Source organism: Bos taurus, chromosome 1 (assembly GCF_002263795.3).
Source record: "Bos taurus isolate L1 Dominette 01449 registration number 42190680 breed Hereford chromosome 1, ARS-UCD2.0, whole genome shotgun sequence".
Taxonomy (NCBI): domain Eukaryota; kingdom Metazoa; phylum Chordata; class Mammalia; order Artiodactyla; family Bovidae; genus Bos; species Bos taurus.
In genome coordinates, this window is record NC_037328.1 from 1,359,837 (window position 1) to 1,504,015 (window position 144,179).

At 43.6% G+C, this 144,179-nt stretch overlaps 2 protein-coding genes and 1 non-coding gene across 4 annotated transcripts; 1 reads left to right on the forward strand and 2 right to left on the reverse strand.

The window, feature by feature from the left end:
- Positions 1-30,978: 30,978 nt before the first annotated feature.
- MRPS6 (mitochondrial ribosomal protein S6) lies at positions 30,979-95,330 on the reverse strand. Its single transcript, NM_001040584.2, has 3 exons — positions 95,145-95,330; positions 47,221-47,360; positions 30,979-31,541 (listed from the first exon to the last, which is right to left on the reverse strand). The coding sequence occupies exons 1-3, from the start codon at positions 95,187-95,189 to the stop codon at positions 31,352-31,354; spliced, it is 375 nt and encodes a 124-aa protein (NP_001035674.1). The 5' UTR covers positions 95,190-95,330; the 3' UTR covers positions 30,979-31,351.
- Positions 61,751-94,853, reverse strand: SLC5A3 (solute carrier family 5 member 3). 2 transcript variants are annotated; one of them, XM_005201100.5, is made up of 2 exons: positions 73,421-94,853; positions 61,751-73,035 (listed from the first exon to the last, which is right to left on the reverse strand). In XM_005201100.5, exon 2 carries the CDS (start codon positions 72,693-72,695, stop codon positions 70,539-70,541), a length of 2,157 nt encoding a protein of 718 aa, XP_005201157.1. In that variant the 5' UTR covers positions 72,696-73,035; positions 73,421-94,853; the 3' UTR covers positions 61,751-70,538.
- Positions 95,331-112,307: 16,977 nt separating the features above from the next.
- LOC112448353 (U6 spliceosomal RNA) lies at positions 112,308-112,414 on the forward strand. The gene has a single exon (XR_003036725.1). It is a non-coding gene; the product is annotated as a U6 spliceosomal RNA (small nuclear RNA).
- Positions 112,415-144,179: the final 31,765 nt, after the last annotated feature.

The following is a 144,179-nucleotide window of genomic DNA, read 5'->3' on the forward strand; positions in this document are numbered from 1 at the left end:
AATAACACGGATTCAAATCCCCAAGAAAAACATAACACAGGCCTGTGATAAGATATTCAGTGAGTTTGCCACAGAGACTGGGCTGAATCTGACCTCAGGCTTAGAGTTCACTTCACTACCATGCAGCAGCAGGATATATTTGGGGGGAGGGCAGAGAAAGACCTGTATTCATACTAGGGAGTTTGTTTTTTAACACAAGCTATGTCAAACCTAGACAGCTTATTAAAAAGCAGAGACATCACTTTGCCGACAAAGGTCCGTCTACTCAAAGCTATGGTTTTTCCAGCAGTCATGTATGGATGTGAGAGCCGGATTATAAAGAAGGCTGAGGGCAGAAGAATTGATGCCCTCAAACTGTGATGTTGGAGAAGACCCTTGAATGTCCCTTGGACAGCAAGGAGATCAAGCCAGTCAATCCTAAAGGAAATCAACCCTGAGTATTCATTGGACATGTTAGAGGAAACCCACTGACTGAAACCACCCACCCTGACCAGGCACCATAGTTACCATTTGCATGAGTTGTTTTATGACAGGAGGTCCTGGTAAGGGGCATGGAACTAATAAGCTACCACCAACCAGAAGAGTTCAGGAAAAGTAAAAAGGTGACACCATGTGTCCAATCACCTCCCACAATCCTTGCTGGCGTCCATTTTGGCTGAGCAATGCGTGGGCCACCAGGAAGGACTCTGAATCAGAATGCTTGGCCAAAGACAACCCGGAAACTAATCCCATCACTATAAAACCCGAGACTGCGAGCCACGTGGCAGAGCAGTTCACCTGGGTTCCCTTACCCTGCTGCTGTCTGCCCGGGCGCCCCTTTCCAATAAAATCTCTTGCTTTGTCAGTGTCTCCTTAGACATTCATTTCTGAATGTTAGATGAGAGCCCACTTTTGGGCCCTAGAAGGGATCCCCCTTCCTGCAACAAATGGTGACTCTGACGGGGACTCTTCTTCACTATGACTGACATCCTGACCACTCGAGGTACTCAGGGACCAGCTTGCCTGCTGATGGACCAGACACAGCGACTGCAGCTGGGACCCTTTTGTCCCTGGTCCCCTCCTGATCCAGACAACTGGCCAGAATGCCCTGACTGGGTAAGGAACAAGAGATTTTATTGACCTCTCTCCCCTCCTCTCTCTCTTTCTTCTCCTTAACCCTTCCTATCTTTCCCCTTTTTTTAGTCCCCCAGTCCTGGACGCAGGAATCTGGTCAAAGGGCCTCAGCCTGAGCTGAGGATTGGAGACTAATCACCTCCTCTTGGCAGAGAACTCGAATTCTGGTTCTGTTCTGGTTTCTGTTAGGACCGAGTTCCAGTCCTCCCTTCTCTGGAGGCCTAAAGTTCCATAATGCCTGGGTTCTGCAGCTGGCAGGAGATGCCTGTAACACACCTTTTGCCCCCCTCTCCCATCTCCCCCCCCTTCTTCTTTCAACCTGGCTTCCTTTCCTCCCTTTGAAATCCTTGAAGACCTGAGATATTTTCATTTACTCTGTTCGTACTTGGATCTGAAGTTCTGTGTCTCTTAGGTTTTCTGAGAGACTGTAATCTTGTATTAAGAGAGGGTATGATTAGGACTGCCAGGTCTATGTGTGTGTGTTATACTCTGTGTTCTGTGTTGTGATTTGTGATGGCCATTTTGCTTTGCGTGGCCACCATTTGGTTTAGACCTGCTGCCATTTTGTTAGAACTTGATTTTCTTTCCCTGTGCCTTGAGACCAGGGCCCTCAGGAACACTTATCTAGACCATCTCTAACTCCTGAGACTGAGGAAAAATGGAAAGCAGGCTTAAAAAATTTTATTGGTTCCAACTGTTATTTATAAACCAATGAATTTTACATTGTAATATCAAATTGATGACTAAGCTTAGAAAATGAAGCTAGATCTTACATTGTATCGTCTGTATATGTATATGTCTCAGTGTGTCTTTGTCTCTGGATGATATCTTTGAGATTAATTTGTAAATGAGCTCTATTTAATTGGCTTAAAGAAAAGTAAGCACTTACAAATCAAATAATTCTAAATTAAACAGTGAATTCCAGGTTCATGTGAACTGGGAAATATTCAGTATTAAATTAAACCTGGTAACATAGACATGTCTTTAGAACCATCAATAAGTATAATACATCTGTTGTACCTAGGTTTACTAGAGGTCAAATAAGACTGTATTCTGTTACAAATCTGTCAACAAGAAATGTACCTCATTGTAGAAAATACTTTAGGGAAACTAAGATGTGTTTTCAGTAGAAGAAGGTATGGAAAAAATACTGAAAAGAGTTATGCATGATAAGGATTTTCTAAAATTGGATTACAATTAGTTGGTTAAATGGTTTTCTTAGGAATGACATAACCATAGGAAAACTGGTTAGAGCTAACTAGGTCAAAGATGGTAGAGTCATTTTCACTAGACACTGAGCCTCAGTATATACACCCGTTGTGACATAACAGCAAGTTAAATGATATACCCATCAGCATTGACTAAATCTAACTAAATTGACTAAATGGTCCAAACCCTTTTGATTGATTTTTTTGACAAAACTTCGTAAATTGAATTCTGTTGAAGTTCTTTTGACCTCTAGCTAACTTTGGGATACTTCAGAGGGCCCCTGAAACATCCCAAAGAGAGATATTAAGCTAATTGTGCTTATTTGGTTGGTTAAATTACATGGGAAATATTATCAAATGAGTGAAAAGTCCTCTCAGGTTATAATGTATGGTAAATATTACTAACATAGATATCTTAAAAATTATATGGAATTCCTAACATTCTGATATGTCCTGGTATTCTAATGAGAAACCTGATGACTTCACAAAAGGTAACAAAAGGACTGAATGAACCAGTGAATATGCTTATAACTGTAATAGTTTCTATCTGAAAAAAATTACAGGTTTGAATCTGTGTTTTCCAGGAGTAGGGAAAACCTTCCCATCAAACTAATTATGAGAGTAATTTGGTAAACATACATTATAAACAAATTAAAACAATTATATTTTCTATCTGATTCCTCCAGAGACTGGAAACTCTTAGGTTTCCAGTAACTTTGTCAGATGAGTTAGTAAGTTTATTTCACTAACAGGTACAGAAATCTCAAGGAATTTTTGAGAACTTGAAAAGGGAGGAATTCACTCTGTTAGGCAAAATCTGTGATAAACCTTTGGCAGGACTTTCCTAGCCCTGGAAGGTTTTATTTTAAAAGTTCAGTCTGCGACTCTATAAAAGTTTCAGCAAAGCAAAAAGGTCTATGATCAATTATGGTTATATAAAAGAGGAGAGTGAAAAAATTGGCTTAAAGTTCAACATTCAGAAAACTAAGATCATGGCATCCAGTCCCATCACTTCATGGGAAATAGATGGGGAAACAGTGGAAACAGTGGCTGACTTTATTTTTTTGGGCTCCAAAATCACTGCACATGGAGACTGCAGCCATGAAATTAAAAGACGTTTACTCCCTGGAAGGAAAATTATGACCAACCTAGACAGCATATTAAAAAACAGAGACATTACTTTGTCAACAAAGGTCCATCTAGTCAAGGCTATGGTTTTTCCAGTGGTCATGCATGGATGTGAGAGTTGGACTATAAAGAAAGCTGAGCGCCAAAGAATTGATGCTTTTGAACTGTGGTGTTGGAGAAGACTCTTGAGAGTCCCTTGGACTGCAAGGAAATCCAACCAGTCCATCCTAAAGGAGATCAGTCCTGGGTGTTCACTGGAAGACCTGATGCTGAAGCTGAAACTCCAATACTTTGGCCACCTGATGCAAAGAGCTGACTCATTGGAAAAGACCCTGATGCTGGAAAAGATTGAGGGCAGGAGGAGAAGGGGATGACAGAGGATGAGATGGATGGATAGCATCACCGACGCAACGGACATGGGTTTGGGTGGACCCTGGGAGTTGGTGATGGACAGGGAGACCTGGTGTGCTGTGGTTCATTGGGTTGCAAAGAGTTGGACACGACTGAGTGACTGAACTGACCTGAACTGAAATCATCAGGCCAAGTTTATTGAGACCAGACCTATATCACAAACAAGTCTTAATTTGGTTATATTTGGTAAAAATGACAGTGATTTTAGGAAGAAAAACATGTTTCAATGAATGTTAAATCCCAGTTTGTTAATGGAGGTCTATATCTAGTAAGACTCATTTCCTGGATAGTTCTTTGCTGTTACGCGATATTAATGTAAAATTTAATCGAATTCTTAAAGAACACCCTAAGTTTGTTTCTGAAGCTTATCTCAGTAATCTATCTTTGGATAAAGATCAGATGCCTCATGACCTGCAACCAGGACTGGAAAAAGCCACAATTTAAGGAATTGTCTCCAACCTGGATAGAAGGACCTTTTTATCAAGTACTCTTAACTGGCGCATGCACAGTGAAACTGAAGGGAAACTGACTCGTAGATGAATTCCAACTTCCAAAGGCCCCTACACTGGACTGGTCTATAGACAGGACAGCTGACCTGATCTCACCTTAAAATGGTGCTCAAACAGAGGAGAAACTGCACTATACCAGGATGAGAAGAATCTGACATCAGAGGTAGACAGCTTACCCAAGATGCTGGACCTGATTTGTATGATCAGTTATAATGTTTTCTTGACTTCTTAGACCTTTGCATATAAATCAAATGCTTTTCTGTCACAGGCCTGATCCTATGCTAGTTTTAGAAATCAATCCAGTTGTTGGGTCTGTGGCCTGTTCAGTTCAGGGTTACCTTGGTAAATTTCTCTACTACAAGGCTCTAACTGGTTGGCCCTGAGAAAATTTACTTAAAAAAAAAAATATATATATATGTATCGTCATATTCAGGTCACTCACTATTGATATTACTAGATGGGATCCCCTCACCTGGACAATTGTTAATGCCTGTTCTGGCCCTGGTCGTAAATTTGAGTTTTCTTCTAGTACTCAAACTCAATCAGAGCAACAAGCAAAGTTTCAGCAAAGGAAAAAATCTCCCACAGTTATGGGATGGATTTATATATACACCAGGCTATGGTAATTTAAAGTCTCCTCTATGTTGGAAACAATTAAATCATACTAAGGATAATCAGTCTAATAACACTAGGAAACTGGGCTATGTGCCCTATAGACAGTGCCAATACGTAATTTCCCTGGAAGATAAAGATTTGTACAGAATAGACTAAGTCAGATGACCTGGGATATATTGGGCTACGTCTAATGAAAGTTCTTAGCTTAAGACTTACTTACGACTTTACTAATACTGTTGGCTACATTATTTGTATTTTGCCTGTTTTACAAAATTGCTGTTTCTTAACACTGCCAAATGTGTGACTGAGGCCTCTGATAAAATAATATATAGTTCCATATGAGATCAATGATGGTAGCAGTGTAACTCCAGATGGGAAGAAACAACAAGAGGGAATGTTTTCCTGGACCAAGAAGCTAGTAAGACAGGTGGTCCAAAGAATTCTGGGTACTGGGTACTATTTTATGGCCTAGTCCAGTAATAGTACATTGAGTGGCCTGTCAACAAAAATCTTTGCCTGACCTGAGAATGAACATTCTCAGCACTGTGGGATGAAATGGTCATGAAATGAGCCCCCACCCCCCACCCCACACCCGCTGCCTCAAAATCATGGTCAAGTGTATGACCAAGAAGGGGCCCTGTCAACTGAAAAGTGACACTTGCCATCTACGTCTACAAAGATTAAATCATGGCCGCTGCAGCTGCTGACCTTCAACACCCCTGAAAGGAGTTCAGGATTTAAATCAGGGATGAGGCACTCTGTACTCTGGGAAAAACTGGCAGAACAGGCCTTCAGATAGATCTTTTCAGGAGACGATTTTATGAGTCCCAATTCTTGCATCTTCTCATACCTAGAAAAATACTGACATTGTTAATGATGACATCTGCTTTGGCTATTAAAGAGAATTTTACAATTAAAAGTCAAAAGAGTAACTATGGTTTAGACATCCAAGGAAATAACTAGGTGATACTATGGGTGTAATTTCAGACTAGACCTTGTATTGCTAAACACTTCAGTTTTCTGAGTTGTGTCAGGCTTGGATGCCACCAGACATTCTCAAAACAATGTCTGCTGGCGGCTAGTAACTGCAACCTTGCTTTTTATAAAACTAGGCAACTGGCTACGTGGCAACAAGTCTCCCCGAAGTGCCAGGTCCAGACTGAGTTTCAGGACTATTCCTCTGAAAAGAAATGAGATTTATTTTTTCCATTAAAATTCCAGTTGTCACTCATCCAACTACTTCTAATTGGGTCTGTTACACCAAAATGGCAGACCAAGAGATTGAAATTTTAATCATACAAGATTTAGATCTAGGACTTGGCACTCAGAAATACTTCCAATTCAGACTCTATTCTCCAAGCTGAGCCAGTCCTATGCCCCGTTTTGGCAGGAAGTTATCACAGTCATAGCTGCCCAGTTCCCTGAATTAAAAATGTGCAGGACTCTGTGGGTCTCTGGAGTAGAGATCTGTTCTGTGTTCTCCATTTCTTGTCTATACGATATAGGCTTCATTCAGCCTCCTTGACCTTCCCTGAGTTCCAAAGGGTGGATTCAAACAATTGCTAATCAGGGAAGGGAGGGGATACAGAAACAGAGGAGGAACAATCAAATGGTGGTACAGCCTCCAGACAGGGTCCTGGTTCCTACTCAAAGAAATATGCACAGTGATGTCTTTGAGTTCTTCTACAGAACTGGAGATCCAACCAGTCCATTTTGAAGGGGATCAGCCCTGGGATTTCTTTGGAGGGGATGATGCTAAAGCTGAAACTCCAGTACTTTGGCCATCTCATGTGAAGAGTTGACTCATTGGAAAAGACTCTGATGCTGGGAGGGATTGGGGGCAGGAGGAGAAGGGGACGACAGAGGATGAGATGGCTGGATGGCATCACTGACTCGATGGATGTGAGTTTGAGTGAACTCCAGGAGCTGGTGATGGACAGGGAGGCCTGGCGTGCTGCGATTCATGGGGTCGCAGAGTTGGACACGACTGAGCGACTGAACTGAACTGAACAGAACTGGGGCTCCCACCCAGGTGGAGGATGGTAACTTCAGAATGAGCACAAGGTTCCTGGAGCACAGCTCTGATGCCTCACCACCAACCAATCAGAAGAAAGTCACACACCCTGCAACCCTCAGCCCAAATGTTTCCTTCTGTTTCTGGGGCCCAGGGATGACCATCCTTTTAGGCCCCCTGTTTGGCCCTGTCCATTTCATCTCTGACAGGGGCCAACACCTTCAAGCTAAACTGCTGTTCTTACAAGGGTGAATGCTGGTTTCAGGCGCAGAATACCTCAACTTAGATCAGGCAGAGAGAGACTTCTGCTCTGCTAGGCAGGCCTAAGCCCAAGCACAGCAGGAAGAAATTACAGAAGAAAGAGACCTCTGCCCCAATTCCCAAGAAGTATCTTTAGCATGAAGTCTCTCGGGGGAAGTTGTTAGGGGTAACACACTGACTGAAGCCACCCACCCTGACCAGGCACCATAGTTACCATCTGCATGAGTTATTTTATGACAGGAGGTCCTGGTAAGGAACATAGAACTAATAAGCCACCACCAACCAGAAGAGTTCAGGAAAGGTCAAAAGGTGACACCACGTGTCCGACCACCTCCCAGAATCCTTGCTGGCATCCATCTTGGCTGAGTAATGTGTATGCCACCAGGAAGGGCTCTGAATCAGAACAACTGGCCAAAGACAACCTGGAAATTAATCCCATCACCATAAAACCCGAGACTGTGAGCCACACAGCAAAGCAGTTCCCCTGGGTTCCCTTAACCTACTGCTCTCCACCGGGGCTCCCCTTTCCAATAAAATCTCTTGCTTTGTCAGCACATGTGTCTCCTCGGACAATTCATTTCTGAGTGTTAGACAAGAGCCCACTTTTGGGCCCTGGAAGGGATCCCCCTTCCTGCAACAGAAGGATTGACACTGAAGTTGAAGTTCCAATACTTTGGCCACCTGATGCGAAGAGCCAACTCACTGCAAAAGACCCTGATGCAGGAGAAAGATTGAGGGCAGGAGGAGAAGGGGACAATAGAGGATGAGATGGTTGGGTGGCATCAGTGACTCAATGCACATGAGTTTGAGCAAAGTCCGGGAAATAGTGAAGGACAGGGGAACCTGGCGTGCTGCAGTTATGGGGCCACAAAGAGTCAGACACGACTTAGAGACTGAACAACAACAAAAAAGACAATAAAGAGATAGTTCATTTAATTTATCTTAGGAAAGCATTTGCTGTCTCTTGCATTACAATCTGCTTGAAAATGAATATAGGGAAAAAGAACACATTGGGAAACTTTCATTTAGGTACTCAACAAACCTTTACTGAGCATCTACTACACACCAAGCCTGCACTAAGCTCCAGGGATATGTGAAGGACTGAACTGTGTGCTCCAAACTCATGTTACAGCCTCAATATTCAATATGTCAGAATGTGACTCTTCAAAGAGGTAAATAAGGTTAAATGAGGTCATTAGGGTGGGCCCTGATCCAATCTGACTGGTTCTTTAAAAGAAGAGGAAATTTGGACACACAGAGAGACACCAGGAACATGCACACATGGAGGAAAGATCATGTGAGGGCACAGCAAGAAGATACCATCTGCAAGCCAAGGAGAGAGGCCCCCCAAAACCAGCCCTGCCAACACCTTGATCTTGGACTTCCAGCCTCCATTTGTGAGAAGGTTCTATTGTTTAAGCCACCCGGTTTGTAGTCCTTTTGGAGAAGGAAATGTCAACCCACTCCAGTACTCTTACCTGGAAAATCCCGTGGACGGAGGAGCCTGGTAGGCTACAGTCCACGGGGTCGCAAAGAGTTGGACACGACTGAGCAAATAATACAGGTGGGAGATGAATAGAGGTTACAGGAACAAGAGGAAGCTGGCCCTGGGACAAAAGATCACAATACCCAGAATATAGGGTGGGGTGATGACCAAGCCTGTGGGCCCATAAACAGAGCACAGAGGGAGAAAAGACATGATTCCAGGAAATAACTAAGAGAATCAAAGAATAAACTCAACTTCAAAACTGTCAACACCACTACCTCCTCTAGAAACTGGATCCATCCTGGGCTTGGTCAGACTGAAAAATGCCATCTGAATCTGAAACTATCCCCTTGCTGACATAAGTCTCCCAGTCAAGGGGTTTGAGATCCTCTTGCCTTCCAGGTGTAAACCATCCCCAAGCAAGTACTGTAAAAAGTGCTAACAGTTTCTATCCCTCCCCAGCCTTGAACTTTCTTATGGTGGTGCCAGTAAACAAGTTGATCTGCATGATCAATAATCTGACTGACCCCAGAACATAGAGCACAAATTCAATAAAATGAAAATCATGAATAAAATACAAAAGCTAGGGAGTACATCCTCAAGAATATTACGTACTGGGAGAATATTAGCAATTGAATATTGGGAATTCCAAAAAAGGAGAGAAAAATAATATGGCGAAGCTAACTTGAAAAACAATGAGAAGAAAACAACCAAATAAAGACCAACTTTTGGACCAGAATGTAAGTAAACTCTAAGTACCAACTAAGAAAGATAAATAAAAATCACTTGAAAAGCAAAAAAAAGAAATCAAACCTGGGCAAAATCTGGTAAATCCCCAAACTCTAACTACTAGAGAACAAAAATAAATTATTAATATAAGGGATGTTATGATGCTGAAGCTAAAATTCCAATACTTTGGCCACCTGCTGCAAAGAGCTGACTCACTGGGAAAGACCCTGATGCTGGGAAAGATTGAGGACAGGAGGAGAAGGGATGAGATGGTTGGATGGCATTATCAACTCAATGGACATGAGTTTGAGCAAATTCTGGGGGACAGTGAAGGACAGGGATGCCCAGCATGCTGCAACCAATGGGGTCCCAAAGAGTCAGAAACAACTTAGTGACTAAACACATAGGGAAGGGAATTTGAATGGTACTGGATCCTCCTGGAAGCAGTTGGAGCCCCAGATAGTGGAGCCAGGCTTACAGCTTTTGAGAGATAAGACTGATCCAGGATCCCTCTGCCAGCTAATATGACACATACAGGAAGCCAAGAAAAGAGACTTTGGGCACTTTGCAAGGACTTAACAAATTTCTAACCATGTCCCATTTTTAAGAAAAGATTACAAGGACTCGGGATTAGGAAAAATCAAATTATCAAAAAAGATACACAGGTGAGCTTCTGATTACCAGTGAGGATGGGGGCAAAATGGGTAGAAGAGCTAAAGAGAAAAGAAACAAAAAAACTTGACTCATCCAGGAAAAATAAGGAAAGTAAAAATACACAAGAAGCTTTAGCATATGGTTTAAAAAAACAGAGAGAGAGAGACAAGATGAAAAATAAGACCAAAGATATCAGACATCTTAATAAATGTGACTAAATCCTCCACTAAATGAAATATTCTGAAATAGTTTTTTTAAATAATTTTATTTACCTACTTACCATTATTTTTTGGCTTACTGATTGTTGCTGTGTGAGCTTTTCTCTACTTGCAGCTCCCAGGCTCTAGAGCACAGGATCAATAGTTGTGGTGCTCAGGTTTTTAGTTGCTCTGCAGCACGTGGGATCTTCCTGGATCAGGGATTGAACCTGTGTCTCCTGTATTGGCAGGCAGATTCTTCACCACTGAGCCACCAGAGAGGCCCTGAAATAGTTTTAAAGCACTATGTGTTATATGCTCTTTATGAGAAACAGCCAAACAAAATTACAAAGAAAACTTGAAAAGAAAGAGATGGGAAAATATACCAGTCAAGACTAAACAAAAGAAGGAGACAACCTGAAGGTCAGATAAAGTGGAATTTAAGACCAACAGCTTTAAATAGGACAAAAAGCAATGTTTTATAATGATAATAGGTATAACTCAGAATGTTATAAGCCATTATATATTCTTTATGACATTATTTCTAAATATATAGGGCAAAACTTTCCCAAAATTTAAAAAAAAAAATGGATGAATCCATAGTCCTAGTAGGATATTTTAATGGCTCTCTTCAAAATTACCAGATCAAGTTGTCAAAGTGAAGACGTGGAGACACTGAGTAACCAATAAGCTGCATGTCATCTGCTGAGAAGTTCAGACTAAATTTAGAAAAATTCTTTTCAAACTCTTATAAATGATTTGACAAAAACGGACTGATGAGCATATTAGTTCAGGCTGCTATAACAGAATAGGACAGACTAGGCAGCTTAAACAACAAGCATTCATCTCTCAGTGCTCTGGAGGCTGAAGTCCAAGATCAGAGGGCCAGATGGTCAGGCTCTTGGTAAGAGCTGATTTCTCGTTGTAGGAGGGAGAGAAACAGGCCAGGGGCTATAGTGGGGGAGGAATAGAGAGGGAGGCCTTTTGTCTCTTATAAAGGCACTAACGCCGTTCATGAAGGCTCCATCCTCATGACCTAATCACCTCCCAAACCCCCCTCCCCGCTCCTCCCCAGCCAATTAATAGCATCACACTGGAGATGAGGGCTTCAACATATGAACTTTAGGGGATGCAGACATTCAGTCCATAACAATTAGGCCACAAAGAAAAAGGTAAAAATAGATAAAAACATCCTGTTCGGTGTGGAAGACTGAGATAATAAGAAAGGATGACCTGCTCCAAATGGATGGAAATACAACTGCATTTTGTTACATAGCTGAGCTCAAAACCGAACAGAGACCGGAACAAAAGGGTGGTGACATAGAGCAGTGAGCAGTAGCTAAAATATTAAAGCAGTCCAAGGCCTGACAGAGTCAAACATGGGTTTGAACATCTGGGCTGGGATTGGGGGGCCATGCTGGAGGGTCAGGCGAGGTGGGGAGCCAGAGGAGCCACCGGCATGGAGCCACAAGTTACCAAGAGTGATCTGTCTCCAGAGACCAAACTATTAATAGAAGAACTCTCTACCCATGGATCCAGGAAGCTTATCTCAGGCCCAGACCAAGCCATGGATGGAAAAAGAATGACCCATGAGTAACTGGAATAAATGAATATATGACAAAGTTTCCTCCTGTCCATGAGATCAGAACTGTCCCCACACTCATTATCTGGGTGCAGGAGCAAGACTACTTCTTGGTGCCTGAATCTTTTACCTATTTATCAACTTCAACAGTATGTATCAGAGCTACAGAAACTGCACATGTCTATGTGTTCTGCTTCTTCACCCAAGGACACAGTTGTTGGAGAAGGTGAAACCACACTGTAACAGGTTCTTTTCATCATTACCCCTCACCCTGCTCTGCTAGCTGGAGGTCAAGTGCATCCTTCAGGAGATGGATGCCTCACCACTCCTGCCACTTCTGTGCTCGGCATCTCACGTTTCGGAAACTCTCAGGAGGCAGGACTTTGGGGACAGAAGAGCTGGGGGCTGCAGAATATATTCTCTAAACCTCAGTTTCCTCATTTGAAAATGGGAATGATAAGAGCTATTTTTGAAGATTATCATGAGAATCAAATGAGATATATAGAATAACTATAATAAACAAATGAATGCTATCATTATTATTATTTAGATATAAATAGTTTCCTTGATTTGAAGTAAAAATTGCCCCCGATGATTTATTTTTGGTTTACATAGCTTGTTAAAATTCTTTTTTACTGCCAAATTTTATTCCATTGTATGGATGTATCACATGATATTTATTCATTCATCACTTGAAGGACATTTGGGTTGTTTCTACTTTTTGGTTATTATGACTAATGCTGCTATGAACATTTGTGTACAAGTTTCTGTGTGGACATAAGTTTTTCAGTTCTCTTGGGTAGATTCCTACAAATAGGGTTGCTGAGTTATATGTATGTATGTATATGGTATGGGGCTTCCCTCATAGCTCAGTTGGTAAAGAATCTACCTGCAATGCAGGAGACCCCGGTTCAATCCTGGGTCAGGAAGATCCCCTGGAGAAGGAATAGGCTACCCACTCCAGTATTCTTGGGCTTCCCTTGTGGCTCAGCTGGTAAAGAATCTGCTGGCAATGCGAGAGACCTGGGTTCAATCCCTGGGTTGGGAAGATCCTCTGGAGAAGGGAAAGGCTACCCACTCCAGTATTGTGGCCTGGAGAATTCTATGGACTATGGCTAATTTTTGAGGAACTGCCATACTCTTTTCCAAAGCAGCTGCAGCAGCTTAAATTCCCACCAGCAGTGTATAAGGGTTCCAATTTCCATGTCAGTAGGACATGTCAGTAGGACAGTTTAACCAAGGCACAGCTGAACTACAGAAAAATGGGATATTCAGCATCCCCAACTCTTTCCTGGAGAGCATTACAAGTTGATAAGGATCTGCTTCCCTTTTATTTGTATAGATTGAAGCAGAAACAGTAAAGTTCGATCAAAGTCTTCCTCCTAAATTGTGCAGATTCCAGGCAAGGCAAGCACCCTCCTCTGTGATTCCATTTTCTCTCCCAGAAATGAAGACAGAGGCAGAAGCAGCTCATTAAAGTACCTGTTTAGTCCAACACAGCAGAAAACACGGTAGAAAACAGTAAGAAATGCGGGTTCAAACCTAAGATTAGCACATGTAACAAGGCTTCCTGTGACATACAGCCAGATCTTCTGCAAGTCTGAAGCTTCTTGGTTCCAAGGAGAGAGGTTTTTCTTATTCCCTTTCTAGGACTAAGAAAGCAAACACCAGGGAAGTAAGCTGGAGAGCCAAGGTGGCTATAACCAAAGGGTGGTAGCAAAATGCCTAGTTAAGTAATGTCTTCAACTGGTTTCACTAGAAAGAAAAGCAAAAGGAATAGCAGGTCCAGACTTCTCTTAGCCAAAAAATAAAAATAAAAAAAAACAACCCTTCACGCTCTAAACACTGTGCATCCTTGGAGACTATCATCAACCAAGGAAGAAATGGACTTTGTATGCGATGCATGGGGTCAGCCATACTTTGAACCTTATATCCACTTGCATTGAATTGAAAGGGTTCATACGGAGAATTCTTTTGAGTGTAAAATGTAATTCCGTTGGTCACAGGCAAAAAACCATCGCAGTGCAGAATGACTAATCGGATGCTACACTTTTTTTCTGCAATCAACTACAGGAGGAAAAAAAAAAAAGACAAATGGAGTATTCTTTGATGTGTTCCTTCCCCTGTGCAATTCAAAACACAAGGTGGTAGAGTAATAGAATTACAGACGCCATAATGGAAAAAGACACTTCACTACCACGAAGCAGTATTATTCCATCCAAGAAAGAAAACAGGGGGCTAGAGAGCCTGTGCCTCTCCCTTTCAAAACCAAACAGTAATCAAAAGCAAACAGGTTCAAAAACACAACAGAGATAAAACTGGAATTTGCAGCTGTGAAGAGGGATGCCCCTGGGGGTGAAAGAGCCCCCACACAACGAATGAGCAGAAGTGTGGCGTTTTGTTTTATTCGAGACAAGACTATGAGGGGCTCGGACCCCAAACACTCCACAGTTGGGTCCCGCCGTGTGACACGACATCTGAGCCTTGGACCGGGGTCAGGTGAGCAGCCCCACCGTGGTGGGGGAGGAGAGTGTGGGGTCACTGCATCCTGCATGACACCCAGCCCTGCAGGTCCGAAGCCCACAGGAGCTGTGTGTTACCTTCTAAGGCCTGAAAGGGTGGGTCAGTGTCTCCTTGAGAGAGGGAGGAGGCTGCTTTCTTTTTTTAATTTTGTTTACTTTTAAATTTATTTATTTTAGTTGGAGGATAATTACTCTACAATATTATGATGATTTTTGCCATACATGCATGTCCTCTCTCCTAATCCCTCTCTCACCTCCCTCCCCATCCATTCTTCCAGGTTGTCACAGAGCACCGCCTTTGGGTTCCCTGCGTCATACATCAGACTCCCACTCAGAGAGGCCTCGGTTCAGCCCAGTCACTCAGTCGTGTCCGATTCTTTGCGACCCCATTGCCTGCAGCACGCCAGGCCTCCCTGTCCATCACCAACCCCTGGAGTTTACTCAAACTCATGTCCATTGAGTCGGTGATGCCATCCAACCATCTCATCCTCTGTCATCCCCTTCTCCTCCCGCCGTCAATCTTTCCCAGCATCAGGGTCTTTTCCAACGAGTCAGTTTTTCGCATCAGGTGGCCAAAGTATTGGAGTTTCAGCATCAACATCAGTCCTTCCAATGAATATTCAGAACTGATTTCCTTTAGGATGGACTGGTTGGATGTCCTTGCAGTCCAAGGGACTCTCAAGAGTCTTCTCCAATACCACAGTTCAAAAGCATCAATTCTTTGGCTCTCAGCTTTCTTTATAGTCCAACTCTCACATCCATACGTGACCACTGGAAAAACCATAGCTTTGACTAGACGGACCTTTGTCGGCAAAGTAATGTCTCTGCTTTTTAATATGCTGTCTAGGTTGGCTATTGCTTTTCTTCCAAGGAGCAATTGTCTTTTAACTTCATGGCTGCAGTCACCATCTGCAGTGATTTTGGAGCCCAAGAAAATAGAGGCCTAGAAAGTGAAAATGAGCATGTTAACCACTCAGTCCCATCCACTCTTTTGCGACCCCATGGACTATAGCCCGCCAGACTCCTCTGTCCATGGCTGCAGAGGCCGAGCTGAAGAATAGGATTTCAGAGGCAGAGAGGTTCAGGGGAGGTTAACGTCCTCATGTGAATGTGGGGGAAGGTGGCTGCTGCTCACGGGGGTGAGGGGGGAGAGCAGAGGGTGGCCAGGAGCCACTCCTCTGTCTCCTCCAGGCACAAATACTGGAGTGGGTGGCCATTCCCTTCTCCAGGGATCTTCCTGACCCAGAGATGGAACCCATGTCTCCTGCATTGCAGGCAGATTCTTCACTGTCTGAGCCACCAAGGAAGCCCGCTGGCCGTTTCCTGAGAGAGGCCTAGAAGGAGATGTCAATGCCATACAAGGCGGGCTCTAGGCTTGCCTGTGTCTCTGCCTCGGGGCAGGGCAGGCAGGGACCTTCCTCGGACACCCTGCCCCTTGGGTCACCTGCGTAATTTGTACAATGCTTAAGCCTCTCAGGGCTGACCTCCTTCCCTCCTGCCCTCACCCTGGAAGCTGTTGGCACAGCCTGAGTTGTTGGTTCCTCAGCTCACCTGTTCTCTCCTAGACCCTCGATGGCTCCCCTACAGAGCTCTGCCACGACCCTGCTCCCATGCCAGCCCCACTCTGTTTAAAGGGGCCTTTCCTTGGCCCCCTCCATGGAAGTCATTCTCTGGCCATGGCCGAGGCCTGACCCTCCTCCATCCTGGTCCCCTCCAGCATCCCAGGACCGGTGCTCCTGTCGCCACTGCCGAGCTCTGTTACCGTCAGGGAGGAGCCGTCACGGGTAGCTTCTTTGGCTCCTGGACACCCTCTGCCTTAACCCCTCACCCCGGTGAGCGGCAGCCACCTTCTCCCACATCAGGACCTTAACCTCCCCTGAACCCCTCTGCCTCTGAAATCTTATTCTCCAGTTTGGCCTCTGCATCCACCAGGGTTCTCACTCCAGGATCCTAATCGTCCTGTCGCTTGGAATTCCCTCCTTTTGATTCTGGCAGCACCAACTTCACCCACACTCAGTCCTACAGACCTCGCTCTCAGCTAGCCTCAGTTAAGGCTGGAAAAAATCCAGTCATCTTTTGCTCACCAAGTATTGGCTCATCATCAATTACACAAGAACTGACGAATCCTTCTCCTTCCAATAATGACCAGAGAAACCTCTATACAGAGAGAATCAGCATTATGCTCTTAAAGTTGTTCTCCTAGCGGGACTTCTCTTTCCTCTCAAAGTATTCATCTTCAAAAAGCGAAGCCTGTGATTCCTACAAAGACATAAAAGGAACACATGCCCAAGATTTATTTAACTTGTGAAAATGAGCCAATCAGTAGGATAGAAAAGATGGTGCAAAGGTCATTGGTGGACTTTCCTGACCTTTAAAAACAAAACAGAATGTCAGAAGGATGGCTGGATCATTTGATAGATACTCTACCAAACTGATGAATGCCCTAGATGAGAAGAAAACCATAACCTTTGTGGTTTTCGTTTCTAAGGGACAGAAATGGACAAGTTAATATGTCCCACTACTGTGTCTGGGTTTCTCAACTAGTAAATGGTGACAGAAGACACAGATAAATTCCCTCAAGAATTAAGTGATTCCTGGGTGAGCCTGTCCAACAATGCCCCTAGTTGACATGGGGAGGGCATGCCCTCTTGCCATATTTCTGAGGGTTGGGTAATTTTTCTTGACCATCTCTAAAAGAAATTCTGAACTAGTTATCTCAAAATCTCCACATTTATTCCTTCTTGAACATAAGAAAAAAAAAAAAAATCCTAAGTGCATCACTCACACTCCATTGGGCTCTTGATGACCAAACAATGGTTGTCACTTGGTGGAGTTTCTGACAGCGTGGCTCAGCAGGGGACTGGCATGCTGGCAGCACTGGCATCACACAGATGGCCAGCAGCTCCCCCAAGACCAGTCCTGGCCAAGAGCACAGACACTGCACGTCCCAGGGCAGGTTGTTCAGGAATGGACTCAGTGAGCTTATACTTTCATGGAGACATCATAGGATTGGAACTTCAAGGAACCTTCTGGAAAGTCTCCCCCAGATTTTCTAGGACGGATGGTGTTTCCTATATTTAGTTCTCCCAGGACTGAGTGAGCCCACAGTCAGGTCAGCCCAGGCCAGGCTCTCAACAGCCTCCCTAGCGAGGATCTCTTCTTCAAATTCTCAACCAATTCCAGGCCATTTCTTCTTCTGCCCTCTGTGCAAATGATTTAGAATTGATCAGTGGCTTCATCTAAAACCTCCTGACTTACTTAAGCTTTTTAAGCCCCAATTTCTTTTATGCTAAATAATCCAAACTGTTATGATCCTCTTAATTCTGTTATTAGCTGTGCTTTGCTGAGCCCTCTTGGGTCTCTTCTAAGACCTGGAAGAGCCTAATAAAGCTCCCAGGGACCATGACTTCACAAACCAGGTCTACTATCCCCTGTGACATACGAGCTTTCTCTAAATCACATGTTTGCAGAAAACATGGGAAAGTTGCTGTGATGACCCCTTGGGTTGTTTCTCCTGCTGTTTTGCTTGCTCTTTGTTGTTATTGGTAATATTTCTACTGTGTGCTTCAGCACATAACGACTGTTTTTTTTTTTTTTTTTTTCATTTAGCAATTATAGTTAGCAGAAAGAAGAAAATTAGAAATACCATCATGACACTTCTCAGAGGCACCTGCTGCTGGTAGGTTGGTACTTAGCACTTCAGGCTTTGTTGTTATTGTTGATCAGTCAACTCTTCTTGTCAGACTCTTTGCAACCCCATGGACTGCAGCACACCAGGCTGCCCTGTCCTCCACTATCTCCCGGAGTTTGCTCAAATTCATGTCCACTGAGTCAGTGCACTATCTCACCATCTCATCCTCTGCTGCCCCCTTCTCCTTTTGCTGTCAATCTTCCCCAGCCGCAGGGTCTTTTCCAATGAGTCGGCTCTTTGCATCAGTGACCAAAATATTGGAACTTCAACTTCAGCATCAGTCCTTCCAGTGGATAGTCAGGTCTTTTATCCTGATCTCTTAAGACAAGATCAGACCGGACTAGACTGCTCTTAAGCACCTTTTTTCATCCAGTAACAGCCGGGGTCCTACGCTCTCCCCCTGGTTGGGGCTGTCTCACTCATTTAGGGCTGTTGAGTCACCATCGCTACAACCCAATTTAAAACAAAAGCAGCTCCTAGTCTCGGAATCAGTCATAGCAGCAGTTCAGATTGGCTTAGGGGTCAAAATAAAATGAATCTACCAACACTGATTTATTTAACCTGAAGAAAAGCCAGCCCAGTAAGTGGGGGAAAACACTAGCAAACGCTCAAGACCTGGGCTGACATATTTATTCAAACCCCAAACTCTCCTTTGTTCTGTCTTCTGAGTCCACCCAGGTTTACATGAGAGACCTTCTCTGGGGCACTGTGGCCCCCACAGTGGGTTTTCTAGGCCTCCATGTAAGGGTCCCAACACGAGCACCGGCGGATCATTGCTGTTGTTCTAGACAAGCTTGCCAAATGCCTACCTGGTCCTTCTTTATGGATGACCCCCATGCTGTTTGCCTACCTGGTCCTTCTTTATGGATGACCCCCATGCTGGTTGCTGTTCTTCCAAATTGGTGCCAATCTAATGCCCTTTCTGTGCTCAAAATTATACCAGACACTGATTTCCTATTATATCCATGAGCTCTCATTGATATTATTAATACTGACCCATCTGTATATTTATTACTATCTTTGTAAAGCTGTTTCTCTTTTTTGGTACAATTCTACTTTCATGTTAAGCTTCTGTATCTAAGACACCACTTCATCTTACCTTCATTGAGATATCACTAATATTTTCCCATGCTGTTATATGTTTTTAATGGTGGCATAGTAAGTTGATAGGGCCTCCCTGGTGGCTCGGGGGTAAAGAATCCACCTGCTATACAGGAAACCCATGCAGGAGACGGAGGATGAGATGGTTGGATGGCATCACTGACTGGATGGACATGAGTTTGAATAAGCTTGAGGAGTTGGTGATGGACAGGGAAGCCAGGTGTGCTGCAGTCCATGGGGTCGCAAAGAGTAGGACACAACTGAACGACTGAACCGAACTGATCCAGGACAACGCGAGTTCAATCCTTGGGTCAAGAAGATCCACTGGAGAAGGAAATGGCAACTCACTCCAGTATTCTTGCCTGAAAAATCCCATGGACAGAGGAGCCTGGTGGGCTACAGTCCATGGGGTCGCAAAAAAGTCAGACACGAGTTAGCAACTAAACGACGAATAAGTTGATACACAATTTAGCAATATCCTACAGTAGAACATTCAGGTGATTTTCAACATTTTGATTTTATCAAAGAACAATGTGGTGACTCTCTGTGCCAAGCATGGTTCAAAGTAAATGCTCACAAGTGGAACTGCTCGGCCACAAGCCATGCATTTATTGGTGGCTTTTGTTACCTACTGCCAACTCACTCTTGGTAGGTCATGATTTTACATCTATTTTGCTGGACTCACCCTTATCCAGTTTTGACCAATCCATTCTTCCCCTGAGACATATGGGCGACAGGGCCATTGAAGCTGGCTCTCGGAATGGGAGGTTTCAAAGTCTAGGACACGAACTTTAGATCCCCATGTTCTCTTGGAAAATTCCTCTTCGTTCATCCAACCGCAATGTTCCAGGCACCACTCCATGAACCAGCCAGATAAAATTCATACCCAACAGAGCTTACATTCCGTCTGGGAGGAGACAGTATGTGTGTGCTCAGTTGCTAGGACTCTTTGCGACCCCATGGACTGTAGCCCGCCAGGCTCCTCTGACCATGGGATTCTCCAGGCAAGAAAACTGGAGTGGGTGGCTCTTTTCTTCTGGGTATCTTCCTGACCCAAGGATCGAACGTGGGTCTCCTACATTGGCAGGCAGATTCTTTACCATCTGAGCTACCAGGGAAACCCAAACAACGCGTATATCAGATGGCAAAGTAAGCACAGTGGTGAAACATACAGCAGGGGAAGGAGGAGGGGAAAGCAGGGGTGTGAGCTGCATTTCAAAGAAAGGTGGTCAGGAAACAGCCCATGGGGAAGGTGATGCTCGGCCAAGCCCTCAAGGAGAGGGGGTGCTGTGCCCCCATCAGGACTGGGCACTCCAATCGTGCACACACAAGACATGTGGTCTTGAGACAGTCGCTTAACTCCTCTGTACCTGCGTTTTCTCCACATGGCGTAAGGATGTTAAGAGATTAAATAGAATGAAGTAAGTTAATGTTCATAAAATACTTGGAACTGGCATATAATGGGGCTTCTCTGGTGGATCAGACAGTAAAGAATCTGCCTGCCAGTGCAGGAGACCTGGGTTCTATCCCTAGGTCAGGAAGATCCCTTGGAGAAGGAAATGGCTATTCACTAGAGTATTCTTGCCTGCCAGCAATTTCACTACAGCTTTGTTTGAAACACTATAAATTTAGACATGCCAATTAAGAGGCAAGTGGCCACAGTTCTCTGCAGTCACACAAGGCACCTGATATAACATAAGAGATCAATGAACTAGATCTCCATGACAGGGCACAAGATGATACTGTTGAAGGAAAAAAACCATGTTGCTGAAGCCTCCAATATCCAGTCAGTTCATTAAAAATCTAGTTGGTTCATTCAAAATCCACAAAGCAGTATTATGAAATTATGATAATATATATGTACATATGGGATTCCCTGGTGGCTCAGAGGGTAAAGACTTTGCCTGCAATGCAGGAGACCAGGGTTCAATCCCTGGGTCAGGAAGATACCCTGGAGAAGTGAATGGCTACCCATTCCACTATTCTTGCCCAGAAAATCCCACTGACAGAGGGTCCTGGCAGGCTACAGTCCATGGGGTCACAGAGTTGGACACAACTGAGCAACTGTGTATATACATATACATATATATATAGTAAAACATAAAAGATGGATATAAATAATACATACTGACTTGAGAATGATGGCTACTTCTTGGGAAGGAAGGAATAGATGAGAAGAGATACAAAAAAAAAAAAAGGACTTCAACTATATCTAATATTTTGTTTCTTGAAAATAAAAGACCTGAAAGAAATACAGCAAAAATACATCCGTTCAATCTGAGTGATAAGGACCTCAAGTCTGTTATAGTATCTTCTGTTCTTTTAGGGATGTTTGAATTTTTTTCAAGTAGACTATTTATAGTGTATCAGTCCATGTACAAGTTTTAAGAAAGCAAACAGCATATGGATGGTGCCATAAAGTAAGGGCAATCATGATTAGAGCATCATGTTTCACCGCAATGGAGATTCAACCCAGAACCATCATGGGATGAGGAGGGATAAGGGAGCATTAAGTAAACAGAGATTCCCTAGCCATTTTGCAAATCAGACTATATAACTTGTTCCACATTATTGTATTTACACTTGGAAAGAAATAAATGGAAGGGACTTCTCTGGTGGTCCAGCGGTTAAGAATCCACCTGCCGATGAGGGAGGCACAGGTTTGATCCCTGGTCGGGGAAGATCCCACATGCCTCTGAGCAACCAAGCCTGTGCCCCATAACTACTGAGCCTGCACTCCAGGGCCCAGGAGCCGCTACTGCTGAGCCTGCGCTCCAGGGCCCGGGAGCCGCGACTGCTGAGCCTGCGCTCCAGGGCCCGGGAGCCGCGACTGCTGAGCCTGCGCTCCAGGGCCCGGGAGCCGCGACTGCTGAGCCTGCGCTCCAGAGCCCGGGAGCCGTGACTGCTGAAGCCCTCACAATCTAGAGCCCGTGCTCCACAAGAAGAGAAGCCACCACAATGAGAGGCCTGTGCACCACAGCTAGAGAGGAGGGATTAGGGGGGATAAGGGATAAGGGATAAGGCAAGCTCCCCACTTGCCACAAGTAGAGCAAACCTGCACACAGCCACAAAGACCCAGTGCAGCCAGAAATAAATAAATAAATAAATATATATATATATATATTTTTTTTTTTTTTTAAAGAAATAAATGGAAGAGGAACAAGCTTTCAGAACACTGGCTGTAACTGCCTACTTAATAAATTCAGCACCTTTTTGCAGTTGTTTTAAGGCAATTAAAACGTATTTGATTCAGAGGATGTGATGAAAACCCTTGAGATATCATAGAGCCCAAGGAAGGGGGCAGGGGCTGCTCTACTGCTGATCTAATTATCCCTTTTCATGGCCTTAACTAAACCCACCAAATTGCCTGCTTCTAAGGCTGAGACACAAATGGACAGTGTCCAGGCTTTTGCTGGCCACATTGCCAAACCCTTCTGCCAAAGTTCTTTTCTAAGTGTTCCTTTCAAAGAGCGGGTCCCTGGCACACGTAGATGTGTGGCACTCTAGCGGATGGGAGCTGGTGAAGGAGAATGCAAGTGTGATGAGAAGGGAAGGCAGGACAGTGAAAGATGAGCCAGACACACAGAGTAAGAACAAGGGTGGGAATAAAAATCTTCATTGCAGATAAAAGTTGGAGAATTACTGGACGACCAAAGAGGTGCTCAGCAGAAAAAGCACAAACCCGCATCAAATACAGTCCATTCTCATCGTCTATGATATTTCTGTCATATAAAGTAGCTGCTAGTGCTGATTTAGAGAACTGGAAACCTCTGTTCCTAGGGCAAATGCAGGGCTAGGCTCCTGTGAGCCTTTGGTCACAACAGCTGTGTCACCCACCAATAGATAACCTTGCTTTATGTGTGTTTCATTTTAATGGCATCTTCGTAGGAGTAGTGTTCGTCATTCAGTCGTATCAGACTCTTTGCGACTCCACTTACTGTAGCCCGCCAAGCTCCTCTGTCCATGGAATTCTCCAGGCAAGAATACTGGAGTGGGTTGCCATGCCCTTCTCCAGAGGACCTTCCTGACCCAGGGATCAAACCTTGGTCTCCTGAATTGCAGGTAGATTCTTTACTGTCTGAGCTACAAGGAAGTCCCTTAATGACATCTTACTTAATACATGTTGTTGATCCATATATAGGAAAAGAATTCCCCCCCAAAAAAGTGGATATACAGATACGTATAACTGACTCACTTTGTTATATACCTGAAACTAACACAACATTTTAAGTCAACTATATGCCAGTAAAAGTTAAAACCAAAAACATTGGACAAAGCCACAGCACTATAACTTGGGCCTGAACAAAGCCAACCTAACACACACATTTTTTCCATAAGGCACATCCCAGCCTTTTTGTGCTCAGGGACACTAGACAGCATTTCTGCATGAATGGTAGGTGGAGGGGACATTTTACACAGGAAAATCACAACACTAAATTGACTGAGGAAAAGACACTATTCACAGCATAAGAGCTGAAGCAAGAAGTCACCTGGTCATCCTTGCCTGGGAACAGACACATTGGGAGACTCAAAATTTAAATTCATAAAAACAGAATCTTTGAATAATGAACCCCCTTCGTACCTCCCTCCCCGTCCATTCTTCCAGGTTGTCACAGAGCACCGCCTTTGGGTTCCCTGCGTCATACATCAGACTCCCACTCAGAGAGGCCTTGGTTCAGCCAAGTCACTCAGTCGTGTCCGATTCTTTGCGACCCCATTGCCTGCAGCACGCCAGGCCTCCCTGTCCATCACCAACTCCTGGAGTTTACTCAAACTCATGTCCATTGAGTCGGTGATGCCATCCAACCATCTCATCTTCTGTCGTCCCCTTCTCCTCCTGCCTTCAATCTTTCCCAGTAACAGGGTCTTTTCCAAGAAGTCAGTTCTTCGCATCAGGTGGCCAAAGTATTGGAGTTTCAGCTTCAGCATCGGTCCTATAAATGAATATTCAGGATTGATTTCCTTCAGGATTGACTGGTTGGATGTCCTTGCAGTCCAAGGGACTCTCAAGAGTCTTCTCCAACACAATAGTTCAAAAAGTATCAATTCTTCAGCACTCAGCTTTCTAGGGAGAAGGCAATGGCAACCCACTCTAGTAGTCTTGCCTGGAGAATCCCAGGGACAGAGGAGCCTGGTTGGCTGTCGTCTATGGGATTGCACAGTCGGACATGACTGAAGCGACTTAGCAGCAGCAGCAGTAGCAGCTTTCTCCATGGTCCAACTCTCACATCCATACATGACTACTGGAAAAACCATAGCTTTGACTAGACAGACCTTGGGCAGCAGTTAATAGTAGCAGTTACCCTCCATCCAAAAAGCAAAATCTCATCTTCCACAAAGAGGTGCGTACACTTTGGGATCCACAGGGACACACAGTGCTCCATCCAAGTCAGATCAATACGAGTTTATGGACACAGTGGTCTCCCACTTGGCATGGAGAGCTCAAGAACCCATTTTGTATTAATACAATCCTCACTTCTGGCATTATCCACTAGACAATGCATCCTTGTCTTTTCCACTCACAAGGCAACTACAGCTTAGAGTGAAATCTCTGGGAAATGAAGTGAAATCATAATTCCTGCCAAAGAAGGGGCAAGCTTAGCCCCAAGTGTTCTGGAGAAAGGGGTTCAATTGCAATATGCAGATGACAACTCTGCTCCCTTGCAGCACCCCAAAGGTCTCGAGGACTCTGGACACTTGGTCTGGCTTCAGGAGCTCGACTTTTGCTAATCTCCCTGTTGGGTCAAGAGGAGCTGGAAGCATACAAGGTTATCAAGCTATTGCTGCTGGTACTATAAACAGGAAATCAACCCTGTATTCATTGGAAGGACTGATGCTGAAGCTGAAGCTCCAATACTTTGGCCACCTGATGCGAAGAGCTGACTTATTGGAAGAGACTCGGATGCTGGGAAAGGCTGAAGGCAAAAGAGATGGGGGCGGCAGAGGATGAGATGGTTCGATAGCATCACTGACTCAGTGGATGTGAATCTAAGTAAACTCTGAGATAGTGAAGGAGAGAGGAGCTTGGTGGGCTGCAGTCCGTGGGGTCACAGAGAGTTGGACACGACTTAGTGACTGAACAACAACAACTATAAATTTAGGGGCTGATTTAGGTAGTTATGGGGCAACTCTCCCAAAACCAGACCTCACCACCACCCAGGGACTTCCTGGTCACACCATTGTCCTCCCATGTACTAATGGGATGCCTCACATTTGTGTTTGGGTCTAAGTCATGTGCCTTAAAGCTTTGTTCTCAGAGCCAAAAAGAATGCTGGCAATTCAAGTGCAGCCAATGGCCATGCTGGCCTCAGAGGCTCCCTTGGCTGTTTCCCTGTGGTCAAGTACAGCGCCTATTCTGTCTAGAATTAGAGCGACAGCCCCACCGAACCCCCTGGCAGGCTACGGGAACAACAGTCATCCTTACCCGAAGACGAAGAGTGTGCAAAGAAGAGGCCTCTGAGAAACTCTCCCCATCTCTGCATCCCACCAGTCAGCAGGTTCTTAAGTCGCTGACTGAACACCCCAAGCCCCAGCAGACTGGGCAGTGGGATCTGGGCCAGGGCCGGACAAACTTGGAAGGACTCTTCAAAAGCACCTCATGCAATGGAGGCTGAAAGAAGAAACAGTCCATGATCACACAGTCCATGCGGGTCTCTAAGCCCAAGTGCTATGCTCATTCCACTACTACGTTTGCGTTTTCTCCACAGTGACAAACAGTCTCGCAAACAGACCAGGACACCTGCTGCCACCGGCACCATGGCAGCCTGTTCCCAGGTCCACTCTGCTGCTGGAGGACACCCGGAAACCTTGCTCAGCCCTCTTGGTGCTTCTCCGTGAGGAACTGGTAGAATCATGTCTTTCTAACCAACGTGTGGGCACCATGTGGGCTGGCCCATCGCGAGGCTCATTGCGTAAGAATATGCGCAGGACTCATTCTTGGCTCTTGGAAGTCGTCCCTTCAGTTCAAGAGACCCTTGGCAGCCATGAAAGGCCTCTCCACCAGCTGACGGCAACTCGGACCCTCCCTGAATCTGCAGGGTGTCCCGCACCCCACGCCTCTCTTGCCATCACACCACACCTGCCCGCTCCCAGGTGCTTCCAAAACACATTTTTGGCACCTCCCATCTCCACCACCCCTGCTCCATACGAGACGTCCCATGCCTGCTCAGAGGCCATCTTTGCTGGAAAACTACCCCACCCCCACTCCCTGGACTAAGGAATCCAGTTCTTTGTTCGTATAGCACTCAGTTTGCATCTCACATCAGGGCGGAATAATTTCCACCTTCCCCAATCCGTGACAGCCTCGAGGTTAGGGTCACGGCCCACTCATCTTTGTATCCTGCCCAGGGCAGCGCCTGCCCTGTGCATCGCCCATACACACACCCCTCGGGGAATGCGGAGAGGAAAAAGCTCTGTGGGAAATGACAGAGCAGTTTGGAAAAAAACAGGACAAAAGGAGGCCTGGTCTCCAGGGTACACACTAACTTTACTTCCGATGTTCTCAGGACTTCCCTTTGAAGACCTGAGATTAAAGCAGGTCCCAGGAGTCCCAGCTCCACTCTCCCTCCTACAGGGATGAAGCCAGGGGCCCTGGTCTGGTGGCGGGATGGGAAGGGCCCGGGGCAGAGGTCATTCAGAGCACAGTCTGGGCTGCAGACTGGCAGTGTCCACCTCTGGAAGGGTGTGGCGTGCCCAAAATGGACGTTCAAATGACCAGTCCCAACTCTTCCAGTAATCATCTCGGGGTGTGTGTGCACACACGCTTAGCTGCTCAGTTGTCTGATCCCATGGACTGCAGCCCACCAGGCTCCTCTGTCCATGGAATCTTTCAGGCAAGAATACTGAAGTGGGTTGCTATTTTCTTCTCCAGGGGATCTTTCCCATCCAGGTAATGAACCTGTGTCTCCTATATTGCAGGCAGAGTCTTAACCTGCTGAGCCTTTGGGTCACCTCGGAGGAGTCACTTATCTTAGCACTTGGGTGCCCCATCTGCAAAATGGGTGTAATATGCGCCTTAGGGTGTTGAGGAGGGTAAAGGAATAATGCCCACACTGAGCTTTTGCTGAAGCTGTGTCTTGTGTCCCTCAGCTGTGTCAGGATGGATGGATCACTGCTCTTCTGGAGTAGCTCATGCTTCCAACACCTCTTATCATCAGCATTTCACCTTCATCAACACAAACCTGGTCTTTCAGCAAAAGGCTCGCTTGGGCTCAGTGGTTCTTCCTTGCGGACATTTCAGGGTACAGGACTTGATTGTCTCAAGCTCAGATGCTTGCCCAGTGCTTCCCTGACTCATGTCTCTGCGAAGCAGCTTCCAGGGCACACCTGGGACTAGCTTTCTGGCCTACAGTCTCCCTTTCATTCTCCACCTTCCTGAGCCCACCTCGTGCAAAGAAAACAAAAACAAAGAGCAGAGCTTCAGAAGTTCAATCCTGTTCAAAGTGGACCACGAAGAGGGTGACAAGTGTGAGAAAGAGGCCCCCAGAGGCAGCGCTCCCGAATTGTGGAGTCACCCCAAGGCCTGGCTTCTTTGGCTTCTGCAGTTCAGTTCAGATGGCAGACTCCTATCCCTTTGCATTTATTCTCGAGGGTGTCCCGTCAGCCTCCCAGATTTGGCCCGACTCCTCATCACACCCCCTCAGCTCACAGATCCAGGTGTCTGCAGGCGCTGCGCCCTCTGCCGGAACCACTACATCACGTGACTCGCTCCATATCCCGCGGGTCTCAGCGCCCCCCGCCCCCTCCCACCCACATCCTCTGCCCTTTCCCTTCGTGGCAGCGCCCACAGTTCTCTGCCTTCCGAACTATCAGTCCCCAGGACCGTCTTGTTCACTGCTCCATCCCCAGCACGCCGCAAGTCACCATCCACTGAAGGAGGCCGGCCACCCAAACATCGCCCCTGCCCACCACCCACCTGAGCAAGAGGACGCCCCCCAGCCCGGGGACGACCTGCACACGAGCCCTGCCGCAACGGGCAAGGGTCGCCCTCAGCGCTGAGAGTCCAGCTATGAATCAGCGCCTGGGGGGGCAGGGGGGCGGCGGCAGGGAAGGGACAGTGGCTTCATTCCTGAGCTTCCGAGGAGGGGAACTGGCACACACACGGCTGTCCTACTTAGCCAGCCTCCTTCCGAACACTTTCTAAACTGTGCCGTGAGATTCCGCACACCTGGTGACCTGGAATGCCCAACAGCATCCATCCATCTTCCTGGGGACCAGCAAGTGCAGGAAAAGGAAGTGGCAGTACCACCCCCAGGCCCCAAGGGTGGCTGCTTACCACCTGCGTGGCACGTGGCACACGCTCACCCCAGAGTGCCTTGTTTATAACCAGAGAGGACAGACAGCCTCCACGCTACCAGACGGAAAAGACGACATGGCGTCAGGGTCCCCAGCTCAAGATCTGGGCAGTCACTCGGAAGTTGCGGGGTCAAGGTCAAACCTCTTGGGAGTCTTGTTTCCTCATCCAGATAACAAGGGTACTGCTGCTCTATCAATGAGCTGAAGAGGCTAAATGAGGTACAGACTGTGTGTGTGCAGCATGGAGCACACACGTAACAAACATGCTCTAGGAAAAAGCAAGCTTGCACCTCGGTCATGAGCACCTGAGTGAATCTGCATCGAGACCCAGACCATTGGTAGAGAATCTGTGCTCCCTCCAGCCTTGGCTGAGCGCCTGCGCTCTCAGGAAATTCCGAATGAAACAGGAAGTAGCCCATTTTCCCAGATAATCTCTACTTTATCCCTTTTATTTCCAGTGTCCAATTCTTAATGACCCTCTTTACTGAACTATTGCTCTTCAAAGAGACTTTTTTTATAGCTTTTTATGCCTCTGGAGGAAGTGGAAGTTGGCTCTTTTAAGAGAAAGCCACGTGAGGAATTCGAGGATCCAGGGCAGCATCACGGAGGCAGGCAGCCCCAGGCGAGTTCAGAGCTGGGCGAGTCCAGAGCTGGGCAAGTCAGGAACCTGTTTGCTCATCTGTCAGTGCTTCAGCATCATCGTGGTTAGAAGAGGCAGAGGCCCAGTCCCCACCCTCTCCACTCCTACCAGGATCTGTCTGTAGAATCAGTACAACCGGAGATCTATCTTGGCAACTGACGCTTCTCCCAACAACCTAGGTGCAGAAGCTTTGGGTTGTGGGCAGACACCCTGTGCAGGGCCCTGCTCTGGGAAGATGGAAAGGCTGGGCAACTTCTTCCAAAGCACCAGCCGCTGGGAGGAGATACAGAGACTCTTCCATCTTCACCCATCCTCACTCGCCACGGAAGGTATCCCACTGCCAGGGAACCTGGGGCCTCGGCTTGCCAGGCCTGGGGCAGAGACCAAGGAAGTCAAGGTGTAAGTTGCTCACACATGTTCTACTCTTTGCGACCCCAGGGACTCTAATTGGCCAGGCCCCTCCATCCATGGGATTCTCCAGGCAAGAATACTGGAGTGGGTTGCCATTTCTTCTCCAGGGGATCCTTCCTGACCCAGGGATTGAACCCGGTCTCCTGCATTGAAGTGAATTTTTTGCCGTCTGAGCCACCAGGGACGTACGTGCAACTTGGTGAAGGAGAATTCTCAGACTGGGCTGTAAATTCAGGCTCACAGAACAGATTCTCTGGGACTGACCAGACATGAAACCTCAGTTGGTCTCCTGATCGGTTTTCTAGTAGGTTGAGAGAAGAAGGGCTTGAGGCAAATTAGAGCACGCCTGCTGTGTTCTCGTCTGTCATTTGCCTCCCTGCCAATGTAGTCAGCCGAGAAGTCAGAATGCTGGACGCTGACTTCATTTGCTTCTCAGCTTTGCTTTCTCTGGCTTGGTATTATTTATTCCTTTATGTAAGTTCTACTAAAGCTAACCACACAGAATATACAGGACACCCAGGTAAATCTGAATGTCAAACAGACACAAATAGACAATGCATCATTTTTTTTTGGTATAAGTGTATTACCATGTAATATTGGGGGCATACTTAATGTGAAAGCTGACTTGTCATTTAGCTGAAATTCACATTCAATTGGCCATCCTGCATTTTTATTTGCTAAGTAAATTAATTCAATCAATTTCAAGCAAAGACTGGTTGCTTCTAAGTCTCAAAGTATAACATTTCAAAAACCCAACTTCTCCTCTGCCAACATAAAGAAACTCTTCAAGCTCGTGTTTTTATTTTCAGGATGTTTTTTGTTTTTTTTTTTTTAAAAAGGTCTATAAGTATCAAATAAAAACAACAACAACAAAAAAGATGCATCTTCTAATAAGTGCCCAGACTTAAGAGTTCAGCGTGCCGCCGGCCACAGGCACTGGCACCAGCTAGCACTTCAGGCATCTCCAACTCAACTGCAATCAGCCTCCAGGCCATCAGGGTGGCGGGGAAAAGCGACGGGGTGTAGAATTCAGAGGTGACGACTTCCCCAAAGAGGCCTGTGGGGCTGAGGGGTGGGGAGCGGGCAGTGCTAGTGGCAGAGGAACGACAGGACGCAGGGCCACCGCCAACTGCCACCTGGCATGCGCCCCTTCCCCAAGAGTAGCACCCGCCACAAGGATGAGCAGAGGAGCAGGCACTGCCCAGGGGTCAAGGAGCAGACGCACCCCACCTGCCCGCGCCCCGGCTTCTCCCAGGCTTGAACCTGGGCTCCTCCCAACACTACCAGCAGTCTGGGCGGACTGGAGCTGTGTCTGAGGCCTCAGCTGGTGCACAGTGCCATGGAGGGCCAAGAGGCCAAGGGTCTTTAAAAAAATCACACACTTTCACTCAGATCGAAAGTGACACGTATAATACAGTGGTCTTAAAATTTTATTTTGCATGGGTGTATACAGTGTGAATAATGACCATGCAATCCAAAGTAGTTTTTATGAGCTTTGCTCTTCAAACTGGGGTTAGTGTTGCTGTTGGGCAGGAAGTCCTCACTGACAAATTATACTCATGAAGTGAAAGCAAGGAGGACGTGCTGGTGCCAAAGATTACCAAGTGGCCCTAAGGAAGTCAGCCCCCAGTTCTCACAGCAAAGAGGACCAAGAGCTAAAAGTACCTCTGGAAAATCCAACAGCGCCAACAGCACCCTCAGATATAAAGATTAAGCCTGTACATTATCTATCCGTGGCGCTCACAAGTGAGAGAATTAAACAGGAGGCTAAAGTGTGGTGCCTTCTCACTTCCTCTTCTTGGTGGAATACAGCTTTTCTTCAAGTGGCACCGGGACGATCCCTTCACATTCTTTCACTTCCTGGGTCAGAGGGTGTTTTACAACATTTGGTCTAATCACGTCAATGTCTCTAGACAAGTGCTCCATTATGCTTGCAACAGTTGTTGTTGGTGCATAAAAGTCCACCAAGAAGTACCTGCAATAAAATAAACATGTGTGAACGGCTGCATTCGGAAATACAGCGATTTCACAATCTTGGTCAATGTTTTCATTTTATGTCTCCCCACATAAAGACATCAACTACGCACAAATACCCATCTTTGTCACAAAAGAAACTGCCAGCGGACCGGTTAAACACAAGTGCAGCAGCATGCCCAACCTCCCTTTCCCATTCACTCTACTGAATTTTCCAAACCATGAGTTGACACTTTTTGTGAAAACACCTACAAGTCTTCTAATTTTCCAAAGAATTTTACAAGTGACTTGATGCACCTATGAGAACCATGAGCCATATTCACAAACCATGAGCCATATTCACAAACAAGGAGAATGATTAAGAGAGGCCTAAGACTCATCTATGGAGAAGGAAATGACAACCCACTCCAGTACTCTTGCCTGGAGAATCCCATGGACGGAGGAGCCTGGTGGGCTACAGTCCATGGGGTCGCTAAGACTTCCCTGGTGGCTCAGATGGTAAAGCGTCTGTCTACAATGCGGGAGACCCAGGTTCAATCCCTGGGTCTCATGGACCCAGGCTACAGTCCATGGAGTCGCAAAGAGTCGGACACGACTGAGCGACTTCATTTACTCACTTAGGACCCATCTAGGCCATTCGGTACCTTCAGGAACTGACAAGGAACAAAAAGAGAATAACTTGAATCTTGTGGTGAGAGAAAAGAATTTAACATTCATCTACTCAGACCAGACTAACACAGATAAGGATCTCTTACAGCTCACTGGTCTTAAAAGATCAATAACTTTATCAGTGGTTGTCTGTACACGGATACAAAGGAAGAAGCGCCTCTATTCCCTGCCCACCCCACCCCTCAGTTCTAAAAATTTAAGCCTCCCTTGTGCTGTTTAGTTTGGACCACAGTGCTGTTAAACGGACAGTTTTCAGGGTGGTATTTCAGAATTCTTCAGTGTTCCAGCTGGCTAAGATGACCTCTGACATCACTTACTTGGTTCCGGCCACACTCTCCTCCCAGGCATATTCCTATCCAAGGTCTCTGCAGACGCTGTGCCTCTGCCGGAAATGCTCTTCGCCCAGGTCCACACGGCCCATCCCTCACCTTCACCACATCTCGGTCCAAGAGTCACCTTGTCAGAGAGGCCTGCTGCCCCACCCACCTGGCCTTGGTTGCTCTCCCCTCCCTTTCTGAACGCTGTGGTTCTGTTACCCCCACCCGCACCTGATCACCACCGACAGTGTGTTTGTTTACAGTCGGCCTCACTGCACTAAAACAGAATGGCCCTAGGAAGGAGGGCTTTGTCACTACACCCCCAGCACCCTGAACACAGGCTAACACACGTCAGATCCACAGTAAATACCTCACCGTGATGTGTTAGCCTGAAGGGTGGAATTCTCACAGAAAGCAGGAAAGACCAAACTGAAAATGAACAAACTCAGCAAGGAAGAAAGTTATTAGACAAACTATGGCATTTTGTGTAATTCTACACAAACTCAGCGTTCAAAACTCGTAAGGAAACTTCCTAACCTCACGTGTGACCATTCACAAGCTTAGTGGGAAAGTCAATCAAGTAAAAATAATTAAAAGTTAAAGGACAGAAAAACATATCATGCAAAAACACTAATCAAAAGAAAGTTCAAGTAGCTACAGTAATATCAGACCAAGGAGACCAGTGAACAACAACAAAAAATTACCAGGGGAAAAAGCAGACAATACAGAAAGATGGGTGCCCCAAGAAGACACAACAATCCTCCATGTGTACGTAGAGGTAACAGTTTCAACATACAGTAAATAACAACTAACAGAAATGAAGAAAAGAGACAAGTCCACAACTAGAGCTGAAAACTTCTAACATGCCTCTCAGTGACTGACACATCTAGTACACAGAACATCAGCAAGGATACAGAACAAGCGAACACCACTCAACCAACTGGATCTGATATTCATTGAACCCTCCACCCAACAACAGCAAGATATTACACATACTTGTTCTCAGGGTGTATAAAACATTTACTAAGGATGACCATATTCTGGGCCATAAAATGAGTCTCAGTAAATCTAAAGGGACTTGAGTCATGCAGATCTTGAGAAAAATCCCCCAAACACGTAGAAACTAAACATGCATCTAAACAACCTATGGGTCAGAGAAGAAATCAAAAGGAAAATTACAAAGGACTCTTGACTGAATGAAAATAAAACAACACATGAAAATTTGGAGAATGCCACTAAAGTAGTGCTTAGCAATAAATTTACAGCACTAAACATGTAGGTAAGACAAGAATAAAGATCTCAAATTAATGATTTCAGCTTCCACCTTGAGAAAATGGGAAAAGAAGAGCAAATTAAATACAAAGTAAGACCAAAGAAGAAAATAAAAATCAGAGCAGAAACCTCTGAAACACAAAAGAGAATATCAGTGAAACCAAACACTAGCTCACTGAGAAGACTGATAGAAGTGATACAACTCCAATCAGATTGATTAGGAAAAAGAGTTAAGATACAGATCACTGATATTTGGGAATAAGAAAGGTGAAATGACTACAAAGTTTACAGATACTGAAAGGATGATAAGTGAATATCATAAAAAATATTTTACAATAAACTTGATGACCTAGCTGAAATTTCTTGAAAAAATACTATCAAAACTCACTCAAGAAGGAACAGATGACCTGACCAGCCCTGTATCTATCAAAGAAATTAAATTTGTAATTTAAAATCTTCCCATAAAGATTACAGGCACAAACAGTTTCACTGGTGAGCTCTACCAAATATTTAAGAAAAAAATATCAATTCTGACACAAACTGATCTGGGAAGTAGGAAAACACTTTTGAACTTGTCCTAAGAAGTCAGCATTACCCTGGAATCAAGATCAGACAAAGACACTTTTTTAAAAAGAAAAGAAAAACAGACCAGTGTCCCTCATAAACATAAATGAAAAAATTCTAAATAAACCTCTAGCAAATTGACTACTATAATAAATAAAAAGAACAATATATCCTGACCAAGTAGGATTTAGTTCAAGAAGGCAAGATTGGCTTAAACATCTGAACATGAATGAAATCAATCATATTAACAAGCTAAAAAAGCCATGTGATCACTCCAATAGATGCAAAAAGGCAAAACCCCATATCCATTCCTGATAAAACCCTCAGCACACTACAGAAAGATGGAATCTTCTATGACCTTATATAGAGCATCTGTGGAAAACCCCACATCCAACATCATACTAACTGGTCAAAGTCTAGGTGCCTTCCCCCTAAGAAAGGGAACAAGCAAGAATGTCTACTCTCACTGCTTCCATCCAACATTTTACTGAAGTGCAAAAGAGTAAAAGGCATCTAGATCAATACGGAAAAAGGAAAACCATCTTTTTGCAGATGTCATAATTATGTGTACAGAAAAATCTGAAGCTTATAAAAAAGATATCAAAACTCTAGTTTAGCAAGATACAAGATCAATAAACAAAAATCAACTGTATTTCTATATACTAGCAACAAATAACCAGACCTTGAAATTATAAATGAAATATTTAGCAATAAATCTGACAAAAGATATGCAAGACTTCTACACTGAAATTACAGAACACTGCTGAAAGAAGTTAAAGAAAATCTACATAAATGGAGAGGTATACTTTGCTCATAGGTAGAAGATTCATTTTATTTAGATGTCTATTCTCCCAAACTGATCTAAAGAGCCAAAAATATCCCAGTCAAAATCCTAAGACTTTTTGTTAGAAATTTACAATTGATTCTTAAGTTCATAAGGAAATCCAAAAGACCAAGAACAGCCAACACAACTTTGATAAAGAATAAAGTTGAAGGACTAACATTACCTGATTTCAAGACTTACTATGAAGTTATGGTAATCAAGGCAGTAAGGTATCTGCATGAAGATAAGACAAACAGATCAACAGAAAAGAGTTCGGAATAGATCCATACACGTAAGTATGCTGATTCGTGACAAAGGTGCCAAGGCAACTCAAAAAATAAAGGACAGACCCTTTCAACAAAAGGTACAGGAACAATTTGATATCCACAGGCCAAAAAATGAACTCTTTGATCCATACTTGTACCATATACAAAAATTAACTCAAAATAGAATACAGATCTAAACATAAAACATAACATTATAGAACTAGAAGAGAACCTGAGACAAAATCCTTGTGACCCTGGATTAAGCAAAGATTCTTTAGAGAAGACACCAAAAGCACAATTTCCATAAAAGAAAAATCTGATATTTTAGGCCTCGTCAAAATTAAAAACTGCTCTTTGAAAGAGACTCTTTAAGATAATAGAAAGATAAGCCATACACTGGGACTTGCATGATAGAGGGCTTATTTCTAGAATATTAAAACCTCTCCAAGTTTAATTTAAAACTATTTCTAAAACTATTCTAAAAAAATGCACCAACAATTTGAAGAGGCATTTCGCTGAAGATATACAATGGCAAAGAAGTGTATGAAAAGATGCTTAACACCACTACTCATCAGAGAAATACAAACTAAAACTACAAAGAGTTACCTATGAGAATGGCCCAATGGACAAACCACAAAGAATGACCTATTAGAATGACCACAGCAAGTGCTGGTGAGCATGCAGAGGAATGGGCACGTTCATACACTGCCAGTGGGAATGCAAAATGATATGACCAACTTCGGAAAACAGCTTGGCATTCTCTTAAAAAATAAAACATATACCTGCCATTATGATCCGGAGAAGGCAATGGAACCCCACTCCAGAACTCTCGGCTGGAAAATCCCATGGATGGAGGAGCCTGGTGGGCTGCAGTCCATGGGGTCGCTAAGAGTTGGACACAACTGAAGCGACTTAGCAGTAGCAGCAGCAGCCATTATGATCAAGCCACTCCATTCCGAGATTTACATTCCTAGATACACCCAAAGAACAACTCGTATATTGATGTTTATAGCAGCTTAACTTTTAACAAGCCCAAACTAGAAATAACACAAATATTCATTAACATGTAAACTGATAAGCAAACTGTGGTATATCCATAAAATGGCATACTACTCAGCAATAAAAAGGAATAAACTGTTCATAAATACCAGTGATGAATCTCATAATAATTTTGCACAGTAAAAAAAACTACATCTTAATTGTGGAGGTTTCGTGGGTTTACATGTTTATGTGCAGTTCGCTGTGTGCCATTTCTACCTCTATAAGGCTGCTGAGTTTTAAACAGTATGCAGAAGTTGAATGAGCAAGATTTGGTGAATGACTTGACGCAGAGTGGTGGGAGTAATCACAGCTGATGAAGATACCAAAGGTTTTTCAAGAAATGAAATATTAATAAAGACACCAATTCCTCCACTACCTGGGCAAACTTCTTGAAGCACTGCGTTGCACATTTGCTCAATGAGGAGACCACCATTTGGGCTTCCTCTGAACGTTACACACCAACCTGGCCACACTTTCCAAGGTTTAGCTCTACTTGTTTATTTCTACTCCACATAGCAGGCAATAGTACTGCAATCACCCAACTGAAGAACTGCTCGTTTGTTCAATGGCTGATTACTGATTACTTATCTTGGTAAGGCTCTGAATTAGAGCCTAAGAAATAAGTGCGGAAAAGTTAGTCGCTCAGTCATATCCAACTCTCTGCGACCCCATGGACTGGAGCCCACCAGGCTCCTCTGTCCATGGGATTCCCCAGGCAAGAATACTGGAGTAGGGTGCCATTTCCTTCTCCAGGGGATCTTCCTGACCCAGGGATCGAACCTGCATCTCTTGCATTGCAGGTGGATCCTTTACCATCTGAGCCACCAGGGTAGCCCAAAGTAAGTGTGCTAAGTCACTTCAGTCGTATCCGACTCTGTGCGACCCTATAGACGGCAGCCCACCAGGCTCCCCTGTCCCTGGGATTCTCCAGGCAAGAACACTGGAGTGGGCTGCCATTTCCTTCTCCAATGCATGAAAGTGAAAAGTGAAAGTGAAGTCGCTCAGTCGTGTCCGACTCTAGCGACCCCATGGACTGCAGCCCACCAGGCTCCTTGGGATTTTCCAGGCAAGAGTACTGGAGTGGGGTGCCATTGCCTTCTCCAAAAGTAAGTGTAATCGACCTTAAATTACCTTCTCCTTGTCCACCCCCAGCACAGTACCCACTCCTCCAACCCCCAAATAATTATGCCACCTGGTGGCCAGGGCTGGGAACTCACTCACTCAGCATGGCCTCCAGCATCTCTCTTCCTTTGTAATCCATTCGTTCTTTTATCCTGTAGTCATCAGAATGCCATGGACAAGCTGTGACCTCACCCTCTGCCTGTCAATATCCCACTGTGCTTAATCCTACAGCAGGGAGTTTTACTTTAAATATATACGCATGCTCTCTGAGCTCCCTTTTGCTCAGGGTCCCCTAGAAGTGTCCTCTTTTTGCTTTGCTCCACTTAAAGCCCTGATGGCCTGATAAGTGCACTGTGAACTGCCATCTCCTATATGGGGTAATCTATGGAGGGAGATGCTTATGAGCAAGGGACTGACAGGCTCTGGGTACACAGCAACCCCGGCAGCTACCACAACCAGCTCCCAAGTGTCCCAAGTCCCCTCCCTCCAGAAAAGTACACAGAGGTCTCTTGCACTAGTGAGTTAAGCCTACCCTTCCTTATGGTCAAGTCATTCAAATACCATATCTGGGGTTCGGAAGTATTGTTTTCTTCCGTTTTCCATTCTACTAGGCGTTTCTGTGGGCTCGCCTCCAAGTCTCAACAGTTTCTGAGAGACAGTGTGTTTACGACAGCCAGCAACCAGGCCAGCCGCCACCAGTCACTTCTCATGCAGGCTTCCTGGGCAGGGCTCCCCGTCCACCGGCACTCGTCAGATAATGCCGAGAAATAACCCCAGCCTTCGGATGCCACTTTGTGATAAGGGGAAAGAAGATCCCCAAGGATGGAAACCAGAGGCCAGATGGATCAGACACCTCTCATTTCAGAAACAGAAAGGAAAACGTCTCAGGTAGAACTTTCTTTTGAACAGCTCCTGAAGAAGAGGGAGGAAGTGGATGCTTCACTCCACATGGCAACTCAGGGAGTGCGAGCAACGGAAGCGTGCGGGTGCTGGCTGGGGCCCACGAGCCTCTCCCCAGCAACAACCAGCGCTCCAGCCTCTCTCAACACGGTTTCCTACGCCATACCCTCCTTTGAATTTCACACCGATTAAGTCATTCGTTCAAGGTCACTCAGCTTACTAAGTGGCCACTGCCAGAATTCTAACAGCCACCGAGAGCTCTGGAACCTGAGGGTTAAAGAATCAGAGAACGGAAGGGCTGGAGGGGACCACGGAGACAATGCAGTCCAACCCCTGCCACTGCTTTCGAGAGAGCTGAGCTGCACTGAGTCACAGGGTGAGAGGCAAGCTCCAGACCCCCATGGCTCCCTCTCAGTCCAAACTACAGCAACCAGCCTTTTGGAGGGTTCTCAAGGATAAAGAAAAAGCCCAGGAAAAAGGCCTGGAGAGCCTAAGCTTGGCTTTGTGTGGCAGGGGGGAGGCTCTATGACTTCCAAACCCCCCCAGCCTTCACCTTCTTTTTACCTATTCTGTCTTCCCTCTCCCAGTCACACGCGCCCAGCAATCAACTCCAGACAAAAGCACTGGCCAAGATGCAAATGGGCTTGTGCCCACAACCACAGCTGTGACACTCATTTCACGCTTATCACCCTGCTGATCTACGCCCGGGGCCCATGTGGGCAAAGACAGCTTCCACTCCCATGCTCCTTATTACATCATGGAAATTTCCACCAAAAGGAAACACCACCACCACAGGGAAGGGGAGGCGTGGCTCACAGATGGGCAGGTCTTGCTGCAGTCAACACTCCTGGGCCAGAGCTGAACCTCTGATCTCCTCCATCTCCCCCCCGACCCCACCCCCTGGGAACCAAACTGCCGCTCCCCACCACAAGGGAACCAAGCCAGGGTCCAGAACAATCTCTGTCTGCCTTAGCGGTCCAAGCTCATAAATCAACAGTCCACCGTGGCTTCTCCACACAGGGGTGCCCTGACCAGTTCTGCCAGGACATACTCTTTTTCTCACTGACTTGTCTCAGGCAAACTTAACCTGTCAGTGACCATCGATGATGGGCAAAGCTCAGCAGACTAAAAAGATGAGGCACTCGTGGCCTTGACCTGAGTCCGACTGGGCACAGAAGTCACAGGACCGCTGTGCTGGCGGAGACCCAGTCTTCCACAACCCGTGCATGTCTTCCTGTCCTGCCGAAGGCTGTGGAAGGGACATGGCGGTCATGGACACCGACTCCTGGCTGCTGGGGTTTCTAACCACAGGGGACCTGAGGAATGACCATGGGACTTTCTATACGTGAGGACGTGAGGCTCAGCAACAGCCTACACAGGGTTGTAGGCCTGGGAAGCTTCTGATGCCTGCAAGGATCCTTCTCCCGTGAAAGCACAGGTCCAGGACAGACCAGATGGGAGTGTGGCTGACAAAATGACCTCAGCACGCCCTCCCACTGAAATCCGCCATGGAGAGGCCATTCTGAAATTCAGATGAGAGGCTGTTCTCATTGTTGTTCAGTCATATCCATCTCTTTGTGACCCCATGGACTGCAGCATGCCAGGCTTCCCTGTCCTTCACCATCTCCCAGAGTTTGCTCAAACTCATGGCCATTGAATTGACGATGCCATCCAACCATCTCATCCTCTGTCAGCCTCTTCTGCCCTAATCTTTCCCAGCATCAGAGTCTTTTCCAATGAGTTGGGGTGTTTGCATCAAGTGGCCAAAGTATTGGAGCTTCAGCTTCAGGGCTGTTCTAAGGAAGGCGCCAAAAGAGGGGCTCCATGTCTCCAGAGGAATCTCTGCCCCTCCTTTACCCACAAGATTATCCACGTGGGCTGCCTGCCCTAAACCAGCTAGGCAGGGTCAGAACGCAGACCCCCAATGTCACATCACATGATGACTCTTTCGTCACCTCCATCCTCACGATAAGCTCCTCGCTCAAGGAAGTTCAGAATTATGACTGTAACTGCCTGGCCTCGACGGGCCCCAAAGCTGACATTTCAATAAGGGGGAAAAAAAGAAATCAAGTTCTCCAAATAGCTAGTTCTCCCTTCTCCCCATTTACTCCAATCAGTGATGAAATCAATAAAATGAATGGATCACTTTGGAAAAATCCAGTGTAGTAATCTGAAGTCTAATCATAGTGTATACTCCCAGGATCTTCAACCATGCTTTCGGTGGCACCAGGGAAGTGGTTCTGTGTACCAGGTAGGCACGATAAGTACTGCCCTTGCCTTCAACACAAAACCCGGTGGTGCTGGCACTTCGAGGTGTGTTTTCCCCATGTGTGGTTCTAATGATAGGATCACTTTATCCGCAAGACAGACACAAGCTTCATCCCAGCATCTCGCCTTTTCACAGAAAAGCACTAGGGTTTTATGCGGCACCAGCTCTGCAGAAGTAGAGCCAGGAGATGACTGATACCAGGCAGGGAGAGAAAGGGGCTTCCCTGGTGGCTCAGACAACAGAGAACCTGTCTGAAATGCAGGAGACCTGGGTTCGATCTCTGGGTTGGGAAGATCCCCTGGAGAAGGGAATGGCCACCCACTCCAGGATTCTGGCCTGGAGACTCCCATGGACAGAGGAGCCTGGTGGGCTAGAGTCTATGGGGTCGCAAAGAGTCAGATACGAGTGAATGACTAACACTTTCACTTTCAAGGAGAGAAAAGGCAAAAAACGGTCCAGTACAAGAGTGCATTTCTCATCACAGAGTCCCACGCTCCAAAGCTGGAGAAACGGGGGAGCCGTCTCGTGGGCAGAACTGCCCACGTGGTCTTGAAGGTGATAATTCACCCTCCTGTGTATTTCTGAAGACACTCACTACAAAGCTCTCCACTACGAAACCCCACAGAGACCAGAGAAGACCCCATCAACACGGGCTTCCCCAGGACGGGCTGAGCCCAGCGCCACCAGGACGCTCCAGCCCAGCCCGGTTTCTCGAGGGAGCCAGCAGCACCGAGCATCCTTTCGGCTTCTCCTCTCTATGTGATGAGCCCGGGGACCACTCAGTCGCCTCCTGACACAAGGCTCAGCTGGCTGCCAGCCCCCGGCCCACCCAAGGGGCGGAGGGAAGAAACGTGCCTTCCTGCCATGCTCCTGTATGGAAAGGGTGTATTTGGTTTTCATTTCACTTTTGTCTTCACCCTGCATTTACAAGTTTTCCATAAAAAGTGCCTGCTTGAGTGTGAGTTACGTTCTTTGTCTGTCTCTCTCAGACACAGCCACACACGCGCTCACGGCCTCCCCTTCCCCCGCGGCAGACGAGTGGAAATTTCCAGTGAAGCGCGCAGCCGCTCACAGGCAGTGGGGTGGGCGAGGGGGCGGGGGGAGGAGAGGGCTCTGCAGCCTAGCCGTGCAGCGTCATCAAGCCTTTCTGAAGAGAAGAAACAGACCCAAGTGAACGCCACTGCCTAGACTGCACGGGTTAAACCTTGCCAGATTCAGGCTTCCCTGAGGCAGTGGACTGTTGGCCCTCAAACCACCCTCTGCGTGGAAAAGCCCCCGTTTCTTTTGATATCTACTGGGTCTCGTACATTTGAAAAACCACTAAACCTGCTGCAGAACGCTTACACATCTTGAAGACACTGCCACCGAAAAAGAGAGCGAGACCAGAACAGTCCTGCCTTGAGACCCCGTCATGAAGCACCTACATGCAAGAACGGGGTCAGGATGGTGGCCTGGGCCTGACGCTGGCAGCAAAGCGCAAGAACAGGGAAACGTTAGCGAACAGGAAAACTACAGGGGAGAATCAATCTCGAGAGAGAGAGGGTGCCAGTGCTCCTGGAGGACTCTGCAGACACATTTGGGGAGCGAGTCAGTAAAATTCCACTGATTCACCACAGAGCCAGTTATTTTTATCGTTCTGCTTACCCGTAAATAGAAGGGCATCTTATATGTAGGCCAGAAGATCTCTGCTGTAAGCACCTACTCACCTTTTACAGCAGATGAGAACAGAGAAAGAAGGGACAAAACAGGCCAGGAAAACCCCCTTCACTACTTAAGCATTCATAGACACACATGTTCTGGAGTCAGCCCAGTGGCACTGCAGGACAATCAGACGCGGTAGAAAACAGTCAAAGCCAGCCGGGGCATTGGGGAGAGGGGGGTTCTTTTACACACGAGCTGAGGCCCGATGCTGCCATACGGACCAGGGTTTCTTCTAAGGTTCCCTCTCCCGCATGAGGAATCGCTCTGAGTCTCAGTCCAGCCCCATCTAGTGGAAAGAGAGCCCTAAGCCAGGCTGTGTGGCCCGGGAGGAAGACGCTGTGAGGCTGCAGGCGGAGGGTGACGGACGCATGCTACGCCTCGGTGCGGTGCCTGCCCCTTCTGAACAAGGGTCTAAACGAGCAAGTACTCCCGTGGCTCCCTTCTGAGCATGTCACGCTGGACCCTTGTAGACACCAAGGAACACGGGGAAGAATTTTCCATAACACCAAACTTGCATTTCCCACAAAGTCAACACGGGTACAAAGGTGAGCGTGTAAAGGCACAAAGCAAAGAGAATCTGCGCCACCCTCCTCCCACCCCGCCCCGCCTCCGAGACCCAGGCAAAGCCTAGCTGGGACTAAATCCCAGGCCTTCTCGGACCTTCCTCACCCAGCTCCCTAACCACGCTCCCTTCAGAGGTTTCCAGACACTGCCTGGTGAAACAGGGCTGGGGGGCTGGTGACTGAGGCTGGAAGCGGCCATCTAGAGAGCTGGCCCAGGAGACCCAAACTCCCCAACCATCCCAACCCGGCCCCAACAGTGACAGGGTGTCTGGTCAACGGCCTCCCAGTTCCTAATTTCACATCACCGGGGGACAAAAGTGATGCGTCCAACTCTACGGACCCTCAGAGATGATGAGATTAAAAGTAAGTTCCTATGGATCAGCCTAGGGAACTTAACCATCCAATTGTTCCAGTGAGAAAACAGGTCCCCAGTTATAAACAATAAACACAAATTCCTGGAATGTAACCTGCTCCCTAAGTCAGGACTAAGTTAGTATTTGGAATACAACGATTACATGTTTGGGGGCATAATAGCTGGTAATAGACTTGCTATAATAATAAACACCGGGTACCACCTCCTCCTTTTGGAAAACTCCCGAAATCACCTAGAGAAGCCCTACCTCTCCCACCTAAGCACTCTCTCCTTCTTTCAGGCCTATTTGGCATGTGTGCAGCAAGGGTGCGAATCTGGGGGAAGGAGGTGAGGGTGGCAGGTGATCACTCAACATGAGGCAAGTAACTGGAAGAGGGACGGCTGGCAGGCAGCCTGGCCGGGGGGACCCTTCCACACCGAGCCCCTGCCCCGACGCACCCTTGGCTGGTGCCCAGGTTAGCAATAGGCAGGCAAGTCCTCAATTCAACTGAAAGCTCCCTGAGATGAAACCATGACGATCACAAGAACCATCCTGAGACCTAGGAAGACCACTAGGATGTATCGCTTCTTCCCATAAAATGTAAAGGCAACAAGCCATAAGACCCACAGCACCACAACACAACATGGATTCTTGGGGGCATCAGGGCTCACTTGTCAACCAGCCAAAACCTGGCTCTCACACATCAACTTCAGGATTCAAATCAGCACGTGCATGCTCAGTCATGTCTGACTCTGTGACCCTATGGACTGTAGCCCGCTAGGCTCCTCTGTCCATGCGATTTCCCAAGCAAGAATGCTGGAGTGGGTTGCCATGTCTTCCTCCTGGAGATCTTTCCAACCCAGGGATCAAACCTGTGTCTCCTGCATCTCCTGCATTGGCAGGCAGATTGCCTACCACTGCGCCACAGGGCCCCAGGAAAATTACAGATCCATTTCACAGCCTCCAGGGCTGTTTGGAAAGAAAAACTTCTGACGCTGATAAACGTGTAACGAACAAGTCTGCTCTGTCTCTTCTCAACCACGTCCTAAAAGCAAGCCTTGACTGTACCTAACACACCCTGGCACACAGTCTGCCAAGCACACGTCTGTAACACCTCCTCTGGCTATGCCAGTGCACAGAAAGAACTCTCCAAGTGAACACCATGCCCACTACAAGTGTCGCTGGGGTCAAGAACTGTGGAGCACAGCAGACCGAAATGAAGCTCCCCACTACAGACATCTGGCACATCGCTCAATTCTAAATCTCCGACCCGGGGACTCCAGACTACACGAGCCCCCCCATCTCATTACCAAGAGCCACTGTGAAGAGTATCAGCGAGTGTTACAAAAACAAAAGAAACGTGGTCAAGTAAAACTGACAAACGGAGACATCTTACGAAGGGGACTCTTGCCATTTATACACTAAGGTATGTTGTCAACCTCCAGGAGGATTAGATCATGCAAGGTTTCCCATCTTTTTTTAAACAAACCAACCAACCTAGTGACATGTGGAATCTTAGTTCCCCGACCAGGGATCAAACCCTTGCCCCTTGCACTAGAGGCACAGAGTCTTAACCACTGGACCAGCAGGGAAGTCCCCGCCCCCCCCCCCCACCCCTTTTCTTTAAGGCTTCCCACATCTGACTGATCACACACAGCCTCCATTTTTTGGTGGAGTGTATCTGTATCACTAGAGTTTCAGAGACCACACTTTGGAAAATATTACCTCAGACAATTAAACCCCACATACTGCTTTATCCTCAGCAAAGCAAGCTTAAAAAACATGACCCGCCCCGCCCTCCCCAGACTGGTGCTGGGCAACGCCTTTCTGTGGAGACGTGAAACAGATACGGCCTGATACACGTCAAGGATGCTACTTCTCCTTTCCTAAGGAGTTTGAAAGTAAAAACAAACAAACACCCTCAACCCCCACCCCAGAAATAAAGTTCTTAACTGTAAATGACCACAGAGTCCTCGAGGGGCACAGGCACCTTGACAGGAACCCGGGATGTGGAGCCAGTGTTGTCAGCAGCTCTGGCTTAATTTCAGGTGAGCTCTTTTCAGAGCTGAATTTATTCTACCCTTGAAGGAGACAGAGAACCACCCTACCCCAGCACGGCACACAGAGGCCGGGAAACAGTGAGTCAGTGCCGTGGCTCTCAGAGCGTGTTCCGCAGCACCCTGAGAAACGCAAATTCTAGGGTGCTGGCTGCACCAGCCCTCAACAAGGTCAGAATCCTCTACGTGGAAAGGGGTTTGTGCTGTGCTTAGCTGCTCAGTCTTGTTAAGACTCTTTGCAACCCCATGGACTCTAGCCCGCCAGGCTTCTCTGTCCATGGGGACTCTGCAGGCAAGAATACTGGAGTGGGTTGCCATGCCCTCCTCAACAAGGTCAGAATCCTCTACATAGAAAGGAATCAGAGGAAAGCATTCCTACTGTACATTCCTGCAAGTAAATAAGGAGGAAACTGGCTTCTCTCCCTGTTCAGTACCTCTCACCACAGAACCTCGCTACTAAGTCTTGGCCAAGTTTTATCGGCTTCTCTTAAAAAAAAAAGTGGCGGGGGGGGGGGGTGGGTGGGCGGTTGGCAAAAGGATTCATAGCCTGGCTATTAAGACCAAACTCCTTTTTGGTTAAGCTAAAAAGAAAAATTCAGACACACAATCTCCATCGCTCACTGCTGTTATGATGGTGGAGAGGAATCAGCCACCATGCATTTCTGTTGCCTAGCAACGCCTCAGGCACGCTCTTCAGAGGTGTTCTGAACACTAGCACAGAACAAGGGGAAGCAATCAAAAGATGGCACGTGCCATCCGCGCCACATCTCGGCTGAAGGTTTACAGGCAAGGAAGAACACCCGGGGTGAGATGAGACTCCGCCTGGGCCATCACACGCATCGCACCTGCACAAGGCCACGTGCCCCACGTGACTAAGGGCAGTGTCATATGACACGCAGTGTGTCCCACAGAGCATGTCCTTCGAGGTCATCTCGTTCCACCCCTGTGGCAGCATGGACGGGAGAACGACCACCTGAGTTCCTTCCAGAGAAGCTGAGTAGCCTGGTTTAGGCCACACAGCTGGGAGAGCCAGAATCAGGTCTAGTCCTGGGCTTTCCCAGCAAAGCTAAAAACTGATTCCCATGTCTCCATCAACCCACTTCTAGGAAACACAACAATGTAAGATTCCTCCTCCAAACAGAAACCAGGGGCACAACTTTAGAGATGCGTCAAACCAACCCAACAAACTGACCTCAGAGCATTTCTCCAAGACAGTTACTGCTACAAAATCGAACCCTTGACATGTTTGAGGAACTTGCTATATACTATATGGAAAAAAAAAAAAACCATTACAAAATATTGTGATTAAAATTGGTTGGAGTAGGTAAAACCATTCTTTTGGGGATTTTAAGCTCTAGTTATATACATTGGTATTAAGAAGCGCATCTTGCTTTTTATCTGCAATCTTCGTAATTACAAAGGAAGCACTGAGTAGGTGGACAGCATGTTGCTCAATGAGGTGTTTTAAAGGCAAAAGTTAAAGAACTATCAAGGGAAGACAGTGCTTACGCTGACAACAAAGGGTTCCCACAATCAGAAGCTCATGAACGTCTTTTCCCTGGCACGGCCCCTTTTGGGGCTCTGGTTAGTTCACTGTGGGTGAACATGCATGCACCCCATTTGCAACAGAACATGCTGGGGTACACAACCTGCACGCCGCCTGGCACAGTGGGGTGGGCCTGTGAGCACCTCGTCACCTCTGAGACGAGCTCCACAGTGCTCCTGAGGCGTCAGGCACGGTCTATGACCCGCGGAGGACTTACCCTCCCCTGGTGTGCCGCTGACTGTGGGCCGACATCTTATAGGGAAGCGTGCGCTCGCCCAGGTTCTCCAGGCTCCTCACCACCGCCCCTCTGTCCATCAGGGCTTCCAGCGTCCGCTTCAAGGCCGCAGCAGTCTCAGGCTGGGTTTTGTTTTGGTTTTTAAAAAGAAGAAGAAGAAGAAAAAAACACATGAGAATCAGTGTAAGAAGCAGAATGATTGAAGTCTGGTCAGTTCCGATCATAACAGCTCTATTGGAAGGGATCTTTGGGTAAAGTCAACAGAAAGTATTTCTGGCTAATTTAAAGTTTGTTTTTTTTTTTTTTTTTTAAAAAGAGAGAGAGAGAGAGAAAGATACATTATTGTAAGGATACAAATAGCTCACAGATACGGAGGAAAATCTGGAGAGGCAGGCCTCGGAGAGTTCAGGGACCACAGCAGCTCCAGGGGTCTGGGAGGCAGGGACTAACCAGTGGCTTCTTCAGAGCACCTTGGCCAGGGTGAGTCAGCACCAGTCACTGCCAGTCCTTGCAGCCCAGGACTCAATATTCAAACTCCGGGGAAAGGGCATCCTCTCGGCAGGACGCTTGGACCGGCTGTCCCACCAGAACCATAGACAGCCAGTGGGGAAAGGGGCTGTCTCCCAAAGAAAAAGTAAGAGACTGTAAACCAAAACGGGGAAAGGATGAGAAAGACCCAATCTCTGCCCGCATGGAGCTTACAATCTAATGAAGACATGAACACCAAAAACCCACGTTAAGAAGACCAGAGGGCAGGAGGCAGGGAGTTACACGGGGGCCAAAGAGCTCGTGAAAAGAGAAGACACACTCGGCTGGGAGAAGGGCTCCACTGAGGAAGGAGGTCTGGACAGGAGCCCTGAGAAATGGCCACGGGGGACGCAGGAGCACACCACGCGGGCACTGAGGAAAGGAGCAGAGACAGAAAGGAACGAGACACAGCTCGGAGCCCCACGGGACGAGGATCAGGACGAGGGAGGGCTGAAAGGCGAAGACTGCCGGCTGCGTCCAAGTACAGAAACAACTGAGATCTGTGACCGAGACGCCAAATTGAAATGATAAGAAACTCCATCATCCAGAGATAAAAGATTTTCAACACTGTGGTGAATTTTTTTCAGGTTTCTATGCATATGTATATACCAAAAGCTTTTGGAAGAAGAGATACTTCACAGGGGTAAACCTAAGAAGACAACTAAATAAAGGAAGGTGGAATATGGGGGAGAGATGAGGCCAAAGAGAGGCCCCAGACATGGTAGCTGGGAGAACGGGGTTACTGTTAACAGCTAAGGGAACAGCTGACCTCTCAAGATGCGAGCGTTTAGCTGAAAACCACAGGGCAGGCTATAGGGTTATGTTTCAGCGTCGTCAGCAGAGAAGTGCTACCTGAGACCTGGGAGCAGGGAGGGCATGAGAGAGGGCATGGGGCGAGCAGCAGAGACCAAGAGAGCCTCGGGAAGCACAGACACTCAGGGGCTAAGATGAGGATTCCAAGTGAGAGAAGCAAAGAGCAACAGGAAAACCAGACCAGCTTTATCACAGAAACTAAGGGAACAGGGAGCTGCCAGAGAAACAGCATGGAGAAGGAAAGCCCACAGTATGGGGACCACACGGTCACTCAACAATCTTGCCAGAAGCTGGACTGCCAAGGTAGAGACGTGACGGAAAGAGAAAACACCAGAGCCTGAGGTGCAGACAAATCTGAGCAGAGTCTGAGGAGAGAAAACAACGAGCGGGTCAGCAGTTAAAGGGGAATGGACCAGCCAAAGGATAACAAGATGGATGTTTTCATACATTGCCAACACGATGTGTTGCATAACTGCTACATGACCTGGTCTAGTGTTTTACTGTTACATATATTTAATTTTCATCAGGACCAAAAAAAAAAGGGAGCAAAGAAGGTTTACAGATTTGGCAATTGGGCCTTTGAGAGATGTCATGACTTAGAGACCATGTGGCCATTAACAACTGGAAGAGCCTGATGTGAAGAAAAGGAACACTGAAAAAGCTGAGTCAGGGGAAGAAGGTCAGAGGACGAGGAACATGACAGTCAGACATGACTGAAGGAACGCAAGCAAAGAAATCTTGAAATGCAGGAGTGAACTTCAGAAAAGGCTACCTTCCGGTGGCTTGTTTTGGATCAAATGAAAAGAAAACTGCAAAAAAAAAGTTTAACGTGTACAACCTGAAGAAAACCCACCACGTACCTGTGTAATTTCTTTCTGACAAACACTGCTAAAATGCTGTGAATGCACTGTTAGTTCAAGGTTTAGAAATAAAAGTTCTACTTGAATTTCGTATTGTAGCCCACTAGGGATTTTTTTTTTAATTCCTAATGAAAATTATGTGTATTTACATACTTAACCAACCTTATGATAAACAGAAATTTCCTGGAAAAAAAAAAGGGGGGGGCCAAAATCTGCTTGTATTAACACTGGGTAAAAATCTATAGCAATTTCTCCATAGACATTTTTGTATAGCTCTAATCGAGTGGAGCCTAAATTCTTCTCACATTTCATTAGTTCCCAGACATTTCCATGTTCTGCAGAAACCTCATATCTAACAGGAGGGGAATATTTCATTTCATTAAGAATGCTATTTCTTGACTTGGTATTACATCAATTAACTTATGATAAGACAGATGGACAGTCTATACAAATTAAGAACGAATAAGGGAAACACACACACACACTCTGACTAATTACAGCCTTCTGACTAGCTCCTCAAATCATAAATTTTAATTCAGCTTTGCCTGATTAGAAAGGAATATATCTCAATGCCTCTTGCCTTGTTTAAACTCCGACTGAAGAGTTTACAGTATGAAACATGGAGCACCTCTTCTGAAGTAAGAGCTTGTAAAATCAAAGATTTTCTTCTGTCCAAAAAAGGGGAAAGGCTACCTAACAAGAATGTAGCTCGGGAAAACATCAAAACACACTCTAACTTTGGCACGTCAAGGTCAAATGGCCAAATGGCAAACTGCTTGAATGGCCACATTCATTTCACTGTAATTCATGTTACCAAAAGTTAAAAAAAAAAAAAGACGAAGGAGGGGTTAAAAGTCTTGTTTGTGAAGAGAGCTGCTCAATTTGTCCTATATACCTGCCTCATCAACTCGAAGTCTGGGCCTGAGGGCTGAATCTTAGCACGCCAGAATTGCAAACAAAGTTTTAGCGGCACATAGCCAGCTCAGGCATTTTACATAGTGCCCATGGCTGCTTCCACGATAAAAGCAGACTTGAAGTTACAGCCGAGACTGTATGACCTGCAAAGTGGAAACTAATCTGGCTGACCTCTGCTCCACTGTTACTGGGTTGAGGGGAAGCGGGCAAGACAGGAAGCGGGCAAGACCTCAACCCACTCTCCCTAAAACGTGCGGCAGCCAGTATGGTGAGCCTGGGCCGCTGAGCTCCAGACCCCCCAGGATGGGTCCTCAGGTGGACGCGCTGGGCACCAACGTGCTGAGGGACATCAGCCTCACCACACAAGCACGCCGGGATGCAGATGGGTTTCTGCAAAATCCACCACTCTCCATCCACTGGCTCCTTATCCAATCAACCCATGAGCCCAGGCATCCAACTTTCCTCATTTGGTGAAACTCAGAAGTCTATTAAAATAAAAATGCTAGGATTCTTAAAAAAAAAAAAAAAAAAGTTCTGTTCAACAAAGCACAATGTTCAATTTGTTAAAAACAAACAAACAAACAAACATATGTCTACAGGAAGCACAGGACCTTGCTGGCGTAATTCTCATTTACAAGGCTTCTGAACCCTTTAATTCCAACTATTCTGAGAGAGGTTGTACGCACGTGCTTCTTGCGGGCTTCTCTCACCCTATCTGTAAAGCAGCTCCTTAAGACTTTCCTCCAACCCACCATATGTCAATGAAACACAGTTCTGTTACGGCACAGATTGGGAAGCCGAAAACGTTCACTTGAGAAAAAAAATATGGAAAAGAAACAGTGAATGAACATGAATGGGAACTAGAAAAACTGAATTCCAGTCACAATTCCTTCACTAATACTACGCAACTCTGGATAAATTATTAAAATCTATCCATTTTAAAGCTGTGCTTCAGTTTTCTCAGGTGCTAAGTCAGTGGCTCTCAACCACTTTTCTGTCTCTGTTGAGTTTCACACAAACAATACTTATGCCACAATTCTCAAAATATCCTGGGGGCACATAAAAGTTTTGTGTGTGTGTGTGTTTACCAAGTCTTTTCTCCCAGTGTTCCTCCTTCTGATACCCTATCATCCAGAGGTGCCCATCCCAACCCCAGACTCTTTAAGTCGTTCTCCTTCTTGCCTGGAGAACCCCATGGAGCCTGGCAGGCTACAGTCCACAGGGTAGCAAAGAGTAGGACACGACTGAGCGACTATCACTCACTCCACTCACTGATTCAATACAGCAACGTGAGATTCAGGAGAGCATGCACATTTGTCCATCTTGCACACGACTGTTACCACAGTCCGTATTGCTAGAAGAGGCACTAAAAACGGGCTGTTAAATAAATTACCGCACCTCCTCCCAAGGGGGCCTCTTGCTTACCTATTCCCAGTTTTACCCTGGAGGGACATGAAGTTTCCTCTTTTCTCTAATACAGTCTGAAGCCGCTTTTCACATACAACACAGCTTACTGTCAGGGCAGTGACTATAACACCGAAGCAACATTTCAGTGTGGGTGTTTTGTGCACCTGTCTCATGTATGCCAAAGTGCTGCTAACACTAATACTACAGTTTAAAGGAACCCAGAATTCATTTAGTACAAGTGGAACTAAATAGCTCATGTACTTCAGGAATAGAAAGTTCACATGTACATAATCATAAATGTTAAATTTGGACTGTTTTAATAATCTGCTGGTAAGATACAGTATTATCCAAAAAATTTACACTAAACAATACTTTAAAAAAGACAGTTCATCCTAGACAAAATTAAAACTTAAGCTAAAATTTTGAACTATTATTAATTACTGGAACTACTGGTGTTCAGCCTACCGAAGATGACTTAGGGAGAAACTTCAAATATTTACAGGGCTACTATGTAAAAGATAGACATGTTTTGATTGGGCCCTAAGACTTAGACTGGAATCAAAAGATAAAAATTACAGAGAAACAGAGCCTTGATGTATAACAAAAACACATTTCTGAAAATTACAGCCTTGATGTATAAACAAGAACACATTTCTGAAAATTACAGCTACATCAAAGTGAAACAGGCTGCCTTGTGAAGCACTGACCTACCCATCACTCAAAATGCAAAGACATCAGGTGACCATCAGATCACTCCTTGGACCAGGTGGAAGGTTAGGCCTGTCCCAGGCAGGAATCCTAGAGTGGGCTGTCATTTCCTCTTCCAGGGGATCTTCCTGACCCAGGGATGGAACCTGCGTCTCCTGCATTGCCTGGCTCTCTAGCGCTGTTGTCACCTGGGAAGCCCCCTAAAGCCCCTGCTGAGATTAAACTCCAATACTACTCTGGCACCACTAATCATTCTGAAGGACACTAGGAAGTAAAATGGCATTTTTAAAAACACTCCAATTGCATGGTGGTAAAGAATACATTAACTACGAGTAAAATCTGGTGGTGCCTAGATTTATACTAAGGCAACAGCTGTTTTACCCACTGTTGTCTTTGCACCGATCCCCTGAAAATGTCCCTGGGAAGCCCAAGGCTCCTCAGATCACAATTTGAAACCTGCAGCTCTAAGGACTCTGATAGGCAAAGCTGCTATAATAAACAAAGAGCAAGAAGATGAGGAAAACAAAGGAAGAGCATCTCCACTTGCCATCAGCAGCATTATTCAAGCTGAGTTCACGGGAGTACCATGAGCAGCACCATCAGTCAATGGCCAGTGTTTAATTGAACGTATTTTCATCCCAGAAGAGAAGCCTGTCAACAAAACTATCTCATAAATTAGACTCTCTGGCAAACATGGCTTTGAATCAGTGGTATACGCAGCTATCACTACAACACCCTCACGTCCCACCCGAAAACCATACAGAATACACAATATTTTTTTTAAACATTTATTTATTGTGCTGCACCAGGTCTTAGTGGCAGCATGTTGGATCTAGTTCCCTGACCAGGAATGGAACCTGGGCACTCTGCACCGGGAGAGCGGAGTCTTAGCCACTGGACCACCAGAGAAATCCCCAGGAATTCACAATACTTAATGGCATACAGCACCCACTCATATCTCACCTTTCTCACTCTACAAAGAGTAGCCCAATTCCTGGGAGCAAGGAGGATTTACAGAAGGCAGAGCCAAGTCAGAAAACTGGCAAAACCTGTGAAAATGTAAATGTAAAAGCCTTTCCCTATCTTTGCTGCACCTTAATTCCAAGGTTTGTCTCCTTAAAATAATTTCCTTGAAATTTACATTTCCAAATAGAGAGACTTGTGCCTGGAAATTCTGCATTGAGATTCTCACAACAGTTGGAAAAACAAAATCTGTGAGCACCTTCCAACAGAAGAACCAGATTCCAAGGAAGCTGTGTCACTGGCAATCCTGGGTTAGAAAAGAGAGCAGACACCACTTACCTCCAGCCCTGCCTAGCATCCACAGAGCCCGACTCTGGTTATGAGTCCATGGGAACTGTTTCATCAGATATTTTTTATGACTCAAGAAAATCTCTTTGCCCCACAATTTATTGAATCAAGAGCTGCAGTTCTCACAGTAATTAAGGATTAAAACTGTTAAATACAGAAGCTATTTTAAAAATCTGAATAAAATTCAGTAAGGACAAATGTAAACTAAAAAAAATTTTTTAATGTAAAGATATATAAATACATGCTGGAACATGATTATACTTATCTATAATGGACTATTATACACTATATAACTTGTAGGTTAAAGTGGCTAGAAAAGTAACTCTTAGAGAACTTTTAAAGGTCAAAGACAGAAAACACTTTAGAGATCTTAACTGCTCTACTACTTTGTCCATGAATCATATTTAATAAGACCATTTTTTAAAAATGTAAAATAACTATGAACAAAAGACTCAACAGACTTTAAAAGGCAGAGAAGAGGATGGGAGAAGAGACGGGAACCAAAACACATCAAGTGTAGCAGGAAAGTAACAAATACTGTAACGCTGTGAAAAACTATTTCTTTTTATATGCCTCTGCTGTGTGCTTTACAAAACCGAAAATACCTCAAAATTTTAAAATATTGTTAAATACATTCACAGTTCAGACATTCCAAGTGGTGGTCATTTAGCCATTAAACCAAAAGCACCCTAAGAGCTGCTGAAAAATGTGCTAAGTGAAAAAGCCTTCATGATTATGAGATTCAATGTGTTACATAATCATCTTTTATAGTAAACAATTATTGGGGGGGGCATCTAGAAATCTCTACTGGGGAACAACTTTAAAATAATCTTAATGGCATAAATCAGCTGTAAGAGAGAACGTGCAGACATTCACATCTGGAAATGGAGTGAGAATAAATTGGATAGATCTCCCATACATACAACACTCTGTGGGTATCAGAAATACAGGTTGAACCTTGTGAAACTGCCATTTGGGGAGGACCAAGCAGTCCAAATAGTGACTATTTCCTAAGGTTCAACCTCATATTTACCCACCCACATTCCTCTCCAAGTGTCTCCCTCAGGACAAGGATTTCCAAGTCACTCATCAGGTAATCCACCTCCAAAAGAAATGCCACAGGATAAGAGACACAGAGCCCCCGCCCTTCAGAGGGCTGTGAGGGGGACATGCAGATACACATGAGTAACTAACAAAAGGGGAGGGGAAACACTTCTGGGGGGGCGCGGTTAGAGCTGGCAGACTTCAGCCAGACTCCGACGGCTAAGCACCTCTTCAAGACGTGGGTGGAGGGTTAGCTAGGGTCCTCTCGGAGCACGTGTGGGATGACAGTTCAACAAGCAGCAGCTTCTGATGGAATCTGCGTTTGGGACGGAATCCACGTGGGCACTTTACTCAGTACAGGTGGAAGCCTTGCTTTCTTCCACTCATGGCCATTTTTCGCCCAGAACACTTAAGACTTCAGTTTCTTTGAACACACTTTCGGTAAAAACAAACTTTCTGGAGGGCCATTTGGCAATATATATTAGTTTAAAATGTGTACACCTTCAATCCTACAGTCACTCCTAGGAAATTACTCTAAGAAAACTATGATACCCATGCACAAGAATTTAGCTACCAAAATACCACAAAATTATTAAGACAGTAAATAGATGAAAACATAGTTGTCCATTAATAGGAGTTTGGTTCAATAAGTTATTTTCACTGACTGAACAAGTACTATGCAGCCATTAAAAAAGTGCTGACCCTAATATCCTTAAATACTGACATAAAAACATTTTAATAAAATAAAGAAAAAAATCGGCATGCAGGGTCAATACACAGCTTCTTTCCGGAAGAAAAAAGTACTAAAATATACACATATAGCTTCTGGATGAATAGACACCTAAATTGTATTAGTTTTCCTTAAGTAGTAAGATGAGAGTATTCCAGTCTCTTCTTTTTATGTTTCATTATATTAATTATATTAATTTCTTTTAAAATGAAAAGGTGTTTTAAAAACAAACTTTTAGGATGGGGGCGAAGGGCAAATTCAGTTTTAAGAAGAATTTCTTCCCCTAAGCCTATGCCAACTGCTATCTTCTTAGATGCCATAGTTTGTGAATTCTGTGTCAAAGCCTTGAAACTATGCCTCAACACTGGGAACTCCACCGACTCCATATCCATACACATTTTAAATATTTTAACAATCAGGGTGGTACAGATAGCTTTTCCGGGTTTACTGAAAGAGTCTTGCAAACTGTACTTCAAGCATCACAAGCGCTTGCAACTGGCTGCTCCGTCTTTGGGGAATGAGAGGGAAAACTGGATCCCTGAGATCTCTGAGTCTAGAATCAGGGCAGACTGAAGAGATGCGATGGGGAAAGGCCAAGTGTGGCCTTGAAAAACACAACAGCCAAGGAAAGCGAGAGAATGAGAGCAGTTAAGACAAGCTGCCCATTCTACGGCCAGGCAGCCAGGGCTGAGATTCTTGAGGATCTGGGAAAGCTAACACCAAAATGTATGCTTTGGATGATATGAGGAAAATAGAAAGAACCCAGGGAAGAATGGAAGAAAAAAAAATCAGAGTGGTCAGTGTCCAGTGACTGCCAAGTTCAGCACAGATGAACACTGTGCCTACAGCAGAGTGCAAATAGTAAAGTCGGGTCACGGTCCGCGGCACGGTCGAACGTGCGGGTATAAAAGGGTTAGCCGCAAGATTGGCACCATGCCTTTAAATCACAAACTGGACTTACCTTAAATGCAGTGGGCGTCCAAAGGACCCCTGCAGCTAGTCTGTGCAGAGACATCAGTAACGGCATTGGTGTCAAAGGTTATAAATGAATAAATTTAAAGAACGAGCAAGAAAGAACCCGTGATTACAAGAGAGCCAGAAAATGGCTACCCACTCCAATATTCCTGCCTGGAGAATCCCATGGACAGAGGAGCCTGGTGGGCTACAGTCCATGGGGTCGCAAAGAGTTGGACACGACTGAGCGCAACACACGAAATGACTAGTTGTCGGCTATTTATGTGCCTGGGTTATCAGTAAACATGGGCTTCCCTGGTGTCTCTGATGGTAAAGAAATCTGCCTGTTATGCAGGAGACCCAAGTTCGATCCCTGGGTTGAGAAGATCCCCTGGAGAAGAAAATAGCTACCCACTCCAGAATTCTGCCTGGAGAATCCGAACAGAGGAGCCTGGAGGACCCCAGCCCATGGGGTCACAGAGAGTTGGACACGATTAAGCAACTAGTGCTTTTCTTTTCACTCATCAGGAAACGTGAGTAGTTCAATCGCAATGTAGTTTTTCTTCCTTAATAAACCTACTTGTGTCCAAGGTGTCAACTCAAAAAAGAATGTCATTCAGAGGTCACTTAGGGCCAAAGTGGGGGCTCGTTTGCCCATAACCAACCATTCCCTTTGTGATTCGGGTTAGTCAAAGGAAAAGGGCGGAATCCCCAAGGCATTGCTCTAGATCTCATCAGAATCATCTGCGGAGTCTTTAAAGGGCACTCTGTTTCACCCTCAGATATGCTGATTCAGTTAGACTAGGGGTTCAAAAACCTTGGGCATTACAGTTCTTCAGAGTGCCCCAGGTGTGAACAAAGGTGAGAATGACATTCTAGTAGCAAGTTGGCTGGCTTCTCATCACTCCAAAGATGAATGATCCTGGCTGAACTATAGTTAACAGAGGATTTTCAGCAATGCTCTCCTCCAATTTTAAGAAGCATAAAAGCTCCACTTTTCTCACAGTAAGAATGGAGCCCTCCCTGAATGTGAAATGACAATTTTAATAGGTGACTACTTGTGGTTAATACTACCTGAAAAGGTGGGAAAATGCCAAAACTGAAGTATCCATGTTTGCTATTCTGAGAACATTGAAAACCCACAATCCTTTTAAAACTGGGGGATTTCCATTTCGGTCCTCTTCATACCCCCTCCAGATGCACTTACAGATGAATAAAAGATAGGAATCAAGAAGACTGGCAGGAGTCCTGGTTACCATGGCAGCAAGCAGATGAAATGCCACAGCTCATGAAACTGATAGTGAGAGCAGGCATCAGGTGGACAGCATGGAGCAGCACCTGGCTTATTGACTGCTCTCCTTCATGCACAATTCAGTGCACAGCCTTCGCCTTATATTTCAACCCGTTCAGGGCGCAGGAGGGGACGCAGCACTGGAATGACAGGGAGACCAGGGAGATAAGAATCAGCAAAGGGCTTTGATACTAGAGAACAAGGGTTATCAGCAGAGTCAGTTTAGCTTCTGTGAATCTTCTAAGTGTCACTGTATGTATGGGTTTAGCAAAAAATATCAGCCGACTGGTTTAAGGGAAATTTTTTTAAAATATGCCTCGAAAAGAGGCAGATACATGGGCTTTGGCAAGAGAGTCAGATTTGCGTTATCTTGGTGAACAACAGACCCAAACTGTGACTATCCTGCAGGGGTGCTTAATTCAAGCAATGGGAGGAAGGTTCTTACAGGACTACATTGCTCTAAAGAGAAGAGAAAGGGCTTAAAAGCACAGAGGAATTCAAGAAATCAAAATACCCTTCAAGAATCAGCTACTTCCAAGGAAAAGTGTGCCTCTCCTTCCCTAATCCTGTGTGTGTGTCTCACTCCACACGCATCTTGAGAGTGCCATTATTTAGGACACCCTCTTCCCCAACCAAGCCTCTCCAAGTGGCTTTCTGTTCCATCGTCACCAGGTGCTGGAAATCCAAAGAACCTGGAGCACAGGATGCAGTCGACCAATGTCTGATGAGTAAGTGCATCAGAGAGTATGTGGAAAGACAGATGGACGTTACTAACTGTACTTAATTCAACTAGAATGGAAAAATGGCCTCAACTAAAAAATGAAAATTCAAATGAAATAAGATCTTCATTGCAAAAAGGCAAACAGCACACACATACACATATATACAACTACACATTATATATATAATGTATGTATATAAAGGTAGAGACGCATAAGAAAGTTAAGCATATCTTGTTAGTCAAAATCAGAGACATACAGTCAAGGAACTAGGAACAAACAGGTGGAGGGTGGAAATAAAGACACGGTGGGAGACTCAAAATGGTGCCTCCAAACTTCTGAAGATTCTTGGGATGCAATAAAACCAGTGGACATTTGACTCTTAGAGTGTACCAGAGAACATTACAACACAACTGAGACTCCAAACACCTATCAAAACTTCTGTTAATGAGTCAGCAAGCCCCATGTAAAGACAATAGTATTTTACAGAGAATCTGCTATAGGGCATGACAATAAAATCTCAAATGAGAGCTAGAAGGAGTAAAATCCAAAGTTAACGACAGACCTCATTCTGTTCTATTTCCTTTTCCTATCAGTCTAAAATCAGCAGGATCTACCCTGGAGTACTGCATTCAAACTTGGAGGTCACATATAAAAGTTGTCTAACTCCCAAGGTAAGCAGAATTTCTCAGTTCCCACTGTGCTTCTGGTTGACAACATGTTCTTTCAGGATAAGGCAGAAATGGGCAACAGGCCCTGAAATTTCGAGCTTCAAAAGCTAAGTGAAGAGTGGATACCAGGATTCCCCAGCAAGTTAGGAGGATTCAACAGAAGCATATTTCACCCCCTCTTGAAAACCTACGAGAACTCCTGTTAAACAGTGTTGCTGTTAACACACAACTCTACAAGAATGAGGGAGAGGAGGGGAAAACAGCAGTATGATTTTAAGAAAAAGAAAGCAGGTGGAGAAAAAGCACCAGTGGGGAAAACCAAGAGTCAACCATACTTACACTGTAGAATTCCCAAGACCTGGGGACCGGCAACACGGAGTACACCTTTGAAAATGAGGGTGAGTCGGGAACTAAAATAAAGCTGCTTGAAGTTTATGGAGTAGTTGGACCCCTAGATGCATGTTTGGAGGCTGAGTCTCTGGAGTGGATACAACAGAGAAATACATGGACTGGAGGGCACAGACACAGCTGTTAAGAGGCGATATCATGCACACTCAGTCATGTCTGACTCTGTGACTCCATGGCGTGGACTGCAGCTCTCCAGGCACCTTTGTCCATGGGATTCTCCAGGCAAGAATACTGGAGTGGGTTGCCATTTCCTCCTCTAAGGGATCTTCCCAACCCAGGGATCGAACCCACATTCGTGTCTCCTGCATTGTCAGGCGGATTATTTTACCACTGTGCCAGGGAGTACTCAAGAAACAATGGAACGTGCCACAGAGAACCCAAACTAGCTTGAAGGGACACCTGCTAGCTAAATCTGGAAACATCTGAGCAAAACAATGACAGTAATGAATCATAACCTACTAAATAAGGCAGTACATGAGTTCAAACTGATAGATAAACGGGGAGAAGAGGAAATTCTTGATTTCAGTATAGTGAAAAAAAGAAAAAGAAAGAAAAATCACTGTTTTACACCACCACAGGAATAACTTGCTCAGGCAAGAATTATCAATGGATGCTAAAACTATGGGCTAGTTTGATGAGGAATAATAAGTTATTTATGTGAACTCTGTGAAAGCCACTCAGTCATGTCCAACTCTTTGCAACCCCATGGTCTATACAGTCCATGGAATTCTCCAGGCCAGAATACTGAAGTGGGTAGCCTTTCCCCTCTCCAGGGGATGTTCCCAACCCAGGGATCAAACGCAGGTCTCCCACATTGCAGGCGGATTCTTTACCAGCTGAGCCACAAGGGAAGCCCAAGAATACTGGAGTGGATAGCCTATTCCTTCTCCAGCAAAATCTTTCCAACCCAGGAATTGAACTGGGGTCTCCCGCATTGCAGGTGATTCTTTACCAACTGAGCTATCAGGGAAGCCCAAATTAAGAGTTTATCAGGGAAAGTGAAAGTTAAGTCGCTCAGTCATGTCCAACTCTTTGCAGCCCCATGGACAGTAGCCCACCAGGATTCTCTGTCCATGAGATTCACCAGGCAAGAATACTGGAATGGGTTGCCATTTCCTTCTCCAGGGGATCTTCCTGACCCAGGGATCGAACCCAGGTCTCCCGCATTGCAGACAGACACTTTAACCTCTTGTGCCACCAGGGAAGCCCAGGGAGATAAACCCAATTATCTCCCCCACAACCTACTTATTAGCAAAAGGGAAGATGTTTACTAGATAGTGGAGAGACACAGTACATACCACTTGAATCAAGTATCAAAGTTAATGTCAACAATAATGAGACAACACATCACACACCTCCCAATGTGAGGCTTTGTGGACCTATTATTATTGCTTATGTTGTAGTCAAAATGTAACCAAAAATGTATAGTGAGTCAAGTCATGAGGAGAACAACCCTAAATAGGAGTGGAATTCACAAAATGACTGGCATCTAAACTTCAAAAATATCAGTACTACAAAAGACAAAAAGAACAGCTGAGAAACTATTTCAGACTAAAAAAGATAGACATTAAAGCTAAATGCAATGAACTGGTTTCCAAACTTAAGAATATAAAAAAAAAAGTTGCTATAAAAGGACATTTAACAGAGTAACATTTGAATAAAAGCTTTAGATTAAAATATTGTACCACTGTTTTCAGATTTTGATAATTATTTTATGCTTATATGGGTGACTGTCCTTGTTTTAAGAACTATACCCCCAAATACTTAAGAGGGTAAAGGGGAGTGAGGTCTGCAACTTATGTTTTCAAATGGTTCACGAAAGTGTCTGATGAGAGAAATGACAAAGAAGCTGTGGCCAAACGTTAACTACTATAAATCTGGATGAAAACGATTCCTGGGTTCTTCACACTATCCTTACAATTGTCCTACCATCTGCAATTATTTCAGAATCAGAAGTGAAAACACTGAGCGTATTTTTATTTACTCTGTATTATCAGTTAATACTTGCGAGTCCATGCTTACCAAGGTGAAGAAGAACAATAAGCAGTAGGGGAAACGTACTGGAACTCTTCATGAGCTAAGAGAAAAGGAACTGAGGCGCAACCTCGAGGACGGGCATGTGTTCGTACTGAAAATACTCAGTCACAGAAATGTAAATTTTTCATTTTATTCAAAGTTGGTACAGAAGTGCTAACGTTTCCATAAAATAATTACTATACTTCAGTTACAGGACAAAATACCACAGAAAGGAATATACTTTGCAAGAAATGTAGTTCATCTTAAGTTTCCAAATACTTTTAAACGCTAATGCAGCAGCTGGCAAAATAACACACAGTACACAGAAAACAGTGTATTTTACAGAGTCAGTAATGAAAACTGACAGCTCTTTAGCAGATATGCTTCATTTTTTTTTAAAACAATAACACTTTTAAAAACACATTAAACCAAGATCATACATGTCTACAATTTAAAAAATCAGATTGTATACAATAGAAGAGTCAAGTTAGAATTGTCATGTATGGTTAACAATCCTAAATCTACAATTTCAATTGTATTCCTTTCAATATGGAAGTTACCTGGTTTATACCAAATTCTACTTTCTGTTCACAACTAAAACATTATACAATGAGATGGACTTGGTAAGTCAAACCTTAAAAAAGAAAAAAAAAAAAAAAAAAAAACACGCTGCAGACAATGAAGGGTACACTGGAAATCAGTTTACAATTCAAAAAACTCACCAATAACTCAACAACTTCATTTAACATCACATTTGGTCTACAATGCATAACTGACGAAACAATCCATGTACACAATACACACCCCAGTGCACAGACTGGTCTCACAGAACGTGTGAACAAAGCTTTAATAGGCAGGACACTGGGAAAAACATTTTTCAATGTAGACATCTGTTAAAAATGCGTTAATACTTACATATCAAAATTACTAGATAGAAGGCAGCAGTACTCTGCTGACATTTGGCTTAAAAATAAAGGAATGAATGAAGCAATTTCACAGGATATTAGAAAAGGAATTGGTTTTCTTCTTGAAGAAGACTACTAACTTTTGCACAGCAACTATTTTTGATATCCACCTTATCAAAAAAAAAAGGAGAAGCAGCAGCAGCAGCACTGAGAAACATAGCACAGTTCACATGTGACTGCCAACATAGGCCCAGGCAACAGAAATGGGACATTCAAGCAAAGAACGGGTAAATCCCTCGCTTTCATTTCTGAACTCTGTTGGCAATCCATCAACTGAAGCAATATTGGTGGGGGGAAGCAGGGCAACAGGTTCCATACCATCATCTGACACGAATGTAATATTCATTATTTAAAAAGAAAATAATAAAGCTTTTGCATATTAACAACCCCACAGAAAAGTCCATGAGCAAAAAAGACTAGTTGATCTGTTTGCCACTCAAAAGAGATCTCATAGTGAAATGAGAAAGTTCTAACTGTACGTATTTACACCGCGACAGCCACGTGCACCTATACTAAAGCAATCATTCATGGAAATTAGAGATGAAAGATATTCTGCCAAAGGCATCTTCAAAAGCATCCTTTAAGTTCTTAAAAACAATTGTAGATTTAAAAACAAAATTTAAAGGTACAGAGCACATTCTATATAGTATATAGAACTAACAGGTTATTACTCCTTTGCCTTATCCCACATGGCTAAGCCAAAGATGTTCCTCACACCTCTCCTTTTCCCTGTATTTCTCGTTCCTCTCAACTCCACCAAAGCCTGAGGTGCTACATTAACTGCTGTAGGGACACACCTGCTGGCTCTTCGCTGTAGGCCATACTCTCTCCCTCAAAGTGCTCAGGCTAATTCTTCTAAACCATGTTCCATTAGTCTACACCCGCTTGAATCTTCTTTCCATATTATTATTAAAGTTGACTATCCCTAAGATAAATATATGGAACAGAGCAGAGTGGGAAAAAGGTAGTCCCTTGTCTCCATTCTGAGAGTTTTCCTATCTTTTGATGTATAGGCAAGATCCAAGAGAGAAATGTATTTATTCATTGCCAATAAACAGGGGCTAACTATTCAAATGAAGTGAGGAGTAAAATAAGGGCAATGCCGAGTGCAAGAAAACACATTATTTTTCTTCTTTTGCAGGCATATTCATAGATTTCATCTAACCTAGTCTTGTAACACAACAGGCAAAAGAATCCTTTAGACTCTTACAATCAATGTGAAAAGCAAAAAGTAGTTGATTTGGCAGATGTCTCACTTTGTTTGATGCTTGTGACACCTGGATCGAATTCTGCTCTATTAAAATGAAGGTAGTCAGGCATATGAAAAAATACCTTCATTAAGCTTATTAAACTTATACAAAGATTAAAGATTAGTATTTGCCCTATTAAAATGTGAGATTTCTCCATGATCTCAGGGTGCTATTGACAGGAGGTAAAATTTCCTACAGATTTATGATTAAAAAAAATAACCCAAAGGCTCTACAGCTTAAAGCATAAGTTTGTCAAAATGCTCCACCCACAGAAACCTACAAGTCTGTTCCTGTTTCTCCAGTTCAATCGTAGGGAAGAGCCCACAGGCCCCATTTTAGCTGGTAACCCCCCAGTACAACTGCAGCAGTCCTGACACTAGTATTCTCTCCTCCACCAAAGCAGAACACAGGCCCTCAGACTAGGACACTGACCCTCTTATGACTGAGGACCCCTGATTCAGGTACCTCTCACTGGCCAGGGCTTGCAGCACTGCGGTGCTCATCCCGACAACTCCGGAGATGACCCATGGCAGGCTTCTTATGCCGGGCACTTGTGGGATGCTAAGAGTACTGTTAGCCTTGTGCTTTCCACACGCGGAGTTACACACATGAGGGAACATGGTTTTGTGCTTTCTATAAAACTTACTTTAAGCTTTGTTATCATGGAATGTGAAACTCTTGTCACATGTATGTTCTCAGACATGCCTACCCAACCTACACTGGAAGATGATAAAAGTTAAAAGATACTCACAGAATAAGTAACCTTAAATCTTTAATTAAGGATATAAAGGAAACAAACACAGATGAATAAATAACATTTAAGCTGCAACACAAGCTAGACCTACCTGGTTCTTTGAACCTAAATAAAGGCTGCATGTAAAATATGTAAATATAAATGTATTTTCTTTACTAGTCATAGCAAAATTTAAAAAGAGGAATTATGTAAGAGTTATGTTTCAAGAAAGGGAAAGGTGTGAACTAGCAGATTAAATATCAGCAACTGAAAGGTGCTAATCAAAACATAAATTTCAGAAGCTGATTATATTAAGGAATACCCTACAGAATGGCCTGTGCCAGTTTGGGATTTCAATACTCTACATAGCAATGAGCTTAATTTCAGTTTCCAACTACTAAAACAAAAAAGTGAGTTATTAGTGAACATTCCACTTACAGAGGTATAGGCGACACTGATACACTGAAAAATTATCCAGACAAGTTTCTCCAGAGGCAATAAAAAAAGTAAACACTCCTTTATCCAGCAGCACTTGGGTATACAAGGTGAATTTACCAGGGAAAATACAAGTCTCCAATAAAGATGTGGTTAGCTACTCTCGATCTGTGCTGTTGCCGAAATCACTGAAAAATGTACTTCCCTCATTGATAGAGTTCACTCTCTGTAAACTGTCTGGGTGGCGGGGTGGGGGTGCCATGGCTCCATTATCGGGGAAACAATTACAATCCAGGGCTTCTCTGAGGAGAGCAGGGCACTGCACCTACACTAGCAAGAATCTGAGGCCACTGTGCTTTGTCTGATTTATTCTAGCATCCCTCTACCCAAACACACCATAAATCCAGGTAGCCAAATCGAACCTCAGACGTCATTACATAAATTAAGGTTACTGGTTTAAGTCAAGTCTCAGATTATGGTCCTCCCTCCAAAAAATAAAGTGCATGAGATGAGAAATGATGCAGATATATCAAACCTTTGTGTTTACTTCTGAACAGAAGACTACATGCCAATGGTTAAGGCTATTAGTTACCAGATAAATGGGGCACTTAACTCGAAACAAAAAGCTAAACCCTATCTTTTATAAAGGACTTGAGATGGACACAAACATATAAAATTATATCAATTCACACAACATTCCTTTAAAGGTGAATCAGTAGTTTAAAGCCTTATTCCCAGCATTGGAGAGAGCAGTTTAAATAAAAACATTTATATGACAATGTGAATAATGGTGTGAGACTCAGCACTGGCAAAGCCTATCAATTATTTTGAACCTTAGCTAAATTCTGTTCTGCAGTCAAAGTAACTGAAAGTAACTCTTTCATCAGAGGTGAGAGTTTGACCAAAAAAAATACCAAATTAGGAGAAGTTAGCTTAATGGAGGAAAAGGGGGTTGGCAGCCCTGAGTTAAGTCAACCAAGAAAACCAAGCGTAGTGATTAAAACATCAACCGTAGTGATTAAAAGATTACTTCTTACATAATCCAGCTTCACACCTAACTAGTACAGAAGAGTTTCTCTATATGCCAACTGACTAGTTCCAACTTTTTACCTTTAATTGCTGCAACAAGGCTTTTTGGCATCAAAACAAACCCCATTCCTCTCTACATTGCGATACCATCATTTCCAAGGGACTGGTGTGAATTTTAACTACTTCTGCCTAATTTTTGAAAAGTGAGCTTCGAGAATAAAATTCTGATGAATTATTAGGGCTTTTGTTATTACTGAACACAAAGTCTGAAAATAAAACTCTGGAGCATTAACAGTTTAAGCTAATAGATATTTTAGTATATTTAAACACAACTACTATTTAGTGAATCATTCTCTGGATCCAGGCCTTCAAATCTGGGGCAGAGCACCACTTGTGCACACCATGGCAATAAGCCTGAATTAAGCTGACAAAAGATCAAAATAGGAACATGTTAAGTGTTCAAACAAAGAATAGGTGAATTAATTAAAGCAATGTGAAAGAAGACAAATCAAGGGGAAAACCAGTCTCTCTGAATGGTAGGTGGGCCGACACACAAACAGGAGTTAAGTCCTATCTCTGACGTCTGCTCAGGCTAATGTCAACATTAAAAGGACAAGCAACTTAACACCCAGCTAATGAGAAATCTTATGAATACTGAAGCCTATGGCTGCTACACCCAGGTACTTCTCAGCATCTCATCTAGTAGTTTTTCCGACTTCTTCAGAAAATCTTGTCCTGGCAGGTCTCTGTAGTAACATAATTTAACAGCAATGGTCTTTAAACATCTCTCAACCCAAACTCGGAAATGCAGAGGTGTCACTGCTAAATACCTGTGTGGTCATTTTCAGCCATCATACCTCAGATGAAAATGACACAGGGGAGTACAGCGTGAACAAAGGAATGCCAAGTGGGAACATTAATGGGTCTAACTTTTTAATAGCTAATAATATAGCAGGTCAACAGGGTGGTGAAGAATGAAAGTAACCTGTATCACATGATCTCTAAAGAGAGAGGATCCACAAAACTCAATATAGAGAAGATAACAAGGGACTGAGAAATGTAGAGACTTAAAGGTTCTAACCACCCTGGACAAGACTTTTCCAAGCCCCTACTCAGCCTCAGGTTAGAGAACTGAGTAGCAACCTTCCTCCCCAATTCTTAAAATGTGAAATTTCATCAAGCAACAGGCCCCTGTTAATTACTTCATGTGCCATCCCTGAGAGTTAGGGCTTTGTGACCCAGGCCAGCCTCTTTCTGCAAAAAGACAATGGCGCCTTTGAGCCAAGTGAAAAAGAAGCCTTGGGAGATGAGATATGCTGGACGGAGGCCAAAGGACACAGCAGCACTGCTACTGCTTGATGCTTCTCTAACCAGAAGATAAGAGTGGTATCTTCCCTAGCAAAGAAAGGCTGGGGAAAAGACTGGCTCTGCTGTTTCAAAAGCCACTTACTATCTCAGGGTAGAAAGACAAAATATTCTTCAACAGGGAAATGAGACATTCCACAAAGGAACCCATAATCACTCTGCATGCCAGGGCAACAAGCTCTTCTCATCAGATCTTGAGACTAAGACTGCCCGAGAGGACAAAATCTAAGAACTGGGGATACCAGATGAGACAGTATTTTTCTTCACCTTTGAATACCAGTGTCCTCACTTCATTCTGACTTTTAGCTAACTATTTCAGTCAATCACTCTTAGCCAGTTCTCAATCTTAGCTTGAGCCAATAAGAAAATATATACATGTTAACGTCTAGGTATCAATGTCATCACTTAGGACCCATTTAGTGTAAAGTATGACTATTTTGCTAGCTTTATGAGAGACTATGTATCATTCCATGATCATTCTAACGAAGTAAAGACTGAAGAATGGTCCCTTGAAATGAAGCGGCAATCAGGAATTCACATACTCATTCAAGCATATTATCTATTACTGGGAAGCAATAAGAAGGGCAAGCTTCAGGGACTTCAGTCTAAATAAAGTGATGTTTACACTGGCAAGAATAAACAATCCTAATGGATATGCTAACAACCATTCCTTATTTACAAACATTAGTACTCTAAACTTGACCTACTGCTATATACACACAAATAAGATACAAGATGATGTATTTTATGTATCATACTAAGACAACAGCAGAGAGAAGGCAGGGGGATGCTAAGACCCCAAACTATTAGGAGTCAACATTAAACAAAGCGGGGGAAATCCACTTAGACACCACCTATTCATTTATGCTTTTAACAGAAGAGATAAGAAGGCTGCTCAGCCAATAGGTCAAACCTCACTGCTGAGTTACACAGCAACGTGTTCAAAGAAAAATTTTAATTTCTACAACTTAATGGCAATTTGAAAAATCTAAGATCTTATTATTTCCCCAAATACCAAAAGGCTGTCTCAAAAGAAGAACAGTTCCTTTGAGAAAAGAAGAGGACAAACCATAAGTCCAGACTTGGACACCTGGTTTTCTGTTCTTCCCAACAGACTTTGTAACCTTGAATATGTCACAGCCTCGGCCTCCACTTGAGGACGGTCCTTACTTTCATTTGGCCCCCAGCTTATTAAATCTTAAGAATGAAACTAAAAAAAATTTCACAAGGCACTCTAATAAGCTCTCAGAAATCATACTATTCAAACACAAATTATTTTCTCAACTACAGACTCAGTCCATCACAAAGCCTCCTGGAGATGGGAAGACATTATACTACCTAGTAATTTCTAAAACTCAACTTTGAACTAATCAAGTCCATCATAATGAACTTAGTTTACAAATACAAAAAAATTTAAAGTCATCATGACTGAGTTTTGATTCAAAATCTACAAAAGTATCTAAAAAAGTAATAATTTTCCCCTAAAGAATACAAGGTTAATAAAATCATGCAATTTAAAAAATATCAGAGATTACAGAAAAGTCAAAGAAAGTAGATACAAAATTAGTTTCCTTCATGTGCCATGGAGGAAAAAGGACAGCATGCACAAAGAACGACATCCTGTGGAGAGCTTTTCTCAAACGTCTTTTGTACCCTGTGCTCATGAAGGGGAATCCACCTGTGAAAAATGGATTCTCTTCCAGGAACGCTGGAACTGGATACTGAGCCATGCCAAGACAGAGGATCCTACAATTACACAAGTCCTGTAATCTCCATAGGACACACTACTAAATCCGTAGAAGCTCTCTGGAATCTGTCATCCATTCTACAGAAAGGCTATACTGCAACCCCACCAGTGGCAAAGCATGCACTCTTCTGAGTTTCCTGTTACTGATGGCCTGTTTGCAATGAAATATCCTCATGCTCTAAGTCACTGTAACTGTTTAAACAAAAATGCAGAGGCTGCGTACATACGTTGTATTAAAAAAAAAATTGGAAAAAAACTTATGAAGGATACATTATGATCTCAGAATGATATTTTCACTCTAAAAAACTCAACTTCAATGTATCACAATCTAATCAAGTGGGGCAACCCAACACAAAAGCCAAGTTAACTTTTCTTCAAATTTCCAGACATATCTTCCAATGGATCCACTAAGGAAGGTTAACTAATTAATAAAGAATGTTACCAAATGACAAAAACAAAGCTAGAGAATTAATGGTGTACAAGGAGTCACCTGTTCAGCTTAGCTGATCAAACACTGCTTTAGGGGATGCTAATTTTCAAACTATATAAACAATCTTAACTTGGTCAGTAAATTTGGGGATCATCAGCAATGTTAACTTCATTTTCTGCCCCCCATAATCATTTACAATACAGTCATGACATACAACTTTATAAAGACAAGACTACTTGGTGATCATTTGAGTGTGGTTCACTTAAACTTCAGAGGAGGGAAAAAAAAGAAAAAAGAAAACAAAAACAGCTGGAACTTTCCCCCAACATTCCATATACTGGTGGTACAGGAACAGCTACAAAAAACATTCCTCTTCCTTTCTTCCAGCATACAGAATCCATAGGCTCATGCTAACAAAACGAACCTGGCAAACGAACTCGCCCTGAAACAAGTACTCCACAAGCACATGTTAGATTTTCAGTACATAATGGATTATACAATGTACAAATTCAGTTCTTTAAAATGGGAGTAGGGATTACAGAGACAGAGAAAAAACTTTAAAATGAGCAAGTCTTCTATTTCAGGGTAAGAAGGCCTACCAAGATTTGGCAGTGCAGACAGTGTATCTTACTCACGATACCTTAGCATATAACTCTGCTCTAAGTGCTCTATGAGAATAATTGGTCTCTCCTCACTTTGGTATGGAAAATTTTAAACCACATTTGCACAATTCAGTCTGTTTAAACAAGTTTTACTTCATTTAGGTTGAAAATTTACTTTCATCCATCTCTGGGAAAATAAAAGTCTTGCAAATAGATGATTTTTCTGCTAAGTAAAATTTGGCTAAAATCTACAGCGTAAACAATGCCTGAGAGATGCACAGTTACATAAGTTTGCAGGGTTTTTTGTTGTTGTTGTTTTCCAAAGACCAGTATTTTCTTAAGTTAGTGTCTCATCATATCCTTAAAAGTTCATAAGGAGAAATAAACAAACATGAAAATTCCAAGTGAACACACAGCAAAAAGTCCAATATTGAGTATTACTTTAACTTGTGGAGGTTCTTCCAACATTTGTAAACAAACAGCCTCCTCCTCCATCAGGTCTCTGAGACTCCTCTTGCTGAGGCTCTTACTTTTAAAGCCACAAAACCAATCGATGAACTTCCAGTACCGGCTTCCGTCCTCTGCTTCTTTCTTTCTCTCTTTCTCACCCATGAGAGCTGCCTGCCCGTTGGAATACGCATCCACGGGTGTTTCTGCCTCCGAATGACCTAAGGAAGCCACTGGGTTGCCCTCCTCTCTGCAGGTCACCAACAGATTCACATCTTCCGGCTGCAGGCCCTTGATGCTGTCCTCAGACTTCCCGTTGGGGATGACATGGTTGATGGCCTCACTATTCTCACTGCATCTCAGAATGCTCTTCTCTTGCATTTTGTATGGTTCATCTTTCGGGGAGCAGCTCTCCTTGACCACCAGGCTCTTCTTAGACCAAAAAGTGGTGGTGCGAATCTGTTCCTTCGTAGGAGGTGGTGTGAGAAGGCTAACAATTACAGTAATGAGTCCTGTGATCCAAAACAACGCTGTGGCCACATACATGTAATGGATGTCTTTAATGAAGACTGGCCTGTTATCAGGTTGGTCACATTCCGGGGCACGGTAGGCAAAGGCCAGTGTCAAGCGGACTGCTCCAAGGATAAAGCCCGCCATTCCACCATAGAAAGCCCCTTGTTCATTGCAGCGCTTCCAGAAAATGGCCAGAAGGAACAGGGCTGCAACTGGGGGCGTCAGGTAGTCAGCTACCTCCTGGATGTAAAGGTACATCTGGCCTCCTTGCATCTCCACGATGATGGGCACCCACGCGATGCTGATCACCACCATGAAGGCCACAAATATCCTGCCCACGATCATCAGTTCCCGGGAACTGGCGCTCTTGCGGATGAGTTTGTACACATCGAGGGTGAATATGGTGCTGGCGCTGTTGAAGATGGAGTCCAAGTCACTCATCAGAGCGGCAATCATCACGGCCATCATCAGGCCCCGGAGGCCCACGGGAACCAGCTTCATCACGAGGCGCGGGTAGGCAATGTTAGAGCACCCAGCTCTGCTTCCACACACCTGCATGCAGTGCTCGGGGTTGATGCAAGCTATGTCATCGGCAAACAGTATCCGGGAAATCATTCCGGGGACCACTATGATAAACATTGGCAGAAGCTTCAGGAAGCCGGCCATCAGGGTGGAGCCTTTGGCATGAGCAATGTTTTTGGCTGCTAGGACCCTCTGCACGATGACCTGGTCGGCACACCAGTACCAGACTGAAGCCGGGGTCTGCCCAAGGATGAATCCAGGCCAAGGAACATCTTCATCTGTTGGGTTCCGCAACATTTTCAGTGCGTCTTTCTTGGGGTGGACATTACAAGAATTTGTGTTGGAAAGGTTGTACGTCAGCAGGATGGAAGTGACATTGGGTGAGGCCAACATGTACCTTCTCTTAACTTCCTCAAACCCGCCAATCTCCATCATGCTAATCACCATAAGTGTGAGTGCCCCAACGATCATGAGCAGAGCCTGCAAGGTGTCTGTGTAGATTACTGCGACAAGGCCTCCGGTGACGGTCAACAAAGCGGTCATGCCAATGAGCAGGATGACAGACACATAGAGGTTCCAACCCAAAGACTCCTGGATAAAGAGGGCACCCGAATACAGATCCACAGAGAGCTTGGTGAAGATATAGAGAATCAGAGACAACGCTGCGAAATAGACCTGAATCCTATGGCCACCAAATCGCTTGGACAAGTATTCAGGCATGGTGTATACCCCTGACCGGATGTAAATCGGGATGAAAACCCATCCCAGAAGTTGCAAAAGCAGCAAGGCATTGAACTCCCATGCGCCCACTGCAAATCCACTTGCCGCTCCAGATCCTGCCAGCCCAATGAAGTGCTCACTCCCAATATTGCTCACAAATAGAGAGGCACCAATTGCTACCCAGGTCATAGAGCGCCCCGCCAAGAAGTATCCACTCACGGTGCTTCTATTAGATTTCCACATGGCAAAAAAACCAATGCACATGACCAGGATAAAATACAGGGCCACTATGGCAATGTCTGCTGTCTCCAGTACAGCCCTCATGTTTGGTAACTTTGCGAATACAAGCGTCCAATGACAGAAGTGTCCGACTTTTTATTTACTCATGAGTAACCCCAGCCAAGTCTGGAAACCATACGTGAACTGGACTACACAGAGCAACACAGCAGGTCAAAGTCTTTGTCCTTTGGTTTGCTGTCTTGATGGTGGTGGTTGTGATAAACTTTGAAGGAGACAGTTTAAATTTTCCTCCGCTTCTTAATTGGGATTGAGAACTTAGCTCGTCCTCTTAATCCACTCTCCACAAGACCATCAGCATTTACTCAGGGGCTGGAGGAGACATTCTGAGTTGCAGCTAAGTCTAGTGAAGCCTACTGTACCAACCCTGCAAGGCAGCAAAGACAAAAGACAAAGATTGAATTAGAGGAGGGGCTCACCAAGCGATGAGGAAACTTTCAGTCTAACAAAACGGCGCAACAAGACATTATTAAAAAAAAAAAAAAAAACTTTAAAAATATATATACTTTAGTTCCACAGGAAAGAGCAATCCATGCTATCACTTAATGTCAGGAAGAATATTTATCATTTTGAACTGAAAACAAAAATATACTGTCCTAAATAAGTGGTCTAACTTCTCTGGCAACAACAACTGCCCATCATGACACTGCCCTTTCTTCTCTTACTGTGGTAGTCTCAGACTGCAAAAGCACCGAGGTCGTAAAGCAACCTGGGGGAGGGGGACTCTAATTATTCATTATAAATAAGGTCACCTATATGAATCTTCAGTCTTCCCAGGTGGCTCAGTGGTAAATAATCCGTCTGCCAATGCAATGCAGGAGACACAGGTCGATCCTTGCGTCGGGAAGATCCTCTGGAGGAGGAAATGGCAACCCACTCCAGTATTCTTGCCTGGAAAATCCCATGGACAGAGGAATCTGATGGGCTACAATCCATGGGGTCGCACACAGTTGGACACGACTTAATGACTAAATGACAACAAAATGAATCTTCAGATACTGCTGAGTTCTAAGAGTAATGAATTTTGTAGCTAAGTTAGGGTCCTGGATAGAACAGGTATTTACTAGGTATTATCATCCACTCCCAAACACAATACCAAGTATTGCTTAATCTAGGTAGACTACTGTCACAAAATTTCCCTAAATTCCTACTACAAATGTACATCTGTGCTAGTCATCACACATTAACCTAGAAACTTGACGTGACTCCTGCCTCAAAGGGAACCAGATGTTCCTACAAAGACAGCAACATACAATTTATAAACAACCCTAAATTTTTATTCTGCTAGCTAGAAGGAAGACACTGAAAAAAGTGTTTTTTCTTGTTGAAGGGTATACAAGGCAAGGAGAGGAGGGAAAAAGAGAAAAATTTTCTGGAAGACTGAAAAACAACATCATTATTGTTGTATCTTCCAAACCTAAACAAAATAGACATCTGTAAGCCATTAGGTAACAAATTATTGTCAATATTAATCAGATTTTTTCAGTCCCGGATTAAGAAAATCACTGAAAAACCGACATTTAAATTTACCTAAAATTGAGTTTATGTGAATATGACAGGTTTTCTCCTGGAAAAAGAGAGAAATTCTGAACCTTCAAAGTAATTATAATTGGAGCTGAGGAACAATATGAAAAACATTTTGTTATTCAATCTAATGCCTTCCACATGTTAACTCCTAAAGTGATTTCTCCTTTTGAGATAAGGCAACCTCAGAGTGAAATGTTTTTCTATGCTTGACAAAGCAGATGCTTTTTGATGAACCTAGATTATTTTCCTTTAAAAATTAGTAGCAAAGTTATCAAGTCCTATAAATGATACTAAAGCCATCTCTTTTCAAAACAGACCACAGTACAAGTCACTTAACAGCATACCTCTTAAGGAGCTGGAAAAAAAGCTTAAATATAAATGCTCTACTGTATTAGTTATTAAGTCTAATTAATAATAGTGCCACATAGAAATGTCTTAAACCCTTCTCCATGCCTTTTTGAAGCTTAACACACTACAACAACTATACTAAAAAAAATTGACCAAATAAAATCCTTCGTCCTAAAACTCAGTGTCAATAATGACTGGCATGAGTAAAACTGCCACAAACAAAAACACACTAAAAGCTGGGACTTGTATCACTTTATTCTTGCCAAATCCTGAAACTGGTAGTATTTCTATGACTACTTTCTCTGACCCTGAAACATTCCAGTTATTTAAAAAAAAAAAAAACAACCTGGATATTATTTAGGAAGAATTACCTAAATTTCAAACAAAATCTAATCAAATAACTAATTAGCAATTATTATTTATAAAGGCACCTTTAATGTTTCACTGTAAGAATTAGGTCCTCAAATACAAAGAAAACTGTAGCTGGCAGTTACGAGACTCTTCCCTGTCATCAACAGAGCTCCCACTGCCACCCAACATCCAGCCACACCCCTGCCATTCTCTTCCAACTTACACACAGATAAGCCTAGTTCACTGGTCCGAGGGCCATTTCAAGTGTCTCTCTTCTCAACAGCAGTAGTTGGCCATCTCCTCAAGAAGGGACAAACACCCAGTGTGTTTATTTTTGTTTGGAGGGAAAGTGGAGTGGGGTACGCACTGTAGTGGCCACTACAGCAGCTTATTCGTTCAAAGAACAAAGCGCTCAGACACAAAATAAGCCCTTCCTTCTCCAATCACTAGGAAGCACTGCAAATCGACCACACTGTTTCCCATTGTCAAACATGATGCAAGTCAGACATCTAACCCATACTGCGCTCCCTGATGAACGCTTAGGCTGGTCTAACCCCTAACTTCCCTAGAACAGCAAGCGGGTCAGCTAGAGAAAAGATGTTCTTTCTGCCCAGAGCAGGGGTGGCAGGAAGAGGCAAACACTAGCTCAGGGCTTGAGTTCGCAACGCTTTCTGCCTCCTCAGATCCTTCAAAAGCCACTGCCGGCAGCCCCCATCTCACAGGACACCGTCAGTCTGTGGACAGACTTAAGATTTTTCCAATTTAAACAAAAAGCATCCAGAAATCAGCACCTAGTTAAGATTGGAAAAGGAAAATAGGTCAAATCAGTTTATAGAAAGATGTAAAATACTACAAGGCAATGCACCAAATTCATATCTAGTCATTTAGAGATTGTCACAGCCTTGAACTTCAGCCTTTCAGAAAATGAACTGTGCAATTCCTTAAAATGGTCTCAAATAAAACATACAGTATGTTTTGCATATTTTTTCTCACTCTTTTTAAAAGCAAACATTTCTACAACAAAAATATAATGAACACTATCCAGAGTTCCTTTACTGTTAGAAAGAAGCCACATGGGAAAATTTTTTCTCCAGCTGCTAAAAAGAAGCCTTTTAATTTATGTTTTCATATTTCTAGGACTAAGCTGGTTCACAGTTGAGAGAAATCCCTTAAGTGAGAAATGTAGGACAAGGAATAAAGTAGGTATAGTAACGATAAGTATGTGAGCTGGTTCCTTCATAATGCATTTTTAAGAAAACAATATAAGGTAAGTAATAGTCACAGAATGTATAAAGAAACAGTCCCCTAGTTATAATGGCCACTGTAATAAATTTAGCCAATTTCAATCAAACACAAGGGTGTCGTGAAACAGAGAGACTCCTCCCAACAGGAAGGGGCTTCCTTCTCAAAAAGCAGTGTTTTATTGGGAGTTCTTCACAAAATTAGAATACAATCTTGGTACATGAAAGCACTATTTCATGTACTTGGATGAACTAAATTACAACTGAAGAATTAATCCAGATAGAGAAGCATACATAAATATTTGCTGCTTGAACTAGAATCAAATAGCAAAGACCAAATTAACATCATCTATTAAACTCCTTCATAATATATCAAAACATAATTAGTTATAATGACCAAATCTAACATCTCTCTTCTATTATCTAGGGAGACCATACAATTTATCTTCCAAACTAGCAAGTTATTCTGGGACAGTCCATCAAAATAGGATGTATGGTCACTCTAAAAAGAAAATCATCTGCTATAGAAACCAAAGAATAAGTAAAACAATTCCTAAAGCCATCAGGGCTCCAAATCATAATCAACTCAATGAGGCATGTGGACTGAAAAAGAGTAGACAATGACTCTCAAAGTGACCAAACCATGATCTTTTTAGCTTTGGGCTCAAAAAGGACAATCTGAACAGGCAGAATCCAGTACTGTCAAAAGTAGGCTTGCCAAGTCTTGTGCATTTGCTGACCCAATGGTCTGATAAGGAATAAGTAACACCTAGGAAGTATGTCATCTTGCCCAGTGCAACAGACAGGTGTTCAGTGAATGTCACTTCACCATCTACAACTTGCATAGACTGGAAGTGGTGCTATAAGCCTCTTTCAAAGTAAACTGCCAACGATACCCCTGGCATTTTAGGAGCTTCTTGTGCTGTGCCTGCTACGTGCTCAGTTGCTCAGTCATGTCCGACTCTTGTGACCCCATAGGCTGTAGCCCACCAGGCTCCTCTGTCCATGGGATTCTCCAGACAAGAATACTGGAGTGGGCTGTCATTTCCTCCTCCAGTCCAACTCTTTAGGACCCCATAGACTGTAGCCCTACAGGCTGTTCTGTCCATGGAATTTTCTAGGCAAGAATACTGGAGTGGATTGCCATTGCCTTCTCCACAGGAACATCTTAGAATTTATTTATTGATAAAAGATGAAATAATGTATTAAATACGCAGTTCTCTCACAAATATTTTAAACTGACTCCCAACCACCTCATCAACTATTAGTGCCTATCTACAACACTTCATTCAAATAAAACTCACTCAAGTAAAACTCAAGGAAAAAAAAAAAAAAAACTCACTAAATTTATATAAAAATCTACTTTTCAGACATATTTTTCACCTTGACTCGAAGTCCAATAAACCCAATTCCACTAGTGGAACAGGTTAGTCGTCTTGGTATGTAAATGCTCGTAACAAGACCGTCTGTTGCCCAATCCCTGCTTACCTTAAAAACGTAGAGTTGGCTATAAGAGCAGTTTATCAGTGACACCAAAATGAAAGCTGAGTGCTTCTAATAGAACTTAGATCAATTCCAGCCTATTCAAAATTACAAGTGGAGCTGGAGATATTATCTGTAGTCATATAACAGTCCCTAAAACTTTTAAGGAGTCTGCCCTTAAATTTCTTTGGCAAAGTATTTCAACTATGCCTACAATCTCGCTGAGCTTTTCGAAGTATATAAGAAATGTTCGAAGCCCTGAATTAAACTCAAATGGCTTATTCTGAGGGTTCCTAGTCCCCGTGTCCCATCACAGGGGAGGGAGGTGAGGCGGAATGAGCAGGGATTAAAGCCCCACTCCAGCAGCCTCGACCAAGCAGAACTTTTCAGCCAAGTACTGGTGGGAAGGGGATTAGGAGGGATGGCTTCCCAGGTAAGTAAACTAATTCTTCAAATAAAATCTTCTTCATCTAGGAAAGTTCATAAACCATCAGACTTATCACTTCATCCATATACAAAAATCCCCTGAGATGTAGTCATTTTAATTTGTTTCTACCACTGCACAAGTGTGGCTCACAATGGCTCTTTTTGGTTTTGTTTGTTCTTCTAAAGAAGTCTCAGCAAATGAAGAAGGCCTTTTGGGTATGGGGGCAACTTTGAAACTACCACGGGTTTCAACCTTTATTGGATGATACTAGAACATGTGTATGGAGCAAACTCCAATAACCTATTTCTATGAGAGAAATGAAAACGTAAAATAACAGAGCTGTAGTGCCTATGGTACCGTATCATGTAATCCCAACGACTAAACATTGGTGTTAACTTTGAATGAGGAAGAATTCAAAAGGCTCAGCGCGGTTTGCTTATAAAAGATTGATTATCATGTTAGTTATACATAATGGAGATTAAAAAATAAAACCTTGGCACTAAGTCCTGACACCTTGCAGGTATTGTGCTTAAAGTGCTTTCTGCATTACTTTAATCCTCACAATAATTGTAGGAGAAGTACAATTATTATGATGTTACACACAAGAAAACTGAAACCAGTGAGGTAGTGTAACACCCCAAGATACAGTTATTTGTGTTTACATCTGGATTTGTACTCCCATCTGTGTCTAAACTGCTTCTTCACTTAATCACCACACAATACTACCTTTAATGAAAAGGGCAATTTAATAACAGAAACAATATTAATAAAAGATCGTTCAACATCATCATCAAAAAGTTTTAAAATTTTTGAGCTTGCAGAGAAAACACCTGAGATGTATAAATAACAAATGTTAACAGAAGAGACTGCAAAAAGTACATAGGATAAAGTCCAACTTAAATATCTATGTATAATCATACGTGATGGATATATGTACAAAGAAAATAAAGAGATTAAAACAAAAATAAGTCCCAGGTACAGGCTTCCTATATAAGTACAAACATGCAGATCAGAAAATCCAGCTAGAAGACCAAGGTTTAACCAGTTTCTCATCCAAGACGAAGGCTTTTGCTTCCATTTTTTTCAGCGTTAAAATTAAAAAATTAAGTCTCAAAGTCTATTCTACACCTGACCTTGTTACCATGGCTATATGAGTCTCAGTCATCCTTTCTTCTGCTAACTTCCTTCCTCTGCTAACCTCCATCTTTAAGACATTAGACTGAAAGAGTCAGCTCTATGATCTATAAACATGAGTTCTCATAGTAAAACCTAAGGACCACTTTTCTTACTGAATGAACTGTTTGTAACCACCTATCCTTTTCTCGGAGTACGCACAATTTGGCTCATCAACTCTGAAACTATTCCACTGAATTCTTCCTCATCTCAGAGAATGTCAATTCCATCCTTACTATTATTGCTCCAGTCAAAAATTAACAGTGATCCTTGAAGGCTTGGGCTTTCCTTGTGGCTCAGACGGTAGGTAAAGAATCCACCTGCAATGGAGGTGATCCAGGTTCAATCCCTGGGTTGGGGAGATCCCCTGGAGAAGGGAAAGGCTCCCCACTCCAGTATTCTGGCCTGGAGAATCCTATGAACTGCAAAGACCATGGGGTTGCGAAGTTGGACATGACTGAGTCACTTTCACTTGAAGGCTTGCTCACTTTCCCTCCACCCACACACAATCAATCATCAGCAAAATCTGCTGGCTTTATCTCAAAAATATACCCACAATCAGAACATATAATCTCAACTGCTAGCACCCTGACCATTTCCCTAATCATCTCCATCTCTCCTTATCCTGATTTATTTTTTCCCCCACAGCACGCAACACCTTCTAACATACTTTAATAAATCTTCCTTATGTATACTGTCACCTCACTACCAGAATGTAAATTCCAAGAGGGCAGAGGCTAGTTTCTCAGGTTCACAGATGTGGCTGGTCTGTCTAGATCATTATCTTACACACTACAAGGCTCAAATGTTTGTTGAATGAATCCAATATTAATGAGTAAGCACCTGATCAAGAGTATTAAACTTCCAATAGTCTATACAGTCATCAACAACTGGGTTTTAAAGCAGTATAAGAAGGTAGATTAAAAGGCCAAGAAGTAGGTCAGCATTTCCTCCCTGAGGAAAGTGATTTGCAATCTCAAACAGCAGTGGTTGAGAGTGTACAGAATGACAAGGTAAATCAGACTAGGCAAGCATGCTGCCCTTTGTTCCGATAAAAACCTCAATAGGCCATGACACAATAGAAACCTGTCTGGAGCCACCATCTCATCTATCTACCTACATTCCTTCACTGTGCTAACTCCACTTCAGAACGTGTCCCAGATCTCACCTCTGCAATCATCAACAGCCGCTTCACCGTGAGCAGTGACACGTGCTTCGTGTGTTACAGCTGTTTCCATGCTGGTGTGGGCAAGCAGCACCTCCCTCAGCTCCCTCGACACAGGCCCCAGCGTCCTGCTGATGTCAACACAGGAAGAATCTTTCCCATCTCTGCCTCTCCACTAACACCTGAAGAGTTCATTAAAAACTTACTTTAATAACTGCTACTGCTACTGCTGCTAAATCACTTCAGTCCTGTCCGACTCTGTGCGACCCCATAGACAGCAGCCCACCAGGCTCCCATCCCTGGGATTCTCCAGCAAGAACACTGGAGTGGGTTGCCATGGCCTTCTCCAATGCATGAAAGTGAAAAGTCAAAGTGAAGTCGCTCAGTCGTATCCGACTCTTAGCGACCCCATGGACTGCAGCCTACCAGGCTCCTCCATCCATGGGATTTTCCAGGCAAGAGTACTGGAGTGGGGTGCCATTGCCTTCTCCGACTTTAATAACTAGCACTTCCCAACTCGAGTGCCAGGCACCACTTTTATACAACATGCACCAGATCATTTAATCCTCACAAGAGGTAGGCATGATGACTGCTCCCAATTTACAGATGAGAAAATTTGAGGACGTATTAAAAGAATTACTAAGGAAGTCCAGAACCATCCTCTGCGAAGTAAAGATGAAGAATGTATCCTTTCACAACACTCCCCAGGAAGATATACGTAAAAAGTAGAAATAAATACAACTCAGAAAAAAAAAAATCTGCTAATCAATTCAGAGGAAATGAGGCCATCTGAGAATCATCTTCTGTAATCCCTAATGAAATAATGTTCTGAGGCAATGGTTATGGTTGATGCTAAAAGGTGAAAATGTCTGATGGGGACTTCAGAACAGATGGATGAAGTTGACAACAGCTGCCTTCTGACATGATGCTATACCCCAGAACTCTTGCAAAAACATCAAGTAAATACAACCTGTCGACTCTGCTGGGATTCAGATTTAAGCAAGTCAATTGTAGTGACACATCTCAGACAATTTAGGACATTTGTATATGGATATCACATGTTAAGGAATTATAGTTGGGTGGCAAAAAGGCACTGTTTTTTGTTTGTTTTTAAGCCCTTACCTTTTAGATATATACTAAATATTTACAGGTGAATTTTTGTATCTGCATTTGCTTTGAAGGACTCCAGCAAAAACTGATTTAGTATGTGCATGCACATACACACGTGTGTGTGTGAGTTGCTCAGTTGTGTCCAACTCTTTGTAACCCCAACTGATTCAGAATTATCAATAAATGCTAAATCCAATGGAAGACTGCTGGAGAGAAGAATATTCAGCATCAAGTTTGTCACTCCATAAACCACTTAATAATTTCTAAAGGAAAAAAAGTACATTAATAATGGAACAATCTGGTGGATATCACCCTAACCAAATGATTGCATGACATCCCCAAGAGTGGGACAAACTGACCTGTCTCCTGGTATAATACATTGGTATCCCTGTGTAATATTCCTGCCAAAAATGTTTAATCTATCTCTAATCATGAGAAAGCAACTAGACAAATTCAAATCGAGGGACTCTCCAGACCAGAGGTCCTGGACTCTTCAAACTAACAATGTCTTTAATGACAAAGAACGGTTCAAGATCTGTTCAAGATCAAGGAGACTACATAACAACCAAATGCATGAACCCTGATTGAATACTGAATTAAAGAACTAAAGGCTAACACTGGAATAAGGTAACCTTGAACACAAACTGAACATTCTGCAATTGCATTGCAGTAATGTCAAACCTGAATGTAATGGTCATGCTATGGTTAGAAAGTCCTTATTCCTAAGAAAGGCATGACAACAATACCTGCAACAAATGGTACAGATAAAGAGCCAATAGGGCAAATTTTAATCCCCAGTGACCTAGGGGAAAGGCATACAAGTGTTAACTGAATGGTTCTTATAACTCTTCTAAAGGTGTAAAATTTTCAGATGAAAAAATATAAAGTACTCCAGCAAAAAATAAACGAATAAAAGGAAGGGGTGGTGGAGATAAAGCAAGAATGGTAAACATTGATAACTGTTGAAGCTGGGTGACAGGTACAATACAGAGATTCGTTAAACGAGTTACTTCTGTTACTTCTGTGTATGCTCGAGCCCACGTCTTAATTCTCACTTCTACAAAACGGAAAAAAACATGTACTTCAAGTCAACATCATCAAGACAGATTACTAATCAAGGTAGATTACTAGGTAAAAGTCCTGTGGGAAAGAAGCAAGCATTAAACAACCATCATATACAGTCAATTCTTTCGGGAAAGGCTTGGAGATAACCTATAAAAGAGAAGCCTGCTAGACTGAATGCATGTTAATATAATCACCCCAACATGTCTGCACTCATCTCTGCTCTTCTGCCCACAGCTAGTGGCCAAGGCTCGCTAAAGTCTCAACCTTGCCTGAGCACTATAACAAAAATACATTACGCCACATTTTGTCCCTTCATCTTGATGTTTCTCTTCACAGCATCTACTAGTCTGTCTCCCTCATTAGAATGTAAGCTCCAGGAAAGCTGGAACTTTTTCCTATAGTTTACAACACAGGGTAGTGGTAGGCACTCAAAATAGATGTGAAACACTTCCTTCAGTCTAAAGTGACTTTTTAGCTCTAATACTATTACAGTGGATGCAGTGATCAAAAGTTTAGCTTCTAGCTTTGAGACTGCCTTTAGGATCCTAACTTGGCACCTTACTGAGCTGTGTGGTCCCGGGTACCTTTCTGCTTCAGTGTTTTCATGTGTAAAATGGAGAATACACACACACACACACACACACACGCGCATATAATACACACACACACACAATACACACCCCTTGCTTAAACCAGCCACTGAGGATTAGGTATTACAAGCCGTAAGTTTTATAGATGTGGGACATCCAACCATGTCAACTTGTGGTGGTTTACCTTCATGTTTTCCATCTTATCTTACTTGGTTCCAATTTTATGTTCCTAGAAAAACTGTTCCTAGAAGAAGAGAGGCCAAGAAGTTTCTCATTTTTCCATGAGACTGAGGCCAGAAAATGTAAACACAAGAGTCTTCCTGGTAAACCAGATTCTAACTCCCAGGAGGCCAAGTCATAAAACAGAAGATCCTGAAATTGGGATGATTCCTCAGGCAGATGCTTTTGGTTAGAAAACTTTTAAATCTTCTAATCTTCTCAAAGGTTTGGGGAATACAGGATTTTCAAGAAATAAACAACAGGACCATAAACAGGCTAACGGTTTTTGGAAGGAATGGTCGAGATTATGCCCTGAACAGAACCTAAGAAGTGAACATAAAACTGAGGCATGGTTTTGTAGATTACAAATCCAGCTGATTTTTCTCTTACATTTCAAAGACAGAACAAGTAAAATACAGAGAAATAAGATCAGAAATGCTTTCCTTGGATGTCAGAAGGCAGGAGATCTTGAAATTGTAAGTATCCAATTATTTTATCCAAATCAGGTAAAATATTTAATAAAGGAAAGGGTATTAGGAGGAATTTCTTCACTTTAATCTTCTTAAACTGGATTTGCACAAACTCCTGGTCCTCAGTCTACACATAAGAACGCATTCCTGAAACCAATCAGGCTACGAGAGTCAACGTTACAAAACTGCACTCTCGTGTCACTGCCAACAAAACAGAAAACAAACAGTATACCAGCACAAAGAATGAGAATCAGAACCACCTACTACTGGGTCATAGATTTACCTTGGTTGAAGCCAACTTTTTTAAAACGACACTTAAGTACACCTTCCCTGTAATATGTGCCTGACAAAGATCCTACCTCCAAACTTAGTTGACCACCACACAGCCAAGGTGTTCTCGTACTAAACTGCTGCTGCTGCTAAGTCGCTTCAGTCGTGTCCGACTCTGTGCAACCCCATAGACGGCAGCCCGCCAGACTCAGAGCAATCTGGCTGTTATAGCTGCCCTTGGGTTTCCACACCTGACAAAATCAAAGCATTTTAATAGCCAAGGAGACATTTTAAACACTGAAGTCTAAACAAAGTTACAAAACCAGGAATTTTTTATTTTTTTTGGCTGCACCACGGGGCTTATAGGATCTTCACACTCGGCAGTGATAGCTCAGAGTCCTAACAACTGGACCACCAGGGAATTCAAAACCAGGAATTCTTGATGCTAGGGCACAGACAGGCAAATGCCAGTTTATGAGCATTGAGTGCTTCAGATGGAGGTTTTAAGAAGCCTCTGCTTTCACTTGCGATTCCATTTTTAAGCTCTCATCCATGTCAATCTCTACTGAAATGTTCCCAAAGTGGGTAGGGATTCCCTTAACTAGGGCACTGTAATCGTAATAAAAATGATGAGGGAGATGAGTGGGAACAAGTCAATTGTACCCTGGACTTGAAAGGTAGGGAAGAACAAACTGGACCCAAGTTTATCTGCAATCTGCTGTAGAGTACCTGGAGTGGGAGTGGGGAAGCAACAGTCAGGGTAATGACTTGGTTTCCGTTCTATGGAAACATGAAGCCTGGCCAAAAATTGTAATGTCACATCATCCCCTTGATCTACACTCTGACTAGAGGAACACCTAATTTTTTTTCATAGTAATACTATATTCCAAGGATCATGTGTCATATAAGCTAACGTGAATTTCATAGACATACCCTGAGGAAAAATGTCATCTTCTAGATAAAGCAGACTCTTTCAAGAAGCATTATTTCAAACCTGTAGGACTTCAGTACAGCAGTTGTAAACCAAACTGTACTAAGGCATCCTTAAAATAAGCAATCACCCAGATGTCTAAAGACAAAGTGGACTATGAATACCAATTTCTGACAGTTCATACTAAGTCATACCTCAGTCTTTGTGTGACTCTCTGAAGTCTGTACACTTGGCCTAAATGGGCATACATAATCCACTAGTCCAAATAAACTGATACTCCTTTTAAAGACCTGGATGTGTTTGCCATTTACTATTAGTCCTATTGTAAATCAATGGTCAATTAACTAGATGGGTTCTGCCAATGTGAGCAGCAATTTCTGTAAGCTAAATGCTGAAAGAGGTCCAAAGGCAATTAAGGATGTCTTTAAAGAACATCTAAAACCCATTATCTAAATCAGAAATTACAAGATGTTAGCCAAACCTGACCAACAGATACATTTCCTTAGATCCATGGTGCTTCAATACCATGGTGCAAACATCTAAAAATGTAACAAAGACAAAAAGTAACCCCAAAAAATCAACTTCCTGTAGTATCTGGAGTTTTGGCTAAGAATAGGATAGATAAAGACAAGCTGGCAAAACCAGGCCCGCACTCCCCATGGCAATAACACACAGTGGTAGTAGGCGCCAGCACCACCAGCATGAGCGAGCACGCACGTGCACGTACGCACACACACCCCTGTAGCAGCTCCACCATTTTGCCACAGGCCCACTAACTCCTTTCAGTCTCTGAATTACAACATCACAAACTCCAACAAAATAATCTAAGGCTAATTCATACTTACCAGTTTTAACACACCGAAGTCACGAGAATTCAATACATAACCTTTCTATTCCTCAGACAACTTTGTTAACAGTTTTCATTGACTCATGAACATATTTACTTCACACTGCCATCTCCAAACACAATGAAAATGATTTTAAAATTACCAGCATTACTATTCAACCTTCTTGGTCACATTCTTATCTCTTCATCCACTATTATACACTCACACACATTTCTCAAATCTGCTTAATAAGTGTTCAATATTTTGTATCATCCAGTATCTCATTATGGAGCTTCAGAGTAAAATAATCCAGTACAAAGAAAGTCACAAATTAAGTCTGAAACAAAGTTGGGCTTAAGAGGCTGACAGTTAAATATACATCAAAATAAAATGTGCATTCTCTTGTAAATGGTCTTGAAGATTTGGATCATAGGTACCTCTGGCTTACAAGATAATTATTTAAAATTCAATCATGTTAATGATATATATACATTCCAGCAACATATGCTATAATGCAAAATACTTTTAGTTCTTTTATAAAAATAAAGTCTGTACCAATAGGAATGGGAAAAAAAAAACTTTTAAAAAATCAACTATTAAATGGAAAGATGTAGTCTTATAATACATTGCTCCATCAAAAATTAAAAGTTAAAAAAGTAAATGAAAAGAAAAATACTAACTGAAGGTATCACATGGCAACAGAAATCGATTAGGCTATGATCCACCAGCTCCATGCATCGATTCTACTGAAACAGGGTCATTCCTGAAGTTTCAGCAGCAATTCAGCAAATAGCAATCAAAATTTACTTGAAGATTAAGATACTAAGCTTTCCCCTCACCTGCCTCAAATCATTTTGACACTTACAAGCCTATCTAAAGTAATTCTTTTCTTTAGATTTTCTTCACTTTCTCCAACCTTTTCTTCACTTAAAATACACGTAAGTCTAACTAAGTACAAGGTCAGATGAGAGACAGAGATGAACACAAAGTCCAGCTTCAAATAGTTTAGTTCTTGATGAGGAATCCCACCCAGTGCATTCAGCCTGGCAAAGGCTGGCAGCTGCTGAATCAATGCTGCACATCTGTCTGACAGAAAGGCTGTTCCATGTGGTGGAGTTCATTCACTGGACCCCTCACATACATTCTACATTTCACGGAGGCAAAAGCTCAGCCTTACTTAATCAGCATGCAAGCTATCAGGAAGCATGGCTCATGTTCACTTCTAAAACTTTCACGTTCAATTCAAAAACTTCTGAGCAAGTGCTATATGTCAGGTTTGACTCAAGTCTTGGATTCTGGTAACTTACACATTAACAAAATTTATCTTCTGGAGTCTCTTCATTAATAAAGTGGGAATAATGGAAAATTACACAGTAAAGTTTAATACCTTACCTGAGAGAACAAAGGTACCTTAATGACACACTGAACACCTACTGCCTCCAAGGTTATGTTACCAACTTATCTTCAAAGACCCTCCAACTGACGGATCACTCCCATTTCACAGACAGAAATGAGGATCCAAGAGGGTTACGATTCCTTGTAGGCAGGTGCCAGGAACCAAACCCAGGTTCATTGTCTCTAAAGTTCTTTCTGCTGCCTCAGTGTCAGTTCTTTGTTTATTCCAACATAACACAACCAGGACCTTCATTTCAGACCTTTTGCTCTTCTATTCATTGAGAAAACAAAAACTGGAGCACTGACTAAAGTGGAAGCGTCTGTATCCAAAACAATCATACACAAAAGTATTAAGTAAAAAAGGGATTAAAGCTGCAAGAGGAAATTCTTAAAAAATCATACATACCTTAAACATTTTACCTACATTTAACATATAAGTGTATTTCCCAATCTTAGTATGGGGCCAAGCCCTTGAGAGAACGGGACTGATGACGTAGAGCTCCTTGCTGAAGTTCCTTCTGCTTGATCTAAAGCATTATCTATAAATCCATCATCTACCATCTCCATTCCAGTTGCACCAAAGTGCAAAGCTTTAAGGAGTCCTTGTAACGCAGTCTACATACAGAATCATCCTGGACTATTGTTATCTTCTCTCCAACACTTTATGACAGCTATTCTACAGCCATTATTTTAGGGACTCACCTTCAGCATGTTTTTCCAAAGAATCCAACTTGGTTTTCGGGAGAGGAAAAAAAAGTTTGTACTCATTTAATCAGTTTACATATTTAAATTATTATAAGGGCAAGACTACCTGCCATGAAATAGTCGTGGAAACCAACACAACTTCTGGTAAGCATACAACTCCCTCAGTGCAACATGCACTGCTCTGAAAGCAACTTCCTAGCACCAGAGGTCAGCATGCTGTCTCATAGTCAAGAACTGCTTTAGACTGATGAGAACAGGAAACCCCAAGGCAGCTAAATAAGCATCAACCTTGTGGGTAAAGCAGAGCAGACATGAAACAGACCTGTCCCTCAAGCACATGTACCCTACCAAAGGGGATATGAAACATTCACCAATAAACTGTAACACTAACGAGAAAGCTGTCCACGAGATAAGACACAGAAACACACCGTCCAAGTTCAAAAGAAAGATCACAATTCCTAACAGTGCAGGTCCACAGTATTTGTTTCATATACCAACTGAGTCAAAATGAACTTGAGGTATGTTTTCTTGGAGACGATCATTCCAAGAAAAGCAGTGTCACACAAGCACCAAAGGAAATCAAAGGGAATGATATTTACAGGGATATACAGCAATTTTCTTCACTCAGTACTGTACAAAAATGGAGATGGAAGAAATTAAAAGATGAGGTTAAAATAAAAGACTGGAGTCGTATTACAGGTGGCCTTGGATGTCAGGCTTCATTCCGAATATCTGTGAGAAAGAGCAGATTTCTGAACGTGCTGTAATTTGGCAATGGTGTTGACACAATCAACTGATATGGGAAGGTGATGAAGTAATCAAAAAGGCATCACTACACAATGCTTTGTAACAATGGTTTGTATTATTTCCCTAAAAATGCATCCCAATTTAACTTTCAAAGTATTTCAAGAACTTGTATCTCTGCACCCCAGAAAGCATATTTATAGGCATGGATTACCCTCCCCTCAGCAGTATGAGATCGTCTAAGAAACTGCAAGAATCCAAGCAAGAAACCTAAGTAGCTCAGCTAGAGCAGAGAAGACTATATGGGAATGAGACTGCAGGAACAAAGAGTTGGATTGGTTTAGTCCCGTGTGACAGAAAACAGGAGCCACAAACAGAAACAACTCAGGCAAGTTTGGGGGTAGGCGACTCATTAAGTTTGAACCAAACCAAGTTAGCAGTGCCATGGGAATATACCAGCACAGAAAAGCACAAAATGCCAGAGTTCTTGGCTTGTTACCAAAGAAAGGCAAACCATATGAAGGTCAAACCATAGGAAGGCAAAGGTACAGTATAGAAAGAGGAGGGAAAGGAAGGGATCAAAGCAGAAATCTCAGGATATAGCACCGTAGGAAGTTAAGACAAATGGTGAACCTAGGAAATTATAACTGTTTCCTCTAAAGCAGGGGTCAGCAAACTTTTTTGTTGTTGTTGTAAAGGACCAGATAATAAATATAAACAAATGAATATGGTTATGTTCCAACACACCTGTATTTATGGACTCTGATATTTGAATTTCATGTAACTTCCATAAAAACTTTTAATTTTTTCCCAACTACTTAAAAATGTAAAATCCTTCCTTAATCCCACAGGCCACACAATGCAGGCAACAGGTTGGATTTGGCCTGTGAGCCATACAGTTCGCCAACTGCTATTTGGAGCACAAGAAGGATATCAGGACTGGATTAACTGTCTTTTTCCAAACTTCTGACGGTAGTTTTCCCTTCAGATAAATTGGTAACTTACCAGATATTCATTAAATGTTAATGACTTCTTTAAATCTGACTAATTCCTTCAATTTGATTTCCCTGAGAAAGATTAACTACATGTGTTGGCAAACAGTCCCTGTTGGTTTAGAATTGCCGTCCACTGAACAGATGCATTCCTCATGATGAACAGATAAATCCTACCTGTACTACAAATACAATGAAGGTACTAGATGAAAAACATTACTCTAGAATTTCTTCATTGCTTTCCAACTTAAGTTTTCCTTAGAGTGATTTTATAATCTAAAGGTTGAGAAGCTTCAATGGTAGTCTGCATTGTGATTTTGAAAGGCAATAAATATCTGCTTTGAATGTGCGAGTCACAAAGAAAAAAAACAAAGTTTAGTACAGAAAGTCAACTTATGACCAGCAGTCTTCACACATACAAACCATGTTTGTTGAGGAAGGCTTCCTCAGCCCCCAGCCACTCCTTGTACCTTAGCTGTAGCTCAGGGGCGGGGACAGCATTCCTTCTTCAATCGCTTGCTGCAGCAATGAGCTGGAACCCAAGAAAATTTTAGTACCAAGTCAAAGTATGACACTGCTTGCCCACAAGGCTCAGTTCTTTCCTTACTGGGTAACTGTTTTAAGTGATCTGATTGCAAGTAGACAAAGCACGAAGGCTGGTTACTGAAGATAAAGATACAAGCTAAGCTGTTAAGGGCAGACTGGTGAGGAGGAAAAAAAAAAAAAAAAGACCAGTCATCTGACAACTAGAACAAGGATGTTTCCATTTGAACTTCTGTCTGCCACCACCTGACAGCAAAAATACCACTAGTTCCTAGTTATCAAATATTGCCAAGCAAGCCAAGCTACAATGACCTACGGTTGGCCACTCTCATAGTGAGTTCCCAGTTAGACCCTATGCCTCCAGAAAGTATCTAAAATGCTAACAGTTTGCGGAAACTACTTTCACAAGACACTAAACTTGGGGTGCTGCTGCTGCTAAGTCGCTTCAGTCGTGTCCAACTCTGTGCGACCCCATGGACTGCAGCCTACCAGGCTCCTCCGTCCATGGGATTTTTCAGGCAAGAGTACTGGAGTGGGGTGCCATTGCCTTCTCCTAAACTTGGAGTATAACTCTAGAATACACTTTTGCCAGGTCTTCTAATCAAAAAAGCTTGACTGAAGAAAAATATGACAAACTCTTCCCTGCATTATCAGAAAACCTATTGCTTTGTTCAATTATAGAAACTAGAATATAATTATACTTCTATTTCTAAATGTATAAAACCTAAGTCATAAACTCGGCACGTCATAAACTCTTTACTTGCAAAGAACTATTTCAATGGGCTACCTTAAAATTTAAAATATAATCTTTCAATGAAATATGAAAGATAGTGAACATAAAATAACTTGTGAAATCTGTTTTAATAAAAAAGATTTTCAAAGTAGCCATCTGCTTTTACTTCTATTTGAAAAAATACACAAGAGGATATATAAATGCTATTTTATTGTACACACCTATATTTACTTACAACTAAACTAAGAATTAGAACTAATTATTGTTTAAACCATTAGCCTTTAATTCTTCATGGAAAAATTCCTGAGTAGCAATGAGAAGAGTTCAGGAAAAAATATTTTCCCAGGGCTTTTACAACTCGAAATATTCCAACTGGTTATCATCCTTTGGGCAAACGTGATAACACATGTTAAGTGTTCCTAAACTAAGTAACCAAAAAATATAAATGTTCTGCATAGATATCTTTTTAACCTCAAAATTCCTCTTCCTGAGCCTATCCCAAATGTACAAATTTTTCTACAAAGTTCAGTTTTTCAACACAGTACATGCCTTTAGTTAAAAAACTGTCGATTCATTCTTTTACCTAGCTTAAATGAAGTGCCAATCTTTTATATCAAATTTCAAAGTGAACTCAACAGACATAACCCATTTCTCAAACTCTCAAGAGAAGGGACCTCAGAAATCAAGAGTCATATCTCACCCACCGAAGTCAGGACCTCTCATCTCCTCTATCGACCTAAACTTTCCACAGCAAGAGGTCAGCGGGAACGTGGAGAGAAAAATCATCTCACAGGTAATTTGTTAATTTTTCAGTTGTTGAAAAATGTCTTCCAGAGGCTGGACTGAGACTGCTTGCAGTGTATGGTCTTTCCTCTGCAGCCATGTCCTTCCACACTACAGCCTTGAATACTGTGTTTGCAAGAAGTTAATGTAACTCTCACAATGCTAATCTATGATAAGCTTCTCAAAACCTTTTTATTCTGGAAACTCTGCTACATAATGGTCTAATACTGGTCTAAGCATCCATCTTCTCAAATGGCTTTAATCATGACCTTTAAAAGTCTAATTTCACCACGTCCATGACTTTACTGCATCAATTTTCAGAATTAAAGTTATCTACTTTTCACATCAGATTATGGAAATAAGACAACTTTATATATACATGTTTAATAAAACTCAAGCTAAATGGTACCTGCAAATAAATTTCTTCTTGGGAGGTCTGGCATCTACATTCCTAAGTGCACAGACTTGCAAGTGCAAAAAAAGCAGAGACCCATGCTGACTCCCAACTGCAAACAGAGAAAAGGCACTGAAACGTTTAAGTGACTAACATACAATTGAATATAGTTCAATAAGGATTCATTCTACCTACTACACCCTGAAATCTTCCAATGGGGACTCACAGAGAGACTGCTACAATGCAGTGGGGCTCCAACACAAGAAATGCTATGAAAGCCTCAACACAGTATCTGCCTGTTAAATTCAACACCTCTTCTATGCTCAATTTTAAGGACTCTGAGCTAGGGAGTCAAAGGAAATTCAAGAGTTGGGAGAAGGAAAAGTAATACACCCTAAAGAGAGGAGGAATACTCTTTAGGCCTATGGTGGTGGTTTAGTCACTAAGTCACGTCCAGCTCTTTTGCAACTGCATGGACTGTAGCCAACCAGGCTCAAACGCTCTTCAGGCCTATAGAATATCCCCCCCAAAAAAGAAACAGGAAAATCTCTCTGGGAATCTGTGAAAAGACTGCAAAAATTAGTCTCAATATCCGCATCTAAGAATTACCTAGAGTATTCCCTCCATTCCAAAATACATAAATGACTTGAGGGAGATGGAAATTAAATCATCAAAAAGGTACACCATAAGAGACATACACATTTCAGAATCTAAAAATATAAAAGATGTGTTACTTAAAATTGGGGAATTACATACAACACGCTACCTACAACAGAACCACAAAACTGCTGCATATTAGAAAGGTTTCCCTAAAGCCTGTCAAAGTTCATCGTCGCATTTTTCACTTATTTCCCCCAAAGTATTGATCTTATTTTAGAACTCAATTTTCCCAAATTGAAAGCAAGCAGAACTTGGAAGACAGGAAGTTTTATGTTTGTTACTCAAATTGACAACCTACTCAAAAGTAAGTTTTATGAATACAAAAAAGAGAGGGTTTTTTTTGTTGTTGTTTAATCTTACTTTATTTAGGTCAAGGATCTCTTCAACACAACTTCATCATCGTTACAATGTCCTTATCTGCAGCCATGGAGGCCTGCGCCTCCAGGCAGGAGTTCACCTTGATTATCTGCAAAGCACCCCCACATCACACTTGCCAGGATTTCAAGAAAGGTTAATTGAATTATTATTTTAAACTGCACTATGTAGCTTATGTGAAATAAAAATATGTGTGCTCCACACCACAGATGATTGAATAGTGGTTGTTACAGGATACCAAAAAAAAAAAGTATATAACATAATAAATACATTTAACATACTAGAAGCTCTGTGAACAAATGTACAGTACTTGGCAGCTATGCTAAAGATAAAGAGTTCTGAATTTTCATTTCAAAGGTTTATAGAATAAACAAACACTATACACTTTGACTCATGATACTTGCTTTCTCCCTAAAACAAGGTTAAAAGAAATTTCAATACATTTCCCAGGTTCTGATACCTCCTAAAACGGGTAAGTTAAAAGGAAGTTTTTTTTTAATTGTTCCTATTCTCTTTAAGCACTACATTTTAGAGGGAAGTGGGCCAAGAAAGCGGTAATACTTAAGAGGCTAAACAATGCAACCTTATCGTCTCCCAAATGCAGGAAGAACAAGCTTGAGGCCACAACAGCATGCCTGACCAGTCTCTCCAGACCTGATCCAGAGACACTGGTGCCTTCCCAGCTCATAGTGTGCCAAGAACGTAAAAATTTCCTAATGCTCTGGGATTGGTAGTTTTCCAATAGCCCCAAATTTAAGTACCACCTAACTTTCTAACAGCTCGTTTTCAAAACTGACCCGAAATATACAATGTGCCCAAGTCTCTGGCGCTGTTAAGAAGCTAGCTATGTTCCCAAAGTCCAAACATTAATTTTTGTTGTTGTTGTCGTTATCTATACCTGCAAGGGAAGGGGGGGAGGGGGGAGGAAAAAAAAAAGCATACACCACACGCTACATTACCAAATTCACAGAAGAATGGGGGTTTCGGCGACGGCTTGAGGAGCACCTGACCCAGAACAGAGAACGAAGAGCGGCTCCGGGCTGCGGGGTCCCTGTCCTCGGCCACACCATTCCCTGGAGTGGAAAGGGCTTGCAGGATCGCTTAGCATCCCTCCAAATCTGAAATCCCCTACCTCAAGAGCAATCAAAAGCAGGGCGGGGGGAAAGTGGGGAAGCCAAGTTTCTTCCGGAAGGCGCAAAAATAAAAAATAAATAAGGCACAACTTGGATGAATGAAAACTGGGCTAAGGGCACCCGGAGCAGGACTGCCGCTGAAGTCAGAAAAAGAGAAAGTCAAAGAATTTTTTTTTTTTTTTTTAACGTGAAAGCCGGTTCTACGCGACCGTGGTCCAGACACAACCGCGCGCGCGCGCACGCACGCACACACACACACACACACACACACACGCTTTGGAGAAGGTTTTATTGAGCACGGACGGTTCCGGGGCGGCCGGCGGGCGCTACAGTGGAAGGCGGGCGGGCGGGCGGGCGGCGGAGGCAGGCTGAGGCGAGTGGGCGGCGGCGGAGCGGGGCCGGCGACGAGGCAGCTTCGCGACGGCGGGCGCACGGGGGGCCCCGGGCTCCGGGCCCGCGCTGGCGCGTGTCCTCCCCGCGGACCTTCTCACTGGGATCCCGAGGGCCGGCCCGTCCCCCCACCTCCCGCCGCCCGCCCGCCCTCCCGCCCGGCGAGGCCGCGTGCGAGGCACACACCCTCCCGCGCCGGCACACCCCCGCCTCCCGCGCGCACGCGGCCTCGCCGGGCCGGCGGGGGCCTCCCTCCCTCCACAAGCGCCCCCTCAAGCGAGAACGCCCCCCGCCCCGGTCCCCCCGCCTCCCTCCTCAACCTCCGGCCGCGCGGGGACTGAGGGAAGGGGCGGCGGCGGCGGCCTAGCGGGGAAGGCGGGCTCTGAGGAGAGGTGAGATGGTGGGGGGGGGGGGCGGTAGGAAGGTCACTTACCCGCTGCATGGCTTTCAAGATCAAAGCCAGCTCGTAGCGGGGCATGCCCGAATGGATGGCGCGCGGCTTCCGCACCGAGCCAGCTCCCGGGACACCGGAGGGGTGGGAAGGGGGTGGGCTGACCCGCGCAGAGAAGCTGACGGGCTCCACTGACTGGGCCGGAAGGCTCCCGGGCGGCGACAGCACGCTCTGGCCGCGCGAGCCCGGGCTTAAAGGCGCTGGCAGCTGCGCAGACGGAGCTGCCACGCCCCCTCGGCGGGCCACACCCCCCACACGGGCGCCAGCCACGCCCCCTCCTTAAGGCGGCCGCGCCGCGCCCCCATCGAAAAGCCCGGCTCTCGGCGGCGCGCGGGCCCCACAGGGGCCCCTTCCCCGCCCCGCCCCAGCCCCCAGGCCCCTGGCCGGGCCGGCGCGACGGAGCGGAGACGCGCCGCGGGTCTCTCCGGCCGGAAGCCGCAGGCAGCCGCCGGCAGCCACCGATAGCCTCCCTCAGACCCTGCGCTGGCTACGTACGCTTCTCGAACCAGCTGGAACTTTCCAGGCCTCCCGTCGCGTCCTGGGCGGCGGGCGATCCTGCCCCCCCGTGTGCGCGTGCGCTGCGGTGCGGTGCGATGCGGTCCGTGCGCGCGCGCGCGCGCGCGTCCCTACTCCGCGACTCCGGAGCGCGAGGGGCCTGGTCCACGGCCACGCTTCTCCGCGCGGGAATGTCTGCGGGACACGGGGTTCTCCTTCCCCGCACCCCCCGCCCCACCCAGGTTCTGGAACGTTCTACGGCTTGGATTTGCGCCCCCCTCCACACACCACCACCCCCGACTCCGCAGGGGGTGCTACCAGGGTGGGCTGCCCTAAGCGCCCTTGCCCACAAGCTCTCCTTTTCCAGCGTGGCTGCCCGGGGGCGGCTTCTCGGGACCCCTTCGCCGGGAAAAGTGGGCGCCCGGCGCCGGCAGTGGTGGGAGGACTCCCCTATTCGCCCCATCCCTCGCGGGCTGCCTGACCTTGGGGCCGGCTCCTGCATAAAAGGGGGATGTGAAAGGCACCTACTTTCTAGGGGCCGTGATAACCTGCGAGTGACTTGATGCTCATAAGCCGCTGAGAACGATGCCTGGCACACACTGGCATTTGTTGTTGTGTCGCATAGCCTGACCCACGTGTTGTTGCTAAGGACAGGCTAATACTCCGGCTCAAACCGATATTCTTTGAATGTTTACTGGGCGTTCACTTAGAGAACCAAGCTGAAAGCTTGGAAGGCCATTGGTAACCGTCTGGGATCGTGCGTGCCCTGGACGCAGTGCCACTCCACCCCCCAAACATGCACACAGCTCACTGCCCAACAGCCTTGGCTGTGCTCGCCCTGGCACGTGGTGGTGGTAGTGGTTTAGTCGCTAAGTCGTGTCCGACTCTTGTGACCGCATGGACTGTAGCCCGCCAGGCTCCTCTGTCCGTGGGATTTTCCAGGCAAGGATACTGGAGTGGGTTGCCATTTCCTTCCCCGGGGGATCTGCCAGACCCAGGAATAAAACCAGGAAGGGAACCGGGGGTCTCCTGCATCACAGGCGGATTCCTGCATTGCAGGCGGATTCTCTACCAACTGAGGCAGGAGTTGGACTCAATGCATCTTTCTCAAGCTACGCTCCTGATACCCCTGCAACTGTCGCCCCTGCCCATGCTTGCCCCATTAAAAGGGTCTATAGGCAAGATGTTGTCAACATTTCAGTGCTTTAATAATAAGGAAAGCTTACTGAGCGCTTACTATGTGCCAGGCACCACAATGCGGCTTTTATATGTGTCTTATTGGTGCAGGCTACTATCCGTGGGGTCACAAAGAGTCGGGCACGACTGAGCGACTTCACTTTCACTTTTCACTTTCACTTTATCAGTCTCCAACAGCTCTATGAGGCAAGAACTATTATGGTAACCCCTCCTTAGGGATTTAGAAACAGGCACGCAAGACCGGCCCCAGGTCTGATAGGAACAGGGACCGAGTTTGGAGCCAGACTGACTATATGGAGGCTGAGCTCATACTGTTTGGCAGTAGGTCTATCATGTACTCTGTGTAAACCAAAATTGAGACTCCATTTACCATCTTATCCAGACACCTTATTGGTTCTTATCCCCAACCTCCCATCCACCACCAAAGGTGAGGATGGTTTGAATACAACCACTTCTGTGATACCTGGATTTTGACATTTTCTTTGACCTCTCCATCACCTTGTCCTTTCAGGGAGAAACCTTGGAGGCAGTAGTACAAATTACCTGGTTAGTGTATTTCGCCTTTGGTTAAAGAGAGTAGGATAGTGTAAATAAATAAAAAGAAGGAAGTAAGAAATTTCTGAACCTTCAGAAGTGAGTTAGGTACAGGTTTCCCAGGATGGTTCCTACCTCAGCTGTCCCTCTTGATGTGAACCACATGTCCAAGTTTAAATGAGAAAATGTGGACCCCCAAAAGATACGCCAAGCCAAAGACCAGGGCAATACCATGAGCTGACTTCAACTTTTAGCATCTCCTCTAGAGTCGCCATAATTTCCCCTAATGCCCAGGGTTGCTTGAGAATCTGGTTTCCTCCCCCCTCCCTCTAACCTGAAAAGTAGCATAAGGAAATTAGCCTGATTGCATAATATTTCAACAGTCAGCACCCCCAACTCTCCCAATCTGGTGACTGACTGCCTGAGGGCTCATCGGCTTCTTCTGAGAAGGAGAAAAAAGAGTTGTACTCCTTTGATTACTTGAAATGTTGGTTAAAACATGCTTACTGCAGTTGAAACATGTAAATAAGAAAATATATTCAGTAGCTGTTTACTGTTCCTTCTTTTTTGGTTGTTAGCAAATTTTCTGCTGTGTGCTCAGTTGCTTCGCTGTGTCTGACACTTTGCAACCTCATAGACTGTAGCTCGCCAGGCTCATCTGTCCATGGGATTGTCCAGGCAAGAAATACTGGAGTGGGTTGCCATGTTCTCCTCCAGGGGATCTTCCCCACCCAAGGATCGAACCTGAGACTACTGTGTCTCCTGCGTTGCAGGCGTATTCTTTTACTGCTGAGCCACTGGGAAAGTCCCATTAATACATTTTACAACCCTTCAAAAAAATTTTTAAGCACAGTAGCAGAATACTGGTGGGTTCATTTAAAAAAAATAATAAAATCATAGAGAATGCTGCTGCAAATTGAGTGTCTTTCTATGATAACTATAAGTGTTAATTCACCAAAAAAGACTTTTTGAATTTTGTACTATGTGTAGACAGTTAGTGGGCTTCCCGTGGTAGCTCAGATGGTAAAGAATCTGCCTGCAGTGCAAGGAATCCAGGTTCAGTCCTTGAGTTGGAAAGATGTCCTGGAGAAGGGGATAGCTACCCACTCCAGTATTCTTGCCTGGGAAATCCCATGGACAGGGGAACCCGGTGGGCTACAGTCCAAGGAGTCACAAAGAGTCACACACAACTGAGAGACTAATACACACACACACACAGAGTCATTTAGAATTACAAAATGTTTCTGCAGTATTCATTTATTAATTTTAAAAATTGCTCTGATACTTAGAAATAAGCTTAACCAAAAAAGGTGAAATGTCGATGTACTGAAAACTACAGAACACTAATGAGAAAAATTAAAGCAGACACAAATAAATGGAAAGAGATCCATGTTCATGAGTTGGAAGAATTAATATTGTTAAGATGCCAGTACTACCCAAAGCAATCTACAGATTCAATGCAAGTCTTATCAAAATCTCAATAATAATTTTAGAGAATTTTGAAAAACCAATCCTAAAATTCATATGGAATTTAAAAAACAAAACAAAAAAAAACCCCTGAAAAGCCAAAGCAATTTTGAGCACGAAGAACAAAGCTGGAGGCATGGTACTTCCTGATTTCAAACTGTATTACAAAGTTATAGTAAGCAAAATAGTACTAGCATAGAAACAGACACATATACCAGTGGAACAGAATAGAGTGACCCGAAATAAACCCACAAGTATAAGGTCAACCAATGACCTTAACAGGGATCCAGGAATAGATAATGGGAAAAGGATAGTTTCTTCAGTATATTGTGCTGGAAAAACTGCATGTCCACTTGCAAAAGAATAAAAATGGACTTATCTTATACAACCCACGCATGTGCTGGGTGCTAAGTCAATTCAGCTGTATCCAATTCTTTGGGACCCTATGGACTGCAGCCCGCCAGACTCCTCTGTCTATGGGATTCTCCAGGCAAGAATACTGGAGTGGGTTGACATTTCCTCCTCCAGAGGATCTTCCTGACCCAGGGATCGAACCCACATCTCCTGTGGCTCGTGCATTGCAGGCAGATTCTTTACCACTGAGCCACGAGGGGAGCTTCATACCACCCACACAAATCAACTCAAAACAAATTAAATATATATATATATATTTGAACTGTGGTGTTGGAGAAGACTCTTGAGAGTCCCTTGGACTGCAAGGAGATCCAACCAGTCCATTCTAAAGGAGATCAGTTCTGGGTGTTCTTTGAAAGGAATGATGCTAAAGCTGAAAATCCAGTACTTTGGCCACCTCATGCGAAGAGTTGACTCATTGGAAAAGACTGATGCTGGGAGGGATTGGGGGCAGGAGGAGAAGGGGACGACAGAGGATGAGATGGCTGGATGGCATCACCGACTCGATGGACATGGGTTTGGGTGAACTCCAGGAATTGGTGATGGACAGGGAGGCCTGGTGTGCTGCTATTCATGGGGTCACAAAGAGTCAGACATGACTGAGTGACTGAATTGAAGACTTGAAACCATAAAGCTCCTAGAAGAAAACATGGAAGAAGCTTCTTAACATTGGCTTTGGTAACAATTTCTTGGGGACTTCCATGGTGGCCCCATGGTTAAGAATCTACCTGCCAATGCAGGGAACCTAGGTTTGATCCCTGGTCTGGGAAGATCCTTGGGATTACCATCTGGGAAATGCAAATCAAAGCCGCAATGAGATGTTACCTCACACCTGCTGAAAGGACTGTTACCAAAAAGCCAAGAGAACACAGTTATGGCAAGAGCCTGGAGAAAAGAGAACCCTATACACTATTGGTGAGAATGTAAATTGGTGCAGCCACTATGGAAAATAGTGTGGATGACCTGCAAAAAAAAAATAGAAGTACCATATGACCTGGAATCCTTCTTCTGATTCTATATCTAAAAGAATTAAAATCAAAGTGTTAAAGAGATATCTCACTCATGTTTGTTGTAGCATGATTACAACAGTGAAGACAGGAAATAAAATGTCGAAGAATGGGGCTTCCCTGGTGGTCCAGTGGTTAAGAATCCAGCTCCCAATGAAGGAGGTACGGGTTCGATCCTGGCTCCAGGAAGATGCTGCAGACCAACTAAGCCTGGGTACCACAGCTACTGAGCCCACTCTGGAACTACAGAAGCCCAAATGCCTGGAACCTGTGGTCCCCAGCAAGAGAAGACACCATAGTGAGAAGCCCAGGCACCACAACAAACAATAGTCCTGGCTCACCGCAACTATAGAAAGTCCATCGCAGCAAAAAAGACCCAGCACAGCCAAAAAATAAAATAAGTAAATAAATCTTTTTTAAAAAAAAGTCCAAGAGTAGATAAAGAATATGTGGTAAATGGGATATTATTCAACCTTGAAAAAGAGGAACTTTGCTGTTTGTTTGCAAAGATGGGCTCAATAAAGGACAGAAATGGTATGGACCTAAAAGAAGCAGAAGATATTAAGAAGAGATGGCAAGAATACACAGAAGAACTGTACAAAAATGATCTCCATGGATGAACCTGGAGGATATTATGCAAGTGAAATAATCCAGACACAGAAAGACAAATGCTATACGATGCCACTTACATGAAATATCTAAGGTAGTGAAACACACAGAAGCATACATGGGAAGTGATTGGCAGGAGCTGCGAGAAGTGAGGAACCAGAAGGTATTAGTCAAAGAACACAAAGTTTCAGTTTGACAAGAAAAAAATTTTTTTTTTCTGTAATTTAGAATTTCCTCAAAATTCTCCAAGCCAGACTTCAGCAATACGTGAACCGTGAACTTCCAGATGTTCAAGCTGGTTTTAGAAAAGGCAGAGGAACCAGAGATCAAATTGCCAACATCCGCTGGATCATTGAAAAAGCAAGAGAGTTCCAGAAAAACATCTACTTCTGCTTTATTGACTATGCCAAAGCCTTTGATTGTGTGGATCACAATAAACTGTGGAAAATTCTGAAAGAGATGGGAATCCCAGACCACCTGACCTGCCTCTTGAGAAAGCTGTATACAGGTCAGAAAGCAACAGTTAGAACTGGACATGGAACAACAGATTGCTTCCAAATAGGAAAAGAAGTACGTCAAGGCTGTATATTGTCACACTGCTTTTTTAACTTCTATGCAGAGTACATCATGAGAAACGCTGGACTGGAAGAAGTGCGAGCTGAAATCAAGATTGCCGGGAGAAGTATCAATAACCTCAGATACGCAGATGACACCACCCTTATGGCAGAAAGTGAAGAGGAACTAAAAAGCCTCCTGATGAAAGTGAAAGAGGAGAGTGAAAAAGTTGGCTTAAAGCTCAACATTCAGAAAACGAAGATCATGGCATCCGGTCCCATCACTTCATGGGAAATAGATGGGGAAACAGTGGAAACAGTGTCAGACTTTATTTTTTCGGGCTCCAAAATCACTGCAGATGGTGACTGCAGCCATGAAATTAAAATATGCTTACTCCTCGGAAGGAAAGTTATGACCAACCTAGATAGCATATTCAAAAGCAGAGACATTACTTTGCCAACAAAGGTCCATCTAGTCAAGGCTATGATTTTCCCAGTGGTCATGTATGGATATGAGAGTTGGACTGTGAAGAAAGCTGAGTGCCAAAGAATTGATGCTTTTGAACTGTGGTGTTGGAGAAGACTCTTGAGAGCCCCTTGGACTGCAAGGAGATCCAACCAGTCCATTCTAAAGAGATCAGCCCTGGGTGTTCATTGGAAGGACTGATGCTAAAGCTGAAACTCCAGTACTTTGGCCACCTCATTCGAAGAGTTGACTCATTGGAAAAGACTCTGATGCTGGAAGGGATTGGGGGCAGGAGGAGAAGGGGATGACAGAGGATGAGATGGCTGGATGGCATCACCGACTCGATGGACATGGGTTTGGGTGAACTCCAGGAGTTGGTGATGGACAGGGAGGCCTGGCGTGCTGCGATTCATGGGGTCACAAAGAGTCAGACACGACTGAGCGACTGAACTGAACTGGATTGAAACGTTTTATATGGTATATGTTTAAGATTCGATTAGCCAGAAATTGTAATTCATTTTCAACTAAGTTTTTGTGATAGGGAATAAGTGGTGCAGTGGTAAAGAATCCACCTGCCAATGCAGGAGATGTAAAAGACTCAGGTTTGATCCCTAAGTTGGGAAGATCCCCTGGAGAAGGAAATGACAACCCACTCCAGTATTCTTGTCTGGAGAGTCCCATGGACAGAGGAGCCTGGTGGGCTACAGTCCACAGAGTCACAAGGAGTGAGATACAACTGAGCACACACACTACATTACATTATTAGAAAAGAAAAAATAAGAAGGGAAGTCAAGAGAGTTCCCTGGTGGTCAGTGGCTACTCTGTCCTCTCAGTGCAGGGGATGCAGGTTCGACCCCTTGTCACAAAGCTAGATCCCACGTCACAGCTAAAGACCCCACGTGCCACAACCAACACCTGGTGCAGCCAAAGAGAAGCCCAGGTGTCAAAATCTGATCCTTTTCCAAAAAGGAACTTCAGTGCATGCCCTAGGCCAGTGTAATCACCTCTGCCTTCTTATTTTATATTCCTGTATAAGGACACTTGACCTTGAGTTCACACAAGATCATTAATTCTCAAAGATACCTCAAAACTAGACCTGAGTTTCTAACTACAGCCCTTAGAAAGTGAAGAAATGTGAATGTTTCCAATCAATGGAGAAAAAAAATCCCATGGTGTCACCAAGTCATATTTAAAGCTGTCAGTCATGGCTCTCATCAGCCTATCAGCTTCTCCGTGGTGAAAAAGGGAGCCACCATTTCTGGCCAATTCAAGCTCTGTCTCCCAAATCCCTCCTCACTGAGACCTGGGGCTGTTTTCTTCGCTAATTGCTCAGAGCCAGACTGTGGCCCTGTAAAATCCTGTATCTCTGCCTGGCTGCTCAGTACCACCTTTGTTCCTCAAACAGTGGCTCATACCCAAGTCACAACATTTCAAATGTATCTTGTTCCTAAATGTTTTACCAGTGAGCCAGTGAAAAAAAAAAAAAAAGTGTTAGTCACTCAATCGTGTCCGACTCTTTGTGACCCGTGGACCATAGCCCACCAGGCTCCTCTGTCCATGGAATCTCCCAGCAAGGATACTGGAGTGGGTTGCCATTCCCTTCTCCAGGGGGATGTTCCTGACTTAGGGATCAAACCCAAGTCTCTTGCATTGCAGGCAGATTCTTTACCGTGTAAGTACCCGGGAAGCCCCGTGAACCAGTGATGTTTCCTGTCCCCCACTCCCGACACCCTTGCCCCCACGTTTAGATCCTGTCAGCCGTGTTGATTTGCCTGCGGTTGTCTGTCTTCTCAGCAAGCCTCCCGGAAATATCTAGACTAATCTTTACCTCTCTCTCACCCCATCAACTTGCTTGTCCTATTGGTTGTGTGCCTTGCGGAATGAAACCCTGTGGGCAACATACATTATTAGGTAGGCATTAGGCAGTTCCCTAAACATTTTCCTCCCTTTTGATCCACCAATTTCAAGTTATTTTTTAATTTTGAAAAAATAAGGGTTGTTTTTTTTAATTTTTTTGGAAGAGGGGCAGCTCAACTCTGGGCTTCACTTACAAAGAAAAATAAAAAGATGAAGCAAAAGTTTGCCTAAATGAAATGTCGGAGAAGGCAATGGCACCCCACTCCAGTACTCTTGCCTGGAAAATCCCATGGACGGAGGAGCCTGGTGGGCTGCAGTCCATGGGGTCACACAGAGCCGGACACGACTGAAGCGACTAAGAAGCAGCAGCAAATGGAATGTTCTCTTATTTTCACCTTTGCCCACCCTCTCCTGCACATAAATTATGGGATGTTTGTGGGAGACATTCTCCTTAGCACAGTATCTTTTTTTTTTTTTAGGAAACAAATACTTAATGTATTTTTTAATTTTATGACTGTAAAGAGACAATACTTCCTGTATCTCCACTTACTGAAGCAGTTAGCTTTTCTTCTAACTTTATCGTGAAATATCCTCAACTGCCTATTGGAGGCCTTTAAGTGTTCTTAATGTTAAACGTCAATAATGTGGGAGGTATTAAACAGCTTTGTGTTCTTTCTCCACAAGTGCAAAGTCCAAAAGAACACATATAGGAGGATTTTAGATTTATAATAGTAAAATGAACAAAGGCCATGAGCTGGAGAAGGTTGCAGATGGATCAGACAGCATCTGCAGAGGTCTTGGAGGGGCCAGGCTTCCAGGGTGAGGTGAGAGCACCCAGAAAAATAAACTAGGGGGGCAGTCATTCAAGGGTAGGCCTGCTCAGCATGGGGGAGTTTCTAAGCTGGAGGTAATTGGGGCTAAATGGATTCAAAGGGAGCAGGTGTGCAAGCAGGAACACACTCAGAGGTCACCGTGAACCGGGCTCGTGGAGGTTGAAGGCAGGAGTGTGAGGGATGGAACCTGTCAGATTGGGAGACTTACAGGATATTTGAGGGGCAGCTAGAAAGGCAAAGGTCAAGAATAGCGAAAACATTCAAAGGCTTCCCCTTGTTTTGGTCATACTCCCGGGTGATGTTTCCTCAGCTCCTAATTCATCACGCTTATATTACAACTCAGCATGTTGGTGTTTTTTCCTCTGGTTGTTTTATCTTCATAAATCTTCATAGCAAGTGTATAATCTTCTGTAGAGCCCAGGTGATGTCTTTTACTGCTCAAAATAATCTCCCCTTTCAGAGAACTTTAACCAAAGGAAGGAAGACGATAGTCCTGAAGCCTGCTCAAGAAGCACCCCCAAAATGACCTGGCCACCCGAGGGATGTCGAAAGGTGGATGTTGTGACACCATGGGTCAGCACTTCCCGTGGTAAGAAAGTCAACATATAAGCACCATCTCAAAGTCTAGCCCTCTGGGAGGAGCATCGCCCCCTGTGTTACTTGGGCTCTGTTGATGGACACTGGCGAGAATGTCCCCATTATCATCAGACAGGACTGAAGAGACATTTAGTAAAAAAAGCAAAGCACATAGGCACTGGATTATAAGTAATAGCTATGCAGCCCCCTGCTGACGCAAGGTCAAGTTTGCCTTGGCAAAACAGATCTATGCCCTTGTTCTGAACTTTGTTGACCATCCTTGTATAAAGGAAGAAGAGGACAGCCAGCTGAGAGGGTGTAGGAGGCAGAGGGGATTCCAACAGAGAAGATATTCAGAAGGTAAATGATTATTTTTACTGGAGAAGGTATTTAGTAAGTAGCCAGCTTCCTCAAAAGCTGCTATGAGGAAGATTCTGTACTTTAGAATGTATCAAATCTAGATAGAATGTTTTCCTATTAGATAGTATCTATTTTTTCAGATTGCCCATATTTTTTGAGAGTCTCCAAAAGAAATTCATTAACTTTATAATGCTTGAAGTTATTTTCTTTGAAAGTGAAAACTGCTCAGTTGTGTCCAACTCTTTAGGACCCCATGGACTGTAGCCTGCCAGCTCCTCTGTCCGTGGGATTCTCCAGGCCAGAATACTGGGATGGGTAGACATTCCCTTCTCCAGGGGATCTTCCCAACCCACGGATGAACCCAGGTCTCCTGCGTTGCAGGCAGATTCTTTACCACCCAAGCCACCAGGGAAGCCCAAGAATACTGGACTAGGTAGACTATCCCTTCTCCAGGGGATCTTCCTGACCGAGGGATTGAACCAGGGTCTCCTGCATTGCAGGCAGATTCTTTACCGGCTGAGCTACCAAATACTGGAGTGGGTTGCCGTGCCCTCCTCCAGGGAAACTTTCCGACCCAAGGATCCAACCCAGGTCTCCCGCATTGCAGGCAGATTCTTTACCGTCTGAGCCTTATAAAATCGTAGCATATTATTAGCTTCTACAGGTAAACCTCCTTCCTTGTGCTGCTGCACTGTGCTGTCTTTTTAGTCATGTCCAACTCTTTGCGACCCTATGGACCATAGCCCATCAGGCTCCACTGTCCATGGGATTCTCCAGGCAAGAATACTGGAGTAGGTTGCCTTGCTCTCCTCCAGGGGATCTTCCCCACTCAGGGATCAAACTCTGCTGTCTCTTATGTCTCCTGCATTGGCAGGTGGGTTCTTTACCTCTAGCGCCACCTGGGAAGCCCAACCTCTTTCCTTACAGAACTGTAAACCAGGGGTTGGTTTGCAAACCCTAAGCAGTGGGCCAAATCTGTTCTGCCGTCTGTGTAAATAAGGTTTTATTACAAGAATACAGCTAGGTGACTTTTTCACACATTTTCAAGGGGCTGCTTTCATGCTATAACTGCAAAGTTTAGTTCTCAACAATTTTACAGGCCACAAAGCCTAGAATATTAAGTATCTAACCTTTAACAGAATGTTTGCTGACCGCTGTTACAGATAAAAAGACACATAAGAAACATGCCAACAAAATACAACCTGTGGAACTTTCCTGAATCCTGATTTGAACAAACCCAAGATAAGAAAACATTTTTAAGATAGGAAAATGGACATGGGCAGATAGATTATAATAAAGAAATATTGTTAATTTCATCAAATTGGCCATATTTTAAAAAATAAATACAATGGCAACAATAGCAACTATTTATGCTGCCAGAAGGAAAATAATTTTCCTCACACGCAATTAAGATTACAGGATAATTGGGAGCCATTGGGTGGTTCCTCCCACATTACATCAGCTTGAACTTTCAGCCTAGGTTTACTGAGGTCTTAGGAGAACATTGAATAAAGAAGTCCACAACTGACCTTAAAATCAAATATGTAATCACTAAAAAAAAATTCCCCATGTTAACTAAACACTCATCTATAATATTATTGCGGATGGAACAAGTCTTTTTAGCAATAAAGAATCGTTACATACAGCGCTGTTATTAAATGATTCCTACAAAGGGTGAACTTTTGGGATAATTAGTTACTTACAAATCCTTTCACTTGTTTTTCTTTACCCCTCTCCACCAAAATGTCCAGCATGTAAATGAGAGGGCCCTTGGGACCCAGAATTACAGTTCACCTCCATCAGTAATATTCCTGATTGATGTTGGAGAGTAGCCAGGTAGGGACTCTCCTCCAGTTACAAATGATTCTGTGATTAAGAAATGACAAGTCCCTGGATGCAGCAGAGCAGAGCAGTTGGCCTGATGGTGAAGAAGACCAGCCCCTGACTACAGCGAGGACCAGGCACCCTCCTCCCTTCCCCAGCTCATCCCCACTCACCTGGATCTCTGAGGCACATCCTCATGCCAGGGCCGAAGGATCTTTCTGGAAATAGATCTCATTCCGTTTCTCCACAGCTTAAATACTGCAGTGGCTCCCTATTGCCCTCCGGTTCAAACTCCTCCTTGTGCGGGGTCCTCCATGAACCTCCGTCACCTGCCACTCCTCACCTCGTCACCCCACTGGATTTGCAAGTCCCTAACCCCTGCACGCACCTCCCCTCCTGTCCTTTGCCCTCTGCTTGGAACACACTCCACTTCCTCCACGTAGCCTACTCCTATCCTCCTTCCTTTTTGAAAAAAAAGAAAAAACTATGAGTTATACAGACAGAGATTGCATGAAGCACATATGAAGAATTTAGGGAAAAATTATTCAAGACAAGCATCCTGGATTCCCCCATCCCAGAATCCTCTTCTGTGCCTCTCCAGAAACAGCCCCAACTTGCCCCCACTTTCCCTGCTTTTCTTTTCTTTTTTTTGTTTTTTGTTTTTGATATTTATTTATTTTATTACCACAGATCTTAGTTACAGGGCTCAGGCTTAGTTACTTTGAGGCATGTGGGATCTTGGTTACCGGACCAGGGATCAAACCCAGGTGCCCAGCACTGCAAGACAGATTCTTAATCACTGGACCACTAGGGAAGTCCCTCCTTGTGTTTCTTTATGGTCTTACCATCTATGCATATATTCCCTAAGCAGTATCTTATTTCTGCGTCCTTTTAAAATGTTGCATTCGTGACTTGATTTCCACCCCCCAACATTGTGTTCGTGATCCAAGTTATTGAGTGTAGCCATAAATTCACTTCCTTTCCTTGCTGATACTATTCGATTGGACCACAAGTCTTCTGTTCTGCTGATGGACATGGACTGTTTCCTTTGTGGGTGCTGAGTACCAGTGATACTGCTGGGCACATTTTTGTACACACAGACCAGAGCATCCATGTGCATGGGCAAAAATTTCCTCTAATTGCCATCCCCAGGAGTAGAGCGCTACCACCCAGGCCATGCAACTACTTCAGCTTCCTACATACCGCCAGTGGTTTTCCCAAGCGGTGGTACCAGTATGCACCTGCATTAGCAGCATGTGTGGTTTCGCTAATTCATCTTCTCTGCTCCTGTGTCAGTTTTGACCACTGCACTGCAGAAAAGGAAAGGAAAGTGAAGTCACTCAGTCGTGTCCGACTCTTTGCTACTCCATGGACTGTAGCCTACGAGGCTCCCCCGTCCATGGGATTTTCCAGGCAAAGGTACTGGAGTGGGTTGCCATTTCCTTCTCCAGGGGGTCTTCCAACCCAGGGATTGAACTCAGGCCTCCCACATTGCAGGCAAATGCTTTACAGTCTGAGCCACCAGGGAAGCACTGCAGAAAGTTTTGCCCTCATCCTGAAAGTCTGGATTAGATGCCTTTGTGCTCCTTTAGCACCTGTGCTCACCTCATGGCCACACGAATCCGACCCTATGGCATATGCATGACAGATGTGAAAAGATGCGGCTCAGATCCCTAGCTGCTGGCCCCTGGGACCCCCTGCTCCACTCGTGCTAAGACCACACGTCCCTCAGACTGCTCCCAGCCAAGGACTGAGCACAGTGAGGGTACCATTCCAGGCTCAGTTCTATTACCCCCAGGACTCCTCTGATGGATGACGCGGGCTCAAGGACTTCCCAGTGAGCTGGCACGTCCTTTCTTGGAATTGCACTGCAGCACAACGCTCTCTGTCCCCACCTCCTCTCCCCCACCTTGCACAGATGTACTGTAATGCAATCTGAAAGCTCTCCCACCTTCTCTGGTTCCCTCCTTCATAGGTCTGTCCTTGATAGGCATTTCCTCCAAGAAATCTCTTACGTGAACATGTTTCTACTGTCATCTGAGGGCAGAAGAAAATTGCTCGGCCCAACCTGGATACCTCTTTTATTTCCATGGGTGTAGTCCGAAACTGTACTTCCTTAATTAAAAGGTGTGGCCAATGTGCAGCAGTGAACGAAGGAGCTAAGATTTTCTTTTCAGGAGGAGAAAGCAAAGTCTCCTCCTAGGTCATTGGCTCGGGAATGCTCTGACCTCTCATTCCACAGTTCAAAATCCTCTGAGCACAACCCCACCTATCAGACTTGTGAGAATCCTAGAAAGGGGAAGGGGCCAGTCATCAGTGGCCTCTCAGCTGGCTCCTGTGGTCCCCACCTACTGGCGTTATACTTTAGATAATTCCCTGTCCTTGAGTGTGAGCCAGATTTAAAGACTAGCTTCTAGAGTAGTGAATACAGCAGAAGTGACAGAACATGACTTCAGAGATGAGGTTATAGAAAGACTGAGGCCTCCATTATAGTCTCAGAGATGGAGTAGAAAAGACGCTAGGTTCTGTATCAGAAGACTTAAGTGTAGTTTTTTCTGTGTGGCATGGCCAATACTGATAATACCTCTTTTCATCTTAAGTTCTTTATCTGTTAAAAGGAACAATAAAAAAAAATTAAAAATTAAAAAAAATTTAAAAAGGAACAATAATACCTAACTAGCTCCTATTTTTGTTTTATACAGGAAGTTATATAAGAGAAAACTTTCATTGAATGTTGCTCTATCTACCTTTTTTGGACCAACACAATGATCACAGCAATCTGATGAGTGGATACTGTCATCATCCCCATTTATAGATGAGTAAACTGAGGCACAGAGATATTAAAGAATTTGCCTAAAGTAATATCTGGATAAGGGAAAGGCTACCCACTCCAGTATTCTGGCCTGGAGAATTCCATGGACTGTACAGTCCATGCGGTTGCAGAGTCAGACACGACTGAGTGATTTTCACTTTTCAAAATAATATAGCCAGTGGGCTTGCCTGTTGGCTCAGCAGTAAAGAATCTGCCTGCAATCCAGGAGCTGCAGGAGATGTGGGTTTGATCCCTGAAGAAAGACCCCCTGGAGAGGGCACGGCAACTTACTCCAGCATTCTTGCCTGGAGAATCCCATGGACAAAAGAGACTGGTAAGCTACAGTCCATAGGGTCACAAAGAGTTGGACATGACTGAAGCAACTTAGCACGCAGGCACCATATAGCCAGTAGTGCTGGAGCCAGGATGTGCCCATAAGTAATTTGGCTCCAGAGTCCACATCATGAACACAACCCTATTATCTATGGGTGAAAGCACTTTATCTAAAACATTATAGGAATATAAATCATGCAGTGACATATTGGTGTAAAGATAGACACAACAACCATCGGAGCAGAATAGAGTTCATAAACAGACCCACACACATATGGTTAACTGATTTTCAACATGCTTGCAAAGGCAATCCAGTGGAGAAAGGATCATCTTTTCAACAGATGATTCTGGAGAAACTTAATGTTTTTATTTGAAAAAATGAACCTCAATCAGTACCTCACACCATAGGCAAAAATTAACTAAAAAAATTTATCATAAACCTATTTAGGTAAAACTTAAAGCTATAAAACTTTCAGAAGAAGAAAATCTTTGTGACCCTGAGTTAAAGATTTCTCAGTTGCAATACCAAAAGCACAACTCATAAAAGAGAATAGTAATAAACTGGACTTTATCGATATTTAAACCTCCTACAACTTGAATAGACATAGTTAAAAAGCAAGCCAGGGACCATGAGAAAATATTTCCAAGTCATGTGTATGATAAAAAATTGCGTCCAGAATCTACAGAGAAACTTGAAACACAACAGTAAGAAAACAACTCAGTTTTAAAAATGGACAAAAGATATGAACAAACGCTTTGTCAAAGAAGATGATGAATGAGCTCGTGAAAAGATGTTCTTCATTAGTCATTAGGAAAATGCTAATTGAAACCACAGTGAGCTACCACTCACTACAATGGCCTGAGTTTGTTTTTTAAAGCAACTATTGGTGAGGAGAAGGAGCAACCACAATTCTCCTGCATTGCTGATGGGAATGAAAATGGTGCAATCATTTTGGTAATTCCTTAAAATGTTACATATAGACCTAGCCTAAGGCCCAGGCATTCTACTATTGGGTGTAAATACGCAGTGTAAATACCTTAGGTGTAAATACCTAAGATGAATGAAAACATGTGTCCACATGAAAAGACCTGTATAAATGTTCATAGCAGCTTAACTTGTAATAGCCAAAAACTTGAAACAACTAAACAACTCAGATGACCTCAATAGACAAATAAATTGTGGTATGCTCATGCGATGGAATACTACTCAGCAATAAAAAGAATAAGAGTGAGCTATTGATCTGTTCAACAACATGGGTGACTCTCATTATGTGGAGTGAAAGAAACCAGACAAAAAGAGTACATACTGAATGATTCTGTTTATATAAAATTGTAGGAAATTCAAACCATAGTGACAGAAAACAAATCATCAGTTGCTTGAAGGCTTGAAGTAGAAGTGAATGAAAGAGTCTATGAAGGGGCATAAGGAAACTTTTGGGAGGAGATAGATATATTTATTATCTTGATTAGGGCAATGGTTTCATGGATGTATACATATGTCAAAACTTAACAAATATGTGCAGTTTTGCATATCAATTATAACTCAAAAAAGCTGTAAAGCATAAATCACTCACAACATTATTATAGCCTAAGAAGTAATTGTAAGTCATTGCCTGACTTACCTCTTCCCTCATCTTCTGCTTCCTCTTCCCCAAATTCCTGGATAAGGAGTCAAGACCATATTCACCTCTGGTATTCATATAAATTAAGGAAGGAAAAAGTCCATGTGGAAAGAATTTTGTTAAGTTCTACAGGAGATACAAAGTTGGATAAGAAATAGTTCATGTCTTCAGGAAGTTATAATCCAGTGCTCACTTCAGCAGCACATATACTAAAACTGGAACGATACAGAGAAGATTAGCATGGCCCCTGCGCAAGGATGACACACAAATTCGTGAAGCGTTCCATATTTTTAGAAAAACACCAATACAGTATACTAACGCATATATATGGAATTTAGAAAGATGGTAACGATAACCCTGTATGCGAGACAGCAAAAGAGACACAGATGTAAAGAACAGTCTTTTGGACTCTGTGGGAGAGGAAGGGGACGGATGATTTGGGAGAATGGCATTGAAACATGTATAATATCATATAAGAAATGAATCGCCAGTCCAGGTTCGATGTATGATACAGGATGCTTGGGGCTGGTGCACTGGGATGACCCAGAGGGATGGTATGGGGAGGGAGGTGGGGGGGGCAGGTTCAGGATTGGGAACACGTGTACACCCGTGGCAGATTCATGTTGATGTATGGCAAAACCAATACAATATTGTAAAGTAGTTAGCCTCTAACTAAAATAAATAAATTTAAATTTTTAAAAAAGAAGTTATAATCCAGATAGAGAGGATATAAGTATGTTTAAAGTTAAATTATCTAACAAAGTATAAATATCAATTCTAAAAAATAGAAAACATTTAAAAAGAGAATGATTGAATGCCTAGTGAAGCATACAGGCAAACGATTTCCAAAGAGTTACTTTGAGCTGGGATGGTTCAGGAATGTTTCATGTAGGATGTGGGATCTGAGCTGGAATGTGAAGAATGGGTAACATTTAGATAGACAGGAGAAGTAAAGAGAATAACATAAGATGTTTTGATGGGGTCAGAGGATGGTGACATTGAGTGAATAAGTTGGATGGGAAGAAACGCTTTTATAGAAGAATCACAGAATTTAACTGTTCAAAAGTAGAACCAGAGTTGGAGGGTCTTGAGTGTCAGGCAGTCTAAACTCCCAGCCTTTATTTCATCTTAACATGAAGAAGAACTTGTGAACTAGTGAATTTTTCAGGGTTGGAATCATTCAGCAGAGAGTATACAAGCATTAGTGAGGAATATAGAACAGAGATAACTTCCCTGAACAGACAAGTTCTTCCCAATCACAAGACATGGGTCACAAATTCACAGGCTTTTCAAGAATCATTAGGGGTGGCCCTGGAAATTTGTCTGATAGTTATCTTGGTTCCTCCTGGAGGTGGTGCCTGACTTCCACGTGAGAGTCAACAGGGACCTTATTTTTCCCCTAATCCACCCTGCCTTCCTTCAGCCAGGGAATGGATGATCTAGGTGCAACCATAAGACTCTCTCCCATGATTCTGACTCCTGAATGAATGACTCAGGGACATGAGGACCAGTTAGAAGTCATTCATCATTCTGGTCAAACCTTGGTCTGCTCCATGGCTGTGGCTATTCTTCCTGCTAACCAGCACTCCAGATACTATTGATCCCTGGCCAGTACTCTGTGTGCTTAGTTGCTCAGTCATGTCCAACCCTTTACCACCCTTTGGACTGTAGGCCACCAGGCTCCTCTGTCCTTGGCATTTTCCAGGTAAGAATACTGGAGTGGGCTACCATTTCCTTCTGCAGGGGAATCTTCCCAACCCAGGGATTGAACCCTCATCTCCTGTGTCTCCTGCATTGTACGCAAATTCTTTACCTGCTAAGCCATTGGAGGCCAGTACTCTGGTATATGGTTAATTCTGTGATTTCCCCCCAAAATACCCTTCTAGCAAGTTTTGTTTTTGCCTAAGACATGAGAGTCTGTTTCTATTGCTTAAAGCCAAGAACCAGAACTGACATGGAAACCTTTGGATCTTAGCGCTTCACTTCCCTACATGCTTTACTGGCCTTACTTCAGCCACCTGGGATCATATGGAGCAGATGGAGCTATTGTCTTTTCCACATGAGTTCTTCCTAAGTCTTATGACAGCTCTCCAACCTATCCTAACCTTTTCCCTCCCTAGGCTAAATGGTCCATGTTCTTTTGGGCGTTTCTCATTTCGTATGAGCTGGATTGCTTCACTAGCCTGCACACTTTTTCCAAGGGTACTTCACATTCACATTTAGACCTCTGTGACTCAATAAATCTTTGTTGAATGAGTGTTTCACGAATTTAAAGTTTTCCTTTTGGCTGCACTTCCTTTTGTAGAAAACTATGTAAAGACTGTGTTACAGTTAAGGGACCGGCTCAGCTACTGAAACATAAGTCAAAATAATAGGGACTTAAAGAAAATGGTTTATTTCTCTCACATGGAAAGGTCTAAATGTAAGTAGGTCTGGGGACCCTAGCTCTTTCTAGATTTTTGATCTCTATTTACAATACATGACTTTCATCTTGAGTTCCAGCATGGCTGGACCTGCTGCCAGAACCACGTTCAAATTCCAGGAGAAAGAAGGGAAAAAGAAGAAAGGGACATTCCTTTAAGGAATGTTCTGAAAGTTACTCCTGTCATGTCCACTCCTTTTTTAATGGGTCAGAACTTAGTCTTATGGCCTTGCCTTGCCTTCAAGAGGGGCTGGGAAATGTAGTTTTTGCTGGGAGAGAATGGTGAACTAACAGCTTTAACTACAGACCATGTAATGCAATTTGGGGATCTCCCAGTAGATTAAGTATAATGAGATGCTATACAAGTCACAAGTGGTTAATTGACTGTAACTTTCTTACACCAGTTCTGGGCATTTTGCAAGTGAAGAACTGACTCATTGGAAAAGACCTTGATTCTGGGACAGATTGAAGGCAGGAGGAGAAGGGGACAACAGAGGATGAGAGGGTTGGATGGCATCACCAACTCAATGGACATGAGTTTGAGCAAGCTCTGGGAGTTGGTGATGGACAGGGAGGCCTGGCATGCTGCAGTCCATGGGGTTGCAAAGAGTTGTACATGACTGAGCCACTGAACTAAACTGAACTGTCAGAAGTCACAAGTGGTTAATTGACTGTAACTTTCTTATACTCAGCATTGGGTATTCTGCAAGAATTATCAGGCCAGAGTTACTCTAATAAATGAGTTTTAGGTAAATGCAATTTTGTGAACTTCTCAGGGGACCCACCTTGGACCAGTACTTATAACCCTAAGGTCAGATCCACACCGGAAAGTTCCTCTCATTGAGACAACCAAGTAGCCATTTCTTTTTAAAACAAAACCCTTGAGTTTGCTTAGTATGAAGTGTATATTTTCAGGCATATTATATAGCATTTTTTGGTTACAAATAATAGAAACGGACTGTTTTGTTCAGAAGGGAGAGATGAATTATTATTAGTGTACCAGATGTCTCCCAAGACTCAAGGCTATGTGCAGCTGACTGGGCTTCAGGAACAGACTAGAACCCAAATGCTCCCCATCTATCTTTGCTTCAGTTTCTCTGCCATGAGCTTGATTCTTCTGTCTCTAAAAGGACCCTTTGCCCCTGCTCTCCAGTCTCCAAGAGTAGACGAGAGCTAGTCCCAGTTCCTACATATGATTCTTCTAGCCACCTAGAGAGGGTCTGAGGCTCTCTTTCAACTGGCACTCTTATTAACCTTGCTTAGGTTAGTGGTCACCTTGGACCAAGGTGGACCAAATCACATCATTATGACAGCTAAGATACCTCTGAACTCTGTAGCTATGGGGATTTGGAGTGGGGAGAAACAGTATGCAGCCAGGAGAAGCCTAGACAAGCATCCCAATAGGCATCTTGTGCGCCCATGTGTGCGTGGAGGAGTAGCACAAGCAGAATGAAATTTACAGATATGACCGTGAGACTATGACACAGACAAACTGGAAACATGATGTAATGGGGTTAGGGAGAAACTGAATCTCCCTCAAGACATTCTTGGTTGTAAATAACAGAACCTATCGAAAGGCTCATAAACATGGCACTCGAGATTTTTGTAACATCTGATGAAGGCTTTTACGTGTCAAGGATCAGGCTTCCCTGGTGGCTCAGTGGTCAAGAATCTGCCTGCCAGTGCGGGAGACATGGGTTCAAGCCCTGATCTGGGAAGCTCCCACGTGCCACAGAGCAAATAACCCTGTGCACCACAACTATCGAGCCTGTGTTCTAGGGCCCGTGAGCCACAATTACTGTGCCCATGTGCCTCAGCTACTGAAGCCTGAGGACCCTAGAGCCTGTACTCTGCAACAAGAGAAACCACCGCAATGAGAAGCCCATACATCACAGCTAGAGAGTAGCCCCCTCTCGCCACAACTGGGGAAAGCCCACCTACGGCAACGAAAACCCCAGTACAGCCAAAAATAAAATAAATATACGCAGAGAATCACCTATACCTACTTGTTTTAATTAATATTCAAATTGTTGGATTTTTTTAGATTCCTGGAACTTATTTATCTTAGATTCCTTGTACTTTGGAGAAGGAAATGGCAACCCATTCCAGTATTCTTGCCGGGGAAATCCCATCGCAGAAGACCCTGATGGACTGCAGTCCACAGAATCTCAAAGAGTTGGACATGACTTAGCAAATGAGCATGCCTAGTACTTACTTATCTTATAACTGGAAGTTTCTGCCTTTTGGCTACCTTCATCCAATTCAACTTCCCCCAGCAGCCACCCCTGGTAACCACAAATCTATATTTTTGTCTATGAGCTTGTTTGTTTGTTTTTGAGGTATAATTGACCTACAAAACTATGCTATTTCCTGTTATACAACATAATGAGTTGAAATTTCTATCTATCTCAAAGAGATCACCATAAGTCTAGTTATGATCTGTCAGCATATAAAAATATTACATAATTACAAAGATATTATAATTATTCTCCACATTGTACATTTTATATGTGTGACTCATTTATTTCACAAATGGAAGTTTGTACCTCTTAATTTCCCTCACTTATTTCTTTCCTCCCTCACTCTCCCCTCTGGCAACCATCTGTTTATTCTCTATAACACTGTTTCTGTTTTGTTCTGTCTGTTCATTTGGTTTATTTTTTCAGATTCTCCATATAAGTGAAATCGTGTAGTATTTGTCTTTTTCTGCCTGATTTGTCTCACTGAATATAATACTCTGTAGGTCCATCCACATTGTCATAAAGGACAAGATTTCATTCTTTTTTATGGCTGAGTAATATTTCACACACACACACACACACACACACACTCCATATCTTCTTTATCCATTCATCTATTCATGAGCATCTGGTTGCTTCCACAACTTGGCTATTGTAAATAATGCTACAATGAACATAGGGGTGCATATACCTTTTCATATTAGTGTTTTTGTTTTCTTCAGATGAATACCCAGGAGTGGAATTGCTTGATCACATGTTAGTTCTATTTTAATTTTGGGGTGGTCTCCATACTGTTTTCCATAATGGATGCACCAATTTACATTCCCACTAACAGTGCATGAGGACCTGCCTTACTCCAAATCCTCTCCAGCACTTGTTTCTTGTTTTTTTTTTTTATAATTGCCATTCTGACAGGCATGAGGTATTCTACACTAATGGAAGTTCAAAGAAAGCTGGAGTAATAATACTTACATCAAGCAAAATACATTTTAAAACAAAGACTGTGACAAGAGACAAAGAAAGATATTATATAATGATCAAGGGATCAACCCAAGAAGAAGGTATAGCAATTGTAAATATATGTGTACCCAACATAGGAGCACCTAAATACATAAAGCAAATATTAACTGACAGAGAGAAATTGACAATAACACAGTAATTATAATAGGACTTTAACACCCCGCTTACATCAATGTGACATCAATGTGACAGATCATCCAGACAGAAAAATCTAAGGAAACACTGGTTTTAAACAACACATTAGGACTTCCTCAGTGGTCCAGTGGTTAAGAATCCTCCTGCTAGTGCAGGGGACACAGGTTCAATCCTTGATTCAGGAAGATTCCACATACCATGAAGCAATAAAGCTCATATGTCACAGTTGCTGAGCCTGCTCTCCAGAGCCTGTGAGTTGCACAAACTACTGAAGTCTGTGTGCCCTGGGGCTCGTGCTCCACAGCAAAAGAAGCCACCACAATGAGAAGCCCATGCATTGCGATGAAGGCCCAGCACGTTAGACCCAATGGACTGTATATATAGGGAGACAGCATTTCATTCAGAAGAATACACATTCTTTGCAAGTGCTCCTGGGAATATTCTCCAGGATAGATCACATGCTAAGTCACAAAACAACTCTCAGTAATTTTTAAGAAAATTGAAATCATATAAAGCATCTTTTCCAAACACAACACTGTGAGACTAGAAATCAACTATAGGAAAAAAAAAAAACCTGCAAAAAACACAAACAATTGGAGGCTAAAAATGTGCTACTAAACAAGCAATGTTTCACTAAAGAAACCAAAGAAGAAATTCAAAAATACCTGGAGAGAAATGAACATGAAAACACACTGATCCAAAATCTAGGGAACACAGTAAAAGTGATTCTAAGAGGGAAATTTATAGCAATACAAGCCTACCTCAGTTCAGTTCAGTCACTCAGTCATGTCCGACTCTTTCCGACCCCATGGACTGCAGCACGCCAGGCCTCCCTGTCCACCAGCAGCTCCCAGAGTTTACTCAAACTCATGTCCATCAAGTCGGTGATGCCATCCAACCATCTTATCCTCTGTCATCCTCTTATTCTTCCACCTTCAATCTTTCCCAGCGTCAAGGTCTTTTGCAATGAGTCAGTTCTTCACATCAGGTGGCCAAAATATTGGAGGTTCAGCTTCAGCATCAGTCCTTCCAATGAATACTCAGGACTGATTTCCTTTACAATGGACTGGATCTCCTTGCAGTCCAAGGGACTCTCAAGAGTCTTCTCCCACACCACAGTTCAAAAGCATCAATTCTTTGGTGCTCAGCTTTCTTTATAGTTCAACTCTCACATCCACACATGATTGCTGGAAAAGCCATAGCTTTGACTAGATGGACCTTTGTTGACAAAGTAATGTCTCTGCTTTTTAATATGCTATCTAGGTTGGTCATAACTTTTCTCCCAAGGAGCAAGTGTCTTTTAATTCCATGGCTGCAATCACCATCTGCAGTGATTTTGGAGCCCCCCCCAAAATAATCTGTCACTATTTCCACTGTTTCCCCATCTGTTTGCCATGAAGTAATGGGACCAGATGCCATGATCTTCATTTTTTGAATGTTGAGTTTTAAGCCAACTTTTTCACTCTCCTCTTTCACTTTCATCAAAAGAGGCTCTTTAGTTCTTCTTCACTTTCTGCCATAAGGGTGGTATCATCTGCATATCTGAGGTTATTGGTATTTCTCCCAGCAATCTTGATTCCAGCTTGTGCTTCATCCAGTCCAGCACTTCTCATGATGTACTCTGCATATAATTTAAATAAACAGGGTGACAATATACACTTTGACATACTCCTTTCCCAATTTGGAACCAGTCTATTCTTCCATGTCCAGTTCTAACTGTTGCTTCTTGACCGGCATGCAGATTTCTCAGGAGGCAGGTCAGGTGGTCTGGTATTCCCATCTCTTTAAGCCTACCTCAGAAACAATAAAAATCTCATAATAATTTAACCTTACACCTAAAAAAACTAGAAAAAGAATTACAAACCAAAAACAAAGTTAGAAGGAAATAAATCATAAAGATCAGAGCAGCAATAAATGAAATAGAGGTTAAAAAAACAATAGAAAAGATCAAAGAGCCAGTTCTTTGAAAAGTTAAACAAAATTAGTAAACCTTTAGCTCGACTCTTCAAGAAGAAAAAGAGTCAAATCAATAAAATCAGAAATAAAAAAAGAGAAGTTACAACTGAAACCTCAGAAATACAGAGAATGATAAGAGATTACTACAATTATATGCCAATAAAATGGACATCCTAGGAGAAATGGATGAATTCCTAGAAATGTACACTCTCCTGAGACTGAACCAAGAAGAAACAGAAAATACGAAGGGAGACCAATTACCAGCAATGAAACTGAATCAGTAATTTAAAAAATTCCCAGCAATGTAAGTTCAGGGCCAGAAGACCTCACAGGTAGTATTTATTAAGATTATTTCTTTAGAGCTGTTTTCGATTCATAGAAAAATTGAACAGAAGGTACAGAGATTCCTCATAGACTCCCTGACCTCACACATACATAGCCTCCAGCACAGTCAACACCCCCCACCAGAGTCGTACTTTTGTTATAACTGATAAACCTGCATTAACACATCATCACCCAAAGTCCAGAGTTGTATTCGAGCCTTCTATGGGATTGGACAAATGTGTAATGCCACGTTTTCACTGTTACAGTATCATGCAGAGTATTTTCACTTCTCTAAAAAGCCTCGTGCTCTGCCTATTCATCCTTTCTTCCTTTCTAACCCGTGGCAATCATTGAATTTTTTTTTTTACTGTCTCCATAATTTTACCTTTTCCAGAATGTCACATAATTGAAATAATACAGTGTGTAGCCTCTTTAACAGAGAAGGCAATGGCACCCCACTGCAGTACTCTTGCCTGGAAAATCCCATGGACAGAGGAGCCTGGTAGGCTGCAGTCTATGGGATCGCACAGAGTCGGACACGACTGAAGTGACTTGGCAGCAGCAGCAGCAGCCTCTTTAAACACAATACCAAAGGCACAGTCTATGAAAGAAAGAACAACTCAGTTGTGAAATAGGCCCAAGACCTTAACAGACACCCTATCAAAGAAGATATACACATGGCAAATAAGCATGAACATACGCTCTACATCATGGGTTACAGGAAAATGCAAATTAAAATGATGGGAAAATATTACAACACACAGATTAGAACGGTCAAAATCCAGAACGCTGAGAGCGTCAGATGTTGGTGAGGATATGAAGCAATAGGAAATGTAGGAATTCAAAATCATACCAATCATACAGCCAGCATGGAAGACAGTATGGTGATTTCTTATAAAACTAAACATATTTTTAACATACAATCCGTCGTATTTCTTGGTGTTTACCCAAAGGAGTTAAAAGCTTATATCCACACACAAACCTGCACATGAATGTTTATAGCAGCTTTATTCATAACTGCCAAAACTTGGAGCAACCAAGATGTCCCAGAGCAAGAGAATGAATGAAGACACTGCGAAGTAAAATGGAGCCGCTTTTATAAAAGGGTTTTTAAATGAAGCTGAGAGAACATTAAGATCATACATACTCATCCTCCCCAGGTGGAGCCATGAACTTTTGAACTGGGCCAAAACACAATTATTCCAAGGACTCTGCAAAAACACCTGCAACTTATCACATTAATGAACTTTTTCTTCCCTCTAGCAATCAATCATGTCTAGCCAAGACTTACTTCTGCCTCCAACTCCAGATAAAATTCTTTGTAATGCAAACTTCTCTTCTTTACCTTTAAAAGCCCCTGACTTTTACTCACTAGTGGGACTCTGTTTGGATTGCTAACTGAACTTGTGTGTCTTGAATTGGAATTCTTCAATCCCCAATAAACACTTTTTGTTTGATTATTGCCTCCTAAGTTTATTTAGGTTGACAAAACTATGGTACATCCAAACAATTGGATATTATTCAGCAATAAAACATACATGGACTGTGAAGCCACGAAAAGACATGGAGGAAATATAAATGCTATTAGTAAGTCTAAGACGTCCATCTGAAAAGATGTACATTTTTAAACATTTTTAAAAGGTAGGATTTTTGTAACCATTTATGTTTAAGGGGTTTTGTAACCATTTATGATGGTGACTACAGCCATGAAATTAAACAAACGCTTACTCCTTGGAAGAAAGGTTATGACCAACCTAGATAGCATATTCAAAAGCAGAGACATTACTTTACCAACAAAGGTCCGTCTAGTCAAGGCTATGGCTTTTCCAGTGGTCATGTATGGATGTGAGAGTGGGACTGTGAAGAAAGCTGAGCACCAAAAAATTGATGCTTTTGAACTGTGGTGTTGGAGAAGACTCTTGAGAGTCCCTTGGACTGCAAGGAGATCCAACCAGTCCATTCTGAAGGAGATCAGCCCTGGGATTTCTTTGGAAAGAATAATGCTAAAGCTGAAACTCCAGTACTTTGGTCACCTCAAGCAAAGAGCTAACTCATTGGAAAAGACTCGGATGCTGGGAGGGATTGGGGGCAGGAGGAAAAGGGGACGAGAGAGGATGAGATGGCTGGATGGTATCACCGACTCGATGGATGTGAGTCTGAATGAACTCCGGGAGTTGGTGATGGACAGGGAGGCCTGGCGTGCTGCGATTCATGGGGTCGCAAAGAGTCGGACACGACTGAGTGACTGAAATGAACTGAACAGAACTGATGATTGAAGGGAGAAATATCAATAACATCGGATATACAGATGACCCCATCCTTAGGGCAGGAAGCAAAAAGAAATTAAAGAGCCTCTTGATGAAGGTGAAAGAGGAGAGTGAAAAAGCTGGCTTAAAATTCAACATGCAAAAAACGAAGATCATGACATATGGTCCCATAACTTCATGGCAAATAGATGGGGAAACAGTGGAAACAGTGGCAGACTTTATTTTCTTGGGCTCCAAAATCACTTTGGACAGTGACCACAGCTATGAAATTAAAAGACGCTCCTGTGAAGAAAAGGCATGACAGATCTAGACCACGTATTAAAAAGCAGAGACATCACTTTGCTGACAAAGGTCCGTCCAGTCAAAGCTATGGTTTTTCCAGTAGTCATGTACGGATGTGAGAGCTGGACAATAAAAATCACTGAGCGCCAAAAGATTGATGCCTTTGAACTGGTGTTGGAGAAGACTCTTGAGAGTCCCTTGGACTGCAAGGAGATCAAACTAGTCAATCATAAAGGAAATCAGTCCTGAATATTCACTGAAAGGACTGAGGCTGAAGCTGAAGCTCCAATACTTTGGCCGCCTGATGCAAAGAGCCAACTCATTGGAAATGACCCCGATGATAGGAAAGATTGAAGCAGGAGAAGGGGATGATAGAGGATAAGATGGTTAGATGGCATCACCAACTCTATGTACATGACTTTGAGCAAACTCTGGTAGTTGGTGATGGGCAGGGAGGCCTGGCGTGCTGCAGTTCATGGGATCACAAAGAGTTGGACATGACAGAGTGACTGGACAACAAATGTTTAACACAGAATTTTTTCTTAATTAAAATAACATTAATTGCTTCCACTTTTCTCTGATTAATGTTGAACTGACTCTTAAATTTAACATAGTTCAGTTCAGTTGCTCAGTCATGTCCGACTCTTTGCGACCTCATGAATTGCAGCATGCCAGGCCTCCCTGTCCATCACCAACTCCTTCGAGTCGGTGATGCCATCCAGCCATCTCATCCTCTATCGTCCCCTTCTCCTCCTGCCCCCAATCCCTCCGAGCATCAGAGTCTTTTCCAATGAGTCAACTCTTTGCATGAGGTGGCCAAAGTATTGGAGTTTCAGCTTCAGCATCAGTCCTTCCAATGAACACCCAGGACTCTCACATCCTTTAGGATGAACTGGTTGGATCTCCTTGCAGTCCAAGGGACTCTCAAGAGTCTTCTCCAACACCACAGTTCAAAAGCATCAATTCTTCAGTGCTCAGCTTTCTTCACAATCCAACTCTCTCATCCATACATGATCACTGGAAAAACCATAGCCTTGACTAGATGGACCTTTGTTGGCAAAGTAATGTCTCTGCTTTTGAATATGCTATCTAGGTTGGTCATAACTTTCCTTCCAAGGAGTAAGCGTCTTTTAATTTCATGGCTGCAATCACCATCTGCAGTGATTTTGGAGCCCAAAAAAATAAAGTCTGACACTGTTTCCACTGTTTCCCCATCTATTTCCCATGAAGTGATGGGACCGGATGCCATGATCTTCGTTTTCTGAATGTTGAGTTTCAAGCCAACTTTTTCACTCTCCTCTTTCACTTTCATCAAGAGGCTCTTTAGTTCCTCTTCACTTTCTGCTATAAGGGTGGTGTCATCTGCATATCTGAGGTTATTGGTATTTCTCCCAGCCATCTTGATTCCAGCTTGTGCTTCTTCCAGCCCAATATTTCTCATGATGTACTCTGCATAGAAGTTAAATAAGCAGTGTGACAAGATACAGCCTTGACGTACTCCTTTTCCTATTTGGAACCAGTCTGTTGTTCCATGTCCAGTTCTAACTGTTGCTTCCTGACCTGCATATAGGTTTCTCAAGAGGTAGGTCAGGTGGTCTGGGACTCCCATCTCTTTCAGAATTTTCCACAGTTTATTGTTATCCACACAGTCAAAAGCTTTGACATAGTCAATAAAGCAGAAATAGATGTTTTTCTGGAACTCTCTTGCTTTTTCAATGATCCAGCAGATATTGGCAATTTAGTCTCTGGTTCCTCTGCCTTCTCTAAAACCAGCTTGAACACCTGGAAGTTCACGGTTCACGTATTGCTGAAGCCTGGCTTGGAGAATTTTGAGCATTACTTTACTAGTGTGTGAGATGAGTGCAATTGTGCAGTAGTTTGAGCATTCTTTGGCATTGCTTTTCTTTGGGATTGGAATGAAAACTGACGTTTTCTAGTCCTGTGGCCACTGCTGAGTTTTCCAAATTTGCTTGCATATTGAGTGCAGCACTTGCACAGCATCATCTTTGAGGATTTGAAATAGCTCAACTGGAATTCCATCACCTCCACTAGCTTTGTTCGTAGTGATGCTTTCGAAGGACCACTTGATTTCACATTCCAGGATGTCTGGCTCTAGGTGGGTGACCACACCATCGTGATTATCTGGGTCGTGAAGATCTTTTTTGTACAGTTCTTCTGTGTATTCTTACCACCTCTTCTTAATAACTTCTGCTTCTGTTCAGTTCAGTTCAGTTCAGTTGCTCAGTCGTGTCTGACTCTTTGCGACCCCATGAATCACAGCACGCCAGGCCTCCCTGTCCATCACCAACTCCCGGAGTTCACGCAAATTCACATCCCTCGAGTCAGTGATGCCATCCAGCCATCTCATCCTCTATTGTCCCCTTCTCCTCCTGCCCCCAATCCCTCCCAGCATCAGAGTCTTTTCCAATGAGTCAGCTTTTCGCATGAGGTGGCCAAAGTACTGGAGTTTCAGCTTCAGCATCAGTCCTTCCAAAGAAATCCTAGGGCTGATCTCCTTCAGAATGGACTGGTTGGATCTCCTTGCAGTCCAAGGGACTCTCAAGAGTCTTCTCCAACACCACAGTTCAAAAGCATCAATTCTTCGGCGCTCAGCCTTCTTCACAGTCCAACTTTCACATCCATACATGACTACTGGAAAAACCATAGCCTTGACTAGATGGACCTTTGTTGGCAAAGTAATGTCTCTGCTTTTGAATATGCTATCTAGGTTGGTCATAACTTTCCTTCCAAGGAGTAAGCATCTTTTAATTTCACAGCTGCAGTCACCATCTGCAGTGATTTTGGAGCCCAAAAAATAAAATCTGACACTGTTTCCACTGTTTCCCCATCTATTTCCCATGAAGTGATGGGACCGGATGCCATGATCTTCGTTTTCTGAATGTTGAGCTTTAAGCCAACTTTTTCACTCTCCACTTTCACTTTCCTCAAGAGGCTCTTTAGTTCCTCTTCACTTTCTGCCTTAAGGGTGGTGTCATCTGCATATCTGAGGTTATTGATATTTCTCCCAGCCATCTTGATTCCAGCTTGTGCTTCTTCCAGCCCAGTGTTTTTCATGATGTACTCTGCATAGAAGTTAAATAAGCAGGGTGACAATATACAACCTTGACATACTCCTTTTCCTGTTTGGAACCAGTCTGTTGTTCCATGTCCAGTTCTAACTGTTGCTTCCTGACCTGCATACAGATTTCTCAAGAGGCAGATCAGGTGGTCTGGTATTCCCATCTCTTTTAGAATTTTCCACAGTTTATTGTGATCTACATAGTCAAAGGCTTTGGCATAGTCAATAAAGCAGAAATAGGTGTTTTTCTGGAACTCTCTTGCTTTTTTCATGATCCAGCGGATGTTCTCCTAAATAATCAACCCTATTTATAAACTTATAATTTAATTTCCTGAAACATTTTAAGTGCATTTAAAATTAAAATGTATCTGTCTCTCTAAAACACTTCAAACATCTGCCATGACAAATGTATAAAACTGACAAGTGAAATCTTTCTACGTCTTTAAGCAATTACTGAAATTTAATAATTTAATCTACTGAGTGAAGTTTCTTAAGACTCAAGGTGGATGACTGCCAAATATTTTCTGTTGTTAATTCTCCCATTTCTTCCTTTAGCTAAAATCCCTGGGTTTCAGCTGGATACATGTCCACCCAACCGTAGGGTGCGTTTTGCAGCTAGTGTGACCATGTGACCAATGAGACACGAGCAGATATGATGTGTGCTCCTTTAACATCTTGCCCTGGACTCACTTCTTTCCCACTTCCCTTGGATGTCGTGGTGTGCCAACATTATCCAGGTTGATAAAGATAACCCCTCAGGCCATGGCAGCGCCAAAGTACAGAAGGACCCAATTTCCTAGAGACCTCACATAGCAAAGTTGCTTAGTCCACTGCTCTGGACCACACACCACCTGACAGTTACAGGAGCATGAAGTAAACTTCTATCATCTTTTAGCTATTGTACTTTAGGGAGCCCCTTCCCTGCTAGCCTAGCTTATTCACAGATGAATGGCTTCCCTGATAGCTCAGTTGGTAAACAATCTGCTTGCAGTGCAGGAGACCCCGCTTTGATTCCTGGGTCGGGAAGATCCGCTGAGGAAGGGATAGGCTACCTACTCCAGTATTCTGGCCTGGAGAATTCCATGGAGTCGCAAAGAGTTGGACACAACTGAATGACTTTCACATACACAAATGAACGAATTGTTCTAAAACATTTATGTCATACAGTATTACAGTCACAGTCATAATCCAGTATTGTAAACATCATTACATTCTTTAAAAAACACTAACCTGTGAAGATAGGTTGATACACAATTTCTCCAATTACAAAGGAGAAGGGTGTTCTATAAGACAATGTAATTCTTTTGAAAGTAAAGTGGTAAAACAGTAAGAAAACTAAGGTATTACTAATTTGATGTTCGCTATCACTCATCCTATGTCCACGTAAGGAGAGGCTATTCACTTCTATATTAGTCTTGTCCGTGATGTTCTACATGATGAACACTTAGGCCATGATGATGGCATGAAAGTGTTCCACACAGTTTTTGATGCACAGTTATTAGATTTTCATACAAAGACACTCACATACACACAAAAGATATGTTCATGAACTGTATGGCTTGATGACTGTTTACTGTACATTAAGTGGAAGTGAATCATCATAAAGGTCTTTGTCCTTGTTGTCTTCATGTTCAAGAGGCCAAGAAGAAGAGGAGGAAGAGGCAGCAGAGGCAGAAGAGGTGGAGAAGTGGGGAGGGGAGCAAGGAAGTGCAGACACACACAGTGTCATTTTCTGGAAATGCATCCTGAGTTCAGTCTGACTTCTTTGTTTTTTCATTTCTCTAAAAGTGTTTCTACCTGGTTCCGATCATTCTCCCAGTTTTTTCAGTTTTGTCCATATCATAAGAGGATACACATTGTAAAAGAAGTCAAAAGCAGTCTTCAATAATCAGAACTCTTTTATTCTTCTACCAGATTGTCTGACGTCAACTTGTTTTCTGGCACTGTCTTTTCTGTCTTCTTCTTCATCATTTGACACTCATCTCCATCAAGTCATCTTCTGTTCATTCCTCTGGTGTGGTGCCTATTAGCACTTGAATTCCTCCAAGACCCATATCTTGGAACCCTTTATCCCAACTTTTTTTTTTTTTAATTTTCCCATATCCACAATCTCTTTCATGATTTCCTTGATTGGCTCTGTCATAAGTCTTGTGAAGTCATGCACAACGTCTGGACAGAGTTTTCTCCAGCAGGAATTCATTGTTTCAGGCTTGACGGCTATCGCAGCTTTCACTACAAAAATGATGCCATCTTCAATGATGTAATCCTTCCAGATGATCATGATGATCTTTCTCCTGGGGGTCTCTTCTATAGCACTGACAATCCCTTCCATAGAGTACTGGATATAATGATACTTCAAGGTTCTTACGATCTAGAGGCTGAATTAGAAAGGTGACCAATAGACCAATTCAGCACCTGCATGGTGAGTTCATGGGGTTCTGGGTGGCCAGGAGCACTGTCCAATTAACAAAAGAATTTTAAAAGGCAGTCCCTTACCGGCAAGGTAACTTCCTAACTTTAGGGACAACACATTGGTGGAACCAATTCCAGAAAAAAAGCGTGGTTGTTCAAGTTTTTTTGTACAACCAGCAGTCCTGATCAGAAATCCAACTGCATTTGCACAAAACACTAGAGTTGGTTAGTCTATCACTTCCTACCTTAAATCATGGTGCTCACTTCTCTTCTTTACTAATAAATGTTCTTTGTGGCATTTTATCCCAGAATAGGGCACTTTCATCTGCATTTAAGACCTTCTCAGGCACATTTCTTTCTCCTCAATGATGTCTGGGAAGTCATCTGCCTCTTGGTCAGCAGAAGTTGCTTCTCCTGTTATCTTGACCTTTTTTACGCAAAGTCTCTTTCTAAAATGATCAAACCATCCTTTGCTGGCATTAAATCCTCCTGTGTTAGATCTTTCACCTTTCTTTTGCTTTAAGGTGTCATACAATGACTATGCCTTTCTCAAACTATGTTAGAGTCCATAGGAATGCTAATCCTGCATTCCCACAACAGCTGCATTTTCAATACCAGATAAAAAGATACTTCATAAACCTCAAGGTTTTCACACACACTGATGTAGCTTTTTTTTTTTTTTTAACCAGAGTCCTTACATTGCATTCATTTGTCTTGAAATGGTGGGCCACTGCCATCTCCATGGCACATGTCAAGCAAGTCAACCTTTTCTTGTAATGTCATGGCTTTCCTCTGCTTCTTGGGAGCACTTCCAACATCACCAGTGGCACTTTGTATGGGTCCCAGTGTGTTATTCAAGGTTTACAGTATTGCACTAAACCCAATGAAAAGTGAGCCAGAACCATGGTCACTTTTTACTTTGAAACACAATATATTTGAGAGAGGAACTGCTCACTTGGAAATGATAGGCATCACATGGTGTTTTAACCAGATATCACAGCTCTTGAGCTCACATACAACAGAAAGTGGCTATGAAATTGTTACAGTAGCACAGTATATACCACAGTTTATTTTATGAAGTTATGATTTATTACTGTATCTTTACATTTGTTTATATTTCTCTTAGCAGCAAATGGTACCATGTGTGGTCTGTAAGTGTTGGTGTACATGCTTTGATAAAATTTAACTCTTTATAATAGATTTTTGCATATTTTACTGTACAAGAAAAATCTTCACTATCCAGATAATCACGATGGTATGATCACTCACCTAGAGCCAGACATTCTGGAATGTGAAGTCAAGTGGGCCTTAGGAAGCATCACTACAAACAAAGCTAGTGGAGGTGATGGAATTCCAGTGGAGCTATTTCCAATCCTCAAAGATGATGCTGTGAAAGTGCTGCACTCAATATGCCAGCAAATATGGAAAACTCAGCAGTGGCCACAGGACTAGAAAAGGTCAGTTTTCATTCCAATCCCAAAGAAAGGCAATGCCAAAGAATACTCAAAGTACCGCACAATTGCACTCATCTCACACACTAGTAAAGTAATGCTCAAAATTCTCCAAGACAGGCTTCAGCAATACGTGAACCGTGAACTTCCAGATGTTCAAGCTGGTTTTAGAAAAGGCAGAGGAACCAGAGATCAAATTGCCAACATCTGCTGTATCACTGAAAAAGCAAGAGAGTTCCAGAAAAACATCTATTTCTGCTTTATTGACTATGCCAAAGCCTTTGACTGTGTGGATCACAATAAACTGTGGAAAATTCTGAAAGAGATGGGAATCCCAGACCACCTGACCTGCCTCTTGAGAAATTTGTATGCAGGTCAGGAAGCAACAGTTAGAACTGGACATGGAACAACAGACTGGTTCCAAATAGGAAAAGGAGTACGTCCAGGCTATATATTGTCACAGTGCTTACTTAACTTCTATGCACAAGCTGGAATCAAGATTGCTGGGAGAAATATCAATAACCTCAGATATGCAGATGACACCACCCTTATAGCAGAAAGTGAAGAAGAACTAAAGAGCCTCTTGATGGAAGTGAAGAGGAGAGTGAAAAAGTTGGCTTAAAGCTCAACATTCAGAAAACGAAGATCATGGCATCCGGTCCCATCACTTCATGGGAAATAGATGGGGAAACAGTGGAGACAGTGTCAGACTTTATTTTTCTGGGCTCCAAAATCACTGCAGATGGTGACTGCAGCCATGAAATTAAAAGACGCTTACTCCTTGGAAGGAAAGTTATGACCAACCTAGATAGCATATTCAAAAGCAGAGTCATTACTTTGCCAACAAAGGTCCATCTAGTCAAGGCTATGGTTTTTCCAGTGGTCATGTATGGATGAGAGAGTTGGATTGTGAAGAAAGCTGAGCACCGAAGAATTGATGATTTTGAACTGTGGTGTTGGAGAAGACTCTTGAAAGTCCCTTAGACTGCAAGGAGATCCAACCAGTCCATTCTGAAGGAGATCAGCCCTGGGATTTCTTTGGAAGGAATGATGCTGAAGCTGAAACTCCAGTACTTTGGCCACCTCATGTGAAGAGTTGACTCATTGGAAAAGACTCTGATGCTCGGAGGAATTGGGGGCAGGAGGAGAAGAGGACAACAGAGGATGAGATGGCTGGATGGCATCACCGACTTGATGGACGTGAGTCTGAGTGAACTCCGGGAGTTGGTGATAGACAGGGAGGCCTGGCATGCTGCGATTCATGGGGTCACAAAGAGTTGGACACAACTGAGCGACTGAACTGAACTGAACTGATGGTAATAAATGATCAAATGGACTAGCATCTATGTGTATTTTGTACATTCATGACTTACCTTTTCCTTTCTGTCTTTTTTTTTCTTTGGGCTATGCAATTTACAGAAAAATTATGTAAAATTTTCAAATTGTTGCAAATATCAAGAAAAAATCTTCCAATGTATTTATTGAAAAAAATCCACATATAAGTGAATCTGTGCAGTTTGAATCCGTGTTGTTCAAAGGTCAACACTATTTCAAAGGATCTAAGATATCTTCAATTATAAGATGCAACATTATTTTAATATCATTCAGTTCAGTTCAGTCACTCAGTTATGTCCGACTCTTTGTGACCCCATGGACTGCAGCATGCCTGGCTTCCCTGTCCATCACCAACTCCCGGAGTTTAGTATCCTAGAGCTCTTAATATCATTAAGAAAGAAGAAATAGCACCATTTATAATTATATGATATCATTGACTGTAGAATACACTCCAATTTCCAAGATGCTAAAATGGATAAAATACAGCAGTACTCTGGTCTTGATTAGTTCATTTTCTATTCTGATCTCCACATTTTCCAGAGGTTACAAAATCACTAACCCAACAACCAAGAAGAGGATATTTGCTATCTCAGGCCAACTGAGTCTAGTTGTGAAAAATTCAGGACCTTGAAGTAGTTACAGATTCAAGTTTTTGGTAGAGATGTGAAGACTGGTAGTGGACGTGGGAGCACGGTAATTCTAAAATGATTCTTCCTGAGCAGTTGTGAAAACTAGGGTTGAGACATTAGAGTTGGAATCTATCTGCTGGGTCAAAAGGAATTTCCTTGCCTACACCTTTCACCTACAATTTTGTTTTCATTAACACTATATCATATGTTCTCTGGGTGGCTTTCAAGTTTCTCCTTTATACTCTTTTAATTGAAGTCTCTTTCAACTTTTTGTCCCCTGATATGAGTAGACATACCCTATAAATATATGCAGATTCACACCCACATACAGACAGCAGATTGCAGCTCATCACTTATCTGTAAGATGAGAGTTAATTAAATGCTGACATTCTTTTTATGTTTTTGCCTGTCTCATTGACCATCATTTTGTAATTATTACAACAAAGAAGCAAAACCCAGGAATGTACTAAGGATTCCAGAGTATATCCTAGAATCCAGAAACAGAAGGTGAAGCTGAGGCTACTAGAACTAGGTGAGACTAAAGAACTAGATGTGACAGTCTTGGTGTTTCTGGGACTCCATGTATCCTCCCTGCTCCAGAAGTATCTGATGCTGTCTCCCCCTTCCCCCACCCCATCTTGTCTCTCTGCTTTTCCACCCAGCCCTAACTCCCACTGTGGAAGGTGGCTGTCCCATAGCCCGACTTCGCTGAGGACACATGTGCTGAGTTCAAGTGACTGTTGATATTGACCATCATCTTTGGTCTGAAGAAGGAAACTCACTTGAGATCCACCTTGGGAGATACCTCCACCTTGAATCCAAGGGAGTGTGGCCATGAAGTTCAAATACTTGATGCTCAGAAAAGAGCTGTTCTCGGCGGTTTGGGGATAGTAGAACTTGCCGGTAAAGGGTATGGTGTCAAAGCTAGACTTTCTGGATCCAAACTCATGGTCCCACTGTGTGACCTTGGCCAAGTGGGCAGATTTTCTGGGTCTCAGTTTCCCCATCTATAACACAATCAGGCCCAAGGCAAAGGACGGTGGTGAGGATTATATGGTAGCACGTGGAAAGCGTGGAAAACCTGCCTGCCATGTAGGAAGTGTTTCATAGCTGTTTGCTGTGTATTCTGATCAAAGAGACAGACAAGAAAACAGATGGATATTGCATGAATTTACTCCCCATCACAGGCACTAGAATTATTGCATTCACTAATTAACCTATCTACCTACATATCAATCTAAATCAGATTCTCTGGTTTGGCTCCCACCACCAGGCCTGACGAGGGACTCTATCTCAGTCATGACTTGCCCCTGGGATGTTCATTCTCTGTATAGAGCAAAGGGATGCCTCCAAAGGCAGCAAAGCCCCAGGCCAAGCACTAGTGTGGAGTTCACATGGACTCACCATGGAGTGGTCAGTTTACATGCTGGGGGGCTGGACCCAATGACAACCAAAACCACACACCTTTCTGCCTCCTGAAGAAAAACATAAAAGGTAAAATCAGCAAGGCTTATTGATTGAGTGGACATGGAGGGTGAGGCAGAAGAAGGTGTCAACAGGGACTTCTGGGCTCTGATTCTCTCATTGGATGGATACTGGTGACATTTAGGGAGATGACATGAAAGGGAAATCACAATTTCTATTTAAGGCAAAAAACAGGAAGTTTGGTAGTGTACAGAATCAGGCTGCCTGGGTTCCAATCCAGTTCTGTGCCCACTAACTGCACATCCAGGCAAGCCCCTTGGCCCCTTTCTCAGGTTTCTTCTCTGACAGTGAGGAAGGTACTGTTGTGAAGATGAAATCTGTGTCCATATGCGAAGCCTCTGAGACAGTGCCTGGCTCCGTCAGCATCAGCCTACAGAACATAACGGGTTTGTGGTGCCTCTGGGACGTCAGACGGATGCGGGCTGCTGGTCCTGGCTCCTGCAGGACGCCCAACACACAGAGGGCATCCAGTAAGTATCTGTCGACAGCACAAGGCAGCGTTTCTCGCATTTTGTCCAGGGGAAGGCTGTGGGTGTCAACCTGTGAGTCCGGGGATGGGAGGTACCCAAGCCTTTAGCTCAGTGAAGCTCCCGGGAACAGAGACTAGAGGAAGAAGAGCATCAAACTTGAGGCTATGGGTTCCATTTGGGACACAGATCACGGCCATTTCTGCCCCCAGGCCCCCTCCCCCTAAGGAGTCCCATGACACGCTCAGTCGTATCCGACTCTTTGCGACCCCGTGGACTATACTGTCCATGGAATTCTCCAGGCCAGAATACCGGAGTGGGTAGCCTTTCCTGTCTCCAGGGGATCTTCCCAACCCAGGGATCGAATCCAGGTCTCCCAGATTGCAGGCGGATTCTTTACCAGCTGAGCCCCAAGGGAAGCTAAGGGGTCCCTTCAGGGGGCCTAAATTAAGAATATTCTAGGAGGTATTTCAAGACAGCTCAGTCTTCAGACAAACGGCGGCCTCCCCATCCTGGTGTCGTCTGGAGGAGGGGGGCATTCTCCTTTCTTGGGTCCACAGCTGTGCAAAACAACAAGGCGACCCCGTGGGCGTTTCATGTCCCTGATAATCCAGCCCCCAGAGTGCGTGCGCGCGTGCTCAGTCGCCGAAGTCGTGTCAGACTCTTTGCGACCCCATGGACTGTAGCCCACTATTCTGCTCTGTCCATGGGATTATCCAGACAAGAATCCTGGAGTGGGCTGCCGTTTCCTTTGGTGTTTTATGTCCCCCGTAATCGTCCGGCAGAGAGTCAGCTCTAACGCCGGCTGGCTGCCCTGTTCCTGCGGTCCAGTCCTGCTTTACCGCTCCCCCCAGTTCCCCCTCCCCTTCCTGCCTCTGCCGCCATCCACACACCTCCCGGGTGGAGAAACAGGCCTCGAACCTTGCTGCTGCTGCTGCGCCTTCCTGGGCCAGCTGTCTGCTGGCTTGCCTCTCCAGAGCCTCCTGTGATACCATTCCCCTGCCTTTTAAACTGGAGGATAATTGCTTTATAATGTTGCATTCGTTTCTGCTGTACAACGAAATGGATCAGCTATATGTGTATCTATATCCCCTCCCTCTCCACCGCACCCCCTGCCATCCCAGCCCTCTAGGACATCACAGAGCACCCAGCTGAGCTCCCTGTGTCATGCAGCCCCTTCCCACTACAGCAGCTTCACACATGCTGGTGTAATCTTAATCTCCCAGTTCGTCCCACCCTTCTGTCCCCACCCCCAACTGTGTCCTCAAGTTCATTCTGTCTGCGGCTCTATTCTGGCCCTGTAAATAGGCATCTGTGTATCATTTTTCTAGATTCTACATATATGCGTCCAGTTGCGATATATGTCTTTCTCTTTCTGACTTTGCTGTGTATGGATGGCCTGGGAGTCCACCATGGGTGAGCCAGGATGGTGTGCTAAGGGGCTCCAGACTGGCCCCAAGAGGCTGAGTGCTCCACCCCCAGGAGTGTACCGGGGTGTGACTTTGTGACAGGTGTCAGGGACAGGGTGTGGGAATGGCCCTCAGGAACTTTCTGGTAGTTCTCCCTGCTCAGTGTGCTCTTCACAGCCTGTTTTTAATAGCTTTTACACATTCTGAATGCCAACACCCCAGGACAGAGCCGTATCTGCCCCACCTCGAGGAAGGGGTCTAGTCTCCAGGGGATGCCCTGCCTAGAAGGTTCGAGCTTATTTCTGTTCTTGAAAAGCCTGAGAAGAGAAGATAGCTTTCCAATTAGACTTCAGGGCTTTTAAAGTTTTTATTATGTGTATTTTCCATTGCAAGATCAATATAACCTCATTACAGATAAATTGGGAAATAGTTTTTTTAAAAAAATGCCCGTAATCCCACAATCAAACCCAGCCACTGTTGACATTTTAGAGTTTCCTTTCTAGACTTCTTGTGCATTTTTATTTACATAATTTTAATCACACTACACACATCATTTTGTGTTCTCTTTCCTTCCTTAATATCTTACCAGCAACATTTTCAGATTCTTTAATTATCTTTGTGACTATTATAAAAACTGTTGCATTAGGAACTTCCCTGGTGGCCAGTGGCTAAGACTTCACACTTCCAATGCAGGGGGCCTGGGTGTGATCCCTGGACAGGGAACTTGATTCCACATACTGCAACTAAGACCCTCCAGAGCCAAATAAATAAATATTTTTTTACACCTATGTGTTATATTCCATCCGAGGAAATGCCATTGTCCTCTTAATCATTCCCCTGCTTTTGGCCATTTTGCTTCACCATTTTTCATGCTTCATTCTTTTTTTTTTTTTTAATTGGAAGCTAATTACTTTGCAATATTGTATTGGTTTTTGCCATACATTGACATGAATCAGCCACGGGTGTACATGTGTTCCCCATCCTGAACCCCCCTCCCACTTCCCATCCATTCCACCCCTCAGGGTCATCCCAGTGCACCAGCCCTGAGTGACCTGCCTCATGCATCGAACTAGGACTAGCCATCTATTTCACATATGGTAATATACATGTTGATGAAAGTGAAAGTGGAGAGTGAAAAAGTTGGCTTAAAGCTCAACATTCAGAAAATGAAGATCATGGCATCCAGTCCCATTACTTCATGGGAAATAGATGGGGAAACAGTGGAAACAGTGTCAGACTTTATTTTTTTGGGCTCCAGAATCACTACAGATGGTGACTGCAGCCATGAAATTAAAAGACACTTACTCCTTGGAAGGAAAGTTATGACCAACCTAGATAGCATATTCAAAAGCAGAGACATTACTTTGTCAACAAAGGTCCATCTAGTCAAGGCTATGGTTTTTCCAGTAGTCATGTATGGATGTGAGAGTTGGACTGTGAAGAAGGCTGAGCACCAAAGAATTGATGCTTTTGAACTGTGGTGTTGGAGAAGACTCTTGAGAGTCCCTTGGACTGCAAGGAGATCCAACCAGTCCATTCTGAAGGAGATCAGCCCTGGGATTTCTTTGGAAGGAATGGTGCTAAAGCTGAAACTCCAGTACTTTGGCCACCTCATGCGAGGAGTTGACTCATTGGAAAAGACTCTGATGCTGGGAGGGACTGGGGGCAAGAGAAGAAGAGGACGACAGAGGATGAGATGTCTGAATGGCATCACTGACTCAATGGACGTGAGTCTCAGTGAACTCCGGGAGTTGGTGATAGACAGGGAGGCCTGGCGTGCTGCGATTCATGGGGTCGCAAAGAGTCGGACACGACTAAGCGACTGATCTGATCTGATCTGAATATACATGTATCAGTGCTATTTTCATGCTTCATTCTTAAAACCAATCTGAAGATGAACATCTTTGGGCATCGGTTTTTTTCTGCATTTAGGAAGGCCTCCTTCACTCAGCATCCCAAGGAAAAATTTCCTGAACTATTTATGGTCTTAAGGTCACACAGTTTTCCCAAAGAGGGCACAGCAGGCTGGAGCAGCCCTCAGAAGATAGGCAGAACTGGGGGGAAAATAAGGCCCACATAGCAAGCATCCTAAGTTCTCAGTCTCCAAGAAACTACAACCAAACTTCCCCAGAACTAGGGAAAGAGGTCAGAGGACCCAGGAAGAGGAACTGGGAATGGCTGAAAACACCTGATTTATGTGGAGATCTGTGCCAGAGAATGTGAGTAATGAGTCTAGACGTGGTAATTGCCCACGTGTGCAGACGGTGCACTTGGACCTGCACCGCCCTGAATTGCTCAAGTGCTCTGCTGCAGAGGCTGGGCGTGGGAGAAGGATGGGTGAAGGCCATGATCCCAGGGGCATGACACTTAGAGAAGCTCTACTGTCCTGGGAGATGGCATCCAAAGTTATAAAAAGACAGAAACCGCCCCAACCCAATGGTTCCTGGAAGTCACCCCACCTAGCACCTCACCCAGCGTGAAAAGTATTAGTCACTCCGTCGCGTCTGACACTTTGCAACCCCATGGTCTGTAGCCCTGCCAGGCTCCTCTGTCCATGGGATTTCCCAGGCAAGAATACTGGAGTGGGTTGCTGTTCTCTTCTCCAGGGGATCTTTCCAACCCAGGGATCAAACCTGGATTTCCTGCATTGCAGGCAGATTCTTAACCGTCTGAGCCACCAGGGAAGCCCTGACCTCACCCAGGGCATCATGTAAAGAGGGAGCCCCTGCTTGTGCCAGGCTGCTTGCCTTGGTCCGTTCCTTCATGCCACACTCCATCCTGGATTTTATCCTTTCAACTTTCATTCTTATTGGTCATTCTTGCATGCTTCAACGGTGTTCATAGGCAAAATCCTTTTGCTTTGGACTTTGGTTCCTTCAAATCGTAGTTCACCATCCAACATCTCTGAGCCCATCATGGGCACCTCTCTGCTTCGTCCTTTCACATGCCTCCAGGACCTCTGCAGTACCCACCCTGGAGGGCCCCTTCCCTGGGTTGTCTCCTCACTCACAGGCTCCATGCACTACCTCAACACTGCTGGCACCTAGAGAGATCTTCCAGCCCAGATCTCTCTCTTGGGCTCCAGGCCCACATTTTGGCTGACTATTGACATCTCTACCAGGATGTTCCAAAGCGACTCAGATTCAAGACTCCAGCTGAATCCAGTAACTCCTCTTTGGGTCCTGTGTCTTGTGCGTGACACTAACAAACATCTAGTTCTTAAGCCAGAAATTTGCAACCCTTCTAGCCTTGACTCTGGAGAGGCGATGGCACCCCACTCCAGTACTGTTGCCTGGAAAATCCCATGGATGGAGGAGCCTGGTAGGCTGCAGTCCATGGGGTCGCTAAGAGTCAGATATGACTGAATGACTTCACTTTCACTTTTCACTTTCATGCATTGGAGGAGGAAATGGCAACCCACTCCAGTGTTCTTGCCTGAAGAATCCCAGGGACAGGGGAGCCTGGTGGGCTGCTGTCTATGGGGTCACACAGAGTCGGACACGACTGAAGTGACTTAGCGGCAGCAGCGGCAGCCTTAACCCTATTTCTTACTTCCCATCATTTAATCAGTTGCCAAGTAACACTCAAATCCATCTCATCTTTCTGATCTACCTCACTCCAGGGTCCTTAAATTCACTCCTGATCACCCCTCACTGACTTGAGTCTTCTTCTGCTTCCAGAGTGGTCTATTTCAAATGGCATTCTGAGCAGGTCCCCCCCTACTGACACTCTCACTGGCTCCTGGATACTCTGGAGTAACATTCCAAATCCATTCACTCATTCAAAAAATATTTACCGAGGTCTTACCATCTGACAGGCACTGTGCCAGCAGTGGGTATACATTGATAAATAGAGAAGACATGGTGATATAAAATTCAGTGAAATCCAAAGTCATCTGTGAATGGCTCTTCCACATATCCAGCTTAACCTCTCAGTGCATCCCTGCCTTGCACCAGACGGTTCCCCCAAAGTACCACTTCCTTGCTTTTAGTAAGTTGGTGCCCTTTACAAGCTTCCCCACATATTTTGGATGATTATTATGGTCCTCCTAACTCAGCTGCATTCTCAGCTCCTCTTGAAAGCTTTCCCTCACACCCCACTATAATCCTGTTCATATTCACCTGCCCTTCCTCTATGCCACCAGCATCTGTGTTTAACTCTACAGTTGCACTTACTACACAGTGTAGTATTCTCTTTCCCACCCACACCCTATACACACACATACACATACTCAGAAGCTCCTTAAGTAATGGTTATTTTTTTCACCCATACCCAACAATGTGTGGTACATAGTCAGCATTTGGTAAATGAACTAGATAGATAACAGACTTCATTCTTATTATTGAATTAATATCATATTTAATGTATGGTGACTCTTGAACAACCCAAAGTTGAACTGTGGGAGTCTACTTATACACAGATTTTTTTTTTTCATTAAATATACTACATATTTGGGGGAGATTGGCAACAGTTTGAAAAAACTCACAAACTGTGTAGCCAGCCAAGAAAGATCTTAAAAATTAAGAAAAAGTTAGGTATGTCATGAATGCATAAAATATATGTAGGTATACATACAACATACAATATATGTATTAACTGACAATTATTTTATCAGCAATGCCTCTGGTCAATGAGGCTGCTAGTAGTTAAGTTGAGGGGGAGTCAAAAATTATACACAGATTTTTCGAATGTTGCAGGGCATCAGTGTCCCTAACCCCAATGTTATTCAAAGGGTAACTCTTTTATTTACATAATTCATTATAAATGCAAGCAACTATATTAATCACTTTGGATGTAACGTAATAAGCTCCAGAGGGACTAGCATTAAGCTCACCTGTTCAGTGCTTAGTGAACAGTTTTCTTGACTGCCCACCGTATGTCAGGCATCATTCTTGCACTTGGGATACTGCAAAGTTAGCAAGTCCCTCTCCTATTGAAGCTTGTATTTGTATAAATGTATAAATATGTATAAATATGTGCTGTTGTTCTTGTTTAGTCACTAAGTTGTGTCTGACTCTTTTGGGACCCCATAAACTGTAGCCCTCCAGGCTCCTCCATCCACGGGATTTTCCAGGCAAGAATACTAGAGTGGGTTGCCATGCTCTCCTCCAGGGGATCTTACCAACACAGGATAGAATCCACATCTCTTATGTCTCCTGCATTGAAGGTGGGTTCTTTACCACCTGTACCACCCGGAAAGCCCCTATAAAAACATTTTGTTGTTCACTTATGCAGTCGTGTCTGACTCTTGTGACCCCATGGACTTCAGCACACCAAGCTTCCCTGTCCATCATCATCTCCCGGAGCTTGCTCAAATTCATGTTCATTGAGTTGGTGATGCCATCCAACCATCTCATCCTCTGTCGTCCCCTTCTCCTCTTGCCTTCTCTCTTTCCCAGAATTAAAGTCTTTTCCAATGATTCAGTTCTTTGCATCAGGTGGCCAAATGATTGGAGTTTCAACTTTAGCAACAGTCCTTCCAATGAATACTCAGGACTGATTTCCTTTAGGATGGACTGGTTGGATCTCCTTGCAGTCCAAGGGACTCTCAAGAGTCTTTTCCGACACCACAGTTCAAAAGCATCAATTCTTTGGCGCTCAGCCTTCTTTATGGTCCAGTTCTCACATCTCTATGGACATTTGTTGGCAAAGTGATGTCTGCTTTTTAATACACTGTCTAGGCTTATCATAGCTTTTCTTTAATGCCATGAAGAAAATCTCAAAATAATGGGAGAGAGCACTGAAGGAGGCAATGAAGAGGCACTCATAATTAGCTAAAGGATTCATGAAGACTGGACTGGAAAAGGTCAGTTTTCATTCCAGTCCCGAAGAAAGGCATTGCCAAAGAATACTCAAAGTACCGCACAATTGCACTCATCTCACACACTAGCAAAGTAATGCTCAAAATTCTCCAAGCCAGGCTTCAACAGTACGTGAACCGTGAACTTCCTGATGTTCAAGCAGGATTTAGAAAAGGCAGAGGGACCAGAGATCAAATTGCCAACATCTGTTGGATCAATGAAAAAGCAAGAGAATTCCAGAAAAACATTTACTTCTGTTTTATCGACTAGGCCAAAGCCTTTGATTGTGTGGATCAAAACAAACTGTGGATAATTCTTCAAGAGATGGGAATACCAGACCACTTGACCTACCTCTTGAGAAATCTGTATGCAGGTCAGGAAGTAACAGTTAGAACCAGGCATGGGACAACAGACTGGTTCCAAATAGGGAAAGGAGTATATTGTCACCCTGCTTATTTAACTTATATGCAGAGTACATCATGAGAAATGCTGGACTGGATGAAGTACAAGTTGGAATCAGGATTACTGGGAGGAATATCAATAACCTCAGATATGCAGATGACACCACCCTTAAGGCAGAAAGTGAAGAAGAACTAAAGAGGCTCATGATGAAAGTGAAAGAGGAGAGTGAAAAAGTTGGCTTAAAACCCACAACTCAGGAAACTAAGATCATGGCACCTGGTCCCATCACTTCATGGGAAATAGATGGGGAAACAGTGGCAGACTTTATTTTGTGGGCTCCAAAATCACTGCAGATGGTGACTGCAGCCATGAAATTAAAAGATGCTTGCTCTTTGGACAAAAAGTTATGATCAACCTAGACAACATATTAAAAAGCAGAGATTCTACTTTGCCAACAAAGGTCCGTCTAGTCAAAGCTATGGTTTTTCCAGTAGTCATGTATGGATGTGAGAGTTGGACTATAAAGAAAGCTGAGTGCTGAAGAATTGATGCTTTTGAACTGTGGTATTGATGAAGACTCTTGAGAGTCCCTTGGACTGCAAGGAGATCCAACCAGTCCTTCCTAAAGGAAATCAGTCCTGAATATTCATTGGAAGGACTGATGCTGAAGTTGAAACTCCAGTACTTTGGCCACCTGATGCGAGGAACTGACTCATTTGAAAAGTCTGTGATGCTGGGAATGATTGAAGGCAGGAGGAGAAGGGGACGACAGAGGGTGAGATGGTTGGATGGCATCACCGACTCGATGAACAAGAGTTTGAATAAACTCTGGGAGTTGGTGATGGACAGGGAGACCTGGTGTGCTGCAGCCCATGAGGTCTCAAAGAGTCAGACACAACTGAGCAACTGAACTGAACTCTTTATCTCAACTTCCTCATCTGTAAGGTGGGAGTCTTAAAAACAGCTCCAATGTCAGGGTGCTTGAAGGACTGAATGAGAAAATATGGACGCAGCAGTGACATTTCATAAAAGTCACCTTATTGCAGGGTTTGAAGCCAGGGAGAGAGGTAATCTAATTTTTGCTCTGACAGGAATACCCAACTGCAGATGGGAAATTGTTTGCATGACCAGGAGGGGCATCATGGAGACCACACAGGGGCTATTGTGATGGCAAGGTGAAGTTGCTGACTTCAGGTCTCTGGAAGCTGCTCTCGTTAGGTATCCCTGTGCTTTACTGACACATCCCACTACAAAGGCAAGTTAAGAAGATTTCCTGCTGGGTACGACAAGCATGTCTGTGCCTTATGGGATGTGTGAGAACAAGCCTGGGTTTCCAGCAGCTCCTGGGAATCACACACTTGTCCAGTGTCAAGCTCTGTGTGGATCACACCTAGGCAGACATTCACATCTGGCTGTCCAGTGTGCTTGTGTCTCTGCTGTTCCTTTCCTGTCTCCTTGGAGTTTCAGATCCGTAACATTTGAACATTTCCCCTAGAGTTTCCCAGAGTTCTAGAAGCTCCTTTGCCATCACTGCACTTTTAAGACTTTTAAAGCTTTGATGAACTGAATGAAGGAGAACATGTGCAATTTTAGATTGGCTAACTAAACACTCAGAAACACACACATTTCTTATAAACATGATCTATCTGTCATCTGTTAATGGTGAAGTTTTTGAATGTCATCAGGGTGCCATGCTATGATTAAATACTTGCCCATTCAGTGGTTGGACTGAAACATGAAAATTACAAACACATTTACTTCAGGAAACACAAGCTTGTTGAATGAATGAATGAACTAATTCTTGACTAATGGCACCCCCAAGAGTGGAAGTAAGAAAGAAGCTACTACTACTTCTGCTTCTCTACTTCTGCTTCATTGACTATGCTGAAGCCTTTGTGTGGATCACAACAAACTGTGTGAAATTCACCAAGAGATAGGAATACCAGACATACCTTACCTGCCTCCTGAGAAACCTGTGTGCAGGTCAAGAAGCAACAGTTAGAATTGGACATGGAACAACAGACTGGTTCCAAATAGAAAAAGGAGTACGTCAAGGCTGTATATTGTCACCCTGCTTATTTAACTTATATGCAGAGTACATCATGAGAAACACTGGGCTGGAAAAGCACAAGCTGGAATCAAGATTGCCAGGAGAAATATCAATAACCTCAGATATACAGATGACAAAATAGAAGAAGAACTAAAGAGCCTCTTGATAAAAGTGAAAGAGGAGAGTGAAAAAGTTGGCTTAAAGCTCAACATTCAGAAAACTAAGATCATGGCATCCAGTCCCATCACTTCAAGGTAAATATATGGGGAAAAAGTGGAAACAGAGGCAGATTTTTTTTTCTTGGACTCTAAAATCACTGCAGCGACTGCAGTCACAAAATTAAAAGATGCTTGCTCCTTGGAAGGAAAGCTATGACAAACCTAGACAGTGTATTAAAAAGTAGAGACACTACTCTGGCAACAAAGGTCCATCTAGTCAATGGTATGGTTTTTCCAGTAGTCATGTATGGGTGTGAGAGTCGGACCTTAAAGAAGGCTGACTGATAAAGAACTGATGCTTTTGAACTGTGGTGTTGGAGAAGACTCTTGAGAGTCCCTTGGACTGCAAGGAGGTCCAACCAGTCAATCCTAAAGGAAATCAGTCCTGAGTGGAAGGACTGATGCTGAAGCTGAAGCCCCAATCCTTTGGTCATCTTATGTGAATAACTGACTCATTAGAAAAGACCCTGATGCTGGGAAAGATTGAAGGCAGGAGGACAAGGGGACAACAGAGGATGAGATGGTTGGATAGCATCACGGACTCGATGGACATGAGCTTGAACAAGCTCTGAGAGTTGGTGATGGACAGGGAGGCCTGGCATGCTGCGGTTCATGGGGTTACATGGAGTCGGACATGACTGTGAGACTGAACTGAACTGAACTGAAGAAAGAA

Coding starts and splice junctions, on each gene's coding strand:
- MRPS6 (NM_001040584.2), bottom strand. CDS start 95,189: ATGCCCCGCTACGAGCTGGCTTTGATCTTGAAAGCCATGCAGCGG. Junction 47,361..95,144: donor TCTTGAAAGCCATGCAGCGG/GTAAGTGACCTT, acceptor AACAAAACCCAG/CCTGAGACTGCTGCGGCCTT. Junction 31,542..47,220: donor CAGCGGCACACCAGGGGAGG/GTAAGTCCTCCG, acceptor ATTTTATTGCAG/GTACTTCTTGGTGGACTTTT.
- SLC5A3 (XM_005201100.5), bottom strand. CDS start 72,695: ATGAGGGCTGTACTGGAGACAGCAGACATTGCCATAGTGGCCCTGTAT.